At 39.4% G+C, this 144179-nt stretch overlaps 3 protein-coding genes across 13 annotated transcripts in view; all 3 read left to right on the top strand.

Moving 5' to 3' along the window:
• tubgcp3 (tubulin, gamma complex associated protein 3) overlaps nt 1-32188 on the top strand; it is a 41350-nt gene extending 9162 nt beyond the window's left edge. Inside the window, exons 6-22 of the mRNA XM_053676253.1 lie at nt 590-759; nt 3557-3669; nt 9133-9258; nt 11194-11262; nt 11346-11478; nt 11651-11817; nt 13133-13243; nt 15054-15162; nt 18791-18980; nt 19381-19516; nt 19978-20046; nt 20290-20425; nt 20724-20812; nt 23360-23491; nt 23753-23893; nt 28618-28734; nt 29945-32188. Of these exons, the coding sequence (XP_053532228.1) occupies nt 590-759; nt 3557-3669; nt 9133-9258; nt 11194-11262; nt 11346-11478; nt 11651-11817; nt 13133-13243; nt 15054-15162; nt 18791-18980; nt 19381-19516; nt 19978-20046; nt 20290-20425; nt 20724-20812; nt 23360-23491; nt 23753-23893; nt 28618-28734; nt 29945-30106 (2170 nt within the window). The 3' untranslated portion in view covers nt 30107-32188. The remainder of the gene's footprint in view (nt 1-589; nt 760-3556; nt 3670-9132; nt 9259-11193; nt 11263-11345; nt 11479-11650; nt 11818-13132; nt 13244-15053; nt 15163-18790; nt 18981-19380; nt 19517-19977; nt 20047-20289; nt 20426-20723; nt 20813-23359; nt 23492-23752; nt 23894-28617; nt 28735-29944) is intronic.
• A 14084-nt stretch (nt 32189-46272) lies between these two features.
• On the top strand, nt 46273-126630 carry mcf2la (mcf.2 cell line derived transforming sequence-like a). Of its 11 annotated transcripts, XM_053676362.1 has the most exons (32): nt 46275-46721; nt 76713-76796; nt 81889-82003; nt 87211-87301; nt 98506-98625; nt 100830-100946; nt 102203-102352; nt 103247-103371; nt 103849-103963; nt 104131-104250; nt 107297-107488; nt 108684-108875; nt 109174-109333; nt 110948-110994; nt 111110-111177; nt 113190-113256; nt 113502-113617; nt 113742-113811; nt 113994-114086; nt 115126-115218; nt 115642-115767; nt 116066-116287; nt 117144-117236; nt 117361-117439; nt 118147-118332; nt 118681-118773; nt 120185-120257; nt 121057-121133; nt 122527-122633; nt 123451-123560; nt 124513-124616; nt 125410-126630. In XM_053676362.1, the coding sequence occupies exons 1-32, from the start codon at nt 46568-46570 to the stop codon at nt 125487-125489; spliced, it is 3639 nt and encodes a 1212-aa protein (XP_053532337.1). In that variant the 5' UTR covers nt 46275-46567; the 3' UTR covers nt 125490-126630. The 11 variants fall into 11 exon arrangements, with proteins under 11 accessions (XP_017313575.1, XP_053532337.1, XP_017313564.1 ...); XM_017458075.3 differs by lacking the exon at nt 121057-121133 and having other exon boundaries at nt 46276-46721; nt 120185-120259; XM_017458076.3 differs by lacking the exons at nt 46275-46721; nt 121057-121133 and adding an exon at nt 52211-52457 and having other exon boundaries at nt 120185-120259.
• Nucleotides 126631-131900: 5270 nt separating this feature from the next.
• Nucleotides 131901-142802, top strand: cab39l (calcium binding protein 39-like). Its single transcript, NM_001200422.1, is given in 9 exon segments — nt 131901-132023; nt 136480-136656; nt 137906-138070; nt 139775-139893; nt 140139-140307; nt 140396-140455; nt 140928-140993; nt 141083-141226; nt 142554-142802. Coding segments are annotated over 8 exon segments (1005 nt in total). The 5' UTR covers nt 131901-132023; nt 136480-136554; the 3' UTR covers nt 142734-142802.
• The last annotated feature ends 1377 nt before the right edge of the window (nt 142803-144179 follow it).

Raw genomic sequence — 144179 nt, 5'->3', positions numbered from 1 at the left:
CACACAACCTGAGAAATTTATTCGTCCCGTTGTTGTAGAACGATGTAGCACAACTCGCGTTACAAAATGTTCTTCTGCCGTTTGCTCGCAATGGCATTTATCTACCAGAGAGGGCGACATTACCAAAACCTGCTTTCTGTAGATTTAATTGTTTGTGTGTGTGTGTGAAGTGGATTTGGTTCAGAATAATAACGATTGTTTATGCCTCTTTGTGCATGGAATTAATTTAAAACCGTTTCGAAAAGCACAGATTGTTCATTTAAAAGTGTAATAGTGCAGAACCACTGTTTCATAACTTATTAAGATAGCAGTTCAAGGGAATCGGTATTAATTTAATTAAAAAACCTGTGCTATGTTCTGCAGCAGACCCTTCAGTTGGACGCCACCCAAAGTCTGCCTAATTAAACACAGCTTCCATGAGACAGTTACTTGATTAGTCATTCAGACGTCCCTCTGACTAATGGGTACTTTTGCACAATCAGCACTGTGTAATTGCCTGTTTTTTTTTAATCATTAGAGATAGTCTTCTAATTTGGATCATAAATCATTACTCTGTGTTTTTGTGTGTGTGTGTGTTTGTGTGTGTTAGCCCCCAAGCTGTAGCCGATCCTGCACGTGGCACTCGTCTGGCTTGGGCTCTCCCAATCACCGGGGCCGCTCCACTGAACCCCCGACCCACGACAGGCCCCACCCCTGGCCCTACCTCCAGTCCTGCCTCCAGACTCCCTCACAGACAGAGACGGGACGGTGACACCAGTGGTGAGTACGGTCACTATGGCAACCCGATTACGATGTAGCAGAATCATGCAAGTGTGCATGTACAGGTCTTGGTGATGTGAATGGTGTTTATGATTTGGGTGTGATTTTGGGTTATGAGTAGTTTAGCTTGGATTGTAATGTTGAAGTTATTTATTTATTTATTTATTTTAAATATCGATTGACGCATCTTTGTATTTAAAGGCGTTAGGCAAGATTAATCTAAATTTGTCAACATTGGATCTCTAGCGTTTGAGTAGGTGAACTTCTACAACATTAGAACAATCTTTTTACCCTTTGAGCCCGCCCCCAGTCCTGACAGAGCTCCGCCCCATGATCTAGCAGAGTTCAGTTAGAGTTAGCAATAGCAAGGTCTGATTTCAGCATGACATCACTTTCAAGAGATGAGGTTGGCTATTTAAATATTTATTTATTTAGAGCATTGCCTTACTTCATTATTTAGATATACAGTCATGTGAAAAAATAAGTACACCCCATGGAAATTGTTGGCTTTTTTTGACATATTTGGATCCTCTTTGAAACAGTGCCTATTAATAATAAAGGTGATACACTCTACCAAATGACATAAAATTGACATTTTGTAGTAATTTTGAATTACTAATTAGTAATTTGAATTAACAACAAAAAATTTTTTTAAGTAAGTAAACCCCTACATTTATTACAACTTCACATCCATAAAATTAGAAATTGGTGTTGAAGATTGGGTGTCAGTGATTAGAAGCTGCTTAGGGAGTGCAGGTGGAACCTGTCTTATATATACCGCTCTCATATCTAGTGTCTGGTGTTTCCTTTGCTATTGAGGGGTGTGGTGTCATCATGCCAAGACCTAAAGAGTTCTGTAAGGGCTTCAGAAAAAAGGTTGTGGATGCCTATGAGTCTGGAAAGGGATTTAAAAAGATCTCCAAATGATTTGAAATACATCACTCCACTGTAAGGAAAATCATCTACAAATGGCTCAGATTTCAAATGACTGCCAGTTTGTCCAGGACCGGCCGCCCCATCAAATACAGTCCAAGAGCAGACCGTCTGATGCTAAAAGACGTCTCCAAGAACACCAACAGTTCATCACAGGATCTGCTAGTAAATCTTGCAACTGTTGGTGTCAAAGTGCATGCTTCTACAATCAGAAAGCGATTGTAAAATTTGACCTGCATGTGAGGCGTGCCAGGGAAAAGCCTTTGCAAGACTACAGTTTGCCAGTGAGCATATAGGCAAAGACCAGGTCTTTTGGAATTATGTGCTCTGGACAGACGAATCAAAGATAGAATTGTTTGGCCACAGTAACAGCAGACATGTTTGACACAGACCAAAGACAGCTTTTCAGGAGAAGCACCTCATACCAACTGTGAAGCACGGTGGTGGAAATGTTATGGTTTGGGGTTGCTTCGCTGCCTCAGGGACTGGACAGCTTGTATTCATTGATTAAACTATGAATTCTGCATCATATCAAAAAGCGCTTGAAGGTAATGTGAAGCCATCTGTCCAAAAGTTGGAGTTGAACCAAAAGTGGAGTTTTCAACAGGATAATGATCCTAAGCACACTAGCAGATCCACCATGGAATGGCTCATAAAGAAGAAATGGAGGGTTATGGAATGGCCTAGTCAAAGCTCGGATTTGATTCCCATTGAAATGTTGTGGGGGGATGTGAAACGGACTGTACATGCAAGAAAACCCTCAAACATCTTGCAACTGAAAGGAAGCCTGGTGGAAAAAAAAAAAGCTAATTCCCTTGTGGTTTTGTTCAAGTACATCAACTTCATTAATAGGCACTGTATCAAAGATGATCTAATATTTGCTTGTCCTAATTGTGAGGTCGATTGCAGGTAGTTGCCTTACCTGGATCTCTAAGTATTTACTTGGTTTGTTTTGTAAAGCCAGACTTTCAGGAGCTGTCCAGGAGCAATGTCGCAAATTCAGCATCCAGCTTTAACTACTTCGCAAAAAGAAATTTCTCCATCTTTAAAAAGTTGTGCCAGTGTTTATTCTGCATTTATTGTCGTTACCGTTTTTCTGGCTGCGCTGGGTGCTTATCGGTTTCAGCCGTGTTTTTTTCTTTATTTATGACCAGACCGAGGGGGCTGAGTGAAAGGGCGTTGGCAGATTGTCTATAAAATGACTGACAGGAGTCCCATTTAAACACAAACGAGCACCCCAACCCTTCACGCAATTTCCCAAATAGATTTTCTCTGCTACATAATACACATTAAACAATTATGTTTTTTATTATAATTATGTATTTTCAAAAAAAAAAAAAAAAGACTATTACACATTTTTAATTTTACAATTTCGTATTTCAAATGATATTTCTGCACGTATTATCACACTGATATAAGGATTTCTCTCTTTCCTGTGTGTGTATAATGAATAGTGCGTATGGTAATCGTCATTCTGTGTAGATCTGTGAAACACAACCTCTAGTATTCATTAGAGGTGGAATGTAGAATGGTGTCGAATTGATTAAATACTTTGCACTAAACACTAATGGAAGGTCAAGTTGTTTTCTTTGCATGTTAAATCTTAAGCTCACATTAGTGTAGGTCGCAGCCCTGTGTCATGCTAGGTACAGTTTGTTCTTAGCTAGGGTTCTTAAAAAAAAAATGTTATATAAGGTGTTAATTTCTGATTTTCTCAGAAGGAAAGTCCTGCCTTCAGTTCAGTCAGCCCCGGGACACTGTCCCTCTCTACTTTGGATAGATATACGAGTGTGACCTTTATGGCTTGATTTGTGACTCTCTCTCACTCTCTCTCTCACTCCCACTCTAAATCTTTCACTCTCAGCTGAAATCAGTGAGGCCGCCCTGGTGCGAGACATCCTTTACGTGTTCCAGGGAATTGACGGCAAATTCATTAAGATGTGCACTCCAGAGAACTGCTACAAAATCGATTCAAAGGTGAATTCATTACCGTTGATCCGTGAATGTTGTTGTGTTCGGGCGATTATAATTTTTTTTTCTTGCTACTGCTTTATAGCTATAGCTTAGCCAAAACTAAAATTTATACCACTATTTTATATGCCTAATCAGTCCCTCTAGGATTTTGCGATCGCAGTAATTAATGCAAAATCAAGGAGACAGACTGAAATTTCTCAAAATTACCACAGATTTGGACCAAGACACGGCCAATTGGTTCTAACTGGTCCTTATCCATATGTACACTTGTACATAAACAGTTTAAAAATAGAGTATATACTTAAAATACATACTTAATAGTACATACTTAAAATTATATTATGTTTATACATGTAATGTATATATTGTTACGTTACACATATAATATATTATGTTTTTAGCTCTGCAATGTCCTTTTGTCAAACAGGATGAAAAGTTTGAGGCTGGTATATACAGCATACCTTTCATTATTTACAGCAGTATCGTGATGATCTTTAGTTTTGTGGAAAAATACAGACCATCTTGTCTTTTTGCATTTCTCCATCACAGCTCAAAACCACTCTGTTTTGTTTGTTAATTATGGAAGCTCGACCTGTTGAACATCCTGGTTCGAATTGTAGTTTAGTAGTATTGTAGCCAAATGTAGTTTTTGATTGCTTCACGTATGAAACTGTATGTTATTAATGCGTCATCCCGCCTGTGGGTACTTAAATGAAGAACTACAAAGCAGCTGAAACTGTGCTATGGAGTTTTCCCCACAATAATTACCAAGCTGTACTCTGATTGGTTGAGACACTCTTGTCCTATTGTAACCTTGAGCAAGCTTTAAAAAATTTAAATATTGGTTTCTCTCCCAGTCATCCCCATACAACAGAAACTCTATCCCAGATCCACGGTCAAGGTCAACTTATCTGCTCATGTGAAAGGAATGAATTTTTAAAGTGCCATATATTCATCAGGTCTTCCAAACATGACAGCTTTGCCCTACTTAAATAAACCTAGACAGTGTAAAGTTTTTATATGGTATAAACAGCATTCGGTGCTGTCAAGTTTTGTCAGGGTCAGGTGGTGTAAAGTGTAACATTTGATGGTGTAAAGTTTTACTGAACAGTGTTTCATGTGAAGTTTTCTCATATAGTATTTGTTAGTCTAAATTTTCAGTGTTTGGTTGAACAGCATTTGATGGTGTAAGATTTTGTTAAATAGTGTTTGGTAGTGTAAAGTTTTGTTGATTGGGGTTAGGTGGTGTAAAGCTTTGTAGAATACTGGTGGTGTTTCTCTAACACTCTTTTGTAGTGTTACATTTTGTAGAAAAGTGTGTGGTGATAACATGTTTTAAAGAAAGGTGTTTGGTATAATGTCTTGCCTAACAGTATTGGATATCATACAATTTAGTAGAACAGTGTTTAGTGGTGTAAAGTTTTTAGAAGAGTGTTTTGTAGAACAGTGGTTGGTGTTGTAAAGTATTGCATATTAGCATCGGTAGTGTAAACATTTCTTGAAACATTTTTGGTGGTATAAGGTTTTGTCAAACTATTGGTGCTGTAAATTTTTGCACATCAGCATTTGATGGTGTAAAGTTTTATAGAACAGTGTTTGGTGCTAGAAAGTTTTGATGAGTGATTGGTGGTGTACAGATTTGAAGAACACTGGTGGTGTAAATGTTTTGTAGAACGGTGCTTGGTGGTGTAAATGTTTTGTAGAACAGTGCTTGGTGGTGTAATGTTTTGTAGAACAGTGCTTGGTGGTGTAATGTTTTGTAGAACAGTGCTTGGTGTAAATGTTTTGTAGAACAGTGCTTGGTGGTGTAATGTTTTGTAGAACAGTGCTTGGTGGTGTAATGTTTTGTAGAACAGTGCTTGGTGGTGTAAATGTTTTGTAGAACGGTGCTTGGTGGTGTAAATGTTTTGTAGAACGGTGCTTGGTGGTGTAAATGTTTTGTAGAACGGTGCTTGGTGGTGTAAATGTTTTGTAGAACGGTGCTTGGTGGTGTAAATGTTTTGTAGAACAGTGCTTGGTGGTGTAAATGTTTTGTAGAACAGTGCTTGGTGGTGTAATGTTTTGTAGAACGGTGCTTGGTGGTGTAAATGTTTTGTAGAACAGTGCTTGGTGGTGTAATGTTTTGTAGAACAGTGCTTGGTGGTGTAAATGTTTTGTAGAACGGTGCTTGGTGGTGTAAATGTTTTGTAGAACAGTGCTTGGTGGTGTAATGTTTTGTAGAACAGTGCTTGGTGGTGTAATGTTTTGTAGAACAGTGCTTGGTGGTGTAAATGTTTTGTAGAACGGTGCTTGGTGGTGTAATGTTTTGTAGAACGGTGCTTGGTGGTGTAAATGTTTTGTAGAACAGTGCTTGGTGGTGTAATGTTTTGTAGAACAGTGCTTGGTGGTGTAATGTTTTGTAGAACAGTGCTTGGTGGTGTAATGTTTTGTAGAACAGTGCTTGGTGGTGTAATGTTTTGTAGAACGGTGCTTGGTGGTGTAAATGTTTTGTAGAACAGTGCTTGGTGGTGTAATGTTTTGTAGAACAGTGCTTGGTGGTGTAAATGTTTTGTAGAACGGTGCTTGGTGGTGTAATGTTTTGTAGAACAGTGCTTGGTGTAAATGTTTTGTAGAACAGTGCTTGGTGGTGTAATGTTTTGTAGAACAGTGCTTGGTGGTGTAAATGTTTTGTAGAACAGTGCTTGGTGGTGTAATGTTTTGTAGAACAGTGCTTGGTGGTGTAATGTTTTGTAGAACAGTGCTTGGTGGTGTAATGTTTTGTAGAACAGTGCTTGGTGGTGTAAATGTTTTGTAGAACGGTGCTTGGTGGTGTAATGTTTTGTAGAACAGTGCTTGGTGGTGTAATGTTTTGTAGAACAGTGCTTGGTGGTGTAATGTTTTGTAGAACGGTGCTTGGTGGTGTAATGTTTTGTAGAACAGTGCTTGGTGGTGTAAATGTTTTGTAGAACGGTGCTTGGTGGTGTAAATGTTTTGTAGAACGGTGCTTGGTGGTGTAAATGTTTTGTAGAACGGTGCTTGGTGGTGTAAATGTTTTGTAGAACAGTGCTTGGTGGTGTAAATGTTTTGTAGAACAGTGCTTGGTGGTGTAATGTTTTGTAGAACGGTGCTTGGTGGTGTAAATGTTTTGTAGAACGGTGCTTGGTGGTGTAAATGTTTTGTAGAACGGTGCTTGGTGGTGTAAATGTTTTGTAGAACGGTGCTTGGTGGTGTAATGTTTTGTAGAACGGTGCTTGGTGGTGTAATGTTTTGTAGAACAGTGCTTGGTGGTGTAATGTTTTGTAGAACAGTGCTTGGTGGTGTAAATGTTTTGTAGAACAGTGCTTGGTGGTGTAATGTTTTGTAGAACAGTGCTTGGTGGTGTAATGTTTTGTAGAACAGTGCTTGGTGGTGTAAATGTTTTGTAGAACAGTGCTTGGTGGTGTAATGTTTTGTAGAACAGTGCTTGGTGGTGTAAATGTTTTGTAGAACAGTGCTTGGTGGTGTAATGTTTTGTAGAACAGTGCTTGGTGGTGTAAATGTTTTGTAGAACGGTGCTTGGTGGTGTAATGTTTTGTAGAACGGTGCTTGGTGGTGTAATGTTTTGTAGAACGGTGCTTGGTGGTGTAAATGTTTTGTAGAACACCATGTGGTGTACATTTTTGCAGTGATTGGGACTGTAAAGTTTTGCTGGTTCTCCATCAGTTTTTAACAATTTAATCTTGCAAAAGCAGTGTGTAAATATCATCAAATGCTGCTTGTTCAGGCCTTTTTGTGCTGCTGTTAGAAAATGTTGGTTTGCGTCATGTACCTGCAGGGACTTTCTGTGCAAATGCCCTTTTAATACCAAATGGATTTTTTTTAATGGTTAAAAGGTTAAATGGTTTTGAATTTTTTTTTTTTGGCTGCGATTCAAAGGAACTATTTTGATCAATATTGTGATAAAGGGCAAAAGAAAATCGAGTCTTTTGCGTGCTAAATGTGTGATGTTGGACCGGCTACAATCTGTAACCACAGGACAAGGACAAAGACGTGGCGTCACAGTCAGGTTACTGCACTTGCATGCGCATTGCAGGTGGACCCGATGTGAATTACTGTTTGTAGCTTTGGAACTGTAATTATAGCTACACTGCATCATGTGGTTTTCATTCATGTGTTTTTTTATTTATTTATTTATTTTTAGGAATTTTAAAACATCTGTAAGTGCAGAAGAGAAAATTCAGTGAACAACAGTAATTGTCTACTTATAATTCCTTCTGAAGAATTATTATTATTTCCCCTCATGTTCATGAGTGTATACATCTGTATAAAGAGAAGATGGATGTGTGTGGAGTTAGTCATTAAAGTCTGACTTCCCGTGAGCCAGTACCTCTAGATTTATATATAGACCAACACTTGTAATAGCACAGAGACCTGCATATATAGTCTAATCCTTTCGTACAGGATTTTGTGGAGTTATTTTGTAATTGTTGCAGACAAACATGCTTGATTTCACTGCGGCTTTTTAAAAAATTTGCGATGCAATTTGCATAGGTTTTTTTTTTTGTCTGGAAAAACAACTTGAATTGGCAAAATTGCAGTCGCACAAAGTTGTTTTGCACGGTCTTCACAGCGATGTTTGTTGGTAAATGAAACCTTTTAGCTGTACTCATGTTCGACTAGCGTGAATCGAAGAGGGCTTTGACGGTTACGCTGTTATCTTATCGCACCATAACCTTATTTATTTCATTTAGCTTATTTACTATTTGCACAACTGGTTGGATGCTAACTGCATTTCATTGCCTCTGTACTTGTACTCTGACAATGACAATAAAGTTGAACCCTAACCTAACATGACTCGTTTTGCCCCAAATCTGTGGAAAACCTGCAGTAATTTTGAACAGTTGCAAGCTCCCCGAAATATTGTAGAGTTTGTGTGATTTTCTTTCATTTCTGCAACCGCATAAACTTCGTGAGAATGATTTAATCTGTAATTTAATCTTCTAGTTTAATGATGGTAATAAAAAAAATTTGTGTTTGGCAATTACATAAGTTGAAAAGGCATCATCAGGTTACTGGAGTGGTGCGAATAGATTGTAAAGTCTAATTTGTTAATAGAAAAACTTGCTGTCACTGTTGTAAAGTACATAAAAATTGTAGCTAACAAGAAATAGACAAATGTTTACAGGGAAATGACTCATGTAAAAGTTCAAATCTACTTAAGTAGAAGGTTTTATGTTTCTGATATTCTTTGTACTTGTGTATCAAAAGTACTCTAGTATTAAATGTGGAGTAAACAGCATGGACGCACTGTTATTTTCACACTCCTTGACTATCAATCACGTCTATACTTCATGTCAGTCCTCGGTAAAGATGCGGTTTCTTTTATGTAATACAACTCTTAATTCAAATCAAAGTAGCCATTGATTGTACTAAATTGTACATTGGTCTAAAGTAAAAGAAGGTACGTATAGACTATATTACGTTTGTTTTGTTTTTTTTCCCCTCAAGGTTCCAATGTGTAAGTCTTTGCGAGACACCAGTAGCCGGCTAGCGGAGCTCGGCTGGCTTCATAACAAAGTCCGGAAGTACACAGACTCACGAAGTTTGGATCGAGCCTTCGGATTGGTCGGGCAGGTATGTGGGTGATGTCACAGTTCTGAAAAAAAATGGCCGTTTCTCATCACACCACATTTTCCTTTCCATTTCTTTGTTAAATACTTTTAAAATAAATCTTGAATAAAAAAAAAAATTCTAAGATTAAAATATTTCGTACTACATCAGGAACGTTTTATTAGAACTTTGTTAGCAAAAACTCAATATTGTGATACATGTGTGCAATGGGAAAGTCTTCAAGTATTACACTGTTATAAATATAGATGCTACTCAAAAAGTTTGCATCACTAAAAATTTGAGTTTGAACAAAGTGATGGAAGTGTTTGTTTTTTTTTAAATGCGAGTATTATTTTTGTGAGAATCCCGTAATAATAATAAAACTTTAATGGATGTTTTGCTTTAGTGGGCGTTAAAATTGATTTCTGTACCAATTCTTTTCCGTCCTTTTCATAATTAGATGCTTAAGTTTTTTTTGTTGTTGTTGTTGTTTTTTAAATATTGATTTATAATTATCTCATATCTAACTTGTTGCATGATGTCTGAAATGTTTAGGTATCAAAACCTCAAAACTACATATTGTTCATATTCTACATATACTCAAACATATGTAAAAGTATGCATCGAATCTACTTAAAAGGTTTGAGCAAAGCGCTTGAAAATCCTGAAGTGTGTTTTTTTAGGTTTTAGGAATTGGGAATTTAGGGGGTTTTTTTCATTATAAGTAACGGGACGAGTGTGTGCAAAGACAACATCCACGTAACTGATCACATCCAAAATCGGTATTTAATCCAGGCTGGCTGGAAAAAAGAGGCACTGTGCTCTTGGGTAAACCCTGAAAATGTTAAATTGGTGCTTTAAAAGTCCTTGAGAGCCCTTGAATGTCACCTCTCTAAAAGGATGTGTGATCTCTAAAAGGAGGTAAAGTGCATTTCTGAGTATGTCCAGCTGTATAAAAACAGGACATCCTCTAAGGCAGTGGCACAGGATGTGGGGCGAGATCACACCGGAGCTCACTCATGCAGGATGGGAGAAACCCTTGTAACCCACAGTGTCTAACATTCCCTTTAATACCCGATTCGGACAGTCGTTCTGCTGCTTTAACTTCTTAACTTTAAGGGAATATAAGAAATGAATGTGTGTGAGGCATGAAGTAAAACAACATTCACTGATTGTAATTTGTAGCAGTGTATTAATGTAGTGTGTTGGTTACAGACGACTGGTGCATTTATCTGTTTTTCCCCTTTTCCATACACCTCTATCTCCATGTCCATGTTGTTTTGTCTGTTTTTTTGTCCACGTTTGTTTTGTCTGTCTGTTTTTTGTCCATGTTTGGTTCTGTCCATGTGTTTTTGTTTTTTGTCTGTGTTTGGTTTTGTCCGTTTGTTTTGTCTGTTTTTTGGTCTGTTTTTTTTGTCCATGTTTGTTTTGTCTTTTGTCTGGTTTTGTCCGTGTACGGTTTTTAATGTTTTTATTTTTGTCAGCGTTTTTTTTTTTTGTCTGTTTCTGCTTGTGTTTGTGTCTTGGTCTGTTTCAGTTTTTTGTCTGTTTGCTTTTTGTCTGCTTTTTTTTTCTTTCTTTTTTTTCAATTTCTGTCTGTTTTTTCCCTGATTATTCTGTTTGTCTGTCTATTTCTGATTTTTCTTTGTATTTGTTTGTTTGTTCTGTCTTTTTAGTCTCTTTGTGTCTTTCTACCTTCGTTTTTCATTTTATTCCTTTCAATTTCTCCTTCCTTCCATCCTTCCTCACGGATGGAAGCTGTTAGCTAGCTACCTCTAATAAAGCCAATCACTCTCTCATTTGAATCTAAACTGTATTTGTGGCATTTTTTTCCATTATCCATCTTTGCCACTGTATATAAGAGTTAGCAGGCTGGAATTACCCAGCTAGACTTTTACTCACTGATGAAAATAAAACTTTTCTCTCATTTTTTTTTTTTTTTTTTTTTGTCTCTGTCAGAGTTTCTGTGCCTCTCTACACCAGGAGCTGAAGGAGTATTACAGGCTGCTGTCAGTACTGCATTCACAGGTACAATAACTAGCAGGTCCAAACACACTTCAACAAGCACACAGGACATTTCAGAATATTGACACTTTGAGGTGTGTGTGTAGCTGCAGTTAGAGGATGACCAGGGAGTTAATGTTGAATTGGAGAGCACACTCACACTAAGAAGACTCCTCGTGTGGACATACGACCCTAAAATTCGCCTCAAGACCCTCGCCGCGCTTGTCGACTACTGCCAAGGTCAGCTCAGAGCGCTCCCTGCAGAGTGTTGCAGAATTGCTAATTACAAATGCAAGCTGTTCGAGTGCAATCATGCTAACTTTGCCTTGTTTTAGAATATTAGCATAATGAGCTATTCCGCTGATCTGAAAAAGAATGCTTATTATATATTTTATCCTTCTATCTCTATCAGGCCGTAAGGGAGGGGAGCTGGCCTCCGCCGTGCACGCGTACGGTAAGACCGGCGACCCTCACATGAGAGCGCTGGTCCAGCACATCCTCAGCCTGGTATCACACCCCATTCTCAACTTCCTGTACCGCTGGATCTACGACGGAGAGCTCGAGGACACATACCATGAGGTCAGAAAGTTGACATTTCCTCATCCCCGATCTATCCCACTTTCCTCTTATGTAGATCTCAAAGTGCAGGATGTTTATCTATAGAAAGCTGCATAAAGGAAATGAATGTTTTCCTTTTTATGCACACTAGGCCATTCAGGGACAGAGACCTGTTCTATTACCTCAGACCGTCATAGTTATGTCATACACAGAGCAGAGCAGCGACACACACACGCAAACAGCTGAATGAGGACACACACTACAGCACTAATGCATTGTATTTTCTGTTCTTTCTTCATCTCACTTGCTTTCTTCCTTCCCTTGTTTTTATTTTGATTTTGCACCCCCTGTACAGACACACACTCGGCTCCTTCATGCGCATCGTTAATTGTATATCACATCACACTGTACGAGCGACCCTTCTCTCTCTCTCGCTCACTCGCTCGCTCTCTCTCTCGCTCTCTTTTTGTCTCGTATTGTCTCGTTCATCACAATGCTGACATAATTGGTGGTGTTGCAGGCAGGTGATTGGTCGGAGGGTGGAGATATGGCAGGAGCCAATCTGCTGATGGAGCACTCTGCCAGAGCGCTTTACAAGCTTTACGAGCTCTTAGTTTAGCCCGTGATCATTATTCTTATTGCAGAGCGTTTGAATGTCAAGACATTATGAAGATGTACCGTGTGCCTGATGTACGGCTTGCAAGCTTGCGGTCTCCTTCCCTCTCTTTCTCTCGCTCTCTGTCTTTGTAACTGGGTTTGTAAAGGCAGGCAGTCCTTTCAGTAGCACTGACTTGTGCTGTGATGGGACACATTGTTCGGATTTGTTAGTAGTGAGTTGCATGAATGTTGCAGAAATAGCGTGTACATAGAAACTTTATTGATCCTGAGGGAAACTACAGTAGGGGTGAAAGACATTCATTCACAGATAATCATGGATACAATGATATAGCACAGTACAAAATAAAGAGTGAAAACCAAAATCTGTTGGGGGAATGTTTTTTTTGGGAGGGGGGGTGACTTGTACCTATACAAAAAATGTAAACAAGTGTAAACATACTTGTAAACAAGGCAGATACATATTGTGCAAGAACGTGAGGAGGAAGCATGTGCTATGAGCTAGTTCTATTAATACTACTACTACTACTACTACTAATAATAATAATAATAATAATAATAATAATAATAATAATAATAATAATAATCATGATAACAATAGTGTGTATTATTGTTTTTTTTGTGTGTGTATAATTTCAGTCGCAGGTTTAAGCTATTCACTGTGTGTGTGTGTGTGTGTGTGTGTGTGTGTGTGTGTGTGTGTGTGTGTGTGTGTGTGTAGTTCTTTGTGGCATCTGATCCAACAGTAAAGACAGACAGATTGTGGCACGATAAATACTCTCTGAGGAAGTCAATGATTCCCTCCTTCATAACCATGGATCAGGCCAGGAAGGTAACGCTCCTTATTTCCAATACAACACACATCCACTACACACACCCTTACAGCATTTCAACACAACCTCCATCGTCCTGCACATCTCTCTCTCTCTCTCTCTCTCTCTCTCTCTCTCTCTCTCTCTCTCTCTCTCTCTCTCTCTCTCACACACACACACACACACACACTTTTAACATGCTACATTCATGTGGAAAAAATAAAGTACACCCCATGGAAATTGTTGGCTTTTTTGACATATTTGGACAAGCAAACATTTGATCCTCTTTGGAACGGTGCCTATTAATAAAGTTGATACACTCTTATCAAATGACACATAAAATTGACATTTTGTAGTAATTGCAACAGATCAGTCACATGGAAAAAGTAAGTACACCCCGACATTTATCACACCTTCAAATCCATAAAATTAGAAATTGGTGTTGAAGATTGGGTGTCAGTGATTAGAAGCTGCTTAGGGAGTGCAGGTGGAACCTGTCTTATATATACCGCTCTCATATCTAGTGTCTGGTGTTCCCTTTGCTATTGAGGGGTGTGGTGTCATCATGCCAAGACCTAAAGAGTTCTGTAAGGGCTTCAGAAAAAAGGTTGTGGATGCCTATGAGTCTGGAAAGGGATTTAAAAAGATCTCCAAATGATTTGAAATACATCACTCCACTGTAAGGAAAATCATCTACAAATGGCTCAGAATTCAAATGACTGCCAGTTTGTCCAGGACCGGCCGCCCCAGCAAATACAGTCCAAGAGCAGACCATCTGATGCTAAAAGACGTCTCCAAGAACCCCAGTATTTCACCACAGGATCTGCTATTAAACTGTTTGTGTCAAAGTGCATGCTTCTACAATCAGAGAGAGACTGTACAAATTTGACCTGAGAGGAAAAATGTCAGGAAAAAGCCTTTGCAAGACCAGGTCTTTTGGAATTATGTGCTCTGGACAGACGAATCAAAGATAGAATTGTTTGTCCATAGTAACAGCAGACCAAAGACAGCTTTTAGGAGAAGCACCTCATACCAACTGTGAAGCACGGTGGTGGAAATGTTATATTTTGGGGTTGTTTCACTGCCTCAGGGACTGGACAGCTTGTATTCATTGATTCAACTATGAATTCTGCATCGTTTGAAAGCGTGCTTGAAGATAATGTGAAGCCATTTGACTAAAAGTTGAAGTTGAACCGAAAGTGGAGTTTTCAACAGGATAATGATCCTAAGCACACTAGCAGATCCACCATGGAATGGCTCATAAAGAAGAAATGGAGGGTTATGGAATGGCCTAGTCAAAGCTTTTAGGTTTTTCTTCCCAGCTCTCACAATGTTTGTATTCCAATGTTGTTGTTTTCCTTGACACCATTCGGTGCCTGTTGTTCAATATACCAGTGGTTTCTTTCTTTTTCAGGACATTCCAAATTGTTGTATTGTCAATGCCTCTGATAGATTTTCCCTCTTTTCTCTGCTTCAAAATGGTGAACATTTCTCTCATAGACAGCTCTCTGATCCTCATGCTGGTTTATCCTTTTTTAACAACAAATGTTCAGAGCTATTTATTGTTTAAACGATCAGTCTAACAGGACACCCCTGATAATAAGAGACACCCGTTAGTCACATGTTCCAGTATTTTTTACTTGCCTATGAATTGAGTGGTCTGATACAAAATGTGCTATGTTTTATGTCATTTAACTCATCTACATATAAATGACAGGAAATAAAATCTGAAATTCTAAACTCTCTTCTCATATCCGTCTTTTGTTCAGTGACTCTTTTTGTCTCCGGTGGCTTGTTCAGTCCCTAATCTCATCTCCAATATCACACCAGGTCCTGCTCATCGGCAAATCCATTAATTTCCTGCATCAGGTGTGCCATGACAGGACGCCGCCTGGAAAAATCCCACCTGCCTCCAAATCTGCCGACTCACCCAAAGACGGTAAAAGCACACGCTAATGTCTCTGAGAATAGGAGCATTTGTCCTTGATAAAATGCTGCTGCTGGAAGACTGTGGAGATAGCAGAGAGCTAATAAGATGAGAGCGGGGGAGATGGGGTGAGGTGATGGATGGAAATGGGGAGAGAGGGATTGATCTGGAGGGGGAGAGTGGAGTTTCGGACCGGCTGTGTTTAACGTGTGGATCGACGCTAGCTAAATTTAGCACAGATGAGTTAATGCACTTCGTGGCTTCACCCGTGACTGTGTGTGTTTCCAGAGTTTTCTTTCCATATGTGCTCATGCTCTCGCTCGCTCGCTCGCTCGCTCTCTCTTTTACTTTTTCTTTCCTTCCTAATTCCCATCTCTCGCTATAATGGCATTTATTTTCTCACTGTATAAAGTACAATCAGACTAACATACAAAGGATACATATCTTTTTTCTTTATTTGTTTATTAATTTTTCTTTCTTTCTTTCTGTCTCTCTCTCTGTTGTTTTTCTTTTGACTTGCTTTCATTTGTTCCATTTCCTTTTGTCTGTCTACTAGTCGTGCCCTTGTTCTTTCTTTCTTTAGTTGTGCCATATTCATGCTTGCTTTCTTTTGCTTTCATTCTTTCCATTTTCTAGCTTTGAAATCGCCTAGTTGTTTTTACTTTCTTTCCCTTTTCTTTTCAATTTCTTTTTATAATGTTATTTTTGCTGTTTATTCATTTTTTGCAAAATTTTTCACTTTTTTTTCCTCGCAATCATTTTTTAAAATACATTTTTCATTTATTTATTTATTTCAGTTATTCCTTTCTTTTTACTTCCTTTTTTTTTTATTTCTGTCTTTCTTTCTTTTTGTCTTTTTTTTCTTTTTTTTCTTTTTCGCTCTTCATTTCTTTTGCCTTCATTCTTTACATATTCTTTATTTAATTAGCTAGGTGTGTTTCTGCTTTTTCTTTCCATTTTCCTCTATATTTCTGTTACTTTTGCTGTTTCAATTTTTTACTTTGTTTTTTTCCACCAAATTGTTTTTTTTTATTCTTTTCTTTTCACTTCTTTCTTTCTTTGTATTTTTTGTTTTAATTTTGTCTTTTTCATGCTTTTTTTTTTTTGCTTTCATTCTTTCCATTTTCTATTTTGTAATTCACCTAGTTGTAAAAATTTCCACTTAGTTTTTTCCCCCGATTTGTTTTTATTAATTTATTTCATTTATTTACATTTACATTTATTCATTTAGCAGAGGCTTTTGTCCAAAGCGACTTACAAATGAGGAAATACAAGCAAAGCGATATATAAAGCAGAGAACAAATACAAGTAGAGAACAAATACAAGTACAAATACCATACAAGATTTATAATTGAGTTCTAGAGAAGTGCGCAGAGTAGAGGTGTAAGAGTGCAGGATGTAATAAGTGCAGGATTTTATTTATTTATTTGGGACTAGTTGGGGTTAGGTAAGCGTTCACGGAAGAGGTGAGTCTTTAGCCGTTTTTTGAAGAGAGTGACTGAGTCTGGATTGAGGTTGGAAGTTCATACCACCACTGAGGGACAGTCAGTTTGAAGGTTCTGGAAAGGGACCTCATGCCTCACTTAGTAGGCTCTATAAGGCGTTGGTAACTGATCGCAGGTTGCGTGAGGGAACATAAACCTCAAGGAGAGTGTTGAGGTAGGAAGGTAGGGAGATGCTGTTCCAGACAAGGTCTGTATGTGGTCATCAAGGCCCTGAATTTGATGTGGGTGGATGCAGGAAGCCAGTGGAGGGTTCTTTTGGGGTGGTTGAAAACAAGACCTGCTGCTGCCAGTCCAGTTTTGAGATAACAAGAGCTTGGACTAGTAACTGTGTAGCCTGTTCGGTGAGATAGGGTCTGATTTTCTTGATGTTATACAAAATGAACCTTCAGGACCGTGCAGTTGTTGAAATGCGGTCTGTAAAGTTCAAGTGGTCATCGAAAGTCACCAAAGGGTTCTTGGCTGTCCTGGTTTGCTTTAGTGTGGTTGGGCCAAGCTGTACGGTGAGGTTGGGGTTGATTTTAAGGAGCAGGCAGAAATGACGAGAAGCTCCGTTTTTGCAAAGCTGAGCTTATGGTAGTGTTTCCTCATCCTGTCCGAGATGTCAGGCAGGCAGGCAGGCAGAGATGCGTGCTGAGACGGATGGATCTTCAGGCTGGAAGGAAAAATAGACCAGCATAGCAGTGATATGAGAAGCCATGCGACTCAATCACAGGCCCCAGAGATGTTGTGTAAATAGAAAAGAGCAGTGGACCCAGAACTGACCCCTGGGGAATCCCAGTTGTAGGTTGCTGAGTTTCAGATACCCCTCCCTTGAAGGATCTGCCACCCAGTGCAGAGCCGTTCCGGTGATGCCTCGACTGGAGAGAGTTGACAGGCGGCTCTGGTGATACACAGTGAGGTCGAGCAGTATGAGAAGAGATGATCTTGAGGTTGATCTTGCTAGTCGTAAGGCTTCAGTGACTGAAAGCAGAGCAGTCTCTGTGGAGTGTCTGCTTTTGAAGCCAGACTGCTTGGTGTCTAGGAAGTTGTTCTGTGCGAGAAACATGGAGAGTTGATTAAAACAAGTTCTTTCAAAGGTTTTGGACAGACGAGGGAGGAGGGAGACGGGTCTGCAGTTGTCATCAGCAGGATGTAGCGTGGGAGAGATGAACTGAAGAAGGTGAGAAGGGATAGGGTGTAAAGGACAGGGTGAAGGACGGCTACAGAGGAGAAGTTTTGAGTCATCAGTCTCTGAGAGACGGGAGAAGGAGGACAGTTGAGAGGTACATGGAGGAGGAGCCTGTTTCTGGGGGTCTGGGGTGGAGAACTGGTTCCTGATTGGAAAATGGAAGTGGCGAAGTCCTCTGCAGTGAGAGGGGAAAGGGGAGGAGGGGGACAGAGAAGAGAGGAAAAGGTTGTGAAGGAGAGTATGGGTGTTGGGAGAGCTCCTGGTTGGTATTTGACTTTAGCGGTATACTATTTATAATAATAATAAATATTATTATTATGAATTATTGCTATTACACTCTTTCTTTCTTTCTTTCTAACTCATTTATTATTAAGTACATAGAGCAGGCTGATATTCCGATGTTGGCTGGTGGTTGTTGATCCACAGTTACTGTGGCCTACTTGCTGTTTGGTGGTTTTTTTATGACATTTTTATGAATTCAGTACCATTATTAATTCACTAGAACATTCCTATAGGGATTACTGTCACGGTTACTGTAGCTATGACGACAGATTTGGGCCAGTTGTGTACGGGGATGTGATGGGTTACTGATCGGAAGGTCCGGGGTTCAAGCCCCGGCGCTGCCAAGCTAACCACCGTTGGGCCCTTGAGCAAGGCCCTTAACCCTGTCTGCTCCAGGGGCGCTGTATCATGGATGACCCTGCACTCTGACCCCAACTTCCTGGCATGCTGGGGTATGCGAAGAAAAGTAGATCAATAAAGACTCATTATCATTATTATTATCATTATGTCATGCTGCGGTGTGGGGAATACGTGATATATTTCGAGTCTAAACGGCTTTAAGACAGTAAAGTTAGTGGAGAAGGTAAAGAAAACAGCTGAATGTGGTTTTACAGCTGATGATTCAGTAAAAGAGCTTCTCTTTTTCTTATCCTCTTTTTGTTGTTGCTGTTGTTTTTTCTCTCAGCGGCTGAGCTGTTCACGGATCTGGAGGGGGCGTTTCAGAGTAAGATCGACGCCGCCTACTTCGATACCAGTAAGTACCTCCTGGACGTGCTGAATAAGAACTACCAACTGCTCGAGCACCTGCAGGCCATGAGGAGATACCTGCTGCTGGGCCAGGGAGACTTCATCAGACATCTGATGGACCTGCTGAAGTGAGCACACACACTCACGTGCACAATGCGCGCACACGCATGACACACTTTTCTCCCTTATTATGTAGGCTAAGTGTTTTTCCTCTAAATGATCAAACATTTAAATTCGCTCTCAGGATCTGTTTTTGCTTTAAACAATCTACATGTTGCCCAGGCTGCATTTCTTACACTCTCCACTGTGCCTTGTTAAAGCTGCATGCTGTAGGATGTGTAATTTGGCCCTCAGCACTTCACTTTAGATAACGTACATCTGGCACTGAGCTCTAACGCTTCCTCTGCATTAAGCGAGAAGCACGTCCGGTCGAGAGATGAAAAGCTTGGCCAGAAAAAGATAAGAGTGCAGACTTATGAACACAGCCAGTTTTCTCCTAATGTGGCGGTGTGTGTGTGTGTGTCCCAGGCCGGAGCTGGCCCGCGCCGCCACCACGCTGTACCAGCACAACCTGACCGGAATACTGGAGACGGCGGTGCGAGCGACTAATGCGCAGTTCGACAGTCCCGACATCCTGAAGAGGCTGGACGTGCGGCTACTGGAGGTCTCGTTTCTACACCGCTTCTTCTGTTAATGTCTCACTCACACATGCAGCATTCTTCCCTTCCTTCCTTTTTCTTTTCCCTCCCTTCCTCCTTCCCCTCCTCCCCATCTTCCCATTCCCTCCCTTCCTTATCTCCCATTGTTTCCTTCCTGTTCTCCTATTCCTCCCTTCCTTTCCTTCCTTTTCCCCCCTTCCCGTTCTTCCTTTCCTTCCTCCTTCCTTCCTTCCACTCCCTCCCTTCCTTTTCTTCTTTCCTGTCTTTGTCTCCCTTTCATTTTTTTCTTCCTGCCTTTCCTTCCTGTTCTCCTATTCCTCCCTTCCTTCCTTTCCCTCCTTCTCTTGCTTCCTTTCCTTCCTTTTTTACTTCCCTTCCTTTCCTAACTTCACCTCCTCCACCTCTTGTGTATTCGTTCTGTTCCTATGTTCATCACCATCCTCTTCTACTTTATTTCCTGTTTCAGGTGTCTCCAGGTGACACGGGTTGGGACGTTTTCAGCCTGGACTATCACGTTGACGGACCTATCGCCACGGTAACAAGCTACATTTCCTCTGACTGCTTAAAAAGATGTACCGAGCCATACTTCAGGAATGTTATTGTCATTATTGTTCATCAGTATGATCATCAAGATCATCTTCATCGGTGTAGTGGAGAATAAACAGTCTGCCCTTCAGCGTGTTACTCACATGTTTATTTTTCTGTTGCTGACGGAAACTGATGGCTATATCGGGCACTGTGCGTGCCGCCGTGTCTTTATGTGCGTGCCGTGTGCCAGGTGTTCACTCGCGACTGTATGAGCCACTACTTGCGGGTATTCAACTTCCTGTGGAGAGCCAAGCGGATGGAGTATATCCTGACTGACATCTGGAAGAGCCAGATGTGCAACGCCAAGCTGCTGAAGAGCATGCCTGGTGAGCGTTGTAGCGCAGTGATACACACCAAGGCTGTCAGAACAGCTTCCATAATAGCTTTACATTTTCCAAGGAAATATTTATTTTTTAAATTCACATTTGATTTAATGTTTAAGATTCTGGCGTTATTTGAGGAACACAGGCAGTTCCCATTGGCAAAACTGACAATTCAGACTTTTTTTTGTCCTTGTGTGTGTTTGTGTGTGTGTCTACACAATAAGCTCCTACTATAACCTGTGTGTGTGTGTGTGTGTGTGTGTGTGTGTGTGTGTGTGTGTGTGTGTTCGTTCGTTCACAGAGCTGTCCGGAGTGCTGCATCAGTGTCACATCTTGGCCTCAGAGATGGTTCATTTCATCCACCAGATGCAGTACTACATCACATTCGAAGCAAGTCTCGCTCTATGTCTCTCTCTCTCGCTCTATGTCTCTCTCCCTCGCTCTATGTCTCTCTCCCTCGCTCTATGTCTCTCTCCCTCGCTCTATGTCTCTCTCCCTCGCTCTATGTCTCTCTCCCTCGCTCTGTCTCTCTCTCGCTCTATGTCTCTCTCTCGCTCTATGTCTCTCTCTCCCCCTCGCTCTGTCTCTCTCTCTCCCCCTCGCTCTATGTCTCTCTCTCTTCCCCTCGCTCTATGTCTCTCTCTCTCTCTATGTCTCTCTCTCGCTCTATGTCTCTCTCTCGCTCTATGTCTCTCTCTCTCTCTCTCGCTCCATGTCTCTCTCTCTCTCGCTCTGTCTCTCTCTCGCTCCATGTCTCTCTCTCTCTCGCTCCATGTCTCTCTCTCTCTCGCTCTATGTCTCTCTCTCTCTCTCTCTCTCGCTCTGTCTCTCTCTCTCTCGCTCTGTCTCTCTCTCTCTCGCTCTATGTCTCTCTCTCGCTCTGTCTCTCTCTCTCTCGCTCTATGTCTCTCTCTCGCTCTGTCTCTCTCTCTCTCGCTCTATGTCTCTCTCTCGCTCTGTCTCTCTCTCTCTCGCTCTGTCTCTCTCTCGCTCTGTCTCTCTCTCTCTCGCTCTGTCTCTCTCTCGCTCCATGTCTCTCTCTCTCTCGCTCTGTCTCTCTCTCGCTCTATGTCTCTCTCTCTCTCGCTCCATGTCTCTCTCTCTCTCACTCTGTCTCTCTCTCGCTCTATGTCTCTCTCTCTCTCGCTCTATGTCTCTCTCTCTCTCTCTCTCTCGCTCTATGTCTCTCTCTCGCTCTGTCTCTCTCTCGCTCCATGTCTCTCTCTCTCTCGCTCTGTCTCTCTCTCGCTCTATGTCTCTCTCTCTCTCGCTCCATGTCTCTCTCTCTCTCACTCTGTCTCTCTCTCGCTCTATGTCTCTCTCTCTCTCGCTCTATGTCTCTCTCTCTCTCTCTCTCTCGCTCTATGTCTCTCTCTCGCTCTGTCTCTCTCTCGCTCCATGTCTCTCTCTCTCTCGCTCTGTCTCTCTCTCGCTCTATGTCTCTCTCTCTCTCGCTCTATGTCTCTCTCTCTCTCGCTCTATGTCTCTCTCTCTCTCGCTCTATGTCTCTCTCTCTCTCGCTCTATGTCTCTCTCTCGCTCTGTCTCTCTCTCGCTCTATGTCTCTCTCTCTCTCGCTCTATGTCTCTCTCTCTCTCGCTCTATGTCTCTCTCTCTCTCGCTCTATGTCTCTCTCTCTCTCGCTCTATGTCTCTCTCTCTCTCGCTCTATGTCTCTCTCTCTCTCTCGCTCTATGTCTCTCTCGCTCTATGTCTCTCTCTCTCGCTCTGTCTCTCTCTCGCTCTATGTCTCTCTCTCTCGCTCTATGTCTCTCTCTCGCTCTATGTCTCTCTCTCGCTCTATGTCTCTCTCTCGCTCTATGTCTCTCTCTCTCTCGCTCTGTCTCTCTCTCGCTCGCTCTATGTCTCTCTCTCTCTCGCTCTGTCTCTCTCTCGCTCTATGTCTCTCTCTCTCTCGCTCTGTCTCTCTCTCGCTCGCTCTATGTCTCTCTCTCTCTCGCTCTGTCTCTCTCTCGCTCTATGTCTCTCTCTCGCTCTATGTCTCTCTCTCGCTCTGTCTCTCTCTCGCTCTGTCTCTCTCTCGCTCTATGTCTCTCTCTCGCTCTATGTCTCTCTCTCGCTCTGTCTCTCTCTCTCTCGCTCTATGTCTCTCTCTCTCTCGCTCTATGTCTCTCTCTCTCTCGCTCTATGTCTCTCTCTCTCTCGCTCTATGTCTCTCTCTCTCTCGCTCTATGTCTCTCTCTCTCTCGCTCTATGTCTCTCTCTCTCTCTCGCTCTATGTCTCTCTCTCTCTCTCGCTCTATGTCTCTCTCTCTCTCTCGCTCTATGTCTCTCTCTCTCTCGCTCTATGTCTCTCTCTCTCTCGCTCTGTCTCTCTCTCTCTCTCGCTCTATGTCTCTCTATGTCTCTCTCTCTCGCTCTATGTCTCTCTCTCTCCCTCGCTCTAGGTCTCTGTCTCTCTCTCTCTCTCTCCCTCTCTCTCTCTCCCTCTCTCTCTCTCTCTACATCTCTCCCTATCTCTCCCTCTCCCTCTCTCTCTCTGTCTCTCGCCCTTTCTTTGTCCCTCTGTAATTTACTGTACAGCTCTGTTTACTGTAGTGCTCAGACTTGTTTGGTTTCAAGGCTTTACTGTGTGTCTGTTTGCATAACTGTCTGTCACATGTCTGTGCGTCTATGTCTGCACGTCTGTCATGTCTCACACTTGCTTTGTCTCCGTGTCTCGGAGTGTGTGTGTGTGTGTGTGTGTGTGTGTGTGTGTGTGTGTGTCTGTGCTCCTGTCAACGTGTGTGTATGTGTGTCTGTCTGTATGTCTCTGTCTGTGTGTGGGTTTCTGTCTGTCTGTTTCTGTCTGTCTGACACTCACTCTGTCTTTCTCTATCTCTCTCTCTTTTTTTATATATATATATTTATATATATATGTGTGTGTGTGTGTGTGTGTGTGTGTGTGTGTGTGTGTGTGTGTGTGTGTGTGTGTGTAGGTGTTGGAATGTTCGTGGGATGAGCTGTGGAATAAGGTGCAGCAGGCTCAGGATCTGGATCACATAATAGCAGCCCATGAGGTTTTCCTCGACACCATCATCTCCCGCTGCCTCCTGGACTCCAACAGCAGGGTAGCGTGCGCACACACACACACACACACACACACACACACACACACACACACACACACACACAATATGTTATAGTAAACACAAGGCTGGAACCTTTGAAATAAGGATGTGAACTTGACAGTCTAGACACCAGCAGCATGTGACTTACATGAATGCAGAGAGAAGACTGAATAGTGCTTTTTTTGTTTTCCCTTATTCTCTCTCTCTCTCTCTCTCTCTCTCTCTCTCTCTCTCTCTCTCTCTCTCTCTCTCTTACCGCAGTCGTTGTTGAACCAGCTACGGGCCGTGTTTGATCAGATCATCGAGTTCCAGAACGCTCAGAATGCTCTGTACCGCTCAGCCCTGGAGGAACTGCAGCTCCGAGCGCAGTACGAGGACACCAAGAAACGCAGAGAGGAAGAGGTACAGAGAGAGCGATATCAGTCACACAAAGACGAAACTCACGCCTTTTTTGTAAAAATGCAACGACGGGCGTCTCTGGTTTTCACAGTCTCATCACGCTCTGATAAAACCAAAGTCCGGCAATATATTCTTTCCCACACGGAAATAGTTGAATTCGTAAACACGTCACCTTCCGAGATGTTCCCGTGTGTCCTTTTGAAAGCGGACGTCAGGGGGACTGTGTGTTGAAGCGCTTGACTGATTTACACAACATCCGATTATAGCTAAGCAAAATATAGAAAGAGTTGGGGTTTTTTCAGCTATGAAAGAGATCTCGCTGCCGGCTCCACTCTCAACGAGATGCTGTGAGTTTTAAGATCTTATGCCGGACGTGTTTGAGCCTGTATTTTCTGATAACTATACAAGGAAAAGTATTTCCCAGATGTGTCATGCATTACTTTCTGGCTAAAAAGTTGTTCTGTTAATCTAGACATATAATGCTTTTTGAAATGGGGAAGAAATCTGTGCAATCTGCTTTGTATCCTCCGTTATGTTGGAGTTTCTATAGCAGAAAACATCGACGTGGCCAGCTACATTGTCGTGCACAAAGGTCGTATGATCTCGCGCTCAAAACGACATTTTTAATTATTGAAAAAACAGACAACTGTTCACACTGTTGAATAAAATAGCTAACGTTCTAACAAGGGCTTGTCGTTGGTGTACATTAAACATAAATTGCTTCAGCTATTAAATATAATGAAGCATTAAATCAGCTATTTAGTACTATATAACTTAGAACCTAGATAGTATTAGAACCGAGCTTTGGACTTCTAGCTATAAGGACACTAGGCGCGATTCGTTTGTGAGCTAGAAATAAACAGCTGCAGTATGATGTAATAAATTTGAGGTATTATCTCTAGGCAGGCCGCTTCCTGTTTATTAATTATTGTGATGCAAGCAATGAGCTACCAATATGAAATATTGCTTACTGCACCTTTAAACTTCTATATCTTCAGTGATCAGAACTTAAGGTCAGAATGTCAATAGGAAATCAATGTTTTTCTAAAATGGTAACAAGCACACACACACACCCCGAGGCTGGAGCTCTTTGTACCGCTCTCCCCTGAGAAGACGGAGTGCTCCGCTCAGATCGACTGTTTCTTTCGGACCTGCCTGGAAAGCCAGCGGATTTAAAATAAATAAATAAATAAATAAACCAAAATAAGCCCTTTTTACAAGCTCAGGTGTCAGATTTCTGTAGCCATTGATTTTTAGAGCTTCAGTGAAGAGTGCTATAAAAACAAACGAGTGAAGAATCTGCTGGGTTTTTTTTTTTTTTTATTGGGGGGGTGTGGGAGAGAGAGAGAGAGAGATTGGGGGAGCGTAACAGTAAAAGGTTTTCAGGTAAGTGTGTTGGCGAGGTCGTACGGGTAATGAGTAGTTCCGAGCTGAAAGGCCAAAGTGAAGGCTAATTTATGAGGCAGTCGATGGGGGAAGAAAAGCATGACGCGGACGAGGGACATTGCGGACCCACTGGAAAGTGCTGCGTAAGGTTGTCACCATTTTTTAATTTCTCTCCAAGGTCGTTTTCGAGTCCTTTGGATCTCTGCTCCAGAATCTGTAGCATATTGTAGTGTAAGTAGTCAGGTGATTTTGTTTTTCTTTTTATTCTTATTTATTTATTATATCACGTGTAAATTGTCCAGCTTAATCAACAAGAAATGGAAGCTGAAAGATAAATAACTCTACATTTTACTGTCTATTAAAATGTACTGTAGCTTCTGTTGTGGATTTACTGATCGATCGTCTGCGAAAGATTCACGTCGGGCGTCAAATCTACCAAAATATGAATCAGAATTCAGCCATTTATTTACACCCTTTTCATCCCAAATGACTTGTATCCTGCTCACACAACCTGTGTTAGATTTTTAGCATATTATATACACTATTTTAGTCGAGCTCTACCTATATTTTGAATAGTAAAAATGGTGAGAATTAGCAGACTGGCCCAATATAGTACTTGTAAAAAAGATCGACAAGCTGATTTAAAAAAAACAACAACTAATAAACACATTTTTGTAATACTCTCTTATACATGGGCTTATTCAACAAAACAATGGGGTTTTTTCTATTTGTATAATACAATTTCCTAATGTTACTAATGTGAAAAAGTTCGTCTGATCTTAAAGGGCTAATAAGCTTCTTGATACAGTGTGATGGTAAGCAGTTAAATGAGAGCACGTGAAGCTCATTTGAACCCTGACGCAATACGCGTACTGCTTCTGTGCAAACAAATTCTAACCAGATGCAGACAGGAAGAGGCTGAGAGAGCAGGGAAGAAGACAGTTCGGTTCCTGTGGTAGGAGGAAAGTCGAGATGGCCCGTTCTGATCGCTACGTCCGTAAATCTGATGTCACCTCTACCAAATATAATCCCGTCTAGAAAATGGCTTAACTCAAAAATAACCCAGTGTTGTTCCGGACGCTATAGTTTGTTTAAATTGCAGAACAGAAAGATTTGTGTTTTTAGTGTGTATACAGAAGGCCAAAGTTGCTCCAAAGCACAAATGATTTAAAAAAAAAAAAAAAGTATTTTATTTAATTTTTTATTATTATTATTTTTTTAAAAATTTAAACAATATTCAGCAGGCCATAAAGTGGGAAATATTCAACTGTGGAGTTTTAGTAGGTAAAGACATCTTTATACTAGACAACAGTCAAGCAAATTTCATGTCTCTATCATGAATAGTTCAAAAGTAATGACTTATGGAACTTGGTAACTTTTACTATAGCACCGGTTTTTACTGTAAAATTAGGACCACAATCCCTTTTTAAAAGCTTCAACAGTACCGGTCAAAAGTTTGGAGACACTCGACTGAAATGTTTCTCATGATCTTAAAAAGCTTTTGGTCTGAAGGTGTGTAATTAAATGTTTGAAATCGGTGTTGTAGACAAAAATAGAATTGTGCCAACAATTCTATAGCCAACAAGCTATAGGTAATAGTAACGGGGTTCATTATGAAAATAAGTTGATGGGGATTTAAGGACGAGAAAAAATATGTATTATTGTTGATTATGTTGTCATTACTTATACAAAACAAGCATTCCTAAAACTCTTAATCAGAAATAAGTAACTCACTTTACCTGAAGGCCAGTAACATTAACATTAATGTAACTCAAATAACATTAATGTAACTCAAATAACACTGAGTATCTCACTTGGGGTGCACGGTGGCTTAGTGGTTAGCACGTTCGCCTCACACCTCCAGGGTCGGGGGTTCGATCCCCCCCCGTGGCCCTGTGTGTGCGGAGTTTGCATTTTCTCCCCGTCCAGGTCCTCCGGTTTCTTCCCCCAGTCCAAAGACATGACTGACATGTCCAAAATGTCTGTAGTGTATGAATGGGTGTGTGAATATGTATGTGATTGTGTGTCCTGCGATGGACTGCGGGGTACACCATGTCCAGGGTGTACCCCGCCTTGTGCTCCATGCTCCCTGGGATAGGCTCCAGGTTTCCCTGTGACCCTGAAGGAAGGATAAGCTAAGGATGGATGAGATAAGGATGGATAAATACTCGTTTCTCGAAGTTGATGTGTTGGAAGCAGGAAAAATGGGTAAGCGTAAGGATCTGAGGGACTTTAACAAGGGCCACATTGTGATTGCTAGACGACTGGGTCAGAGCGTCTTGTGGGGTGTTCCCCGTATGCAGTGGTTAGTACCTACCATGAGTGTTCCAAGGAAGGCCAACAGGTGACCTGGTGACAGGGTCATGGCCTCCCGAGGCTCATTAATGAGCGTGTGGGGGGGGCAGACTTACAGCATTTAAAGGATCTGCTAACGTCTTAGTGCCAGATACCACAGCACACCTTCTGAGGTCTTGTTCAGAGGTTCAGACGCAGGCACAAGAGGGACCGACACAATATTAACCGGGTGGTTTTAATGTTATGGTTGATGGTCTGTATATAAACTTATTGTTACAGTGTGTTCCTTGTCACTATTAACACCTTCGCTACGCAGCAGTGTTATTATAGCATGTTTAATGTTGTTGTTGTTGTTGTTGTTATTACATCAGGTGTTGTTCAGGAGATACTGAATAATGTATTATGGAGGCGCTTACTTTATTTATTTATTTATTTATTTATTTATTTATTTATTTATTCACATTTTCCAGCTAGCCTCACACACAAAGCTACGCCATCATTATGGGACTTTGGACATACCAAATTTACAAGGTCGTCTGTCATGGTGTTCTTTCCACAGTCTGCCTGGACCTTGTATCAACAAAATGATATTTGACTATATACTTGACTCGGGTGTTAGATCAGATTCATCAAAATTGTCAAGCAGTCATCCATCATGTTACGTTATGAGTCAAAATGGCTTCTACAGTTTAAATACACACAAAGTACAGCGTAAAACAGTAAGCCTTTATTATGGCTTGTCCGAGACCAGCCATAAGAAGAAATATTTGCATATAAGTCATCATGGCCCTAAATGAGGAAAGAGGAAAACGAGAGATTACGCAGTTTTACAGACATCTCAAATGTGGAAATTTGGGAATAACGTAATAGAAGCGTTAAGCATTTAAAAGTTTCGGTAGGTTTATGTAAGATGACATGAAGGTGTTATGAACATAGCCCTATAAACACTTCCCACCCTTTTATTAAAGTGTTGCCTATAGTTTTTGGAGCAAAAATATATATATATATATTTTTTATAACTGATGTGGGGTGTGTGGTTCGTGTAGGGCGAGTGGGGTGTGACGGCGGAGCAGGAAACGGCAGAGAACAGACGAGTGCAGGATTTTAAGGACACCATACCAAAAATGTGCTCTCAGCTCCGACTGCTCACACACTTCTACCAGGTAGCACACACACTCCTAATACCTCACTCGCTGTCATGTACACACACTTTAGTGTATAGTAGATATAGTGCACGCTATTATTAATAGATGGCATTAGTTTTAAGAGTTGTGGATGTGAACCTAACAAAAATGAGTTAAAAGCTCACAAGAATTTCAGGTTAATTAACACGCAAGTGAATAAAAATATCTACTAAACCTTTTAAAAGCAGTGCTGCCAGGTTTATCATTTATTACTGTGTTCTGTTGTTTATATTTCTCCTACCATACCACACCATAAATCTAACATCAGCATGCAGAAAAATCACATACAGCCCCAATTTCAAAAAAAGTTGGGACGCTGTGTGAAATGTAAATAAAAACAGAATGCAATGATTTGCAAATCTCATAAACCCGTATGTTATTCACAATAGAACATAGAAAACACATCAAATGTTTAAACATGAGGAAACGTATCATTTTAAGGAAACGATAAGGTAGTTTTGAATTGGATGGCCGCAACACGTCTCAAAAAAGTTGGGATGGGGGTAACAAAAGGCTGGAAAAGTAAGTGTTACTAAAAAAAAAAAAGAAACGGCTGGAGATTTATTGGCAACAGGGTAAGTAACATGATTGGGTATATACAACTAATTGAATAAATAATCAACAGATTAAAAGAATCATTAGTTCCAGCCCTAGTAATGTCATTGATTTTGTGATATTATTAATAAAGATGTGTAATTGCTCCTTATTATTTTTGTTGTATTAGTATGTGAGCACACTAACCTCCTATTTACTTCTCACTTAACGCGAAAGAGGAAAGAACTTTGCAACGTATGTGCCACTTATAATATGTAACAAGCAAAAAACAATATCCATGCCAGATAATAAATAAATGGTAAAAAGTCAAATAAGAAAATCTGACTAGAAGGTAATGAGAATTAAACCGAGTTGTTATAATTATTGTATCACCTATTATTATTATTATTATTATTATTATTGTTATTATTATTATGCAGTGTATATAGAAATCACATTTTTTCCCATTTTCACTATGATATAAATACCCGAGCTCCAATACCAGAGTATTTCTCTCTAGCGTGATCCTGATTATCTCGTACAGTTTGCTGTTAAATGAAGCTGAATATTATTAAAGAATATTTGTTTCCTAATTCTTCCTTCTTTCATCTGCTTCTCTCCTCCCTCATTCTTCCTCTCCTTCTTCTTCCCACAGGGCATCGTTCAGGAGTTCTTACGGCTCCTCATGACCAGCTCGGACGAGAGTCTGCAGTTCCTCAGCTTCCGGCTAGACTTCAACGAGCACTACAAGGCCCGGGACCCTCGCCTGCGCCCCTCGCTTGGGGCCACCAGGGGGCGCCGCAGCTCCAACATTTAACCCGACCGCTTTCTACGTTTAGGGCTGAAGTGTTGCCATAACGGACGCTGATGTTGGGAGGTGGTCAGTGTATAGTGCTTACTACAGATGTGAATAAAATACACAATAAATGTTCAACTTTTAACTTATGTGTCATCACCGAATGTCCTGAAACTCTTAAAATGATTTTTTTTAGCACAGGGTCACAGGTCTGTTATCAGATCCCATTACTGTTTGACAAGTTATTTTCTACATAGCTGCATATTAAGGGCAGTTAAGGCAGTTTTACTAAACTCTCGCGGTCCTGCTGGAGAAAAATCCACAGCCATTTTAACCCAGTGTTACAGCTAGATCTAATAACGTACAAGCATATCCTTTGTTGTCCGTATGAAATCCGCTTTACTGCAGTCTTAATGTAAAGTGTATGATCTAGGAGCAGCTTGTTGTGGCATTTTTAAGCTCGTTCATCCTGTAGTAATTATTTTTGATCATAAAACGGATAGTTTCGGTTCTAAAATCGGATCGCCTGAACCGCGGTCGAAAGCCGGTGTCGGATCCGATATACGCACCGCATGTCCGGACCGCATCACAAGAATCGAATTCTGTATTAATGCGTCAGGTTTTCAACCAATCAAACTTAAGCTGTTATTGTGTCTGTAGAATATCCTAATATTTGCCTAGCAACCAAAGCTCACTTGTACCAGACCACATTCCAGTCCATACAGGATTTTGCAGTGTTTTTTTTTGTGTTTGTGATTGTTGCAGCCCAAAATGTATTTATTTTTGGCTTTATTTTGCGGAAAACTACTTGAATTGAAATTGTTTCGCACGGTCAGGTCTTTCGCAGTGATGTTTGTTGGTCAATGAGACCTTTTAGCTGTAATTACGTTCGACGCACGTGAATTGATGAAGGCTTCGACCGAATGTGAGTTGTGATGATGTCACACGACGCATTTCGGCCCGACTCTGCTGAAAATCCTTTTAACGTCACCTGTTAAAATTCGCCAGCCCCTCCTAATGTTGCAGAGTTTGCCTGATTTTTGTGTTCATTTCTGCGATCGCAAAAATGTATCGATTTGTCATTGGATTTTGTCATATTATTTTTCATTTGTTAAAAGCAACACGCAGCTCCAGCTTGTACGTTACAGTGATTTTCGTCACGCGCTTCACGTCGTGCTTAAGAGCAGCCTTACCTGCTTACGGCTTTATTGGATTGGTCATATTTCACAAAATATAAATAAATCAGCAATTTAAAAGGAGATGAAGCACGTGATGAATGCGTAAATGTGGTAAATATAAGCTGTCCTGTAGCACACTGAGCAAGGTCTTGCTTTGTCCTGTGCGCTTCATATCTGACCGCATAGTAGAAAGTTCCTAACCCCCATCCCATCGCTCCTTCTCCTGTCCCTCTAGATTCAGGCACAAGCTGTTCCTAGATCAGCCCAAAGCTACTCAAGGAGTTAACTTCACCATTTTGTTTTGGGTTGTTGTTGTTTTTTTTCTCTCTTCCATATATTTTTGTTTATCAACAGACCGTGACTTTTGTATTGCAGAATGAAAACTCAAACCGTCTGTATATTCACTCCTGATTCTGTACAGACTGGACCTTTTTAAACGGCACCACATTTTCACCTGAAATGACTCGATTCAAGCGTACATACCCACGATGCTCTGTGAAAATGAATCTATGGAGAATGATGACGCGTCGCACCATGGAAACGACAGCGAACCTCCTGTTACAAAAGTGTTCATGCGGCAGGCTTGCGTTGTGTACCTCACGTCACTCGTCGTCCCAGGACGGCCGAGCGAAGACGGTCGACTCCCAAATTGCACTCTTTTGCAGATTTCATATGGATCACTATGGGCTACTTCAGTCATCCAAGTAAAAGGCAACTAATAGTTGTCACTGTATTACTCTCTCTAGTATTTTTAGGTTTGTAATTCAGTCTCGAGGAAAGAGGACGTGGTTTACGTCCGGATTTTGTCCGTAAACTTTCCTTCTCCTTGTCGGTGGAGTCTGTTATATACATATGTATAGATCTATTATACAATGGGGGAAACAGACATTGCCATTCTTTTCTTTGAATAAATAACATTTCTAAATGAAGGTGTCTTGTCTTACTCTTACAAACTATATGCTCGGGCTGAATCCCAACCTGCTCCCTATTACACATGTAGTGCACTACAAAGTGAGAATGAAACGATGCAATATTTAGTGTTGTGGACTGGAGAGGTGCATCATTTAGTTGAGTATTATGCAAACTCTGTACTAAGTAGGGTCTCCAAGCCTTATGTGAAGTAGGATTAAATGAGTGCATTGGATTTCTACTCTCTCTGTGGATGACCGGAAGCTAGGCTTAAATTCCTGTTAGTACCCTGAAATTCAGTCAATGGGGGTTTTCTTTCTTTCTTTCTTTCTTTCTTTCTTTCTTTCTTTCTTGTCTACATGTCTATACCAAATGACATGAGTATAGGTTGAGATTTTATGGTCAGATTTTCAGTTTCACTGAAAGCTGTGGGGTGAATGTTATAGTTGGGGAAGTACTGACACGATTAAATTTGGTTTAGAGTCAACCATTAGGAAAATCACAGCAATAAAATGGTATGAAGCTACGTAAATTGAAAGTTGCATGTGTTCCCCTAGAGCTCAGTGTAAGAGATCGAGCTACAACAACATTTACGTTTTCAGTATTACTTGGCTGGCACTTGGCCTTTAGATGTGAACTCACTCGGCTGTAAGGGTGCGACAGCCAGTTGTTTTCAGCTGGTTTTAAAAGCATAATGTATTTCATTATTAAAGATTTCACAGCTTATACACACATAGGTGCATCTCAAAAAAAAAAAAAAAGTATATCGTGAAAAGTTCATTTTTTCCCCGTAATTTAATTCAAAAAGTGAAACTTTCATATATTGTACATTCATTACACATAAAGGAAATATTTCAAGCCTTTTTGTTTGTTTTAATCTCAATGATTACGGCTTACAGCTCATGGAAATCAAAAAATCCAGTCTCTCAAAATATTAGAATAAAGAATTTATAATACAGAAAAGTCAACCTGAAAAGTATGTTCATTTACTGCATCAATGCGGCATGGCATGGGGGAAATCAGCCTGTGGCACTAGTGAGGTGTTATGGAAGCCCAGGTTGCTTGCTATTTTTATATACAGCCCTGTGTGTGTGGAGTTTGCATGTTCTCCCTGTGTTTTGGGGTTTCCTCCGGGTTCTCCGGTTTCCTCCCCCAGTCCAAAGACATGCATGGTAGGCTGATTGTCATGTCCAAAGTGTCCGTAGTGTATGAATGGGTGTGTGAACATGTATGTGATTGTCCAGTGCGTATGCCGCCTTGTCCCCCACGCTCCCTGGGATATAGGCTCCAGGTTCCTCATGGCCCTGCAGCATAAGCGGTATAGAAGATGGATGGATAAATGGATGGATGTCTTTCTTCCCCCACTGAAACGTTCATGTGCAGCGTCTCATTTTATTGCGTCAACACAACAAATGATGTGACTAGCTACACCTCACAAAAAGACATGACATGCACATTTTTAAATCATAACTTGTACATTTATATTGTCTCCAGTGGCGAGCACAGCAAAAAATATCATTCGCAAATGACTATTTTCGGTCCATGCTAATAATGGCGGTGGGTGGGGGCAAATGCATGCCTCTGATTGGTTAATCCTTTCCAATCGAGAGTTCTAATTGAGCATGAAATCTAGCACTAGTTGATAACGTGTTTAAGCACGCTACTTCTTGGTGGCTTCATGAACATCATTACAGCGTACGAATTGCGCAAAGAAATATTATTCGAGACGTTTATCATCATCTGCGGTTATATCTGTGGTTTAAACCCGACATCCAACGCCTCTGATGCATTAACAAGGAAGTAAGAGTGTTTCCAGATAAGTATGAGTCTGCACTAGTCTGTTCAGCTTTTATTTACCACGTAAATATAAACCACGTGACGCTGTTCATATTAATTATTTTCATTTCAGTTCGCTCACGGAGAGTTTCTCCAAATTAGAGAAATGTTGATCGTTGTGTAAATGATTAGTGGTCATTTTCCTGATGAAGATATATGCTGTTATGTTGTTTGACCACATGGTGGCGCCAAAACCTAACAATTGTGTCGGCGTGCTACGTTCACCTGAGTAAGTAGCAATTAAACAGTTAAGTGTTTGTTTGTTTGTTTGTTTTTTAAATGCACTTATTTCTATTATCGTAAACGTAATCACAATTCGTATGACTCTGAAAGCCACTGGAGTTCTGGTTGCCTGGCTTTATTAACGAGAAACGCCTAATGTCGGCCATACTAGACTAGTAAATAGTATTTCAGAATAGTCCTCTGCTCTAGGTTGCTATAGTTACACTCCTATAGTATTTAGTAGGCTAGGGTGGACCGAGTACCCGTTTAAATTGGTTAACTATTTGTTATTGTGCAAAAAAAACTTTCTGAAAACGATTGAATATCCCAGTTTGGTGTTTTGATTTGTGTCTGGAAACCAACACGAGGACAAAAACTTTGACTTGATTCATATTTTACAGAATAACTTTATAAAGTTAAAGGTGTCGTTTGAATTGGTTTAGTATATGAGATGATCTCTGAAGAGACCTTGAACAAATTGTTACAGCACATATCAAGTGGAGTTTGTAAATCCGGTTTAAAATTGATCACTAGTGTAAGATTTCTGAATATCCGAAAATAGAAAATATCTTATGAAGGGAAAGCTTTAACATGCTACAACTGCCTGTGTTAAGTATACTAATATATACAGGTTAAAAAGATAAAACCTTTTTAATGAGTGAGAAGAGAAAGAAGTCTTGGCAGACCGACACTAACACTCCTACTGAATCTTGCTGTGATTTCTGGAAGAAACGGCATTTTACTTTTGCTACACTACACCCCAAACTGAACATCTTTCTGAATATTGTGCCACGATATGAAGCAACAATCCCGCGTCTGGCCTGTGTGTGTGTGTGTGTGTGTGTGTGGAGTTTGTATGTTCTTCTAGTGCTTTGGGGTTTACTCCGGGTTCTCCAGTTTCCTCCCCCAGTTCAGAGACATGCGTGGTAGGCTGATTGCCATATCCAGATTGTCTGTAGTGTGTGAATGTGTGTGTCATTGTGCCATGCGATGGGTTGGCACCCTGTCCAGTGTGTCCCCCGCCTTGTGGCCTGGGTTCCCTGGGACAGGCTCCAGGCTCCCCCATGACCCTGTGTAGGATAAGCAGTATGGAGGATGGATGGGTGAATGAAGCAAGAAATCATGTATTATTTTGACATGCTATTAGTATGCTAGCCTTAGTGTGGGGATTATCTGAAAATTCTGTGATGATTGCGTTTGACCAATCAACTCGCTATTTTTATTATTTTTTTTGCACTAGCTCCGCCCATTTGGCACCAGATTTTTTGATTTGGTAACAGATTGAGCACAGGTACTCCGCTATGTTACGGGTCACCTGGCAATGAGAATAGGAACAAAATGCAAAACTGATTTGTTAGTGTTCCGCCCTACACAGATAAATACCCTGTAAATATTCAAATTGTTGTCCGTCCCTGCATTATGGCAAAGCAGTTTATGCGCAGTTGGCTCTACAGTATAAGCCTGATCAGATGGTGTGTGTGTGTGTGCGCGCACTGAACCAGTATGTGTGCACAGTGACTTTGCAGAGGTGTGTTTCTGCATCCTCATCCCAGTGCCTGCCTCCCTCTCTCCCTCTCTCCCTCTCTCTCTCTCTCCACTGTGTCCTTCACTCAGCTCTTCTCCTCTCCTCCTCTGCACATTCTCCCACCAGCAGATTCTGAATCCTCTCTCGGTGCTCTCTCTCCTCTTCCATCTCGCCGTGATCCTGTGGGTGAAGATGAGTGAAATGGCTCTGCAGCAGCTCTCTAGGAGGCTTGACTCTGTCGCACACAGCATTGGTAGGAGGAGCTGCAGTGTGTGTTTGCATGGTTGTGAATGTGTGGTCAGGAGTGTGCTGGATTACATTTGAACAATCAGTATGATGATTATAAAACAAAGGGTTGTTCTGATTCAGGGTTGCTGTGTGTGTGTGTGTGTGTGTGTGTGTGTGTGTGTGTGTGTGTGTGTGGTTGCAAGTATTCGCATGGTACAGTATCACATTCATGCTTAAAGTTCCTTACAGTTCAGTTACTTGCACAGCTTATGTGACCTCTGTGACCATGTGGAGAAACGTCACATTAAGGCTTTGCCATGTTCGAATATACGAAACGATTAAAATCGGGCGGGAAACACCATATTAAAAAAACCTAGCTAGCTTTCCCCTATCATTCGACAGCTACCAACCAGGGAGGCTAACGTGTGCTTCCTCCAAGACACGTGAAGCCAACCAACTACATCTTTTTGAACTGCTGCTCATGCTGTGTTCTAGGGCAGTGTAACGCACTCGGAGGAAAGCGCTGTCTGCCCTCTTCCACATACCTGAGCTTACAGATGCCCATGATTTTCTAGTGTCCCTCTGATTGACAGGGGAGAGAGAGTTTATCCTACCTAGAGGACATGCCCAGTTTTGCTCTCTAGGATTCCCGGCCACGGATGGCTTTGGTATTTGTCGAGATTTCGTGCACTTTGTGTGTTGGGGTTTTTCAGTGTGTACACACTCATCACACTATTTACACTACAAAATGACGTAGAATCGTGCACAAGTGTGCGATTTGGGACGCACCCAAGTGTCTTGCATTATGTGCTCTGAGAGGCTTTAAGTGTGCTTTCACACTTAATAGTCTATTTACTGAGTCTGAATCTGAGTGATCTTAATACTTTTGTGCTAGGGCTGGGCAAAATGACGATAGAATAGCCATGTCAAGATTACAGAACATCACATTTCTGAGATATCGTGCATATCAACAGTATTTTTATTTATTTATTTATTTATTTATTTATTTATTTATTTATAACAAATACAAATGGTGATTGAAAGCAGCTGATTAGACAGTACAACGTTTTCCTCTCCTTTAATAAACGTTTTTTTTGTTGCTGTGATGCTATGTAAAAGTGTCATTTTTACAATTTTCTATTATAAACGCAACACTATTGTTTTGCTCAGCAGCTGTTTTCTAAAAAAAATTGTTTGTTTATTTATTTTTAATACAAACACATCATCAAATGTCCAAGTATTGTGATCTGAGATTTTTGTTATCACCAACAACTATTTTTGCTACTAAACAAGTGTTTGGTTTCACAGTTCACATATTCAACCCCCCCCCCCCCCCCCCAAAAAAAAAAAAAAACAGAAACACATCGGTGTCCTATGAAGTCAAATCTCTTTTAAAAATGTCAGACGTTTCAAATTACCAGTTTGAAGGTCACTGAAATGGATTTTTTTTTTTTTTCTTTTCCTATTCAGAATATGGAAACGTCCCAGTTCACAATACCAAATCTTTCTAAGGGGGGGAAAAATCTTAGTCAGCTTCCTGGTTAACTTCTGCCCATTTCAATAGATAAAAAACAAAACAAAAAACTGTGTACACTTTCACACAGACGACTTTAGGTGAGATCGACTTCCATTGCTTGTTAATTCCAGTGAAGGGGGTGTGTGTGGGGGGGGGGGGGGGGGTGGGGACGACGACGACACTGTGCATGAAACATGAAAAATTCAAATCTTTTAACGCATGTTCCTGTAGAATATCTGATTAGCTTACTGGCTGATTTTCTCCTCACTTTAACAAACAAAAGCCAGATATGAGATTTACAGTTGTAATTTATGTATGCTCCATTTCTTGTCTTTTCATGTGCACACTTCCAGGTGTGCACACTTCCAGGTGTACACCTACACACACACTCGCACACAGTCAGAGTTATTCTCTCTCTTTTATTTATTGATTGATTGATTGATTGATTGATTGTTTTCCCCTTTGCTGTCCTAGTTCTCCACATACAGCTTAAAGGTGCAATCTAGAAACATGCCACAGGAGAAATGCAGCCTCTCTAACTGCTAAGTCACTGGAATAAGTGGGTCATCATGTCAGCGTGTGTTTAAACCCTCGGTTACATTTAACACACTGAGGCAGCTACTGGGTTTCCCAAAATATCCTGTTTGAAGGTCACACTCTTCTTGTTGGAAAGCTCATTTAGCTTGCTGGAAATGTTCCTGTTGATGTATCTGCAGTTATTGTTGCATCCAATCGTTTGTGCTGTATCTGTGCAATGTGCTTCGTTGCTGCAGAGGAGACGTGTGTGTACCTGGTTGCTTTCGTTATTAAGTTAGAGATACAAAAACACATTTCACTAACTCCAACCTAAAATGGACTCGCAGAAATTTGATTATGTTCCTTTTGCAGTTTCTGATTATAGAGCTGGAATCTGTTTGTAATACGTCTCCTTCATGCTGCAGAGAGACACACGGGGTTCCCGCAACCGATCGTCCCAGCCTACGACTTTTCCATTCTAATTAATATGGAAAGTGCATTGGGAGACCTGCCGTTACAGCTTTTATAGTCCTGTGTATTTACTGTGTCAGTAGGTATGCCTCCATCCAGGTCATTTTTTTTAAATGCAAATTTTGGGATATTGCGTTAATACTGCTTATTGCTCAATTGAAGCAAATAATAATAATTTAAAAAAATATGTATTCCATAAGATATGCACATAAATTACAACGGAAACACATTTACCGAATGAATTCGTCAGTGCGCATCAAGAAAGTCATGTGACTCTGCCTCAACAAATCATGTGATTGGATAAATGGCTCAGAAAAGTACAAATGAGAGAGAGGTATGTTTGGATAGACGATGAGGTCTGAAGATTTTTTTTAAACATAATTTTTAAATAAATAAAAATGTAAATTTTCAATTCTTGATGGAAAACATCAACGAAAAGCGCTACAATGGCTTCCCTGGATGCAACAACCTCCATTTGTTTTGATACCTTGTCCCAGTTTCCCCGGAAGTGACGATTTTGTCCTCTTGAACACGTGCAATAGAAACGGTGCTTTATTCCCAAATGTTTTAATGCGATATTCCAATATTTCACAGAACTTAATTCACAACATGGATGGAAACATGGAGACTGTGACACTATCATGTTGGAACATCAGTCAGCTTTGAGTCGTTCACTGTATGAAGTGATCTGGAAGGGTCTGAACTTATGGAGTCATGTTCATGTCGAAGTCTGTACGTAAAAACAGGGACGTTTTCCGAGTCATTGTGAATTCGCTAATCAGATTCATAGATTTGCAACTATTAATGCTCTGTGCATCTGTTTATGTTACAGACTTTGTATTGCAATGACTATTTATGCTAGCAATTATGAAATTAGTCACCACGTGATGTCTGTAGTTTTATTTAATAGCTCCGCCCCCTCAGCTCCCTGGAGCCTTCCAACTGACCCCAGTAGTCAGTAGTTATAATAATGAGGTGTTTCTGTGAAAACCCTGTAGTTGTAATTGAAAGCTTTAAGCTAGTGAGTAGCTTGTAATTGAACATAAATGTGATTTTATTTATTTATTTATTTTTCCATCTCAATACAGTGACTAGTATGGTCGGTGTTCTAGATTTAACCAAGTACTGTGTCTGCTGTATTCATTGGTTTAAAGCCAATACTGCTATAAGCTCATTTAAAAGTAGAGAAGGGGCACTTGACACAGTTTATAGTGTGTGTGTGTGTGGCCGTGTGGATTTGACGTCACTCGGACTATAAACGGTGAAGGAACTGGAAGTTGAGAAGACCTCAATCAGATTCATAAATGTGACTGAGTGAACATTTCATTATGGAGTGGAAACGCCATATCGCAGTTCTGATTTAGGGATTTTATCTGATAAATGTAATTTATTGAATCAAAATTGACACCCTTACAGCTTCCTCTCTCTAATGCTTAATTTCCATAATCGGAAGTTAATAAATGCTATCAGGGTGAAAATGCGCACACAAACAGCATAGTCTGGCACTCGGCAGGCGAAAGCATGATCTTTTTACAATGTCAAGGCCTTGTTTGAATACTGGAACTTGTCGAAAGGTAATGTGTGTTTGTAAACACGCCTGTCCTCGTTTGTCCAATCTCTGTATGTAAGCGTCTCGCTCAGCAGTCTGACATCCCCGTGAGCCGTGTGAGCTCCTGTGAGAGTCAACCACGGTCATGCTCTCGACACACACTCACAAGACAACACAGCGTGGCACAAATGGAGAAGTAGGGCATGAGGATATTATTTGCATGGCTACTCGTTACACTATGCTGCAAGCTTGTGTTTCACTGTGGAGGGGGGTTCCATTTTGTTTTCCACTTCATCAGTATTGATCCGTTTATAAAAAAGAAAAGGAAAAAAAGTGTAACAGAGTAAAGCTGATATTCCCTTTACGTTCAAATTTCTACAACTTCTCCATTTCACCCACACGGTCAATTAGCCAAGACATCATGTTTAGTGTTTAGCTACGTTAGTTTTGTGCAGAAGCTACAAGTCTACTAGAGCCGGCTGGTAAACGTCGCATTGTGCAAATGCAGATCTTAACACACCTGCTTCCAACTGTGGTCCAAGGTTTTGAAGGCGTACTTGCATATATGGACTCAGCAACCGATTTTTAGAAAAAAAAAAAAAAAAACTTCTTTTTTTTTTTAAGGAACATCTGTACACCTCAATGCTAAGTCATAGAATTTATCCAATTCATCTCGATGAATAAAATCATGTCAAGAGCTTTCACAAACATCAGAATGAGGAAGTCATGTGATTTCAGTGATTTTTATTGTAAATGTTCTGCACTTGTATGGTGTTTTTATCCAAAGCGCTTTACACTGTGTCTCATTCACTTATGCACACACTCGCGGTAGAAGAGCTGCCATGCCAGATGCTAACTTGCCATCGGGAGCAACTTTGGGTTCAGTGTCTTGCCCAAGGACACTTCGGTACGTGGAGTCTCGTGGGCCGGGATTCGAACCTCCAAACCTGCGATTAGTGTACAACCCGCTCTACCATCTGAGCTACAGCCGCGCTCATGCCTTGTGGCATGGTTGTTGGTGCCAAATGGACTGGTTTGAGTATTTCAGAAATGGCCGAGCATCTGGGCTTGCACAAAAGTGTTTAGACTTTATACAGCATGGTGTGGAAAAACAAAAAATCGTCCAGTTTGCTGCAGGTGAAAACACCTTGTTGGCGATGAGAGAGGTTGGACGTGACGGACTGGCAGACTGGTTCGAGCTGACTGGAATGGTGCAGTAACTCAAATACGCACTCTTTACATCCATGGTAAGCAGGAAAGCATCTCTTCATGAAGTGTGTAAATGGCTAAACTGCTCCTTTAATTCAGCATCGCTTTTAGATGATTTGGTAGAACCTTTGTGAGTTGTGTCTCTAATTTGCGTGGAACATATTTGAAGTGGGCTTGTTCTTTAGGGAAATTGTCTCAAAATGCAGAGAAGTCAGGAATGAAGGATTTCACGGTGGGTGCTGGCACGTTATAAATAAACACAGCTGAAACATTGGCAGTGGCTTCCTGAGTTCTAGCTCAGCTTTCTGTCGGAAGGTTGTTGAAGTAAAAGGACGAGGAAGCAGCTCATTTCAGTGTATTTGGATATGAACCGTAAATGAATGCACCATTATTAGTGCAGGAAACTCCTTGAGTTGGCAGTCTCTTGACATTAACACTAATAATGTACATTTGTGTAATAGTGTAGTTTCACTCCATTATGTTATTTACTCTGTTAACACTTCCCACCGTTGCTTGGATGCTTGTTGCTGTGGTAACAGAGTTGCCGTGGTCCTGTAAAGGGGATGGGTTTTTTTTTCCCTTCCCCTCTTGGTTGTATGGGAATGTGAGGAAAAAGTGTCTGTGTGTGTGTGTGTGTGTGAGAGAGTGAGAGAGTGAGAGAGAAGGGTGAGCGACTCGGTTTCTTTGCCAAAGAGTGGTTGATAGGATTTGAATGAAAAGAATGATGTGTCCGGGGGCGCTGTATCCACAGTCTGCCAAGATTCTCCATCTCGGTCTTTTTGTCTTTGTGCGCTGTACTTTTCCCATTATCTTCTTAGACATGAGGGGTGAGAGCTTTAGACTGAGGATGAAATTGCTCAGTGCTAATTAATGAATACTTCACGTTGATGTGTGTGTGTGTGTGTGTGTGTCAGAGAATCTGCAAATTAAGTAATCCATATGTCTCTCTCTCTCTGATGTCTTGGATCTGTGTGTACATACATGATTGTATGTAGTTAAAAGAAACAGTTTATTACAACTGAGGCACTTTTGATGAAGATTATAGACCCAGTTGAATTCAATTTGATTTGTATAGTGCTTTTTAATATATAAAAGACATGGTTACAAATAGGGATGCACCGAAATGAAAATTCTTGGCCGAAGCCAAATCTAATGAAAAACGGCCGAAGGCCAAAATACAGAACACGTTTTTTTCCATTTATTTTGCCATATTTTTCACCAGTGCATAAATTAAATAGTCAAAATGTGCTTTTCACTATTTTGCCTTGCTTTTCAAAGGAAAAAAAATCAATTACAAAAACTACAATTTCAAAATATTTCTTTGACTGAAAGAAAGAATGGAACACTCTGTAGCCTACAACTAAAAAGTGCATTGACGAGTGCAAAAAATGGTTCTATTGGGTTCTATACGGCTGATTATATTGGGGATATATACCGCTCGCGTCCCTGTACACCTCGCGGAGTATTACAGTAGATATAGTATAGTTAGATACGTTGTTAATGTTATGTTCCTTGATGGATTTAGTTAGTTTAAACTATCGATTAGTTCATTTAGTCCCCGCTGGTTGTTCCGCTCCCAGTCCATAGTACCAGTGCATGTTTCTTGTTTTGTGTTTTGACCCTGTTTTCTGTGACCGCGACTTTGATTCCTGCTCTGCCCCGTTTAGAACTGTTTGCCGATCACCCGACCCTTTGCCTGTCTTGACTACGTTTTTTGGATTACGATTTGGATTTGTGTGCCTGCCCTTAAATAAATACGTCTTTACCTGCTTCCGTACTCTACTCCATTAGGTCTCGTGACGTGACAGAATACTCCGGAACAGAAACTAAACAAATGCACGTGTCCAGAGTAAACAATGTCATGGTTGTCAACATCCGAAGAGCATGCGCTCGCTGAGCACCTATGCATGTAGATCATCCATGCGCGCGCCCCCTCATCGCTCCGAGCGCGCTGCCGGAAGTGGAGGTCGTGACATGGTTGCCAGGCTATTTGGTCGCATCATCAAACACGTCATTGTTCGGTCAAGTTTATTCGCCCCTTTCACTTTTTCGGCCGAACACCGAAAGTTTTTTTTTTTTTTGTTGCTATTTTCGTCCGAATAATTTCGGTTGCCGAGCATTCGGTGCATCCCTAGTTACAAAGCCGATTGACATAAATCTGGATGCGGGTTTAGATTTGGAATTGATGGCAAGGAAAAACTCCCTGAGACTTCATGAGGAAGAAATCTTGAGAAGAACCAAACCCTAAAGGCATCTTCTGGGTAATACAAGCACATGAAAGTCAACTAGCACAATAAGGAAACTGGCCATTTTAAATTTGGTGTCAGGCCGCTTTGTGTCACCGCCTGTCCAACCAAGATTATAGACTCTTATTTTGGGAGGTCTCGCACATCCCATTTGGCCACAAGCAACCATGATCTTATTCTATTGACTCTTTCTGAAACTGGTCCAGTTGGGGAAAAAACTTAATGGTTTCCATCCCTCATTTCCATCATTAGATACTGATGGGAGAAATGGTTAATGGAAATCATTAGGGTCATTCCCATTAGAGAGTGTGTTGTACGAGTGATGCTAGTGTTTTTATATTCCAATTCAATGTTGTTTTCATGCAAGAGCGATTTTCTAATTTGAACAAGATTGTTAATGATTTGTAAGTAAGACCCTTTCTGTGCCCCCCCCCCCCCCCCCATTAAATTGTCACCTGTCTGTACAAATTTGAATCCATTTGAACGAAAGGTCTTCAATAAGAAACTTGAAGCTGAAGCCAAACAGAACAGCAGTAGTAAAGTTGTTTGTTTGTTTGTTTGTTTGTTTATTTATTTATTTCATTCTATTGTGAAGGCAAAAATCATTACTATGTACTGCATGGTATAGTGCGTTTGTTTGTTTGTTTGTTTGTTTGTTTGTTTGTTTGTTTATTTATTTATTTATATGAACTTGCCGGAGTATAGCAAATGCTAAACTTATTATCTTACCAAGCAAGTAAATGTTCCAAAGTTTTGTTTAGTTTTTGTTCCCCCACTGTGTGTTTTTTTTTTGTTTGTTTGTTTGTTTGTTTTTTTTATTATTTAGATTACTACTTTTCACAGTATGAGAAATCTTGGCTATAATCTATAATAGACTGCCTTATTCATTATACAGTGAAGATCCTCTAATTCCAGACCTACGATTGAAGATTACCATCATGTCCTGCTTACGTCATCAATCAGTGAGATCCAGGCTTGTTCCTGTTTTTACAATGCCATTTTACGGACAAGTGCTCATTATAATAGTCATGTTCTATCTAGAGAACAGATTTAAAAAAAAAAAGGCAAAGACTCATTCGTGGCAGGGGAAAAGCAGACATTCAAGGAGACATTCTTTTGGCTGCCACGTAAAGCAAAACATTTCGTTTAGGCTTTGTTTCGCCATTATCGATATTGTATTTGGAGCCATCTTGGTGGTTTCGCATCATCCTGTGCCGTTCTCCTATCGGTGGCTTTTTAAATTAGCATTGTAGCAACAGTCACCCTATAAGGTTTTAATTCTGCTAGAACTTCGTCAGCGGTCTCCGATTGCAGTGGAACAGAATCAGGCACGTTATGCATTCTAATGATTCACGATTTCAACTCGCAACCTTTTACAACGTGCGATTTATGTGTGGCAACAGAGTCCGGCTGGAAATTGTACAGGGTAAAGCTGACTTAACCTTGAATCTCAAGTGAGGACCTCATGGAAGCTAGAAAGGAAAATAAGCAAGTTTTATGCTAGCTAAGAACATTAACAAGGCTAATACATGGTAGCTAGCATTTACCCAAGTTAATATAGTGTACTTTAATTGATCTGATTAATACAAATGGCTCTCGATCAGAATGTGTCCCTAGTTGATGTGTCACAGGTATCAGGAGTCGTGTAGCCATATAGCAACATACCTCTTACAAGCTTCACTTTAAGATATAAAGTACGCTATATGGCCAAATGTACTGTATGTGGACACCTAACGACCACACCCACACGTGGTCCTTCCGTAAACTGTTGCCTCAAAGTTGGAAGCACGTAATTGTATAGAATGTCTTTGTATGCTGTAGCGTTACGATTTTCCTTTTACGGGATCTGAGAGACCCAAACCTTTTCCAGCATGACGATGCCCCTGTGGACAAAGCGAGCGCCATGAAGACATGATTTGATGATTTTGTTCGAGTGGAAGAACTCGAGTGTCCTGCACAGAGCCCTGACCTCAACCCCACTGAACATCTTTGGGATAAACTGGAACACCGACTGCACCCCAGACCTCCTCACCCTACATCTGTGCCTAGCCTCACTAATGCTGTTTAGCTTTTCAAAGTCTAGTGTAAAGCTTCCCAGAAGAGTGGCGGTTATTATAACAGCAAATGAGATGTTAAAGAAGCACAAATGAGTGTAATGGTCAGGTGTACACAAACATCTGGCCATATAGTATATATGAACCAGCTAATAAAAAATATTATTCAGGTGGAAATTTTCTGGTTGCCAGGTTAGCAGCATACGGAGTCGAGTAAAATCAGACCATCATTAATATTGTGGTGTTGGGAGTTGGGTGGACTAAAGGGTTTTACAGGTGCACTCTGCTTTAAGCTGGCTTATCTCTCTCTCTCTCTCTCTCTCTCTCTCTCTCTCTCTCTCTCTCTCTCTCTCTCTCTCTTTGGCATAGACCTTGAGGTCACCTGCATGTGCTGATCTGATGTGCTGAGATTTTCGTCTTCCCTTTAATTACTTCCTATGTTTAATATTATCTGACCCACGTCTTTTAGTTAGTGAATGCATTGTGAGAGAACCATGAGAGCTAAAAGTGCCAGTAGGATGTAATTTGCTACTCTAACAGTAGAGGAATCTGACTCTTGTCCTGTACGCACTCCCTTCTCCAGCCCCTTGTTTAGAAAGTTTGTTTGTTTGTCCCCTAAGAGGCGCGCAAGAAACGCGTCAGATTAGCGCTACGTCAGCGTGTGTGTGTGTGTGTTTGTGTGTAATGCTGCCTACTCGGCTGCTCCTGGCTGTATAATTATCCAAGCAGATGGGGATTTATGCTGAAACGTTCTGGCGAATCAGCCGTCCCTTTCTTCCTCTCCTCAGGTCAGGTCCGCTCCTCTCTGTCGAGCACGGAGAGAGCGAGAGCGAAAGAGTGCGAGAGTGACCGTGAGAATTGGGAGTATGTCTCTACAAAGCGGAGTGTGAAGATGCCTCATTCCAGTCTGTTTCTTGGTGCAGAAGCCGAGAGAGATTCTGTTATACTGGAAGTAGCTTGAAGCAGTGTAGGCTGCATCGACGTGGCTTGGCTTTGGGCTGAAGAGCTTCTTCTAGAGGTCGGATGTCTCTGCAGGAGCTGCTGCGCGAGAGTCAGGAGGCTCCTCAGCGGATCGTGACGAGGCTCTCGCAGCTTCTGCATAGTCTGACACTCACACTGCTTCAGGGGACCAGCTACAGCACGTACACACGCAAGAGCTCCTTCATGGAGTGTAACGGTGAGTGTGTGTGTGAGAGAGGTGAGAGAGAAGGGATTAAGGATGGACTGAAGTGGGTGACTGGGCACAAACATGTTAATGATGCACAATATGTCACAATAGGTCTAATGAGGTTTCAGGGAAATGAAACTTCTTCTCTCATTATTATTATTATTATTATTATTATTATTATTTTATTATTTTTAATCATCCAGTTAGAATATATTTTTTACAGTACCACCTGATGCTGTATAGAAAAGTGCATTAATACACTGATTTATTTCACTCCTGTTTAACTGGTGCTAAATACAGCTCTTGGAATATAAAATGAGTTGAGTGATGAATAGTTGAATAGAATCTAGTCTGTTGTTTAACACAAAACGGGCTATAAAAGCCCCAAATGTTCAAATCTGTAGCGCGGCTCGTTTACACACTCCTTCCGTGTTTATACAAATCCCTCCAGAACCACCGTTAGACCACGATGTCTGCAAACTGAAAACCATGTACAGCTCTTCATTGTTTGAGCTAATCTTTAAATGTTTAGTTAGTTTATCGTATATTTAACTAATACTTTTTGCATTTGATAGTGCACTGCAAAAAGGAAAGTAAATATATCTTGAATAAAGGAAGTTACAGTTTGTAATATTTATATTTGACTAATTTCAAGCTTGAATTGATCTTAATCTGTGGGCAGATAATTTTGCATAAGTTCCAGATGTAAATTTCAGTATTCATTTCAAGCTGGAAATGAGTCGAAATATCTTTGATGTAGGCAAATGATATAAGATTATTAAGCCTATTTCTTGATCATTCATTAGTGCTGGAAATTCATGGTGTGTTGGCAAATTTCAAGCGTTTCTTTCTAGGAAGAAACTAAATTAGCTTCCAATTAGAATAAGACAAGCTTGAAATGTGTGTTCTCTTATCTTAAAATGATAAGAGATAGGCTTAATGTTCTTGTATTTTTTTATCTCATAATATAGGGGCCTCCGGGGTTTGATTCCCTGCCTCTGCTGTGTGTGTGGTTTGATGCTTTCCTTCAGGTACTCCAGTGTCCTCCCAATCCAAAGACCTACATTGTAGGCTGATTGTGTAAATGGCACACTTATATAGCGCTTTTATCCAAAGTGCTTTACACTGTGTCTCGTTCACCCATTCACACACACACTCGCACACCAATTGTAGCAGGGGTTCAGTGTCTTGCCCAAGGACACTTCGACATGTGGAGTCACCCAGGCCGGGAATCGAACCGCCGACCCTACGATTAGTGGACAACCCGCTCTACCACCCGCGCCACAGCCGCCTCACTGTGTGCGTGTGTGCGTGTGTGTGTGTGTGTACGCATGCCGTGCGATGGGTTGCTGAGTTCACTGGGATAGACTCCAGGCTCCCCCATGACCCTGTGTAGGATAAGCGGTACAGAAAATGGATGGAAAACCTTTTGATGGAACCTTTTACTTAAGATATCTTCATTTGGTAAGATATCATGTTGTGAAGTAAGATCAAACATCGACCTTAATTTTGCTTAAAGTAAATCCCAGACACCATTTTAGGTGGATTATTTATTGGGTCAAAAACAGGACTACAAATGCAAAACGCTTGGTGCGAACACTATTCTAGGAGGGAAAAAAAGTGTGAACAGCCAAAGCCACTTACTTTTTACTGTTGATGATAAATCTGTGCGTGTTTCCTTCATGCGCATTTTTTTACTATGATTTTTTGTTTTCTATGAGACTGAATGTGTTGACACTGGGTCTGTGATTGACATTTGCTTCAGTTTATGTTCTGCTGAATATTCAAGTGCTTGTGCAGGATGTTCATTAACCTGGATGAAGTGCTGTCAGCAGTTTTGGTGTTGCATAACCATGATACTGCTTTCGGCATCAAGATATCGTCAGACGTGATCTATTTATTGTTTTTCTCCCCGCCTTCCTTTTTTCCACTTTCCCATGAGAAGGCATAAGTAATGACACCCAAATAATAATGTCTTTGCTTGAAGAAGTACTTGACTAATGATGCTTATCGTGAGAATGGAGAATGTGAAAACTTGGGATTACTGGATAGAGACTTAATGAGTGAACAATGCTTGAATAACGGAGCATGAAGATATGCAGAGAGAGACAGCGAGCGAGGGAGCACGTGAGTAAGTACTGTGTGTGTGTGTGTGTGTGTGTGTGTGTGTGTGTGTGTGTGTGTGTGTGTGCAGGGGATAGCCTGATAAAATAACTGTTTCCTCACGGGGAGTGAGTTAGTCATTGAGGGGAAAGAGATGGACATGGACTGAAACTGCTGACCAGCTTTTGTTTGAGGTGTGTGCGAGAGAGAAAGAGAGAGAGATGGTTTCCTGTTAGAATAATTTGTTTGAGGTTGAGCATGGGTTAGGGTCTGTGAGACACCTTCCTGTGAGCTCTTACACACACACACACAGAGCAAAAAGTACTGTAGTCATCACAGTATGCATTTCTTGTGAAAAGAACAGTAATTGGTCTAACTTCTGTAGCACACACAGATGATTGAAGGGACCTGTTTGAGCAACTGAACAGGACTAGGAGCAGTAGGATGTCCTTTCTGCGTCTGAGTGAGTTAAGTGTGTGTGTGAGAGAGAGAGAGAGAGAGAGAGAGAGAGAGAGAGAGAGAGAGAGAATGAATGAATGAATGAATGAATGAATATGAGAATATCCAGTGCTATAATGATTCATTGTTGGCATTAACAACTCACTGATTTATCTTTTTTATTTATTTATTTAATAGGTAGCCCCTATTGTATCGGTTGGTTTTCGTCTTATGATGAAATATGGCACACTCCTAGATATGACCATGAATAGTATCTGGACCAATTATGGGGTCTCTGGGACAACCCTGTAGCATGACCACTAGTTGGAAAAATTCACTTTTTCAAATGGTTATAACTGTTGAACACTTTGTCATAGAGAAAAGAAATGTAGTTCCTCAGATTATCCTCCTCACGTTGATCACAATCCATATCTTACATTAAGACTCTACCTGTTACAGTAGTCACCATTTTGAAATGTACAGTATTCAGGTTTTTTGCTACTCCTCTTTCAAAATTTTGTCCAATTCTTACCAAAATAGGCTGATCTGATCAGTGGACAGAGTCACACAACTCAGTGAATAGAATTTTTTATATTCATATTTGTTCAAAAGTTATGCTGTCATAAATGTGACAACGCTGACCCAAAATTAGATCAGCGGCTGTATCTCGGCCACACTTTGATCAATTGTAATGAAACTTGGTACACTCTATCAGAAGCATGATTTTAGGGTCCATGCTGAATTTGAGAACAGCGCTACCTTCAGGTCATGAGATTGCTTATAACTTTTGAATTATGATCTTGGTGTCTCCGGAACCGCCTGTATGCCAATTTGAAATTTGCCATATATTGTAATCTCTCTCTCTTTTTTTTTTTTTTTTGTTTTTTTTTTTTTTTTTTTTTTTTTAATACATTTGACATATTGGCACAACATTTGGTAGGTATCATTCATAGCATGTTCTCTAGGTGTCTGAGAAATTTTAATGCAGCGCCACCTAGTGTTCTAGAGAGAGAAGGGTGTTTTCACTTTGGAAGCTCTCATCGGCATCAAAACAAACGTGTGTTCTGTGTGGCGCGCTGTTATAAACGACAAGCATCAATTCTAATAGTCCTGGTTTCGATTCCCGTGTGGTGCAAGTTAACAGTTTGTGTAATGTTGTCTTTTTTGGTTCTTTTCTTTTGTGGCTCAGCATTGCACTAATTTTTCAACTCCTTGGCATGCAAATAAATGACTCTGTTCTGTTAATTTCCTGTTCAGTCTTATTCTCAGCTGTGCTTCTGAATGAATGCTTCTGAATGAATCTTTCATTCATTCATGTACATTCTATTTCTCCTCTTCGTGTTCTTGTGCTTGCTGTGCCTTTGGTGCTTGGCCCCGTTAATCAGTGCTTGCAGATATTTATTTTATTTTTTTCTTTCCGTTTTTGTACAGCTTGCAGTAAAATGTATTGGTTGCAGATTTCTCACTGCGGTACTGCGGACTTCCTCCTGTGTCCCCATGTGCTTTGTCTTCAAGACACATTCATTGAATCACTAACAAAATGATTTTTTTTTCTTTTTTTTTTTCTTCTTTTTTTCTTAAAGCTATCATCTCGGTATTTCTGTGGCTTTCTGCTGTGTTGGATCTTTCAAATCATTGCATGTGATGGATTCAGATGTCTTCTGGGTGCTGTATATTTTGCTTTTGTGTCCTTATTGATTCAGAAGAAGAAGGGGGGAAAATCAAATCAAAGCTTGAGAAAACATCGATGTTTAACCAGTAAAGAGGGTTTTTTTGTTTGTTTGTTTTTCCCCCCACTTCTGATTTATTTATTTATGTATTTATTTATTTTTACATGACCACTGTAGAATTGCAGACAAATCTAGAAGTCTAAAGTTTGGGAATGAACTTTGATGTTGGATTGACCGAACCGGCTAAACAATATAGAAAGTGGTTGCTATGCTATCCCAACTGGTTGCGAGGGTGTTGCTAAGTCATTGCAGTGCTAAATCAGGTGGCTGCTAAGGTGTGGCTAGGTGATGCAACTATTTTTATTTCACCAGATTGTTCCATAACTAAATGCTGTCAATGCCTCATGGCATCTGTCACACGCTGAAATGTACAGTATCAGTAGAGAGGTTTATGACATGCCATAATAATGATCCTGTTTGGAGTCACCGTTTTATTTGATGATGCGCATTATATTGCACATACTGTGGACAGTCAAACATTCGGTTGAGCTGTAGTTTATTATTAATGCAAAGCGGCTATTAATGATCAACTAGAGTATTAAAACAAAGGCAAGTGTGGATCATGCCTAAGTGTGGATCATGACTTCTCACGTTTGATATGGATATTAACTTAAGCTTTTGATCTGTCTACACGATTTTATGCATTACGCTGCTGCCACATGATTGGCTGATTGGATAATTGCATGAATGTGCAGTTGTATGGGTGTTCCTAATAAAGTTGGCAGTGCTACACTAACACTTTTTCTTCTTCTATAAAATGAACAGCAGAAGCAAAGGGAAAACGGCTACAATGGCAAGATTAACTAGACTAATGACCAAATTGTTTTGGTTTGGTGTGCAAAATCTAAAGATCAATCAAAATTAACATTCATTCAGTGCATCTCTCTCTCTCTCTCTCGCCGAATCCTGTTTAAAAGTACATCTTCTACATTATCTACATTTGGTTTAGCACAGAGCCATTCAAATAATTCGAAATACAAAAAAAAATGTTTTGTCAGCAACTGATGTCACCACATGTAGAAAAGAATAGAAAATGGCACTAGTTTGGTTAAGCCACAGTCTTACACGTGCTCCATATAGTCAAGGACGAGAGCCTCACCGCTCACACCTTTTGCTGTATGTGTGGGTGTGTTCATGTGTGAATGAGCGAGCGGAAGAAGATTGCGGGGGGGCGTCAGTGATGGAGTGGGAAAGCGGAACATGAAATGAAAAGGCAGACAAAGACAGACAGGTCGTGAATGAGACCGAGGTAAAGAAAGCTGCTGCTGGTGAACAGGTTGAAGGAGAAGGAGAGAGAGAGAGAGAGAGAGAGAGAGAGGGAGAGAGAGAGAGAGGGAGAGAGGGAGAGAGATGGTGAAAGACGGGTGTGAGGTTTGCCTGAAGCCCATGGTGGAAGGAGGAGGATATGTGAAGATCCCTCTGGAGGAGGTGGAGAGCTTCTACAAGTTTACAGTTTCCTGTGACTGGCTGCTCTGTGAGTCTTCTGTGAACCTTCTGTCTTAGTAGATAATCTTTTTCACTATCTTTTTTGAGAGATGTCCTGGTGTTGCACCAGTTGCAGGTTGTTGTACTGTTGGGTTAATCACTTGCCGATGGTTGGTTTATTTTTGTTTTTCCTCGTGCCTGACTGGAAAATATATAATATAATATAATATAATATATAATATAATATATAATATAATATAATATAGTATAATCTGTCATATCTTCTTAGGTGAAACTGCTTCCTTTTAATGAACTTGTTGCATTGCTTGTCGTTGTTGTCCCTGTCGTTGTTTTGATCATTGCATGTCAACTGAGACTCGTACAAGGACCTGAAGGGCAAACAAATTTCATGACCATTATCTACTCGCTTCTCTTTAAGTGTCAAATATATAATCGTGTATAATTCAACCATTAACCAGAAGGTTCTGTCATTTTAGTTACTCATCTTCGCATTTCCTGCATGTGTTATGTGTTTAGCACAGTTCTCCAGGCAGAGGCTTTTACATAACCCCTCCCTTCACTGGCCTAAAATACACAAAGAAGGCAAGGACAAGGCTTAACTATAAGCTGTCCATCGATATGGCTAGAAGAAAGATACACTGGGTCATTATTTGCCTGTGGTGGTGGAGCGTGTCCTCAATGACCATTAGAACCGGGGACACAATAGGATGTCATTTGAAACCCTTAAAATGTTCCTGAGAATCTTTCAAAAATGAGGGCATTTAATTCCAACAGAAAAAAGTCACGATCTAGAATATACACAAATAACAAGATTTCTCCTGCATTCACAAAAAATTAATCCCCTTGTGTTTGTCACAAGATTTCTTGTTTTGCATTGAAATCCTCTCAGCAATTTATTGAACATCACGAAATTCTGCCAAACCCTTGATTTGTCATCAATAACATTTACCCTAATCAGCTAGCTAGTTAGATTAGCATGCAGTATACATGCTGTGGCTGATAGTTTCAAGGAAACGCTAATAATTTGTATTAGCTATTAAGCCTCATACAGAACACTACCTGAATCCATTTTTTTTTAAAGAGATACTGAGGAAGCTTCTATTTTACATTTTTAAATATGTGAATCTAACATTGTTTTAACAAATTCTACACACATATCAAACTGTACAATCAAAATCAGTGCTAAAGTCACTCATCGCTAATAACTGAGAATAATGATTTAGCTAGCTAGCACATAGCCAGGAGGCAAACAATGTAAAGGCAATATGGCTGTGGAGACTAGAGAAAGTTGTCAAATATCAACGTTTCTCTCGGATGTACTAAGAAAAGACTGGCTACAACCAAAATTACACTGTATTTACACTTGGCACTGAGAGCAAAGCAAACATCCATGGGATCAGCCATATTGAGAAACAGCAACACAGAATCATAACGCAAGACTCAAATGGGGATGAATAAATCATCTCAAAATTACAGTAACCGCAACCACGTTTAAAGGATTAGTGTAATTGGCTGTCTTGGCTTGAATATCCTGACTAGGGAGGCAGGTGCAGTCATTTGTGCTGTTGATGATCTCTTGGTGTGAAACTAATGCGTCATGTCACGAGGGAACAGGAAGCATGCACCAGCGCACTGTATGAATCTCCAGTTACCAAAAAACATCCATATTATTATGTAACCTATAAATGTTTTGACAAATTAAAGGAAAAACTGGTGGCTCTGTTTTGCTGGTGTGCTTTGGGTGGATTTGTTCCCTTTGAAGGAAGTCACTGCAAATCAATATAAAGTTGTTCTGACCAGCAATGTATGTTTTTTTTTTTTTTGTTTGTTTGTTTGTTTTTTTTTCTTTCTACAATGGCATATTTATACTGCCATGTGCGTGGTCTATGTCCGGATGACTCCGCCCCCCATTCACAGGGCATGACGAATGACTGAATGGTTTGACGAGGATGATAATGATGTAAATAATATGCTCTGGTCTTCAGTCTTCAGAATTCAACACAGTTGGACCTTTTATACGAGGTATTGGAGCGATATTTTATACCGCGGTCTCCACTACTACCATCCAAACTCCAATTGAGTGAATGTGTTTTGGAAGAATGGTGTTTATCCTTCTAGTACACTTCCTGAGATTTTGTAGAGTCGATGCTGGTGGATGCTCATCAGGCTGGAAAAGCTTATAAAACCATCTTTTAAAGAGCTTGGACTAAATCCAATCCACAGTCAGAGAGCTTGTGTAAAATGGAAGAAATTCAAGAGCACCGTTACCCCTGGTCGACCAAGAAAGATCACTCCAAGAGCAGGATATGTAATAGTGTGAAAGACTAGCTATTTTTGTCTCATTTGTTTAGTTGGGGTCTTGTTGGCTACTTGATGTCTGCTGATGCTTTAGGTCTTATTTATGCAGATGTATAGTAAAATTATCAAACTTTCAAGCACCATTGTACACTCACCAGAGCTGCCAACGATCTCGGCTCCTTCCTTCTATGCTTTTATTTTTCCTTGTCGCAATTTCTGTATACGTTTAATGAGCAGTCGTGTAAGACCAGATAAGATGAAACCAAGTTTTTCTTCCGTTTTTGTGCATCAAACAGTAAATGGTAATTAATTGCAGGTATGAGCTGAAGTTGTACGTGGAGAACCGAAGAAACGTCCACAGACCACATGCGCCATAGTGTTGAGCCAGTTGTTTGAATTTCTCACTTTTTCACACCAGTGAATTTGCATAGAATAGAGAAAATCTCAATTCAAGTGTTGCTTGTAACACTGTTCTGCAGATTCTTGTTCTTGGCTGAGAGGATTGGAAAGTAATGTGGTCTTCTGCTGGCGTAGTCCATCTGCCTCAACGTGTGACGTGTGTTTCGGAGATGCTTTTCTGCTCACCACGGTTGTAAAGAGTAGTTATTTGAGTTTCTTTTCATAATCGATTAGTTGGCCGATTATTTTTTTTTTTTTCGATTAATCGGATGGGGGGCAAACTTTCAGTACCCTTTTTTAAAATTTTATTTATTTATTTATTTATTTATTTATTTATTTAATTTATTATTATTTAAAATAAAATCCATAAACTGAGTGTTAGAAATATAAACTTCAGACTAAAACTTTACACAACTGTTTGTTCAATTATATAAGACTGAAAAGAACCCAACACACACACACACACACACACACACACACACACGCACACCAGAATATATATTATTCATTCAGGACTGTAGTTTCATTCAGTGCTATTTGTGCATCCATAAAAATAATGCATAAATACTTATATATTAGTTGATATTATAAGTTTATATTATTATTTATGTATTGTTTTATAAAAGGTAACGATATAAACAGTAAAGTAAAGAAAGTCATTATCGGTGACTCTGGGTATCTTCTAAACCTAGTGGCGTCACGTTACGTGCGCATGATGTCATGCACCGTCAACTTGGAAGCGGCTTATACTTCCAGTTAGTAAAAAAACCGCAAGAGTTCCTTTTGAGACGATGGTACCTTTCTAAAACTCATACACTAGACAGTAGAGTACACAGTGCATAGTGTAAGTGTGTAGTACTTCATTTGGGACACAACTTTAGTATTTACTCTGCGAAGCATGTTTTCGGAAGAGAAGTAACGTAATGAGTAAACGTGCCAACTAATTGATAGAGATTTACTGCTGCTCACCGGATGTTTTTTGTTTCGTGCACCATTCACTGTAAAGAGTTTTGTGGATGTCAGTGGGCGTATACCTGTTTCAGAGGATATAACGGCTAGATAGTAATAAAAAATGCTCTTGAATTTGTAGGTTTTTGCGCTGGCATTTGATAACTAGTAGCATCTGCTATTATTATTATTATTATTATTATTATTATTATTTTATTTTTTTTGTTCTTCTGTAAGAAGCACTCAGGCAGCTGCTAACATATTTCCCATCCTCTATTTTTGTCACATGTTGCGTTACTCAAGTGTTGTGGTCAGATGTACTGGGTGGAGCTGGATGTCTGAGATCATGCTGTTTTATCCTGACGTGTTTGGTCGTTCCCCTTTCTATATCTGTTTTAGAGCATGTTTTCATAAAGCAGAAGGTTCAGTTCAGGATTTGGGTTCAGTCCCAAAGGATCACGCAGATTCAGCTGCCAGTTTAAAAGATTTGTAATCGTGATTTCAATAGAGAGTTGGTGGGGAGTCGTCTTTTGAGCTTTTGTATAATTCTAGCATTTGGATGGAGATGCAGTCAGGATCAGGTGGGCTTGAGATTTTTATTTTTATTTGTATTTTTATGGAGCTTCTAAAGGACCAGTGTAGTATGAACAGGAAATTCTTATGTTCTCTCTCTCTCTCTCTCTCTCTCTCACAGTCAGTCTCTTTCTCTCTCTCACACACATTCAGTCTCTCTTACTGTCAATCTCTCCCTCCCTTCTCTGATAGCTCTCATGTGTCCATGCCAGCTTTGCGACCCCACCTTTTGTGTACATACAGTAGTGACAGCATTCATCATTGGTTTACTCTGATCTCTCATCCACTGCCACATGAAAGACTCCATCTCAAACACACACTCTGCCTTCTCCACATAGTGTCTGTCTCTCTTTTTGAATTTATGTGTTTGCAGTTTAATTTTTAAAAATGTTATTAAACAAATAATTTAGATCTGCTTTTATTTATGTTTCCATGGTAAACAGTTTTACAAGGGATTCTCAAACCAGAGCCAATTGATAAACGTTACTGCCTTATTGTTTGACTTGTAAATGATACAGCATTTGGTTAGCAGTCTTTTTTTATTGGACGCTTATCATGCAGCTGCTGTTTGCTCTTGCCATGACTTTCCTTGCTCTGACTTTCAGTTCTTTCAGCCACTGGTTACATTTCTCACCGCACAGATATCAAGCGTTTTGCATTCATTAAGAATTTTTAATCCATGCCTTCATAATCACAGTGCTGTTGGGAAATGCTGGACCAATGCCAATAACATGTTTTAATGTGTTTTTTATATATATATATATATATATATATATATATATATATATATATATAAAAATGTACAAAACAGTATCTACAAATGTCAGGAACATTTGGATTGAACTTGTTCACAATACTTACACACTTTCACAATAACTGAAAAAAATCAGTTATTAACCAATTATATTAGCTGTGTTTCTATTGAGAATTCGATGTTAAAGTTTTTGTCTATGCCCTTAAAATCTGACTGTAGGCAACAAATATTGATGTACTGCTCAATTTTCATTGTGTAACTTAATTCGTAATTCATGGTCACATAAATGAGGGAGGGGCGTGTATCAAACTGAGGCCGACTCTGAAACTCGGGCTCTTTACATGGTCTTATTTTGAAGCTCTTGGAAACTTAGTACGACAATATAAAATGATTTAAAAGTGGTTTGAAGTTTAAAAAGTATTACATCTAACTTTCAATAGATATGGTTTGCGTTTAGATCGGATCATATTCATCAAACATCCTGATCTTGTGCAAACATCAACACTGTTTGCATTAGCAGTTCGTTTACTTAGCATTACAGTAATTCGTGTACGGACCGTTTAGTGATTCAGTCATCAGTTCTTTGGAAATGTAGTTTCATTTTGCAGAAATTTAAAAGAGCTTTATTTATACAAGCTTGAAGTAAAACGTAAATGACTTTAAAAGTTATGCTGTGATCAACAGCAATGTAATGAATGATAAAATAAAGGATGATGTGAAAAATAGAAGTACAATGGAGATAAAGTACAGAAGTATAGAATAAATAATTAACTTCATTTACTTGGAGACCGATGAGAGATTCCAGACCAGGGTGATAAAGTGGGTGTAGCCTTCAGAAAAGATATAATGGCTAATGATAGCAATCAGCAGTGCAGTAGGCTCGAGGGGGGCGCAAGAGGAAGAGTTTGTGGCGATTGAGAGATAAACGATCCTGGATGTGTGGAGGGAACAAGAGAGGGAGACGGACTGCATCTGGACACTCTTTGAAGTAAACAAATGAGAAGAAGAGGCTGCATAGCATGTAGCGTTTGACTGTTTCTTTTCTTTCTTAAACTATAATAAACACATGTAATTATATATATATATATATATATATATATTACAGGAGAGTTGTATTTGTAGTGCTTTTTATTGTTCTAGCACTACTTGTTGTGTCTGTGCTAGACAGTGTCCTGTTGTGGTGTGTCTCATGGTTTTCCCGGGACTGCAGTAAAGGTCGACACACAGGTGGCCAGGTATCCGTTTTCCCCCCAGACTCAACTGAAGGTCCACTTCCTGTTTATTTGCCTTTTGTAGTTTGCTTGCTACAGCAAATAAAACGGCGTCTTATTTATTCCAAGGCCCATTTAGCATTTCGTGTAAATCTGAATTCTGTGGGATTCACATGACTGTTTCATGAGTGGTGTTGTTTGTTAGTAAATCCGAGTGCATTTTTAATGCAGTGAACATAAATATGGCTCTTGGTGTCTGTTAAGTCAAATGGAGTCTAAAACTAAACCTGTATAGCTTGGTTGTAGTTCTACTTAACTTTTAACCCCCCCCCACCATTTAGGTCCAGACTGCGTTCCCCGATCACATGAGCGCTACCAGTCGAGTAGGGTGAAGGCTAACACATTCTTCCTCCAAGCTCCATCAAGCCCCCACATCTTTTCAAACTGTTGCTCATGCTGCATCACGGGGCAGCGTAATACACTCGAAAGAAAGCATGATCTGCTCTCTTCCTCATACATGAGCTCACAAGTGCCGGTGAATGGCTAGTATCGCTTTGATTGACAGGGGAGAAAGAGTAAGAGAGTCCCTCCTACTCGTAAAGCAGGGCCAGTTTTTGCGCACTTGGATGCACACTCTAGCAATATTCAAATTTCTATAGACTTGGGCCAAAATGTGTCATGACGGCATCACGACATGCGTTCAGTCAAAGCCCTCTACGATTCACGTGTGTCAAACATGAGTACAGCTAAAAGGTCTCCTTTACCAACAAACATCAATGTGAAAGACCGTGCAAAACAATTTAATGCAACTGCAATTTCACCAATTTGGTTACTTTTCCCCCAAAATATAAAACACTACGCAAACTGCATCGCAGATTTTGAAAAAGCCACAGGAAAATCGAGCATTTTTGGCCACGATGATCACAAGAAAACTGCGAAATCCTGCACGGACTGCGATATTAGTAAAGGTCCATTTGACGGTGCTTCCTGATGTGAGAGATTTGCGACTACAACAACATGGAGGAAAAACCAACATGAAGGCATGTCGGAGCTTAATACTTTCAGAGCTGTGATGGGACGCTGCTCTTAATCCATGCTACTTTAGGAGCTACTTTATCCTGCTTATGTTGGTAGCAAATTAACTAGCTAACATTGTTCTTACAATATCAACCAATGTTGCTGTAATGGGCAACACGGACCCTTTGAAGCCTTCCACATGGGTCATTTTATCGGGTATTTTACATGCTAGAGTGGAAACATCCCAGCATGATGAAAGATGAGAAATGTTTTAGCCAGTGTCTTCAGTATTGCCCCATCAGCAGTCTTTCAGTCATATGCCTCCAGATTTTTTGTTTCACTTTGTTGTGCAGTAGAGGAAAGGTCCTGAACACACAGTTCACGGAAACCCCGGAAAAAAAAGAGGAGACAATCACTCAACAGTGATCATGAAAAACAGTGAATAGTTGGCAAGAACAAGTAATGTCCACATTTGCAATGCAAACCAGCTCAAATTAGCGTTCATTCATTGTAGGAATTTGTTTGTTGTTGGTACTTAACAGTACTTTGGTCATCCTTGATGGCAGGATTGATAAAGATCTGTTAGGATAGCAGTCTGCTTTTAAATAACCAACCAGTCGTACGTTTAGTCATGGAAACCCCTTAATTTTTTCAACATTGTACTTTTTATATTTCTCGGAAATGCCAGTGTGCCTTTGTAACCCAGCGTGAGGTACGTGATCTCGTGGTACCACAGACGCTTGTATGTGTCAGATAAGATGGCTTATTTTGACATTTCCCTACTTCTAGAGAATGGGTTATTTGGGGAACTGAGCTGAGATTTAGCAGGGCAAGGCAAGTTCTTGAGCAGGAAAAGGCAGATTATGGACGACCGTTTCCTCTTTTGCAGAATCACAAAAAAATAACAGTAGTTTGTCCTCTATATGTGATTCTTTGGTGTCTTATGGTGTTAAGTAATGAATAAAACACGATTTTTCGGAGGGGGTTAGGTAAATAATCAGTGAAGGTGTGAAACTTTACAACCCTGAAGTTGATTATTTTCCTGTAACAGCGTGGCCTGAACTGTTTTATTCCTCCTTATCCCACAGAAATTTGACAAAGCGGGCAATCATTTGTTTATTAAAGTAGTAAATTGGCTCAGCTTTGCTGTGGCCAAATGCACAGAGAAGGATTACTCTAATGCAGCTCCTACTCTGGATAGTTTGCGTGTATGGTCATGTGATGTGTACAGTCCTGCGTGTGTTTTTTTGTTTGTTTGTTTGTTTGTTTTTTTGTATTTTGCTGAACTAACGCGCACTAATTTTGTAGCTAGTGTAGTGTATAGAGGCTCCATAACAATGTTGCCCCACGGCAACATTGTTGCACAGTTTTTGTGTTATAATATCCATATAAAAATCTGTTTTGTTTGTTGTATATTAGTGTCAAAAGTATCGAACGTTTCTGGAATCTAAATATGTAAAAAAAAAAATAATAATAATAAATAAATAAATAAATAAATAAAAATTGAAAAAATGACCTGAGGCAATCATAGGACTTAGTCTTTCAAATAAAGAAACACCTTTGTTTACAGTTTTCCTCACTTCGGTTTCCTGCACAGGAATCACCTTCGCTGTCACTATCTCCGTGTTCACTTATGGGATTTTTGTTTTGTTTTGTTTTTTATCTATTTTTGTAGAGGATTCCTATTAGACTATTTATATTTGAAGTAATGGCTTATTTTCACCTGGAGCAGGAAGTGTAACAGCTAATCATCTTTCACACCAGTTTTTGAGTTATGAATGGTAAGTACCAATGACTGCACCCTGTTTTACTGCTGCAGCTCGTACTGCTTTAGTTTGCTTTTATACTGTTGAACTTGTAGGATATTGTTTATGCTTAAATTCATATAAGACTCTTTTTTTTTTTTTTTTTTTTTTTTTTTTTTCTCCAAATAAAAAAAAACAAACAAAAAACCAAGGCTTAAACAAAGCAGCTCCTGGAGACTTGCGATCTATTTTGGTGCTGTTTAATTCCAATCCTAGTGAAATATTTCTTTATTGGGACTTTTTGTGGTGGGTCTGTGTTAAGTGCTAGAGTTTTGATGTGCTGTAAATTTCCACTTGAGCTCTTCCTGTGTAAATACAACTTCCCGATGTTGTAGAGCTTCTGTTTATCAAAGCCTGCTGTCAAACTCGAATCTTCTGCACTTTATTTTTTTTATTTATTTATTTAATAAATACAGGCTTACAGCAATACTGCAGCATTTTTCAACCAAATCTCTTAAGGCAGTTAACTACAAACAATTTTGACACATTTCCTCTGTACTGGAACTGGAAACTTTGCTTATAATAGAAGTCTAAGAGCAGTTGATGGGGCAGTTATTTTGCAAATTGTTATGCAAAACATGGTTTTGTAAGATGCTTTGATGACTATTCAAATTGAATTGTAAAATGAAACTCTAAATCTGTTTAATTCATCCTGTCAGATATAGGGCTAGTAGTAGGACTGGTACATGTACACCACTTGAATGACTTTTTATGGTCTTGTTTCACTGTTGGAAAGGAAATGACATAAGAACAGTTTTAGCCAAAAATTTGTCTGACTCAACTCTTCATTTTTGTTTCTGTTATGTAGTTGACTATTTTAATCATTCACCGATGTCATCGGTTATACTCAACGTTATATTCTTAACACTGCAAAACATTATTTCTTTTGAATTCTTGATAAATTTCTTTAAGTGTGAAGCATGTATAAAAGTTTGTACTTTTTTATATATATATACATACATACATACATACATACATACATACATACATACATACATACATACATACTTATTTATTTATTTATTTATTTATTTATTTATTTATTTTCTAAACAGAAAGATCCTTTAGTTATGTCGTTTGGCATTCGTTCCTTCCTGTTGTGATCAATTTCTCTTTAGTTTCATTTCATTTTGCCTCTGAAGAAAGGTCCTGAACAAGCGGGTTTGCGTGAAGAAAAAGTCCCCTTGACTGTTTTTAAAATTTTATTTACTTATTTATTTAATTTTTTAAGGAAATGCATTATGATCATGCATGAGGAATACCAAGAGCCAGCTAGCCTGATGCATTGCAATTGCATCCTTTTTAGTTTTCATTCATTATTACAGTTGAGGGCATTGTTTTTATTACAGCCCTCTAAACCTTCCAGTGTATTAGTAATATATTTACCTCATGTGACTTGGAGGAATAAGTTGAGCGTTACAGATATTTAAAAACTGAACCATTGTGTGTTAAGGCATACATGCTTCATTTTCACCGTCTTGAAAACGGCTTTGCAATTCAAGCTCAAGGTGAAAATGTTACGGAAGTCCTAAGAGGCCATGCAGAAGCTTCACGTAATCCCACAACATCATGGACGAGCAAGTTAGTTTTTACTTTGATCAGGGACTCGCTCAAGCTGAAACAGCTTCCATGTCCGTCAGTGTTTGACAACTTCCACATTAGTGTCCGACACTTGAGAACGAGGCTGTCGGGTCTACAGCGAGATGAATCACCATCTCTACAGCGGGCAGTTATTAAATTTATGATGGCGATGGCGAAGACGCCAATGTGCATGCAACACCAGTCCCATTCACAAAGTGTGTTGTGAGAAAACAGCTTTTTGTTATGTCGAGATCGTGATGAAACAACGTTTGTTATGTGGAGATCACAAGAAAATTAAGTCGTGATCACGAGAAAACAAGAAAAAAAACCCCCAAATAATAGTGCATGGCCTCTTGGGGCTTCCATAAAATGTGCGTCGGTCAGCGTTCCTGATTTTCAACCATCAGCATTGTACAACATTTGAATTTACTCAGCATGTTAGATGTTATGTTGATTTCAACAAATTGAAATCGGGTTCTGTTGGAATTTGGTTATTTTTGGTTATTCGCAATTGAGCAACACATCAGAGTCCCATGTGTAAGAGTATTCATGGAGTCACCTGATCATCAAACATCGCTTTGTAAATTAAGGAGAAAGTGAAGTGGTTGCCAATCCAAACATGCTTTCCCAGTTAGTCCACCTTTTTTTGTTTCAGCCAACACATACACCTAAACTACACACACCTATATCTATATTTCTATATATCTAGATGCATATGTAATGTAATATAATATAATGTGTGTGAGAGAGATATCAAATATTTACACCGGGAATCTTTCAATAATTGATTAACTGGTTTAGATTTGAATGTAAACTAGTCAGGGTTTGGATGAAGATTCAATCATTAACATATTTCAGTTCCACTGAAACACACACCTTACAGGCATTACTGACCATATCGGATGAACTGGTGGGCTTCCCCTTTAATACTCTCACCATTCTCTGCTTTCCCGAAAGCATCGTTTCCCACCGATAACACGCAGCTCGGATGTCATCTATACAGTGCCCTGGAGGAACTGACCCACACATGGATAAGTTTATTGATACAGGAGAGGAGGCACCATTGTGTGTGACTTCTTTTAGCTCCTCTTTACTCGTGCTTGGTGTCGTGTGACCGAGACAGCGTGTGTGTGTGTGTGTGTGTGTGTGTGTGTGTGTGTGTAGTGCTATGGGGTAGTTTGGGTATGGTGTAAGAGTAGATCTGAGGGTGGAGAACTTGGTGCAGGGGACTTTTCTTTCTGTTTTTAATTCTGACCAGTGGCTCGTGTTACTGGGATTACTGCCGTATGTGACCTTTCAGCTCATGGTCAGGAATATCGATGTGTTGAAGTTACACTCGCATTAATCTTTCTCGAAGACAGCAATAATCTAGCAGGTGCTTCACCTTCTCCAAGCTTCTCCCTTTCATCTGTGGACACTGTAGAAATGCTGCTATAACCTGATAAAAATGCAACATATTTGTTATTTTAATGAACAAAAATTTGGCAAATCAAATGTGGTATAAGAGGAATAAAACACTTCAGGGTGTCCTGTTATTGGAAAATAATCAATAATCGTATTTGCATTTGGACCACATCATACCACTCGGTTATTTATTCTTGTCCTATGACAACATTGTGCATCGTTTTATTCATTACTTATGATTTTATAATATTTTTTATTTATTTATTTATTTAGCACATTTCTCAAACCCAAGGTCACATTACACAATAAAATATTATAAGCATAAAACAAAATAGAGAAAACCCATAAATACAATATAGAAAAGCAGGGAAGGAAAATAGATTCCATGAATGTAGTATTATATAGAATTATACAGCCATGGATATCAGCCGCTCCACAAATATTAATCTTTACAAAGTCATCAGTTACAGTTTGAAATCACGTACAAATACTAATTTCCTCTTCTAAGCGACCAGCTTTTTAAACTTTTATTTATTTATTTATTTTTATAAATTCTGCTAATCGACAGATATAATCTGATGTTCCATCCAGTCTGATTTCCCATCTTTCTAAATGTTGTGTAGTCGTGGAGCAGCGTGCTCACTGCTCCATAAAGCTATTATTGCACTTAGTGGTAAAAAATGTGAAGCACTAAAAATGGCTGTAAGGAATCACTCTATCCCCATTCTGTCATTTATTCATTCATTCATTCATTTATTTATTTATAAAATAAATTGTTGTTAATCAAAGGGTTGCCAGATTGGGCTTGTTTAAAATAAAATAAAAAACTCTGTGGCCACAAAGATCTTTTTTGAGTCCATCTTTATTTATAGAGCATTTATAGAGTTTTATGAAACCGGTCAACCCTGGTTAATGATATTACCTCGAACACAGTTAAATAAAAGGTCTGTCTAAAACTATTTTTAGATTTGTGCTTGAAAGTAAAAGCACTCGTCATAAGAATAGCCACAGCAGAAAAGTCGTGCCTGCAAGATGATGGTGAGTGTTTATGGGAGAGGATTAGTATTTCTAGTATTAGCATTTCGATTCATTATAGCAATGTCTGACTAACCAGCCTCCAGCCACAAACGGGTGGTCCTGTGTGTGTGTGTGTGTGTGTGTGTGTGTGTGTGTGTGTGTGTTTCCCAGGCTTTATGAATACGTTGCTGCATGGCCATTCACGGTGGTTGTGGGGAGCACTTGGGGTTTCCTCTGCAGCTATAAGGATCCCTCTGTTTAAAAAGCCTCTCTTTATGATTGTGTGTGTTTGAGGCAACTGAATGGTCCCCTGCAGTTCTCTGTGTGCCCACATGCCTCCCCCTGTTAACCCCCAATCTGTGCTCATTGGCTGATGATACACTCCCTGTTGGCATCATTCAAATTTTCAGTTGTTTTCCTATAAATAGAAACCTGTAAAATCGTACATATGAACTATTGAAGCACTTGAACATCTGGTTCATTCTAAAAAGATCCAGGTTGTGTAAAAACACCTACGTTTTACTCTTATGTCATTAATATATGATTTGGGTTTTTTTTCCATTGGTTAGGGGTTTTTACATCGAAGTTGCTAAAGTGAAAATTCCCATATAGTCATGGCAGCATTCCGTCATTAATGTCGTGGTGAATTTGCCTTTATAAATAGATGGCTAATGATGACCTAAAAGTAGATATAATAGTCAGGGGTGTGGTCAGTGGAGTAGCTGAACATAAATAGCTAGCTAGCAAATTGTCATTAAATTAGATAATGCATTTGGCCAGCTGCATGGTGTTACAGTAGCTATGTTTCCGAATTACATTTAAATTTTTAAAATTAAACATTTAAAATTTTAGTATGGCATATTTTGACATTTTTACTTTCAATCACATGATTTGTTGAGGCAAAGTCACATGACTTATTTTTTGATGCGCATCAAGGAGTTTATTCTGTAAATGTGTTTTCGTTGTAATTTATGCACATCAATTGAGTGCTTATGGGTTTTTTTTTTGGGGGGGGGGGGGGTGGGAGGGTTATGTGCATTTTGGAGATTTGTTTTGGTTTTTTGTTGATTTGTTGGGGGGGGGGGGGGTTGCATGTGGTGTTTCCATCCAGCAGTTTAAAAAAAAAAAAAAAGTAAAAATTCATGCACTATCCTGAAATTCACATAAAAATATGTGGCTGGAAACTACTTGGGGCTTATCACTGGAATAGCTAATACATACTATGCATTGTTCTAAATCAAGCTTTGAATAAAATTTGTAGTAAAATAAGCTGTCATTACACCTAAATAGCATGTTCGCTTGATATTTTTGTTCAAATTTATTTATCTGTGGTAAAAAATGGGAAAACAACAAACTGAAGGGGAAAAAATATATATTTGTGAGGTTAAAATGAAAGAAATGAGTGATTGAAATCTCCCTGTCAGAATAGCAGTAAAGGATGTAATAGAAATACCTACGTTTAGTCTAGTCTGAGTTATGTTTAGAGCAACCTAAATGTATCGTCAAACGTGACTGTTAAATGTTACACGAGGGAACGACGATATCACTGAGTATTCCAACATTTAGAAATGGCATCATAGTAGACACTTTGTCCATCAGTCCATCCATCTGTGGTGCTCTGTGACAGCAGTGCCTCTATCCTGTAGAGGGCGTCTTTGTCCTGCCCCCTTTCAAACCCCCACTGTGTTTATTGGCTTCTTCTTCTTCTTCTTCTTCTTCTTCTTCTTCTTCTTCTTAACCCAGCTGGAAGGAGGGAAGTGACATGCAGCAGGATTTGCCCTCTTGCCCCGCCTCTTCTCTCTTGCTCTCTTGGTCCCTCCTTCCCTTTTTGAATTCTTTCCATGTGCCAATTACTGTGTGTGTGAGAGGGAGAGAGAAGGTTAATATTCATTAAGAGCTTAGCACAGATACACACTGTGGCTGCTTTCACAGCCTCTTTCAGGCGTTCTTCTTCTACCTGTGTGTGTGTGTGTGTGTGTGTGGGGCGGGTGCTGTAACCTGAAGCCGGCATGGTATTCGGTCCAGGCACGTGTGACTGAGACATGGGGTTTGGTGAAGTGCACAGACGGATCGTCTGTCGTCACTGGTATGGTGTTGTGTATGCCGGCCGACCAGAGTTCCACACAGAGGGCCACCTGAGTAAGGAGTGAGCCACGGAGTGTGCAGTGCAGGCAGGATGGCGCTTAACCGAGTGTCCCTGCTCTGCCAGGACATCACACGCCTGTGGCTCCAGCTCAAATTGACCACAGGTAGGAGACGAGGACTGCCACACAGTTCCTTTTTAATAAGTAAATGCTGTATGCATATTGCTAAAAGGTTGAAATAGCTATCTATAACTGTATACTAATGTATTATTACGATCTGTTAGTTAGACTGTAGGCATAAAGCTAATGGACAGTGGAAAGGTCTCATTTATCATTAATGGTTAAAGGTGTGTGTGTGTTTGTGTGTGTGTGTGTGTGTGTGTGTGTGTGTGTGTGTGTGTGTGTTGAATTATGACCATTATTATGGCCTTGAATTGTGTTTTGTATGTACGGAATTGGGATTGACTGGATGTTACTGGTCAGTACATGCACTCTTTGCTAAGATGTAGGTATTTACTGTTGTCATGGTGAGCTAACAGTCAGATTGAATGGTGTCCGGTTAAAGGTTGAAAGGTTAGTGCATTAGTGTGAATTCAGGAGCTCATAACTTCTTGACATTCCAGTTTTAAAATGTTTTATTATAAATGGAATCAATATTTATTCGAGATGTTCTACGTTGTCTTCAGTATTATAGATTTAGGAGCAGTCTCTTGTTTTATCCAATTTTGTGACGTTTAAATAACTTCTTTTTTTTTTTTTTCCCCTTGTAGTTCAGTTTTTTAAAATGACTTTATGATACAGTTGGGTTGTAGTCTGTCATAATCAAACAAGTGAAAGAACATCTTGTGCCTTTTAAAGGTTAAGGGTTTGTGTCATCATAGGTTTGTGTGTGTGTGCGTGTGTATGTTTGTGTGTGTGAGAGAGGGAGGGGGGGGGTTCATATCATAACCTGTTCATAATATTTATTATATTGGAGTTTGTGTGTTTCTTTGGTCAGTGTGAATTATCCCAGTATACTCAGTTTTCAGTCCAGAATATTAATAATTATTTATGAAATGTGTACTATAAGAATTGTTCATTTACACTTTTGTTGTACAATAAATGATTTCTGTTTACTTTAGAATATTTTTAACTTTTTTGTGAAATTGTTATCGTAGTTTGGAGGTCGCATTAGCCTTGCCGTCGTCCTCGCCTTTTATCACGCTGTACAGCTTTCCAAAGTTTTGTTTACACACTCTAGTTGTTGGAGCAAAGAGTAAATTTGAAGGTAAACATCAGCCCTCTCTCTCGCGCGCTCTCTCTCTCTCTCTCTCCCCAGTTAGGTCAGTTGATGTTATTAGCATGCGTTAGCTCCTCTTTCTCCTCTGACCATGCGTTCAGTCCAGCGCTGGCATCGAATTCGGGTTTAAATTCCGACAGCCACTTTGTGTTGGCATCATCGGGCCGATGAGGCTTGCGCTTCAGAGACAAGCTGTCAGTCTTCTCAGACGTTGCCATGGCTATGGACTTGGCTCTGCCCAAGCTGCATGAGGTCACCATGGTTGCAGAACGACTCGGTTCTGGCAAACAGCGGGCCATCAGATGGAATTTGCATGATTTAGCTCAGCAGTGGATGTGCTTAGTAGTCTGTAGGTCTTCCAGAGTTTAATAGTACTGAACTAAACTTGGATCAGTACAGAGGATTGAGGTCACCCTGTGAATTATGCTATAAAATCCCATTCAGATTAGATTGTGTTGAAATTTCATTAAGAATTTCATAGTGGGATTTATGATGAATTATTTCTCAATGGTCAAACTTGTGGAATTTCAGTTTGTGGTCCATGTTACGCGTAATTAGTCATTTAAGTAATGTGGAGTCTTTTTTGTTTGTTTGTTTGTTTTTTTTCTTAGGAAGTTCCCAGCACATCTGAGGAAAATGTTGACATTTCTTATTGTTTTGTCTCGTTTCCACTCTCATTGTGCTTTTCTATGATCCATGATAAGACTAGCTAGCCAAATCAGTAGCCTCACTCATTAGCTAGCTCATGATCAGCATCCATATTTCCCAGTTGCTTGGCAACACTGTTCTTACAGCTTTTAATCAACAAGCATATCCCTGCTCGTTATGCTGTTGGGATCATTTACATTTATTTACATTTACATTTATTCACTTAGCAGACGCTTTTATCCAAAGCGACTTACAAATGAGAAAAATACAAGCAAATAATGACTTCAAATCAAACAGAACCTGTTATTAGGGTTTATTTATTTGTTTGCTTCTTTATCAGACTACTTGTATCTCTCTTATTCAAGGATTGGATGCATGTGATGGGTGAAAGAAACAACAGCATGCCGTCTTCACGTCATTGTGACCAAACTAATTGGCATTCAGCAAATGCCAGCCACAGTGTAGCCAACAAAGCGAGGCACTGCTGGAGCGTGATGTTGTTTCATATTCAGCCTGCCACACACAGACACATTCCTGCTTTCAAATGTATTCATATATTCAATATAAATTATTTAGATGTTTAGTACATGGACAAGGTGGCAAGCTGATTTGAGCTCCGGGATAGATGTTGGATTAGATAATGTTGGGATTTTCTGATTAATTTGGGGATGTTCTGTTTGTTCGGTAGTTTATGTGAACATAATCAAACTAGTGAAATATAGTGCATTATTTGAGTGTGTATAATAATATTTTGTCCATTTATTAGAGACATTCAGCTTTTTTTCCATTCTTGAACTTTCCCCAAACACATTTTTTTCAAATTTAAATTATTATTAGATTCAAGCTGCCATTGTTTTTGAGTTGACATTTTGGGATTAAACTCATTTAATTCAAATGACCAGTCAAACTCAATAATAAAAATATGATCTTTTTTTTTTTTAAATAAATTGTGATTTACACAATTATAACAAAATTTCGTTAAAAGATGAAATGGCAGACTGGATGAAATGGCGCACTCCAAATACAGAAATGGCATTGTCCTTGAGATTCTCGTTGCCAAATAATATAATACATTTAGAACAACTACCTGCCTTGCTGGATTTTCATCTATGCTCTCGCAGTGTGCCCATGCAAATCACTTTAGCACACAGCCGCCATCTTCTGTCCAAGCGTCATTTGTTTTTGAATGGTACCTTTTGACATGTCGAAACCCTGACTTTACGGCTCCTTAGACATAATACACAACATTATACAACTAGAGTAGAGATCAATGGAGACTGATCTCAGGCCACATCACACTCCTGTAATCACAATGCCTTTCACCAGACATCTAAACAGGGCATGACATTAAATTGGGGAGTACTTGCGCAAAACAGAAATCAAATCTTATTAGAGTAATCATACAAGTAATTGTATGATTATATTGTTAAGGAATCCTAGGCGTATAAGGAGCATGTGGAATTTAAGGCATTTGGCCTAGCCTGTTAATGTCGCAGCCGTTGACCTTCTCACTTTGTCTGTTTGTATGTGCATGCGTACAACTCGAGCCGCGTTCATCATTTATCACCATTTTCTTGCATTCGTGACTTATCATTACATCACCGTTGAATTCTTGCTTATGATTAGTCTGAACATGTTGATTCTTTTCCTGTAACACAGTGGCTCAGGGTGCATGGAGTTTGCGTGTTCTCCCTGTGCTTCAGGGGTTTTCTCCAGGTACTCTGGTTTCCTCCCGCAGTCCAATGATGTACGTTGTAGGCTGATTGGCATTTCCGAATTGTCTGTAGTGTATGAATGGGTGTATAATACTGTTTATCTAGCATTTTTGGAAGGTGTCAGTGATTTGTATCAGTCAGAAGTAAAACTGTCATTTTGACACAGGAAGCTTTCAGGACTGAGGACTTTGTGGTTGCCTAACTTAAAAAGGGGAAAGAGAGAGAGAACAACCATTTATAGCTGCTATAATATATTAAAAAGATGATCATTACAATAAATGTAACTGTAAAGGCTTAGTGGTTAGCACGTTTGCCTTGCACCTCTGGGGGTTTGATTCAACGCCTCCACTTTGCATGAAGGAGCTTGAATGTTCTCCCTGTGCATCGGGGGCTTCCTTCGGGTACTCCGGTTTCCTCTCCCAGTCTAAAAACATGTGTTATAGGCTGACTGGCATCGCTAAAGTGTCCATAGTGTGTGAATAGGTGTGTGAGATTGTGCTCCGAGTCCCCTGGAAGAGGCTCCAGGTTCCCTGCGACCCTGTGTAGGATAAACAGTTGGAGGGTAACTATAAAGGGATAAGAAGTACAAAGTGTCATTCATTGAAAGAATTGGAGTTGTTGGTAAACTGCTGTGGTATAAGTGGAATAAAACACTTTGGGGCCTGCTGATACACCACCCCACCCCCACTGTTGATTTCCCTACACCATAATAGCATGCCTTGACGTGTTTTGGGTCCCGTCCCCCCCCTTACTTCATACTAGATATTCCTAATTAAGGGTGGAAGTCACAACTATTCTTGGATTGTAATTAGAGATATGATGTTGCATGTCTTTTATTGAATTTTTTTTAAAACATTGTTTACTGGGTTTAGTCACTTCTTGTTTTGTTTTTTGTTCATTGCTGATTCTCAAGGTTTAAAATGATTACATCTCCAACGCATTATAAACGAGGTGAATGTAATAAAATGTTTATCTTCTGCTTGCTGGTGATGTGAGAAACAGAAAAGATTATGAATGAATAACACATGACTGAATAACTAATTCACATGCTTTGTATTGCTGTTATGTGAAAGATAGCTTGTTGGACACCTTGGTGATAAAAGATCAACTCTTCTCTGCATTCACTATCTTCAGTTTAACTTCCCGTACATTTTTAGCAAATCCATTTTTTTTTTTTATGGTTGCCAACAGACTGATGCTTTTTGAATGAATAAATGGATTCAGACCCAGTGATGCAGTCCAGCTTCTAGGTTTCCCAACACACTCATGACTTCCAGTGTTTCCACTTTGCTAACCATTGCTTAGACAGATAGCTCTGCGCACATATGCTAGTGCCAGCTGTTGCTACACCGTGTGTGTGCATTCCAGACCTGCCCATGCTTTAACAGACATTCACACCATACGCACTAATATTAATTGTGCTTGCTGCTGAGGAATCATCTTTGGACGTATTTAGGAAAGGTGTGCGTGTGTGTGTGGTTATGTATTTTAAGCACACTCGTAATCACGGCGGCTTTATTAAGTCTGTAAATAGCTCACCTGCCCATTCAGTCCAAACACACGCACCTATAATCATCTGCTTTTATAGTCCAGACAAGCTGTGACACGACCATCCGGAGAGCTCCTTAACGACATGAGAATGTATGTTTTAAACCCGGACAGCTTGTGAAGACATGATCCTAAACAAGACCGCTGGCTGGGTTCCACATGATGAACCATCCTGCAAATTTCTGTTCGTCTCGGTGTATAATTTTGTGATTTCTGACCTGCTGCAGTTCTGAGTATTATATGTTTCTGTAGACGATAGTTGCTTACCTGTAAATAATGTACACAGCGGACACAGTAGTAGATAGAGCAGAAGGGTGAAAAGATGCTAGAGTTTTTCTCCTGTGTCAGGAAACTGAAGCACCAAAGGGGTGAGAGTATTCGTATTTATTGGTATAGAAATGTTTGCTTGGAAAGGCAATAAAATGTGCTGTTGAAAAATGATGGTAGCCAAAGGGGTCATGGCTAAGGTATGTTTGAGAATGGAGGATTATTATGCCTACACGCATCTGAAGTTTGCATTAAAAGTGTAAGGGATTGTAAAAATATCGCTTAAATAACATTTAACAGCATGGGCTTCGTTCCGCGCCCTGCTTTGAACACTGGACTCTACCTCCTATAGCTAGATCTCTCGTCAGTTTACAATTCTGTAGCCCTTAGCTACGGCTAATACCACAAACTATCATATTAAATCAGAGACGTATGCCAAAATAGTACTCCCTTGTCTTGGTTTAGTTTCATTGACGTGATACAAAGCGAGATGCTAACAGACTTTGGCTGACGTCTGCCTACCAGTTGTCTCCAAAGTATTTATTCCAACCACAATGTAGGATATTTCAGAGGCTTTCAGTCTGTTAAGTGGGCTATATTGGGATTATCCATTATGCCAATATTGAAATATGGGTACACAACACACAATTTATTTAGTTAATATAAATTCTGTGTAAAGATCTTCTTTTTTTTTTTTTTTTTTTTTTTTTTTAAATTTAGTACTGCCCTTCAGAAGCTACAATAATGTATTTACATGTTTCCCAGTAGACAAAATAATAATTTACATCGATCGTGTTTTTACACCCCCCAGGCTCTTAATGTATCGCGTTGCTTTCTTGAGCATCAGTGAATGTTTGCACCTTTTGTAATAGTCGTGTACGAGTCCCTCAGTTGTCCCCAGTGGGAAAAGAAAAGATGGATCTCAACTTCATATAGCCGCTGTTGGAAAGGGGATCAAATATGCAGAAGATGCTGGAAAAGCTAAGACTGCGAAGGACCTGGAGGATTTTTCTGAAGAACAGGGGGTGGTTTAACTGCTCAGGACAAACAAGGGACTCGTGAACAACTCTCACAAAACATAAAAACAGTTGTTGATCATCCAGGTAGCGACACACAGTATTAAGAATCAAGCGTATGTAAACTTGAACTGGTTCATTTGTGTAAATTCAGTTACTGTATAGTCTTTTGGACTATATGTAAACCACTCAAATTGTCTTTTGTCTATAATGGTACCATAAATGCTCTCTTGTTTATTCTGTCCTCATCCATTTATCAAAAGAAACATTTGTCATGATATATTTCAAGTATCTTTTTGTGAATTATAAACGTACTAAACCATAGAAAGTTTATGGACTGATTTTATATTAGCTGCTGGCTAATATATCTTCTGTTCGCATCAATTAGTGTTAGCAACAACTGGGGGAGAAAAACAAACAAGAACACCAGTCCTGTTTTAAGGATGTCTTTATGTGATGGAAATAGCAGAAATGTTGCTCTTTTAGCACTGAGCGACACACATGCAGTAAGAGATGTTGTTTTATTTACATCTTTAGGCTGAGGAAGTTACCTCAGTGATTCCAAACATGTTTTGCTAACTCGAACAAAATGTTCTTCCTGAGGTGGACAGTTAAGATTAATAACCAAACACTAGCGTTTTGTTCTGTAACATCACCTGTCAAAGTGATTATATTTGTGCTGTAATAGTTCCTGTTGAAACTTCTATGGCTTTGTTAGCTCAAACAAATCATCTTTCTGAGGTGGATTATTAGCATTAGGAAAGATGCTAGTTTTCCTTTCTGTTACGTCACCTTTTTGTTTTCTGTTTGTTTTTTTTTGAGCTCTAGTAGTTCCTTTAGACTTCTATGACTAAGGTGTGGTATTCAGCCATCACATACTTGCATTTTAAGAGTATAATTGTTTTGTTGTTTGTCTTTAATCAGGGCTTGTAATGGTTCCGTGAGAGATTACTGAGCTAAATGTCACATTGTGGAGTGTCAGCTGGAGTTTTGTCATTCTGCCTGTAAACACAGTTAATAGCAGGTTAGCTAGCAGCAGCTTTTATCTCAAGGGTTTGAGTTGTCTGACTAACGCAGGCTGATAATCAAAGGGCAACTAACCACTAATTTTTTCTGTGCTGTGATTAGCTATGTAGGATCTAGTCATACTAGCCTCGAAGCTATTCTTGCTCATAAATCCAAAGTTAAGACACCGAGTATGTTTTACCTCAGCGTTTCCACAGAAAAGCAACATGCCTGTTAATCACATTTAAAGATGACGTTTAACCCAAATTCTGGGAAGGTTGTCTTCCTTCCACAGCATTTTTGTCCGTGGTTCTTCTAAACAGTCATCACCACAGATACAATGCTGTTGGGTATTAAAGGCAACCACATAAGGGACAGTTTGGGATTTGAAAAATTTTCTCCACAGAATAAGAGCAGCATGAATATTAAAAATGAATAGAGAAAGCAGTGTTATCGATTATTAAGCGTTTTCACACAGATCTAACATTGCTTATAATAGAAAATTATAATTCGCTGAAGTAATTTCCAGACACACACACAAAAATATATGTATATATAAAATACACACACACACACACACACACACACACACACACACACACTGATCAGCCATAACATTAAAAGCATTGTCGGCTGAAGTGAACAGCATTTGAGTATCTCATTATATTTGTACCTGTTGAGGGGTGGGTTACTGTATATTAGGCAGCAAGTCAACAGTCAGTTCTCAAAGTTGATGTGTTGGAAGCAGGAGAAATGGGCAAGCATAGGGCCAAATTGTGATGGCTAAACGACCAGGTCAGAGCATCTCCAAAACTTCAGGTCTTGTGGGGTGTTCCCGGTATGCAGTGGTTAGTACCTACCAAAAGTGCTCCAAGGAAGGATGAGCGCCCAGGCCTCATTGACACTGTGGTGAATGATGACTAGTCCACTTTTAAAAATGTATTTATATAAACAAACAGATGAGTACTGGAGTGACTGAATACATTTCTGACAGAAAACTCGTTCACTTGATACTTGATATGAGCCATGCTTATGCATAAAAAGGTTGGTTTAAAAGTGTCCAGTGAAAAGAGTATAACTCCTAAGCAATATGTGTGTGAAATAAAAACGACTTGCCTTTTGATAGGCTGTGTAGCAGGTGTGTGTTTAAAGTGTCTTACGTGTGCTTTTATTCTGCAGCTGCTGTGAGTGTTTGCTGTCTTTTTATTGCAGGCAAACTGATGTGCGCGCACACACACACCTGCGCAGACACACGGGCACACTGCAGTCTACAGCAGTCTGTAAATCTGCTTACAGTAATCCATTTCTCACCCCATACATCTAAAGCTTACTGTTTACCTCCTGTCTCATGCAGTCGCTTTTTCCTCAAGGTTTAAGACCTTTTCTCTTAAATCTCTTCACTTTTCCTCTATGTTCTCTGCATTTTCACACTTGCTATGTATCTTGTGCCTTCTTCAGCACCACATTTCACTCTCTCCTGCTTGTCCTGTTCATCATTGGCTAAATGCAGCATACAAAATGTCCCACTTGTGAGGATCGAGTGATCTGAGGGTTAAGTTGAAGTTATTCTCTTATTTGTGTGTCACTTTGCTCTCTGTTTTTTAAATTTTTTTGTACCGGACATGAATAAGCCTCAGGCATGACTGTTTAATGGAATCACGCTGTCGTTGTCTGTGCTAAAAATGTTCTCTCTCTTTTCGTCTCTTCCCTCCAGATGAGATCATGCAGCAGGAGACGAGTCCGCTGTGCGCAGCAGACATCAGCCCTGACCTCAGGAAACGCTTCGCCTTCCTGTCAGGTGAGACGGATCCCACAGCTACCCCCAGCTGCTCAAGATCGCTTTGCAAACACTTTTACAAGAATAACTGCTTTTCTCATAATGCTGAAGATTAGCCTTTTGAGTAAGTGGAAGTGATCCTGTGGAAAAAAGTGGAAATGCAAAGCAGGCTGAGCTGCTAACACTGCCCATCGTATCTTCCTCACACTTCATGCATGATTATTATTATTATTATTATTATTATTATTATTATTATTATTATTATTATTAATATACTACAGCTCACATTTGGTTGAAGATACTATATATAAATGTGAGCCCCTAGAAAGGAAATCTGAGCTCTTAACAGCTCTTACTCATCACTAAGCAGCCATACAGAAGTATATTTATAGAACATTGAGTAGTGAAAATTCAGTTTGGTGTGTGTCATGTCATGGGGGTTAGGAGTCCATAGTCAGCATTGTTTATTTATAAATGTGCACACGGTTTGTGCCACACATCATGCAGTGTTTTAGCTATTAGAAGATATTCTAAGACATTTTTATAACCCTTAGGAAGTTTACAAACGTGTTTCCATGCATCGACAAAACGAAAGTGTGCGTTCCACTGTGATTTACGGTGGCGCTAAAGTGGAAAACACTTTACAATTGTTGCGCGTTTTTGATTTTGCTGTTGCGTTTGGGGTTTGTTCAGATGTTTTGCACTTTAGGGCCACCGTAGTAATTCAATCGGCTACTCCAGAATGAATAATTATTAATATTAATACTGACTCCATACTCCTAACATCTGAACTTGTAACGAATTCACCAGCGTGTCAGGGAGGAAAGTGGGGTGAAACATTTTCTCTCCCAAGAAAAAGAAAACTCCAAACGTGAGCACGAACAAGCCGATCTACAACGCATCCCTCTTGCAGTTCAAAACAGATGATCACATCCAAGATGGACGAAAATTTCTTCCTGGCTGAAATTCTAAACATGCAGTACTCCTATTAAAAAGTCTAGAATTGTTTTTTGTTTGTTTGTTTACTACATTTTCTTTGTTTGTTTTTCAGATGCATTATATCCTATCGACCAATTAGAACAGGCTTATAATAAAAGGTGGAGTCTTAAATCTTCCAGATCGTTTTATTTTTAAAGTAGCATGCTAGCTAGCTTTTTTTTTCGTTTTTTTTCCAGCCGCAATTGAAATTTCTGTCCTGATTTCTAACATTAAAACAATAGCAAACTGTCTTCTTCCAAACGACCTGTAACAGCAAAATACATTAAAAAAAAAAAAAAATTCCTGTAAATGAGACAGTTGAGACAAGGGATTGGCCGAAATATGGGCGGGACCTAAAATAAAATGTGCGATTGGTGAAAATAACTACTAGTCTAATAATTTACTAATATAATACTAATAATTTATAGTGACTGTCCTCCGTTCACTGAAGATACCAAATTACAACACTGCTGTCTGCTTTTACTGACGTTCAGTTACATGGTGATGAACTGCTCCAAGTGGACAATTATTATGGGCTAAAGAAAAAATCTTTGGGGCTACAGTCCCCAATTCCCAGGCCAGGTTACGCCCCTGGTGAAAAGTAAATTTGCACTGTCTGTCATGTGGCCACTTCCTGTGAAATAAGGCGATTCCTGGCCAAGTTTAGCGATGAAAACCACCAGACTCTTTAGTGAAAGCTAGAAGTCTGGCTTGTGAGTATGTAGTTGACACAAGAAAACAAATAAATTGCATTTTTTTTAAAAAAGTTGTTTTACGAATCCAAGACAAAAAAGTGAGCACAGATTAAACAAGGCAGTGTTATTTTGGATATTAATATATGTAAAGCTACGTCTTCAGAACTTTGCAGATACAGGAAGCCTTTTCCACTGCTAAGGAGGCAGAATATTGAAGAAGCGAAATCCCATATTCCATACTTTTTTTGTTTGTTTGTTTGGTTTTATTTATTTATTTAGAAGACCCGGCTGCTATTTTGTCCTGAGGTGTACAGTCCAGGAAGCCATTAAATGACCTTAGCAGGGGAGTCACAGTTCACTACCACATACACAAAGCTACCGAACTCTAAGTTCGATACCTACATGTGTCCCAGTTAGGACCTGGTTCAGGTTCAGTCATCCTGAATTATTCAGGGTTTCCATGACACTGTACACTGCAGTGCTGCTGGGAAGGAGACTGAAAGTGTGGAGAGGCAGAAACAACCTAACAGGCCATAAATTGTGTGCATGTTTGTATCTTTGAAGTCAAGGTTTCTATATTTTCACCAGCAGTCTGTCCATTCATTATTGCTTTTAAGATAAATCATCTGTGTTCAGAGCTCTGTTAATGATGTGTCTCTGTTTAGCTGCTCTGAACTGTAGCCACTGCACTGGTGTGGTTTTTGTGTGTGTGTGTGTGTGTGTGTGTGTGTGTGTGTGTGTGTGTGTGTGTGTGTGTGTGTGTGTGTGTGTGTGTGTGTGTGTGTGTGTGTGTGTGTGTGTGTGTGTGTGTGTGTGTGTGTGTGTGTGTGTGACTGACCACTGATCTTGCCTTGCTCTTCCACCCACAGTAAATGACAGACTTACCCTACCAGTCTCACTGTGTGTTTATATAACATGCTTCTCTTTTAGCCATTTCCCTCACGCTCTTTTTCTGTCAACTTTGATCTGTGTTTCATCTCATATCTGAAGTTTACTTCATCCTCATTTTGATAACAGGGAAGCAGTTTGTTCAGTGGTGAAGTGTCTGTGCCAGTCCATCTGTGTATTCTGTATGTGTGGAGGCAGAACAGAGGGCCAAATTGACCTTGTGTTTGTCCCTCACGCGTATTCATAAAGCCTGGGAAAGACACGCACACACGCTTCCAGCAGATGGGCCACGTGTCTCTGGTTCTGCACTGTTGGTGATAAATAGGACCACAGCATCATTTTCACTAAGGACATTGTGATTTTGGAGGAGGTTGGTGTAATAACACGAGGACGGGATGTTTTTCACAGAGAGACGAGAAAAGGTCCTCGGGGTGTGTGCGTGTGTGTGCGTGCGTGCGTGCGTGCGTGATAGTTAAAGTAAACGTGCTTCCCATCTGAGACCTGCTTTATTCCAGAGTCCACGTAACAACAACACAGAAGTCCCGTGATTAAAAATGGAGTTCAGCATATCAGGCTGTGTGTAAACGTGTAGCTTGTGACAGCAAGTGAAATGGATTTTAAATAAAAAAAATAAATAAAATAAACACTTAAATGTCTGCACATTGTTGGTTAGTTTGTATACTACGAATTCCGTGCCAATGCTTTTTTTGGCTTCTGTGTGGATATGGAAACGCTCTCAAATAGTTTCTAGATCACCCTTTAAAAAGAAGTTTGGTTTATTTTAAAAGTAGATCTAGGATGTGAAAATTAAAAAAAACAAAACCCTGATAATATAAGTATCGGAACTATCCTCTTATATTTGGTGATGATACAGCATACCAGATATAAAGCTTAACGCTAATATGGTTTAGTATTTTGTATTCTTACGGTGTAACGCGAGTTCTGCCATCTTGACATGACATCACAGAATTCAAAGTTGAAGAAGTCGCAGCTCTTGAGAAATGTGAGAAACCGGTTCAAATGGATTTTTCCTACTCCGAGGTCGGAAACGTCCCAGTTTCCCACCTGTCAACGGTCATGGAAGCAATTCAGCATTGTGTAACGAGCGACGATCTGGATAGCTGCACCGGTGTAAAAAACGATTGACATGAAACCGTAGCAACAATCGTAAATGGATTATTACAAAACAGGGTGTAACTGGGGTGTCAAACATAATGAATATTTTTAAACCGATGGGCTAGCAATGGGTTAGCAAGGTGATTTTCCCATAACGCTGATACTTTTTAAAATCTTTCTCTGCATCGTCAATGTTTACGACGTAACGATAGGCCTACCCTGAGTTGTGAACAAAAGTTGGTCGCATATCGATAGGAGGCTACTAAAGTGAATCGAATCGCATTGAAACAGATTCTGTGGTATTGTCAAATATCTAACTGCCTTATGAATTGTAATCATGTCACATTGTGTGGATTTATACTCCTATTTGTGACAGGGTTGCCAGATTTGTGTGAACTCCTCCCAAAACCTTCCAAATTACAGCTGTGGCCAAATTACTACTTTTTCTAATTCCATTTATGACCACAGGGTTGTTTGTTGTATTTTACAATCTAATAGCGCTATGAATTTCCAAAATTTTGAGATGCGGTTTGGAGGACTTTGTGACTTGTGTGGGCGTTTAGCGGCGAACCTCAAGTGGAATGGTTTTGAAATGAAATGAATGTTTTAAATGTCTGTACACTTTATTTGATTTGATGCGTTTTAGAATGCAGCATATTTACATATACTTACTTGTGGAATACCAGCGTGGCTAGCTAGCATGCTAGCTAGTATTTATGCTACTGATTAGATGTATAGCTAGCCTAGCTAGCAAGTTCGGCAAAGTTGAATATGGTGTCATTGGTCTAAATACTTTAAAATAATGCTTGGTGATTTAATATATTATATAAACACACTACAACTGAAAGGGGAAAAAAAAACAGTTCTAACCTCCTCTCTGGGACCTTGGATTAGGAAGCTTCAAGGTTGAAGACCAGTCTCGTTCCATTGCAGCCCCCTAAACACTCCTCAAATATGTTTAGGCCACTCAACACCCACATAAATATGATGGTGATAATCCCACGTGATGGTCTTAAGCGAGGCCTTAACACTATGATGAACACGCAGCATGAGAGAACCCAAAGTCATCACTCACTCACACATTATTGTGTGTGTGTGTGTGTGTGTTCTCCTCCACACAATGGCTTTGAGTAATCAGGTTTTGCTTTGTGTTGTGGATATTGTGAGACTATTCACTACAATACCCTCCATATTCGTTTTTGTACATTTCTCCTTCACTCCGCTGTACAGAGGCTGAACAGGAGATGGGCCAGTGCCCCCTGGTGGCTGTTTTAGCTTTAGGTTGCTGCAGGATGCCAGTATACAGAGCAACACTACACACAAAAAAAAAAAAAAAAAGTTTGTCTTACATTATCCATTAACATTGGTAATAACGGTGTAAAGAAAACCTATAAGGAATTAACAATGCTTCCTGTTTTCCTGATGGTTTTCCCCAGGTGGTCGAGGGGAGAACGGCAGCCCCATCATCATCTTCCCAGAGTTCCCTACATTTGCAGAGCTGCAGGAGGAGGAGTTCCAGAACGTGCTGACGTACCTGACCAGCGTTCCCAGGTGTGTATTGACTTCCTGAATGAGTTGCATTTAACTGTGTTTGTGTGTAATATTAGATATCATATAAATGTTCCAAGGGTTCCTGAGCATTCCATACAGTCCATAGATGCTAACACACCAGCTACTCGATGCTCTTTGTTTAGGAACCAAGTGTGCGAGAACAAAATAGCGTGCATCATAGGTGAGCGATGACCAGTTTGGTAAACGTTAATCCAGGGTTACGCTGGTCATCAGAAGAGGAGCCAAGAGAGCTGTTTTTGAGGTGGGTGATGGGATCTTCTACGCTCTGCTTCACGACAAAGCAATGACTGGCCAATCGCCTGCTTCTGTTCGTTTACAGAATTGAGCCTCCAAGCATGTTCAGCTGTCCTATGACGACACGGACGAAGCACATGTTAGCCTTCACATCCCAGATCAATGGCTTTCATGAGGCAGAAGATGTAGCTAGTGGTTGATGTTGAAAAACTGGGTAATAACCTTGCCAGGTCTTGTTGTAGCCCATCTGCCTGAGGGATCGATGTGTTGTACATACCAAGATGCTTTTCTGCTCACCACAGTTGTAAAGACAGGTTATTTGGGTTACTGTATCCTTCCTGTCAGTTTGAACCAGTCTGGCCATTCTCCATAGACCTCATCATCAACAAGGCATTTACACCTGTAGAATTGCTGTTCATTAGATGTTTTCTGTTTTCCACACCTTTCAGTGTAAACTCTAGAGACCGTTGAGTGTGAAAGTCCCAGGAAATGAGCTCTCTCTGGAGTACTCAAACCAGCCTGTCTGGCACCAACAACCAAGTCACGGAGATCACACTGTTTCCACATTCTGATGTTGGATTACCGTGTGAACATTAACTGAAGCCCTCGACTTGTTTCTATAATGTTATGCATTGTGCTGTTGCCACGTGATTGGCTGATTTCATAAATGTGAAGGGTGAATGTACTTATCCATTAAATACCATCTAATAACTTCGTACCACTCGGGTTGTCTCGATACCATAAACTTCTAGAACTCAATGAATGGATCTTGTATGGTAGCACTACTTGTATTGTTCTCCGCTTTGCTTGTATTTATATCGCTTTGCTTGTATTCTCTCGCTTGTAAGTCGCTTTGGATAAAAGTGTCTGCTAAATAAATAAATAAATGTAAATAAACGTATCTCTTACGATACTATACCAGCTGAAGTATTACGATACCGAATAGTATCACGATACCACGCATATGTGTTCATTCATAATTCAAATCTGCAAAATGAACCAAATTGACAGAAATACCTCGATATACATGAAAACAGACGAACCGAATTTTCCTCTCAATACTTTATTAATGACAGTGAATAACTGGATATTGGAAAAACCCAAGAACAATCAGTACGTGTACATGAACAACAATTATCTGATATTAAGACGATACTCTGATTTAAGAAACTTGCATATAAACAGCAATTTTTAATTACCTTAATCCGATTAAAGTCATACTCGAAGTAAACACAAATGGAATTAAGACGTGGAGTGTTCCTGTTTTAGTCGCATTGTCGACGTGCATACAGACGTGTACACACCTTAATCACACTATTAACCTCGTGTGGGAGTTTTCACCGCATCGTGCGACAGCACATGTACACACACGGCAGCGCTCAACAGTTTTACGGCAAACGAGAGAGCACGGCTGCGTCCCAAAACGCATATTTACCTACTATATAGCAGGCGAGATACATGTGTATATACTATTGTACTATATTATGTAAGTACTGTTTGGGACGCAGCCCAAGGCTTCAAGCAGTCGTCTATTTGCACGTATAACATGACAAATAATTAACTGCACTTGAAGCTTTTGTAAAATTAAAAAATAAACACGCACAAACCTGTATACGTTACCATAACAAAGACGAACTATATGTCGATACGTGAAATTCTGGAGGGACGGCGTGGCACGGGGACGTGATGACGTGTGCTGTTAATCAATCCATGTTCTGTAACATCAATCCATGTTCTATAACATCAATCCATGTTCTATAACATGTAAAACGGGAACATGACAGGAGTATTCTAAAAGCGGCTCATGTAAACACCTTAATCACAATATTGTCTTATTCAGAGTAAGGTCAATAATTAGATTACTGCTGTCCATGTAAACGTAGAGAATGATGCATATGGCAAGCAACTAATTCAATGTGCCACATATTTCAATGTAATTTTGAATATAGTATGCATAATGTTTGAATGTTTGAAGTCTTGCCAGCAGAGGTCACTGATAGTTTGCTTTTCGGTGTAAAAATGATTTTACATGTTGGGATTGAATCGTTAACCCGCAACTACATACTGAAGGTGATCATGAGATTGAGGTTTGGACAGTGAGAGAATGTGCAGATGAACGTGTGTAGCATCTGCATTTGTAATCATCTGATACTTCACTGAACTGCTGGTGTAACGACGGTGACGTATCATGCATGGTGATTTTCTCTGCATTTGCTTGAAGATTGAACGTTTTTAATATTCATTACAAAAATCCTCATTCGTGTACAAGCCTGTAACTCTGCTTAAGGAATACTTTGGGGGGATTTTCCCCCCTCTTCTCCCCCCTCCCTCTGTCTGGTTCTCTCACACTGCTGTCTCATGGGAATAGGACCAGTGAAAGCAGGACGAGAGGGAGAAGGGGGTGTGAAGGTGAAACACACACACAGATGGAAATGGGGAGGTTCTAATTGCCTGAGGTTTTCCAGATTTAATATAGGAAGCTGATGTGGATTTAATTTGGTGGGGCTGAGGATCTGTTTGAAACGAGCAGCAATGCTTCACCTGCAGTTTACTCCGATATACACTGTATTCATAGGAATGATTTATTTATCCGGAGGAACCTTTTGTTGCGTTTGCAGTGCTCCTCAGTTTTCGAGCCTTTTTGCTCCTGATCCAGATGTACTGTATGGAGGGCTTGATGATAATCTCATTAACTGGGTGCAGTCTAAGGTTGACAAATTCTCTTTTTAAAAAAATGTAAAATCGTTTTACTTAATTGAATTGAATGGAATTTGAATCAGTGTTCAAATGTGATTTACATTTATTAGTGAAGGGTGTCAACATATCCTCATTTAATGTTTGATTCAGTTTTATTTACTCACACGGTGACATTTTCTCGTCACTGATATTCAGCTCTTTATTTTATTTTTTTTATTTCTTGGGTGCTCAGGATTTACATAAAAATCTGCCAACTTCAGCGCGGAAGAAAATTCCAACACAGCAGGGCCACATCCCAAATGGCTTTCTATTCACTATGCAGAGTGTGGGGTGGTGCCCTTATCTCTTATTGTTTAACATACATCTTATATGTAGAATCATGGATATACAGTAATATACATTTAAAAAGTCACTTCATGCCGTTATTCGATCAGCCAATCATGTGGCAGTAGCACAATGCATAAAATCCCGCAGATAGAGGTCAAGAGCTTCGGTTAATGTCCACATCAAACAATACAATGGGAAGAAATGTGATGGGAGTCGATGATCTGCTGTCGTAGCCTGTAGTCCTCAAGGTTTAATGTGTTTTGAGATGTTTTTTCTGCTCACCATGGTTGTAAAGAGTGTTTGAGTTACTGTATTGGTCGTATCCGCTACAACCAGTCTGGTCATTCCCCTCTGATGTCTCTCATCAACATGGCATTCATGCCCACAGAACTGCCACAAAAAATTTTTTTTTTTTTTTTTTTCCTTTTCTTTCCACCATTCACACCATGTGCACTCTAGAGACTGTTGTGTGCTGAAATCTCAGGAGATCAGTAGTTTCTGGATTCCTTAAAACCATCCCATCTGGCACCAGCCACCATGCCACTGTGTTCAGTAACTAAAAGTAGAACGTGGGATAACAAAAACATCTGACTGCAGATTTTATTGTTTTGTTTTTTTAATGTAGCTTTTGAATATGCAATTGTTGTGGGGTGTTTTTTTTTTTTTGTTTGTTTTTTTTTTTTAAAAGAGGAAAAAATGGAGTATTGTTTGAACAGTAAAACCGGATGTTGTGCCACCAGCACTGGAGCTGGGGCCCTCTGCTGTTGTACATACCTTTCAGTCTTTGATTTAGAGGTTAATGAATACTAATCAGTGAAATCTTGTTGCTCTGGAGGCACACTATCAGTCATGATGGCTGTGCCATGCTGTGCCTTCAGAGAGCATGGCTACTCGTACTGATGAGAGAATGCATCTCCCCCTTCTACTCCTCCTCTGTTTTGTTCCTTTTTCTTTCTTTTTTTTTCTGTCCCCCCCCAGCAGGGCAGTGGAGTGTGAGGAACACCAGGGCAAAAAGACTAGGGGGGAGATGCAGAACGCGACGTGGCCGGCTTAATCGGAATCACGTCTAGGGACGAAGCGAAGAAGAAAAGCTCAGCTTTTAGAAGAGTAATATAGGTGTCACACGTACAAGCTGTATACTATCATGGCGGCAGGAATATAAGGGCATCAGCAGTTCCTTCCTTGCTTGCCACCTTTTTATCATTGAGACACCTCCCTTCCTCCCTCCCTCCCTAAATCCCTCCCTCCATGCCTCTCCAAGCCTTGTGAGCCTGCAGGCTGGGCTCTCTCACATCCATGCTGCACCCTGATTGGTTCTGAGGGAGCACCTGATCTTTTAACATTGGCTGGTGGATTGAGCGGGGAGCATTCTGCACTGCCTTCATCGTTGGTGCTTCAATACAGTGCTACTGCAGCTGTAAACACAAGGTTTGGAGAGATACAGACACACACACCCGCACGCATACGGGGAAGAAAAAACGCTTGCGGATTTTACCATCAACCCTCTGGATAAGTACAGGAATACAAACCTTCATCAGGTTGACATTCATCATTTTACACTAAAATAGTGTTTTCTTCAAGACGGACGTTTTGGTAACCATGGTGCAGCAGCCCGATGCTGGCAAAGGAGTGAACATCCACTCTCCATGGTGATGGACGTAGCAGCCAGCTAAGCATCTCTACGCCGTGTCTCTACGGTTACGATCTGTACGTGTCATTGAGGATGTTGGTGAACATGTAAAGCAGCTAATCGAAGGCCTGGAGATTGGTTTAATATTGGAAGCTGGTGTGTATGTATTAAGTAGTATGCAGGTCTAGCAGATACACAGATGCATCTCTGCGCTTGTGTTTAAGAATGTGATCGTGTGTGTTGCAAGATGAGAGAGATGTATTTGCTGCCATGGTGACCATGCCTCTCTGCTCCGTAGCCTCAGCGCGTCAGGAGTTGGCTTCATCCTGATCATCGACCGCAGGCAAGACAGATGGGCATCGGTGAAGGGAACACTACTGCGCATCGCGGTGAGTGTGTGTGTCATTCATATATTATGGGTATCTGTATAGCTGTGTGTCCATGACAGTATTTATGATATATGCTAGATACGTACAGTGGACTGGAGAGCTGCAACAAAAGACAGGAACAGCATTACATTCGTTAAAACTAATGAGCCGAAAAACACATTACCGAAAATGAACGCTGCATTTGTGGACACCATAACAAATCTATAGTAATGAGACGTTCATTGACCTCTACTGCTAAATTAACATTGAACCAGTTAACAACCTGGCAGATAAAAGCAAAAAGCTTGTGTTTACAATCTTACAGATTAGTTGACCTTTATATCCTTGATGGAAATTTCGCCCTTTTATTTGTAATTATGGTCCCACTTTTTATATAGGGCTGTCATACACGTGATTACACGTAAACCGTATGCAACTGTAATATACAGACTTCTGTTGATGGATTACGTTGGTACTTTTAATGTAAGTAGACATGCTAGTTAAGATACCAATGTAGTGCTAATGTATTATAGAGTAGTATACCACAGCACTGTTGAACTCTTAAGTCTGAAGGTGTTCTAACAGCAGCTCTGGCAGAATTTTGGCTGGAGGGTAAAGCAGAGGTTTATATTAATGTCTCGTTCTAACGCGTTACGGTTTCTATAGTAACGGCTAACTCGGAGGGACTCGTACGGCGGATGCTAATAATAAACGGATTACCGAAAAAAGCATCATTGTTAACAAGGTGAAGTTTTGTGCACTGAGACGTTTATTTAACGACGTTGGAAGGAGTCTCCAGTGTCAATGCTTTGTAACAGTCAGAGGTAACACCAAAACAGGAAAGGCTTCATTCCAAGCAGCAGTTTTTGTCTTATTACCTTCAAAAAGGGGGAAAAAAACAGAGATTAGTGAAGGAACAAGTGTTTATCGCTGTTATAATACAAATGATAACAGGAACTAACTCATTCCGTGGTTGTTCCTCATCATCAAGTGTACCTACAAATGATTAAAAAGTGCCAATCTTCAATAAATATAATATTCATGTACAATATATTGGCAAATAAAAATGTGGAATAAAACACTTCAGGACTTGCTGTTTATAGGGAATTAAGTATCAGTTGGAAACGGTAACTCCACCCTGCATCACGCATCATCTTAACGTATTGTGTTATACGTATTGTTTTTGCTTCCTGGATTGTTTTCTCGTAGCATGCGTCGTAAAATGCCGTAGTAGTGTTGTTGACTTCCTGAGCCACCGTAGATTTTGGTGAGAAATATGGGTCACTTTCGTACCATTTTGAGACGATGTTGATGTTTTATTGCATCATGCCTGTGTACATGCCTATAAACATCCAGGTGGATAAAACAATAGCTGTTGCTTTAGGCAGTGTGTGTGTGTGTGTGTGTGTGTGTGTGTGTGTGTGGCTATCAGTACTTCTACATTATTACTGCTCACCTCTTTATAGGCGCTTATATTTACAGTAGTGCTCCACTCGGACCAATGCACTGGGGCCAATATCCCAGTCACAGCTCAAGTCTAGCTTTGGATTAAAGTATACAGCCAACAGGGAGTCTATTGAGTTCAACTGCTTACTACTTCCCAGCTCAACTTGACCTCTATGATGAAAACATTGCAGTTAGCCTTTACTTTATTTGTTTGTTTGTTTGTTTGTTTGTTTGTTTGTTTATTTTTAAGAAACCATCTAACATTTGCTGTATGGTTAATATGTGTGAGGGATTTATTGAGTAGAACTGTGTGCATGATGTGTTTGCTGTATTTACTTTGGGGGGTGATCTGAGGGGCTTTGGAATTTATCCACCGTACTAAATCCCTATCCAAAACATTCCAATTCATAATACAGTCCCTCCAGGATTTTGCAATTTTGTGATTGTGGAAATTGTGGAGCTTGAAATTTTTCAAAATTACAGCAGATTATCAGCAGATTTGAGCCAGGATGTGTCACGTGACATCATCACAACGTGCATTCAGTCAAAGGTCTCATTTGCAACAAACATCACTGCAAAACGATTTTGTGCAATTGCAGTTTCACCAATTTGAATAGTTTTCCCCAGAAATGGAAGTCACTTTCTTTTTTTTTTTTTTTTAAAAAAAAAAAAAGGCCACAGCAAAGTTGAGCATTTTTGGTCGCAACAATCACAAAAAAAACTCCATGAAATCCTGTACGATCTGATATCATCGCATGACTATAAACTGGGGTGGTCGTTGTTGGTGGTGTTTGTTTGTTTGTTTGTTTGTTTGTTTGTTGTTGTTGTTTTTTAACCTTATTGGTTGGCAGGTGACCAAACTGGGGATAAAATACTGCAGGACAAATACTGAACTACTGATCAGCAGGCTGTGAGATTGAATCCCAGTACCACTAATCTGTCATTTGATCATTTGATGAACCCTCATCTGCTCAGCTCAGTTGTACGCTGGTTTGAATAAAAGGATCTACCAAATGAATAAATATAAACGCAAATGTAAATGGTAGACAAAATGTTGGAATATTCGACCAAAAACAATCATGGGGATGGTGTGCGGGTGTTTGGTAAAGTGGTCAGTTAACTGATATGAGAGGATAAGATAGATGGCCCTCATTATGGGTTTAGTGGGATTACTCTCGGTGGACCTGTTCAGCTGTCAACAAGATTAGAAACCACAGGGGGTGTAAAATGGGGGCTGTGTGTGTGAGAGAGAGTGAGGGGGGTGTTTCTCGGACAATAGGGAAGAAGTTACTGGGTTAATCAGATTAACAGTACTGACAAACTTCAGTAGTGATTCTCATTTCAGCTAATGGAGTAAATAAGGGTAATTAGATGGGCAGTTATATGTTGTGGATTAGCTTGTTAAATTAGCTGGCTAGCTATGTTTTGTAAAATAGTTTGTAATCTGAGCTTGCTAGTTTGATATTTTTTTATTTTTTTTTTATTTTTTTATTTTTTAAATAACTTGCTGAATTATCTATCTAGTTATTTATTGTATATTAGTTTGTTTAATTAGCTGGTTAGCTCAGTTTTTTGGGGTTTTTTTTTGTTGCTAATGTGCCTTAGAATTAATTCCAGTTTCTAGGTTTTGATGTGTTGGCAGAACATTTCCCCTGGGACCATACTGCTAAGCAAACTAACTAGTCTTTCAAGAATCGGTCATGTTGAATGTGATCAGTTAATTTCATCATTAACAAATATTTACTTTTTACTCTTACTTGAGTATGTTTTAATTGTAGATATTTTTTTTTAATTTCAAGTAGTAGAGTTCTGGTTCAGTGCTTCTACTTTTATTGAAGATTTCGACAGTTTTCTTTTACTTAAGCACAGTTTCTCGGTGGGTTTTCCACACCTGGCTATACTTTGTAGTCATGATGATGGCTCAGCACTGATCTATGATCTACCTTGAATGTTGGCTCTCTATGCGTTACTAATATATTGTATGGATGAGGCTTAATGTACTTACAATAATGAACAAAGTGGTTACATTCAAACTATTTATTTATCTGGAGGTGTGTGTGTGTGTGTGTGTGTGTGTGTGTGTGTGTGTGTGTGTGTGTGTGTGTGTGTGTGTGTGTGTGTGTGTGTGTGTGTGTGTGTGTGTGTGTGTGTGTGAAATTGAAGCTGAAAAAGCCCTGATGTAGTCTGCAGGGTCGATTCGAATGGGGGCTAAATGCAATTATGCTTCACTATAACTGAATTATTTTGTTACCTCAGATTGAAAACATCAGACAGTCTGTGTTGAATCTGCATTTTTCTTGGCTGAGTGTAGGATTTATTTCGGCGTGTGTAGAATATATGGCTGAGGTCACAAATTTACATACACCTTACAAAATGAGGGATCATAAAAATAGCATTTTGTATTTTATTAGTTCTGCTCTGATTAAGTTATTTCACATGTGTTTACATATAGTCCACAAGTCACAGTAATAACTGAATTTACACAAACTAACGAGAATAAACGTTTACACACGTTTGATTATTAATACCGTGTGCCGTTACCTGGATGATCAGCGACTGTGTTTGTTTTGTGAGAGTTGTTCATGAGTCCCTTGTTTGTCTTGAGCAGTTAAACTGCCCCACTGTTCTTCAGAAAAATCCTCCGGGTCCGGCACATTCTATTTGACATATTTGACCCCAGCAGTGACTGTATGATGTTAAGATCCATCTTTTCACACTGAGGACAACGGAGTGACTCGTACACAATTATTACAAAAGGTGAAAACATTCACTGATGCTCAAGAAAGCAACGCGATACATTAAGAGCTGGGGGGTGTAAACTTGTGAATAGGTGATTGATACAAATTATCTTTTTCTTTCTTTTTTTTTTTTTATTCATCCTTTTTTTTCTTCTGCGTTCAGCAGAAAGCAAAATAAGTATACACCTGCATTAACTCTGCATTAACACCACATTTACACTCCTGAAGTGTGTACTGTTTGTCACAGTTGAGTCAGAAGAGAGGTGTTTGTCGTACCCTACTAGCCTACTTCTGCAAAAATGCCACTTCCCCCCCCTCACAACCCTAAGAATAGATTAATTGTGTAGTGTTGTTGTTTTTTTTTCTTTTCTTTTTTCCCTGAGCCTACAGCGATTTCTAGATATTATGGAACTTGGAACTTTTTTTGTTTTTGTTTTTTTTATCTCTATTTTATGTGCATGTGGTTTTTTTTTTTTTTTTTTTCTCACCTCTAGTTTCACACCTGTTCTATGTTAATTACACATGTGCATGGAAAAAAAACAACAGTATCCCAGTATAGTTTTTTGTTTGTTTGTTTCTCTCTTAGACAAACACACACACACCATTACATGATGATTTTACCCCAGACACTTGTCCTGCTCTTTTCTCTCTTTGTCTGCTGGGGTTAATTGTCAGCAGTGCAGCTGCTGCTGGAAAAACAAGGAACGTTTTCCATACAGCTGACGGGAAGGTCAGCACCGGCAGTGTTGTCAGATTTTGTCTTTCTACTCGAATGTATGCACATATTCATCATATGTTGCAGGATGTAGAATAGAAATGAATATATATAGTGTTGCATTTGTAATTCGCAAAACCTGCTCATTCATGCAATTATCTAATCAGCCAATCATGTGGCGGCAGCACAATCCATAAAACCCATGTAGATATAGGTCAAAAGCTTTGCTTGATGTTCATATCAAAGATCAGAATGGAGAGAAACTGTGATCTCGATGGCTTGGACAGTGGCATGGTAGCTGTGCTGGTTTGAGTATTTCAGAAACTGCTGATCTTCTGAGACTTTCAAACATAGTCTCTAGAGTCCAGGTCAGCCCAGGTTCTTCACCATCAAAAAACCTTTAATAGTCTGTTTCCATTTATTTTACTTGCATATGAGGGCTAATTGCTTTAAAAATTTTTTTTAAATTTGACAAAAAGTTGGATTTATCATGGAACTTTCCTTATCATGAAACAGGACTACCAGACTAGGCTAGTTTGGCATTGCTAGCCAAGAGGAGGCACAACTAAGCTATCACTGTATGGGTTTAGCTACTACAGTGCCATGCAAAGTACAGTAGCTGTCCTTATGTTAGTGTTTCAGTTTCATCCACTATACTGTAAAATTTTTTTGGTAAAAATCGGCGTAAATCTATTTTCCCCCTTGCACTAACTGGCTGTGTGAGCTAGCGTTTGGCAGAATTGAGAGACTGTCAGCCAATAAGACATGAGTATTTCCATGTGTTTTCCTGTAAACCCTGTCTGATTGGTCTCGCCTCTGTTTACTGAAGATATAAAACTACAACACCGCCGTTTTCTTTTACTGACGTTCAGTTTCCTAGTGACAAACCGCTCCAAGTGGAGAATTATTCGGGGCTCAATGCCCAGGCCATGTTCCCCCCCCCTGAATCTGAGGCTACAAAAAGTAAAGGCTCACACAAATTGGGCATTTGAAGATGTTTGAGTGACGTTTAACAATAATCTATCAGCTTTGACCTTGTGCTCTGATCCTGAGTTTTTGTACATTCTATAATTCATACCGTCACCAAACAAACCCCTTTTAGATCTTTTCTTTTATTTATTTATTTATTTTTAGAGAATTTTAATCCATGCAAATTTATGCTAACATGTGATAACTGGCCCCAGATTAGCATCTATGAAAATTTTTACAGTTCTGCATGACTGGAACTAAGAAACTCTGCTCTACCACAGTTCAAACAGTCTTTAAATTCAGGTTAATCAATATTAATGAGTGATGATTAGTATTTATTTTAAAATGCATGCTATAGCTTTTGGTGATTTTCAGTAAATAAGTTGTAAAGCACTAGATAAATGAAGCCTGTTAATAAAAACAGGTATATACAGTACTAGTATTGGTAGCAGGCAGTTGATGCATAATACATAATGTGATTAAATATTAAAGCAACCTTTGAAGATTATAAATGCAGATCAGAATGTTATATTGATGGCTTTTACTGTTTAATGCAGGCCATTATACATTTTTCTTCCAAGATCTTGGTGTAGCATGAACATTTTAGCTTTCAGTATTTGTACTTGTAGCCCATTGGTTTGACATTAAGAACTTTTTTTACATTTATGTCTCGCCAATGAAATCAAACCACTGATAGATATTTAAAGGGAATTCATGATTCATGGCTTTAATTCAAGCAGGTATGCCAGTTTTACAAAGTCTTGTCATGTTTAAAACTGGTGGACAACTTCCGTCAACTCGCCCCACCTCGTTAAAATAGATCCCTGGTAGTATTATATTGATCTGAGGAATTGTATCTAAAACATGTTTGTTCCTAATTTGAATATCTAATGACCAAGAAGTTTTAAGAAACCTACACTAAGGGTTCTCAAACCTTTTGCAGCCAAAGAGCTTTAGCTGTAAAATAAATTCCACAGACCCTCATGAGTAAAGACTTATTTCCTTGTTAAAAATGATTAACATACAACATTATACAACATTATTTAAAAATGTCAAATAAAATTTCTGGGAGTCGTAAAGCTTTCCCAGTTGACTTTGGTGCTTGGGCCCCTAAATATAGTAATTTTTTAAAGGGTGGGTTGTGATTTCCACAACTGTATGAAAATCATTAAAAAATATCATGGACCCCCTGTGTGTGCTTCATGGACCCCTCGTGGACCCGGAACCCACTAACACTGATTACTGAAGCAAGTTTGGAAGATGAGGAGGGAAAGAAAGAACGGGAAAAACTCAGGAAAGAAAAGATTTTATAAAAGAGAAGAAGGAAAAGTAAACATTTTAACAAGAAATTAAAAAGGGAGGGGGGAAAAGAACGTTGGAAAAAGAAAAAATTCAAATGAAATTTAAAAATGAACAGGAAGGAAGAGGATAAATGGCAATAAGAGGAAGAAGGGGGGGGGAACACAGGAAGTAATGTGGACAAAAAAAGACTGAAGGAGGCAAAGAAGCGAAAATATGGGGGAAAATCATTTAAAGAGACAGAAAAACAAAATGTTAGCTGGAAAAATTAATTTAAATATTTATATATTTGTGTGTGATTTCAGATTAGTAAATCAGGTTCTTTAGTGTCTTTTAAATTAAGAAAGATTTTATTAAATAAATGCAGCATTCTTAAATGATCAAAAAACAATAAAAATGATGCGTATATTTCTCGAGCAACATGATGTTGCGTCCTCTGTTTATCCAGCTCCAGGTCAATCCGTTCCGCTTCCTCAGCGTTGTGCTGTTAGCAGTTTCCTTCCCCAGACACCGCCAATCACAACTGTGCTTCTGTTATCTTTCTCTCCCCAACATGTATATACGCTGAAGGCTTCAGCCACACTCACTCCATCACTGTCGCGTTTCTCCTGATTAGTAAGCGTGCTCATAATGCCTGGCCTCGGGTCATTGGCTTCAGTACACACCGACACGAGAGCGGAGCGGAAACGGCGTTGGAGCAGAGTGAAGACTGCCGTTGCTGCTAGCTGGGCAGTGTTTATGAGTGAGGATTGGGGGCGGGTCATGGGGCAGCATCCCAGGCTCAAGGGTGAAAGGGGAAAGGTCAAAGGAATGGGCTGCAGGTTACTGGATTTATTTGCCATGACAAGGTTTTGAGCAGTTTACTCAGAAGAGACGAAAATAGACAAATGTAGTGGGTCTACATGTACGAGGACTGCCTAATTTAAGCCTAGTTGTGTGTGTGTGTTTGTGTGCGCGTGCGCGATCAAGCTGGTACGTTAATTGAATTCTGCATTCTTGTGTGTCGGCTTCTTTGTGCTGATTAGAGTGCTGGTGTATCAGTTTGATGGCAGTTGCTCCCTGGAGACACATCATAACGTGCACACACACACACACACACACACACACACACACACACACTGCATTTGCCTCTCACCATTTCCATCTTGCTTCAGTCACTTTCCTAGTCACCAATCATCCATCTCACCCTTTCACCAGAGGTGTGTGTGAGAAAGCGGGAGGTCGTGGGCTAGAGACATTAGCTATTTGATTGAAAATGAGCCTCCAAGAACCACCAGACTCCTAACTCATCTTCTCTGTACATTAAGGTTGCTAAAGAAAAGGGGTGTTCAGTGAATAACAGACCTCCATAGGCCACGTCCATCCATAAAAAGACACACACACACTTCGGAGTCGCATCAGCAGCATGTGTTTCAATAACAGTTCACATTACAAGCAATAATAGAGTCCGACTCACTTACAGGACTCCTGTTGTGTACAGGGGTGACACGTGCGGCTCGGCTGTTGTTGATGCCTTGTTCAGGGCAAGCGTGGCCAATCGGTGTCAAATGGAGCACACCATTGTCATGGAGGTCAGGGGTCAGGGGTCAGGACACTGCCTTCGTTACAGGACGGTTGAATTATGTTTAGCGTGGAGAATAGATGGCTTTTAACGCATACATGATGCCAGCAAGTGTACATTAATGACCATCGCAGGAACTGTTTGTGTTCATTCGAAAGTGGATTTAGAAGCTCTTTACATAATTAATGTCATAGAAGAAGGAAGGAAGTCGGAAACAAAGAGACGAAGGTATAGAAAAAAAGTGTAAAGAAGGCAAAACGGGCAAAGAAAGACGTAAGGCAAATGAAGCGGGATGGGAAAAGGAATGAAAAGTAATACAGTAAGAAAAGGTGAGAAACAAGAAACTGAAGAAAGAATGATGAAAAATTGAGTAAAGAATGAACAAGTGGAAAAAAAGAAGCAAAAAAAAATAGAAGAAGGGAACAAAAAAGGAAAAAGAAGAGAGACCAGTATGAATGAAAAAGAAGAGAAATGAATATATGGACGAGAGAAAAGTAGAAGTAATACAGTGGCTGAAGGAAGAACAGGAAAGCGAGGAAAGAATGAAAGGAAGTAAGAATGAACAAGTCCAAATGATTAAAAGAAAAGATACTAAGAAGAGAAAGGAAAGAGGAAAAAGATATTGGAAAAGAAAAGAAGAGAAATAACATCTTTTTGGGGGGGGGGGGTTGGAAAATTGAGGACAATGGTGGTGGAAACAAAAAGCAAGAAAAAATGCCAAAAGGGAGGAAGAAAATAAAACTTGATAGAGCGGTAAAAAATAACTGCTAAAAAGGAAGGGAGGATAAAGGGAAGAAAGTATAGAATGAACAAGAAGAAAGAGAGTAAGAAGAAAAAGAAGGAAAGGAAATAAGAGTGACGAGCAAAGAAAGAAAAAGGGAGGCACAGAAAAGGAGGAAAATAATCAATTGGAAAAAGGAGTAAACCGAGGCAGAAATTGCAGAAGAAAGAAGCACGGGTGTAAAAGTAAAGGACGAGCAGAAGAAAGAACGACCTAGAAGAAGAAATAATTACAAAAATAGAGCATAAAAAAATGGGATGAGAGGAGGACAAAGAAAGAGAACAGCAAAGTAATAATGAAGACAGCAGGAAGAAGAAACGTGAGTGAGACGTGCCCCTCCCCCTGTGATGAGTACAGCCTACAGATTTGGGCATAATTACTGTCCTTTTCTACACACTGCTCCTCTCTGACTCCAATCTGAGTCTGATTAGCACACCGATTCCACTCGTTAACCCTCACACCAGCCTCGTGCTAATGACTTCATGAGAATCACAACAAACAATTACACTAGATACACACACACACACACATATACACACATAGGGGGCACATTTGCCCAAACAGCGAGCTGGAGCCTTTTCAGCCTGGCAGACTGCACTGAACGTGTGTGTGTGTGTGTGTGTGTGTGTGTGTGTGTACACACGCAGGGTGTTCTTGGACCAACCATGTGTTCTTCAGCCCATTTTCCATCTTCCATTACAGCCTTTTTGTCACTCATCCCTAGTGTTTGTCATCAAATAACAGATGTAGTGTAGCTGGACCTCTTGCTGGATGTGTGTGTGTGTGTGTGTGTGTGTGTGTGTGTGTGTGTGTGGGTGGGGGGGGGGGGGGGGCAGCGCGTCAACACAGAGACTTGATTTTCGCAGACGTCATGCCCCTCTCTCTCTCTCTCTCTCTCTCTCTCTCTCTCTCTCTCTCTCGCTCACTCGCTCTGTCGAGGGCTGCCACTGCTGCGTATTGATGAGCTGATAAATATTTAAGGAGACATGGTGCCCCGTGAGAGGGGATTTAATGAACACTTGGTGAGCATGGGGAGTCTTTGAGAGGTGCCATGTGCTCACGCATTCGTTCAGACACACTGAGGAGGAGGGAGCGGGGCCGCAAGACCATTGTTGCATGGGCTACCGGTTCTTCGGGGTCTGTTGTCATGGCAACTGTGTTTTATTTATTTATTTATTTTTTAATAAATATGTTTGAGAAGGAACGGGATTACCAGACCGAGAAGAAATGGCTAATAGTGTAGTAATGTAATAAGGAAGTACGGCTTGGTTGGTTGGTTGGCTTTTGATCATTTTGACGAGGACCTACAGAGAAAACCAAAGGGTTTATGGGAAAAATCTAAAAAAATGATCATTTGTAGGGCTTTTTGTTTCATAGATCATGCTTCTTGTATTCAATCATTACAGTGATTATAGAAATAGTCTGATTTTATTCTAGGTCTAAAAAAAAAAAATTTCCAGCCAGAATTTTATTCTAGACTTGATAAGTACATACAGCAAAGTAACCTCAGGTCCTAAAACACACTTCAGCTCTGAAATCAGATTGGCTGAGCCTTGTACAGTATTTTATCATATTGTTTTTGCACTGCTTCTTAATCACAATCCAGTGTGACCTTTTTGTTTTTTAATACCCTCTCTTGAATTTCCATTGGCTTTATTATTATTTTGTTAAGACATGCCGTGTGTCGTAATAGTGTGTGTGTTTGGGTTTTTCCAGGGCTCGTTCCCAGGAAACCTGCAGCTGGTATTGGTGTTGCGGCCCGCCGCCCTGTTCCAGCGTGCACTCTCAGACGTCCTCTTTAGACTCAACAAGGATGAGTTTAAAATGAAGGTGCCGGTGAGTGTTTACGTTCTCTTGTAAGCAAGACTGAAAAAGAAATGCAAACTCTAGGCCTTGTTTCTATGCCCTTGACGTTTATTTAATACAGTGACGTATAGCATGGTTAACAACTGGAAAACAGTTTTTCACTCCCTACACACTTGGGTTTCATGGGGTTAATATTATTCCAGTTTCCCTAATAATTACTGGAGGTATTTGAAGGGAAAAAATCTTTCAAAACACGTTTCCTAAATGTTTTGTCTAAATCTACCATTGTGTAGAAAAGGGACGGAACGTATTATTCCATTAGCTACTTTCAGATATTTTTAAATTATGCATCAATTCTGATTGGTCAGGGTTTTTTTTTTTTTTTTTTTCCTTTTTTCAACGGGCAGTTTTCAACAAAATCTTACTGCAGTCACTTTTTTTGTGCAGGAATCTCAAATAGTCTTCTATTGGACATATTCTGCACTTTAAAGGTCTTAAAACACCAATGTGTTCCATCCAATGTAGTGAGCACATATGGTGAATTTGGGATTCAGTGTTTTATAATAAAACCCAATGGGACACACTGTTTTTTTAAAAAAAAAAGACAGGATGGTGTGACCATTTCATGCTGTGGAACGTCCACAAAATAAGTTCCAGTAAACTCAATATTTCAAGGTATGTTTCAGAACCTTTGTCCTGCTGGAAGACCCTGTTGCAACCATGTTTTAAGTTTGTGTTGCTTTAGTATTTGGTTCAGAATCTGTCTTCATGATGCCAGCTTTCTGAAGTGTATCAGTACCTTTTCCAGCAAAACACACCTACAACATGATGCTGCCACCCCCATGCTTTACAGTTCTTCAGCTTAATAGCCTCATCCTTTATACATAGTGCTGATCATTATGGCCCAACAGCACTCCTCCAAAACACTAGGTCTTTGTCCTGGTGATCACCTGCAAACTTCAGTCTGGCTTTTTAATACCAGTCTTGGACTAGGGCCTTCTTTTTTTTTTTCCATGACTGCCTTTCAGACCATGGTGATATATAGGACTGTCTTAATGGTGGATGTACATATTTTAGTACCTGATGCCTCCAACTCCTTCACAATTTCCTTTGTTGTTGCCATGCCTTTAGGATTAAACTTTGTTCATCCCCGGGACATTTTTGAGCCTACTTATTGAATGATTCAGTGTCTGTGTAGTCCCAAGATTTATACATTTGCTTGCAGTTGTTCGTCCAGATGCTCATGGTACCTTCAGTTGTTTGGAAATTGCTCCTAAAGAGGAACGGGACTTCCTTTGGTGGTCCACATTTTGTTCCTGAGGTCTTGGCTGACCTTGCTTGGATTTTCTCATGGTATCAAGTGTAAAAGGCACCATCTCTAAAATACACTACCAAATGCACTTCCACTTAACTCCTAATTACGCCAGTTGGCATCTCGGAAGCGTCTAAAAGTCCACTGCATTTCAATTTCAACTTGCTTGCTTTTGAAAACTTACAGGAATAGCTTGTATCAAATTGCTCATGTTGAGTTTCCTTCTGTAAATGCTACATAAATATACTTCTCATAGAAACCTTCATTATAGCAACAAATACGTATTTTCTTGTTAAATAATACATGTCTATTGCTGCATTTAAAATGATTGGCTTGTTAATATTTGAATCCTATTTCACGTAAATAAAATGTGAATGTGCTGCTTTTGAAAGAAATGTTTACTATAATACACGCACATTTACAGTCCAAAGGTCTGAGCTGAGGCTGTTTCCAAGTCAATGGGAACAATAGCACAAACTCGATTACGTGCACGCATAAGACGTAACGGTTAAGAGACAGCAACAGCTACGTTAACAGTTGAAAAGTATCAATAAAATGTATAGTTTTACCCTGCCACTGTCTAGTGTTAAACACTATACAAAGAAATTTTATTGAATTGAGTATTGCATCACAGCAAAAGGAAGTGCATTTTTGGATGCTGATGATTTACAGAATATTAGTATTACTTTGTATTGTACTGGTTTTTGATCAAATGGTAGTTGTTGGTAGTGGACCGTGATTTATGAACGCATCAGCATGAACGCACGCACGCACACACACACATGCGCACACACACACACACACGCACACTTATTTTCTGGTTCAGTGTGCTTCATTATTACACTAATTACATCTGAATTGCTGATGGTCTCCCCTAGAGCATGTTGTATGATAATACATGAAAATTGTGTGTGTGTTGCAGGTGATCATGCTTAGTTCAGTGACTGAGCTGCACAGCTACATAGACCGCTCCCAGCTGACCCAGGAGTTGGGAGGCACTCAGGAGTATTGCCACGAGAAGTGGATCTCACACCGCACTGTAAGTACAGCACCGGCAGTTACAGAATAGCGAGAAATACACTTCATAGGTTTTATCTATTTATAATCCCGTTTAATGTTGTGGAACGTCCATGAAATAAGTTAGTTCCTGTTAGCATTTACGTCAAAAACGGCTATAACCGTATCTCCCATGTCGGAACATGTACTGACACTGGAGACTCCTTCCATAAACGTCCATCACACAAGCCAATTGTTACAAAAGAAATGGTAACGTATTGCAGCGAGAGCATTATGATCGTTATAAACCTGTGATTTACCTCGCAGCTGGAAATACAGTCAAAGCTGCAGTTATAGTAAATGAATCGACACTTTCTGACCAATCAGAATCGAGAGTTCAACAATGTGGTGTAACATGCCACAAGTGATTATTATTTATTACTATTATTAATAAAGTAGTTAACATTTCTATTAATTGATGTAAGTTTGATCAACATGAACAAGTGGTTCATTAGACAAGTGGTTAAGTGGATCATTAACTTGTGGGTTGCAGATCTCACAAGTTTTCTGCATCGCAGCTTTAATACGCAGCCTCATGCGTTTTATCAGATTGCTTATAATTGAAATTATGCTAATTTACGTGTACTTATTCAGTCATGGATGAAATAAACATTAGTTAAGGCAGGTCTTCATTATTTAGCCAACACTCTAACAGATGTTAATTAATAACGTGGCGTATTAACGATCATAACATGCGCATGCTGTAAATAATTTGCTCATAATTACGTACTGTGTAATCCTGATGCTTTACAGTAACTGAGGTAATTTCATGGTAAATAAAAGAATTTCACTTCTTTATATTATTGAACTGACGTTTTATTCTGAAATATCAAACATCAGAATGAGTAACTAGAGCACGAGACTCCTTCTGTTTTTAATAAAAATCATTCCTGGCATTCTCCTCAACTCCCAGAAGTGTGTCTATGTTTATGGTTCTAGCGTAAAAGATCGTTTTAATTAACCGTACACGACGCACCGTCGGATATTTATCAATCATGTGGTCGTGTTAGGTTAAGCGCTAGTGTTTATTTCCTGGTTTAGTGTACACTGGGGGTGCTTCAGTATGTGTATTTTTATAAGACTCCATCTTTATTAGTGTGCTTTGAAGAAGGCGGTGTTTAGTCATTTGCATTTAGCCGGTTTTTACACCATGCTAGCTCTCATTCGCGGTTTTATAAACGGTCCATGCTGTAACATGAGTGCACTGAGCGTTGTGTGGTTTGGGCCGTGCTCCTGTAGGCCATCGAAGGCTTTGCGCTGATGGTGAAGAAGACGGCGCAGACGCTGCAGGCGTTTGGGACGGAGCTGGCCGAGACAGAGCTGCCCAACGACGTCGAGGCCACGTCCACCCTGCTGAGCGCTCACACCGACAAGAAGGAGAAGATGAAGGTGAGGAAGAGGAGGTTCAACATAACGTTATAGTACGTGACCGAAGCAAACTGTCTGGATTAGTTCAGAACTGGATTAAGCACAGAGTCCGCAGAGACGTTTACCGTCAGCATGTTTACGTTCTGCCACAGGATTAATAATGGAGGCTTACTATTAATTAGACTTAATCACAAAAGGGTTCTTCTTTTTCGTCCTTCCCTTCTTCCTTCCTTCCTTCCTTCCATCTGATAATTTATTTACCTCCATTATTCGTCTCTTACATTCTTCTCTTCCTCACTTCCTTCGCTTGGCTTCTTCATTATCTGTATCTTCCTTCCTTCCTTCAATTCCTTTTCTTTCTTTCTTTCTGTTGTTCTTTTGTTCTGTTCTTCCTTTCATTTTTCTTCCCTTCTGTCTTTCCTTCCTTCTGTTGTTTCTTCCTTCCTTCCTTTTATTAAATAATTCGCTTACCTTTATTTTTCTCCATTTCCTGTCTTTTTTTTTCTTCCTCTCTTCCTTCTCTTGTCTTCTTTACTATATCTTTTTTTCTTCCTTCCTTTCTTTTGTTCTTTCTTTCGTTCGTTCTTTCTGTCCTCCATTTTCCCCTTCTACCTTTTGTACCCTTTCTTTTGTTCCTTTTTAATTTTTTTCCTTCAATTCTTTCTCTTTCATTCTTTTGTTCTTTCCTTTCATATCCATTTCTTTCTCATCTCATTTCCTATTTTCCATTTTTAAAATTTTTCTTTCCTTCCCTTTCGCTCTTACCGGTCTCTCTTCCCCCATGTCCTTCCCTGTCCACCTGTTCTCTTTTATTCCCTTATATTTATTTTTTGCTTTCTCTCTTCTGCTGCTTTTTCCTTCTTTCTGTACTTCCCTCCTTCTTTTCCTTCCATCCGTGTGTATTCATGTGTGCAGGAGGACCTGAAGATAGCTCTGGGTCAGGGTGGGCGCTTGCTGGACAGCATCAATGAGCCACTGGCGTCAGATCCAGAATACAATATGAACCACGATGAGCTGGAGAACCTGGCTACTGTGCAGAGGTGTGTGTGTGTGTGTGTGTGTGTGTGTGTGTGTGTGTGTGTGTGAACACTTGTATTATTTAAACTGTGTGTATTCCTGATAAATCCATTGCGGTTAAACATTTCATTCTATGTAGCTGTTGAATCTGTGCTCAGGGGCAGGTCTGGAGTGTGTTTTATAACTCCGGCATGGCCTATATTATATAATCTCACACAGATAGCGGAGGCTGAGGTTGCTTTATTTTAGGGCACTCGGAACACTCCAGTGGCAGCTTGCGCTTGTGTTAGCTTGCCTTCCTACGGGGGCGGATCTTCAGCTTATGTGCATACTTCATCTCAATGAAATCTGTGTGCTTACGTGTGTAAGCTATGCAAGAAAAATGCAGCAGTTATACTTTTAGAACATCATAAATATTTTGGTACCACTAGTTTATCATCATCTCTATTCTTTTTAATTGTTTATTTTTAAAATTTTGTTGCCCTCTTATGTCTCTCCAGGCTACTCGGGCAGCTGGATGAGACCGAAACAGCGTTCGATGACTTCTGGGAAAGGCATCAGACCAAACTGGAACAGTGTCTTCAGCTGCGCTATTTTGAACAGAACTTCAGGGAGGTACGGGATCGTGTGTGTGTGTGTGTGTGTGTGTGTGTGTGTGTGTGTGTGTGTGTGTGTGTGTGTGTGTGTGTGAGTGAGATGATACACACTCTCAGGATGGCCACGTCAACATATTGCCTACCAGGTTTTCTGATGAGTCGTGTTTTTATGATCTGGGATTTTAGGTCCGAGCCCATTTGGATCTGGTAGCTGATAAACTGTCCGGATTTTCCGAGGTGGGCATAAGCCCCGCCCATGGCGAGCACATCCTAAAGGAGCTGAGCAATCACGAAGAGAGAACTTGTGTAAGTATGCAAATTCACGAGATTCTAATGGATTTAGCTGGGCTGTAACCAACGTCGGTCTCTAGAGCGAGTAATAAAATCATTTTACAGGTGTACACTGGCTCATTCATGCAGTTATTCAGTCAGCCAATCACGTGGCAGCAGCTCGGTGCATAAAATCATACAGTCACAGGTCAAAAGCTTTAGGTAATTTTCACATCAAACGTCAGAATGAGGACAAATGGGACTTTGAGCATGGCATCACTGTTGGTGCCAGATGGGCTGGTTTGAGTATCTCAGAAACTGCTGAGCTGGAGTTGTCCTGCACAACAATCTCTACAGCAGTGCTCACCAACCCTGTTCCCTGGAGATCTACCTTCCTGCAGGTTTTATCTCCAACCAAAATCTAACACCGCTGTTTTAGCTGATCAAGAACGTCTTAAGGCAATGATTAATTGGTCAGGTGGGTACGGTTATGGTTGGAGCTAAAGTCTTCAGGAAGATAGAGGTTAGACAAGAATGGTCAGGAAGGCTACGGTAACTCAAATAACCACTCTTACAACTGTGATGAGCAGAAAAGCATCTCGGAACACCACACGTCACACAGGCTTTGAAGACTGGAAAAATCTCAACGACACGGATGCAGAACTGATGATTGACTGACTGCATAATCTCATGAATGAGCAGCGTTCCTATTAAAGTGGTCAGTGGGTATACATCATGTGATCCTGCATATTTAAAATGGTGCAAAAAAGGCACAAAATTACACTTCCCTATGAATACACACACACGCACACACACACACATATCTGTCTTACTATACTTCTGAGGACTTTACAATGACATAATTATTAAGGCAGTAAATTAATGCTACGCCTACACCAAATTTATCCCTAACCTTAATCTCAGTAAGAAATCTTTTGGTTCTTTTATTAAATTATTTATTTATTTATTTATTTATCTGTCTTAATGAAAGCTGCAGTTTTTGTAAAGTGTTATCCCCCCCCGCCCCCCACCAATTCCTATCCTTGTGGAGACATTTGGTTCCTACCTAGATATGAAAGCATGCCCCACAACCCACACACACACACACACACACACACACACTCTCTCTCACACACACACACACACACACACACACACACACACACAACCTTATGAAGCTCGTCCATCATACTGACCGCGTGCCGTGTGTGCATGAGCGAGATACTCCTCCTTAGTCCCTAGTTAGATCTGTATCTAGTCCGTCATTATTAATCAGGCAGATGTTATTAATCACGAAGACAGCATGCATTTGCTGATACATGAGCATCTACTCGTGTGTTTGTGTGCTCGGTTCTTTTCATTTGGTCTACCGTCATTGTTTTGAACAAAGTCATGTCCTTTAACTAAACAAAGACAAAGGCTTTACGTATGCAGTTTTGCCTCCCAGATATTTTCCTGCTGTATTAGAAATACTAATATTGCTAAGAATGAATGAAATCATCCGTGGTTCGGTTGCATTAGCATGCTGCTAAATTGCAGCGCTGGCCTCAACTCTGTTTTTGAGCAGAGCTGCAGGGGTGCCATTAGTTTTAAACACTAGCGTGAGGCTGTGTGTGTGTGTAGTGATACTGCAGCTTTGATGAAGAGGGGGAGGAGGGAAATCGGTGCAGTGCTACACTGCTGGTTCATTTCCTACCCCCCCTACACACACACACACACATATACATTTTATATATATATATATATATATATATATATATATATATATATATATATATATATATATATATATATATATATATATATATAAATAAATATAAATAACACATGCACACACACTACAGCAGGACTGAAACACAATTTCAGCCACATTGGCATTTTTGTTGCTTTCATTCTATAGAGTAAGGACTGTTACATCATTAGTCGACATTCATGAAGAATGTAGGGCATTTCTAGGAAAATAGAACTAATATTTATCTTATATGTATCGTTCCCATATATATAAAAATATCCATTGTTATACCAAAAGTAGAAATAAAAAAAATGATGGATTGCTAGAACTATAGATTGGTCTTTTGGAAAACAGTAAAACCTGCTCATGCTGCTGTATCTGTTCATTCTTAAGTCTACAGTTTTAAGATTGTTCCTTTCATAACTTGGGATATAATATTTATCTTTGCATTAAAACACTGGTGTTTTAATAGTTCTTTAACAAATACAATTTACAAGTTTTGTTGTTTGTTTTTTCTTCTTTTCTTTCTATTAAGTATAAACACACATTTAGCTTTTCATCATGTACGTCTTTGTTGATGTCTGTAGACCGGATACAGTTAGACATTTAGTTGCTTAAAGCTTTTAAGGAGGAAAAATAATTCAAATTCCACAATGCTGCAGCAATTTAAAATCAAAGAAAGAATCAAGAACAAATGTTGTTTGCTTACTGTTTAGTATCAGCATTAATATGGAAGCAAATGAGTGTTCAGCGATCTAGTGATTAATTCTGATCACTGCAACTAATCCAGATAAGAGGATTATGTTCTAATTGCGACAGGTCTAGTAGCCACACTTACTGACTGAAACGGATTGAACTGGTGATGCATTTCAGGATTTGGAGTCAATCATTATATAAAGCTAATATAACAGTATAGCATGTTCGCCTCACACGTCCGGGGTTGGGGGTTCGATTCCTGCCTCTGCTCTGTGTGTGCGGGGTTTGCATGTTCTCTTCGGGGGTTTCCTCTGGGTTCTCCGGTTTCCTCCCATAGTCCAAAGACATGAGTTGTAGGCTGATTCGCCTCTCTAAATACTCCTGAGTGTGTGAATGGGTGTATGAGTGTTTATGCAAATGTATCCTGTGATGGATTGTCTCCTCCTCCAGGGTGTCTCTCAAATCGTGCCCCGAGTCCCCAGGGACAGGCTCCAGGCTTCCCTTGACCCTGTGTAGGATAAGCAGTACAGAAAACGGATGGATAGATAGTATTTGCGGAATTTACATAACAGGAACCTAATTTATAAAGTATAGCCCAATACAGATGTTCAGTTTACTTACAGTCTCTCTCTCTCTCTTTCTCTGGCTGTGCAGGAGGTGCTAGACCAGGCTCTGTCTCTGGCCGCTGAAGGAGACACCCTGATCGAGAACTCCCACTATGCCGTGGACTCCATCTTGCCCAAATGCTCCGAGCTCAGAGTCGTGTGTGAGGAAGTGGGAGCTGTCCTGAAGGCCAAAAAGGCCCACCTGCTCAAAGCCATGGAGCTTCACTCCAGTCTTGAGAAGGCAAGACTCTATCTTAAAGGAGTACTCTGGCATTTTCAACCTAAGCTCTATTCGCTCTTTGTTTAATATACAGTATGTGTGATTTACCTTGGAGAAGAATTTCGACACATTTCTCTGTGTCAAAAAGAAACTTGCTTATAATGAAAGTCTAAGGGCAGCTGAATAAATAACTTTAAATTGTGTAGTAAATGTTCAGATCGTCTGCCTATGTAACATCAATTCAACAGTACAGCTCTGTAAACTGTAGCAGTGAAGGTTTTATCCACTTTCCGACGCATGTAGATGACACTGAATGGAAATGCATTATTCAGCACGAAATGTTAATGTGTTCTAAATGAATACAAACACAGATATGAGTAAGAGGCACGCTGTTCTTTTTGTCCAGGATGCAACAAAAAAGCTAGAAGTCTTTACTTCCACATGGGTGTGAGCAAGAGGTCAGATATGTAGATTGCCAGACAAAGAAAAATCACGTTCATCAACATGAGCAATACCCTACAGCTCTACATAATGCATTTACATCATCCTTAGTAACTGCCTGGTCAGGGTCGCAGTGGCTTAAATAATGCTGCTAGTTTGTTTATGTTTTGGGAAATAGAACCACCTAAATTTGTTAGCAAATATCGCAGGCATGTGTAAACAAAACTGATCAAAAACAGTCCCACATCTTGTAAAAATATTTTTAGTTTAATAATTTACCGATTTATGAAGTCGAGTGATGTAGCTGAGGCTGAGGAACGGTCCGAGTCGGAAGTCCCGGATCATAACGACAGTGCTGCCATTTCTACCTCTTTTCAGTGTTTCCACGGGGGAATAGTGATAGGCCACACCCACATCAGGTACAGATACAGATAGTGTCATCGCATGACCAATTATGCAAATTAAAAAGGTTAATATTCCTTTGAAATGTCAGACTGAAGAATTCATGGAAACATTCTACAAAAAGTATTTCACATAAACGTTTATTGACGTAATTCAACAAATGCCCTTAGACTTCAATAAGAAGTAAACATGTGCTTTATTGTTTTAAACTGGAGTATTCATTTAAACAGAACGTCATCATTGGTTTTTTTTTATGGGGTTTTTTTTAACGTGTCAATATGCAAACTAATAACTCTTGTAATGTTTTCCATAACAAACGTTCCATCATTAGTTTTTAATACGTTTCTGTCTTTCTCTCTCTTCACTCCACCAGGCTACCAGATGGTGTGAGGATGGAATTTACCTTCTAGCGTCTCAGCCTGTTGACAAGTGTCAATCACAGGATGGGGCAGAGGCAGCGCTGCAGGAGATCGAGCGTTACCTGGAGACAGCCAATCAGCACAAGCTGACAGACTTAACTGGCATCTGGAGGGAGTACGAATCCGTGCTGACGACAGATTTCCGAGTAAGCAGCTCAAACCAATTGTTCCTTAACTGATGCTTATGACCTCCAGGTCAGTCTATTGCTATATTAGCACACATGTATCTGTTCATTTAGACCATGTGAAATTGAATCAGAAGATTTTTTTAAAAACTCCCTTTTTATGTCTATTTTGTTTATTCATATACATACTTAATTTGGATATAATATTTGGTAATAATGAATTGTACACGGGTAAATATAATAAATGACAAAGAACGAAGACTAAACACAATAATAATAAGTGTTAGCAACCTGTTTGCTGTGATGGTTCATGTTACAGGATCAGGTGGAGCGGGTCTTCCAGAAGCAGCTATCTATGGAGGACATGTTTGAGAAAAGAAGAGTTAGCCTGAAGAAGTTAGCAGCTAAGCAGACACGGCCTGTCCAACCGGTCGCCCCTCGACCTGAAGCCATCATCAAATCACCCATGTCCTCTCCTGGTGCGTCGCTATCATCAGCTCATGTTTGCAACACTGCTGAAAAAAAGCCCAGTAGAAACCATCACAAATTTTTTTTTTAATGGTTTCCACTAGAAATACCATTACAGACCATCAGCTGTTAACCATTAAAACCTTTACCATAAGGTTTCCATTATGTAGTAGGACGTATTAAGGATGTAGGTCCTTAATGGTATCCACTAGACATAATGTACCACCAATAGAAAGCAACAAATTATATGGAATTAAATCTATGACAAAATTATTGAACGTAACTTTTCAAGAAACAAAATGTACAATGAGAGAAAAGGAAAACCGTCTGAAACTGAAAACTGTGGCAAAAATGTAACATGACCTTCATATTAACAGCTTTCTAAATCTTTAAATCACACAGTAAGGTGACGTTTTACCATCAGAACGCACAGCTAGCTATTAGCGTTCAACTAGTTTATACCATCAGAATTCTCATGCTAGCGAACCTTTTGTGAGATTGTTGTTAGTTAGCTTTAGATAATGTTTTCCTTGGTTCCTTGACGAAAACGGCACTAATTTATCATTAGGAAGTACGGTGTGTGTGATTTGAGGCAGATGTCTTTCTTTTGTGAACCTTTCCTGTACTTTAATGTTTAAACGTTAAGATTGTACACTCTTAAATTTACTTAAGCATTTCTACTTTAACTTGAGCAGAGAATTTAGAGCTGTACTTCAACGGTTTTGTCTAGATGAGAAGTTGTGCTATTTTATCTGAGTAAAGAATGTGGGTACTGTAAAAAGTTATTAACAGCTAGAAAGAACTGCAATGCAGTATTCTATACGTCCTGTCAGTATTGTTGTTATTGTGTAAGAGCAGCACATACACACATACGCACACACACACATACGCACACGCACGCACACGCGCACACACACACACACACACACACACACACACACACACACACACACACACACACACACACACACACATATATACATATACATGCTGGGATGACCATTTGTAGTGAGACGGTCCGTTTCCTCTGCTGCCATCTAGTGGCGTTCTGTGCAATTGCAAAATTGATTCTAGAGCTTGCAGTTGGGGTTCCTGTGACATTTCCTTCCCATTTAAATGCACGTCCTAGAACAATGATAGTAAAGAAAAAAACAAAACAATTACAAACCATCAGCTGACCATTAAAACCATTACCATTATTGGTCTTTAATGGTATCCATTAGGCAACAAATTATCACTAGAGACCAACGGGGCCCATTACAGCTTCCATTCAAACCAGTACAATTCCCATTATATCCATTATTCTATGAGGGTTTGTATTGTTTTTCTTTTTTTAGCTGGGTGTGTTCTAGTATTTCCAAACTATGATATAGCTATCATACACAATTTCAGAGTCCACATTTTTAAAGATTTTTGTGTGGAAGTATTGTGTTTATTAATCACAATTCCCCAGTCCTCAAGGATGATGACTTTGTTTTGTTTGTTTTTTTTTTGTTTTTTTTTAGTGTTTTATTAATACCTTTTGTATGATGGTTTAATTCACCTGAAGAGTGTCTGGGAGACTGAATAGGGAGTACTCACGTTTTCTTTTTTTTGTGTGCTTTTTTTTGCTTTTCTTCATGCAGCACATAAAGAGAGGACGTTATCATCTGACATTATCAACAACAAAAAGGTAAGAATGTTACTTGAACCTCAAACATAGCAAGGTCATGGATCACAGGAATTCAGGTGTGTGATGTATTTATATGACTAACATATTTTGTGTATGCGTGTGTTTGTGTTGTCAGGACGATACACTCCTGCAGAATGGCAGGGGTCTCTCAGAAGAGGAGGAGAACCTGGCTGTACTTAGGCGGTCAGTAAAGGACAATAGTCATTAAGTCAAAGATTAAAACTAATCACCGATGGCATAGGGACCTTCTGATACCACACACTCAGTTCTTTTGGTTCTTTTTGCCTTTTTTAAGAAAGCAAAATCATGAAAAAAGTTATGAAATTTTAACTGTGATTAACTACAGTCTGGTCCAGAATTATTGGCACCCGGGGGGGGGGGTGTGTGTGAAAAATTGTTTTAGTTTCGTTGACACTGTGAAAATATGTGAAGTCTAATATTTATTTGACGTCAGTTTAAAAGTCTATATTTCTAATACATAAGTCTAATATTTACTTGATCAACTTGATCTAGTAGAATTAATAAAATAACCTTTTGCGAAAACATTTGCAGCTCTCTGCATAAATATGAGTAAGTGCCCCGTCTCTCACATCGCGACAGCTAAGGCTTCACCCACAACCTCTTTCGCTTCACTCTTCGTCTTTTCAGGCGGAGAACAACACGTAAAGACGCGAGTAATAGTAAAATTCTGATTGTGGTAAAAGGATCAGCCATTTCTAAGCCAGTCTGACTGTCTGTAAAGTGTTTGTTAGTGTCTGTTGGGACAGTGTGAACATGACAGTCGTGTTTCCCGATGTTCTAAATCCAACGGCCAGCTTTTAAAAGTTGGTGATTGTCGGTGTCTGTTGGTGCAGTGTGAACCAGGCTTAACAAAACCATGTGTCACAGTTATTGGCACCCTGCATGTAACCCTGCATGCAACCGGGCCTGATTACTACAAATCCTGTTCAATCAAATCAACACTTAAATAGAACTTTTTCAACAGCTTGAAGTTGGTTAAAATGTCTTACCCAGTAACACACTACACCAATGTTGAAAGAAGTTCCAGAAATGATGAGGAAGAAGGTGATTGAAATACATCAGTCTGGGAAGGGTTACAAAGCTATTTCAGAGGCTCTGGGACTCCAAAGAACCACAGTGAGAGACATTATCTCCAAATGGAAAAACTCCACATAGTAGTGAATCTTCCCAGAAGTGGCCGACCTTCCAAAATTCCTCCAAGCGCACAGCGCTCATCCTAGAAGTCTCAAAAGACCCAAGGACAACATCAAAGGACCTACAGGCCTCTCTTACATCAATAAAGGTCACTGTTCATGACTCCACTATCAGAAAGACACTGGGCAAAAATGGCATCCATGAAAGTGTGTCGAGGTGAAAACCACTGCTAACTCAGAAGAGCATAAAAGCTCGTCTGAATTTTGCCAAAACTCACCTTGATGATCCTCAAGCCTTCAAAATTGGAACTGTTTGGAAGACAGAGGTCCCATGACATCTGGCATAAACCAAACACAGAATTCCACAAAAAAGACCATCGTACCTATGGTCAAGCATGGTGGTGGAAGTGTGATGATGTGGGGATGCTTTGCTGCTTCAGAGCCTGGCCAACTTTAATTCTGCTCTGTACCAGAAAATCCTAAAGAAGAATGTCTGGTCTTTGGTCCATAAGGGGAAACTCAAGGGGAAACTCAAGCGCAACTGGATTATGCAGCAAGATGATCGATCCAAAGCATAGGAGTAAATCCTAGTCCTAGAAGTAAGTGAAAGACTGATCTCCAGTTATGGGAAGAGTTTGGGTGCAGTTATTGCTGCTAAAGGTCACACAACCAGATTTAAAGTTTAAGGGGCAATTAGTTTTTCACGAGTGATAGGTGTTGGATAACTTTTTTTTTTTTTTTTTTTTTGCTTCAATAAAAAAATATTAATAAAAACTGTATTGTGTGTTTTACTCAGGTTGCTTTTTTTTATGTTTTTCATTTGAAAGTCAGAAACTATTTAGTATGAGATGTATACAAAAACAGGAGAAATACTTTTTCACTTTACATTTCTATATAAATCTATAAATGTGGAATTAATCAATTGGTTAACCATGATCCTCTCCGATAACTGTGTCCAAGTGAAGATGTATTAAATGTGACAAACCTGGTTATGGACACATGACGAATGTCTGACATTGTCTGTGTTGTGTGTCTCTATAGGCATGTAATGAATGAGTTGTTGGAGACGGAGAGGGCTTATGTCGAGGAGTTGCTGTGTGTACTGCAGGTAAGCGCAGCTCTTACCCAGTCCTTTTGTAGAATAATTCATTTTATTAAGTAAGACAATAAGGATAGGACTCCAAAAAAAAAAAAAAAAAAACACCAACATGACCTACTCCCATGTTAACCCCAAATCCAAGCTCCAGTGGTAGAGAGTTGGAGGAAAATGACAGAACATTGTTGTAACGGTTGTAGTTTTGAATTGCCATGCATGTTTGTGTGCGTGTGTGTGTGTGTGTGCACGTGCGCCAGGGTTACGCTGATGAGATGGACAACCCCAGCATGGCGCACCTCATCCCCGTCACGCTCCACAACAAGAAGGACATTCTGTTCGGCAACATGGCCGAGATCTACCACTTCCACAACAAGTGAGGATTTGTCTTTACATCACTATGTAATGTTGGCATTCGTCCTTAATTACGAGTCTGGTTTTTATGTATAGACAGCATTTTGATTTTTTCATTCTCATGCTGGTGTTTTTGTTTGTTCCAGAACTTTCCTCCGAGAGCTGGAGGCTTACACAGACTGCCCCGAGCTGGTGGGCCGGTGCTTTTTAGAAAGGGTATGTTTATTAGAAATGGACAGTAATGAAATTTACTCAGTGTATCATGTACAATATACACACACTTATAATTTAACTGTATCCATAAAACCATATTTTAATGTGTGGATTAGATCAGTAATAATCTCTTACTTACTTACTTATTTTTTTTTTTATTATTATTATTTCTGTTCCTGCTTTAGATGACGGACCTACAGATTTATGAGAAGTACTGTCAAAATAAGCCACGCTCCGAGTCGCTATGGCGACAGTGTTCCGATTGCGCCTTCTTCCAGGTAATCCTCGTGATTTTATTATCTGTTGGAGATTAAGCACACAAAAACCTACACATTGCACATTCACACACGATTTGCCATTTAACGACTGGGAATCCACAGATCTTCATTTTATCTGGAATTTATCCGAAAGCATTTTCAATACTAGAAAATAGATTCCATATTTATTGATTTAGTAAATAAATAATATTGATTTGCTTGATTTTGGGCGGGACTTTCATGTGACCTGTTCGGGGGCCTTGAAAGGTCTGGGATTTTATTCCCGAAGCATTTGTATGAACCCTATTGTGAATCACTTTTGAACTGGTTTTTATATTTGGTAGATCAACACCAAAATGAGGTCTTCACTTAGATTTGTAGTAGCTTTAAACGTCTGGAAAAAAATATCGCATTTAATTTGAGGATACCTGTAAAAACCGTGCTTGAAAACCAGATCTAGTTCAATTCAGTTCAGTTTTATCTGCACTTTTAATGACTGACACGGTCACAAAGCAACTTTACAGAAATATAAAAATTGAGGATCTACAATTTTAAATGTATAAATTGATCCTTAATGAGCAAGCCAGGGGCAAAAGGGAGCCCATCCTCATGTGGGTGACACCCATAGTGCGATTTATAAATAATTCCCTTCTCTACCTGTGTACTAAGTGGTCAAAAAGTGCAACCAGGAAATTCCTTACAGTTTTCGCAGGAAGTCTGTTTTGTTGAACTTATCAAAAGTACACAAAGTTGTAGGTGTCTTGTCATGTTCACTTGTAATCAGCTCAGCTCATCGTTAGTCATGAGACCTTTTTACATTTTAAATGGGTGTGTTAGAGAAGAGAAAACACTCATCTAAGGTTGGGAAATAAAGTGATCAAATGTGCAGGGCCTTTACAGTAAGCATTGGGCGTGTCTGCAGGGAAAATGTGCAGAATTTATGATTGTATTACACTGGAACATGACTGTGTGCACACAGGGCGTGTGGGAATATTTCTAGGAATAGGGCCATAATCCAGGTGTGTGTGTGTGTGTGTGTGCGTGCATGCGTGTATGGTAGGAGTGCCAGAAGAAACTGGAGCACAAGCTGGGCTTGGACTCGTACCTGTTGAAACCTGTACAGCGCATCACAAAATACCAGCTCCTCCTCAAGGTACAATAACAGCAGATTCCTGACAGCGTGCACGTCACGCCTCAGGCTTCCTGTCATAGTGCAGAGCCATAAATATTTGCATGTTCTGCTTGGTGGTGATGTTGGTTTAGTTCTTGTCTTACATGCTTGTAGTCTTGTTATCGTTTATTTATTACAATATCGAAGAAATGTGCCCCCAGTTTTAGGAATCATTTTGATGAATTTTACAATCACCTTATTTAAGATGTTTTATTGAGTGTTTTGTACTGTATATTTACGTCAGGTTTAGGTTTTTATTTCATTTCTAGGGACAGATACAAAGGCATGGAACTGTTTTAAGGTCTGATCATTGGAAAGCAGTGCATGAAGATGCACTAATCGTGTTGCCATGTCCATAAATTTGACACTTGACTAACCTGTGTGTGTGTGTGTGTGTGTGTGTAGGAGTTATTAAAGTACAGTAAAAGTTGCGAGGGTTCAGAGGACCTGCAGGAGGCGCTCTCATCCATCCTCGGCATCCTCAAAGCCGTCAATGACTCCATGCACCTCATCGCCATTACAGGATACGAGGTACAGGGGCCCAAGAAGGTCGTTACTATTCACACAAATAAAGATTGTCTATCAGTACTATAGTTTGTGTTGAAACTTATTTCCAGCTATGGAGATAACACAGAAATTCTGTCTGATGCTTAATAACATGACTTTTTGGATTATGATTTTGATCGAGTATGATTTATTGGTGCTAAATAGGGTTAATGACTTTTAACCGATCATAAACTGATATGCAGCCTACCTAGATAGCTAACTTTTAGACAGACATGACTGCTGTTAAAGAATCTAACAAGACTTGCTGACTTGTTGTTACCAGGGGAACCTGAATGAGCTGGGCAGGCTGCTGATGCAGGGCTCCTTCAGTGTGTGGACTGAGCACAAGAAAGGTCATGCCAAGGTCAAGGATCTGGCACGCTTCAAGCCAATGCAGCGGCACCTGTTCCTGCATGAGAAAGCGCTGCTGTTCTGTAAGAGACGCGAGGAGAACGGAGAGGGCTACGAGAAAGCGCCTTCTTACAGCTTCAAGCACTTCCTCAACGTGAGACTCCTGCTGGAGAAAATGCATCATTTCATGATAAATTATATTTTAATAGATCAGCCTTCCTCAAATTATATACGTTTTCCAAAAAAACTATGAAACGACAGAAAATGATTTGATATTTTATTTTATTATTAGCAAAAGTAGTAGTACAATGCCCTCCGCTAATATTGGCACCTTTTGGTAAATATGAGCAAAAAAGGCTGGAAAAACGGTCTTTATTGTTTAACTTTTTGGAGGGTTTTTTTTTTTTTTTTTTTTTTTTTTTTTTTTTTTTTTTTTTAAATTCACAAAAATACTCTGCCCTCATGGATATGAAACAATTGCTTACAAAACACAGGTTGTGTTTGCAATTGTTTAATATCCATGAGAGCCGAGTATTTTTGTGAATTTAAATTATTTTATTCATTAATTTTTTTTACAAAAGACCAAAAGGTTAAACAATAAAGACATTTTTTCACAGCCTTCTTTGCTCATATTTACCAAGGGTGCCAATATTAGTGAAGGGCATTGTATATTTGATTAGGAATAAGTCTCTCCCTACAGTTCTGCAGGCAGCCAATTCATCCTGCATTACAAATGAACATATTAGCTATATATTCATTTCTAATTCCTTATAAATTGATTACGCACTTGTGTAATTAAGCAACAATTTAATCAGTCGCTTAAAAAATACAAACAAATAAATAAAGCAAGATCTTTTCATGTAATTATTGCTTTCTCTAATGGAAATGATTTCTCATTATGAAGAGATAAAAGGGGAACTGACTCATTCAGTTTCTGTCGGTCAATGTTTAGTTTTGTGAATTAGTAAATCACTGTCGTTCTATTAAATTTCTGTTCCTTTATCCATCAGATGAGTGTTGTGGGCATCACAGAGAATGTTAAAGGAGACAACAAGAAATTTGAGATCTGGTGCAACTCGCGAGAAGAGGTCTACATCGTCCAGGTCGATGCTCATTATAATAATTTTAAAAATCTCTTTGTAAGCACACTGAGACTTTTCATGTTAAAATAGAATATTTATTTATTTTGTTTGTTTGTTGGTTTGTTTGTTTTGGGGGGGGTTTCAGGCGCCAACGGTGGAGACAAAAATGGCGTGGGTGAATGAGATCCGGAAAGTTCTGACCGGTCAGCTGAAAGCCTGCAGGGGTGAGAGGGAGAATCTGGTTGTTTTTAGTGTCTGGTTTAAAGATGATAGTTTTGAAAACACGTGTTATCTCTCAGCCCAGACAGATGTGTACTGATGTTCTCACACACTGTTTCGATTATCACGATATTTCTCTTCTAAAGATAACTGTGTAGAATGTTAAGACAGGCTTGTATAGAGGCCATATAACAACACTGTTAATTATGTTGATTAAAATGATGTTAAACGGTTCCTCAACGACTTTTAATCATTTTTCATGATAAAAGCAAAAATTTGATGTAAATGGAAAAAAATCATAGATGAAATGTAATGACATGTAATGAAATGTAAAAAAAAATTCCATTAATGGTTTACATGACATTTTCTTGACTGTCATTTTGGCCTCATGTGCCAAGCGCCACTCTGGATGTCTTGTTCTCCGAACTTTAGAATTATGCTAACATGCTAACGTGAAAGCTTTGTAGTTGCACCATCATGTTGTCATGCTCCTATCTTGCTTGGTAACAGACTGGAAAAGTGTTTCACCCCCTTTTTACTGGAATTCGACTTAAACTGTACATAAATTAGATGTCAGAATGAACACCGTTTACCAAACTGCAAAATGACGGCACCTTTTCGGGAAAGAGTACAAATTTGACTGGTTTATAATGTAAATGTATAGCAGTGAGTGTATTAACGAACCCCGTTACTGTGCTGTTCCGAACCGCAGAGGCGATTCAGCAGAAGACGTCGGAGCAGCTTTCTCCACTTCCCACTTCCAACAGCGCAGTGATCAGCCTGAGCCCCTTTAAAACCAGTCAGAAGAGTCAGAAGAAAGGAGAGGAGAAGAAAACCGAGCCTACGCTCCCTGAGCTCAGCTTAGTGCCTGCAATGAGAAACTCTGACAAGGTCAAAGGTGAGCTAGTCGAGCCGTTTTCTTCAATCCAGGAGCAGCTTTAACTCGAACAGTCTTAATCCTAGTCTTTTCCTTTAATCGTTGACGAAGCTACTGATCCATCATAAGACAGTATGGTAGTAGAAGACGAGATGCATTGGAATATCATTTTAAAAATCCATGCTTTGCAGGATTGGGGTGATCATCTAAAATCTTGAGTCCTTCTTTCCTATTTTCCCCTGAATTTTCTTGATTTATTAATCCTTTATTTCTACTCTGGTCTTCTCTTGTCTCTATCCTTTCTATCTTTTTATTGCATTTACCTGATGCCCTTCGTTCTTCTTTGCTGCGTCTCTTCATGCTCGGTAGATGACACGGTAACCAGCCCCACCACTGACAGGGCCGCGGTGGCTAAAAAGCGTTTTACACTGCAGGGCTTCAGCAACCTGAAGAGTCAGAAAGGTATAACAGGATTCCCAGTTCTTCTTGATGATCAACAAAGCGATGTCTTGGCCATGGATTTGCAATGACTCTCTTCATTTTGTACTGATTAGCGTAATGCAGAGTAACTGATAGCTGTAATGATATTTTTTGATTCTCGGTGCAGAGTTGCTAACAGCTGGTGCTAAAAGTCTTACATTACCCATGGTTACACTCTGCCCACCAGGTACAACAAGGTTATGAACACGAGACGTTTGTCACTATGGATTAATCCATATACAGTGACGGGAAATAAGTATTTTGTTATTGTTATGTAATATGATGTATTTCCAGTGCATATAGCCACTTTGAATTTACATGCATAATGTCTTTTGACTTTGTACTTATAAACAAGAATGTATCTGTTCAAGATCATGTTTAAAAAAAAAAAAAAAAAATTCACAGGGAAAATTATTCATACTCTACATTAATGGGTTATTTTTTTTTTTTTTTTTTTTTTTTTTTAAATCATATTGAAGTTCTCAAAAATAAACAAACTATGAAGCCATAGCAAAGACCTTGAACATGCCTTTCAGGAACGTTGGTCTGATAATATCATATGCAGGGGGAAAATTCATGGAACCGCAACGAACCTGCAGTCATAAATGTATAAAAGGATATTATGACTATATATTTACCACTGCAATATAAAAAGAGCTGCAGGACGACCTGAAAGCACTAGGAACAACAGCGGCATAAAGAACAGTAAGCAATGAACTGCGTTGTAATTACTACTTACCGTAGATGTCTTGAGTACAGTACACAAGAAGACAACAGTAGCTTTGCAGCAAAATACTAATATTGTTCACTAATTTTTCCTCATCAATTTCGTTTTTAGATAAACATTATTTGGTTAATGCGTTTAATCTTATAAATACACAGGGTTTGGGGGGGTTTTTTGGTCAGATTTATTAGTACAAATATTCAAAAGACATTATGTGCATCAATTTGATGTTGAAGTTGATGTATGCACTGAAAGTATATCCAGTAACAAAAAAAAAAACTGTAAGAATACTTATTTCCCTGTATAATACTTATTATTCTGTAATATAGATTAGGGTCCGTATTCATCAAACCTACTGAGCTCTCCTGAATGTTTTTGCGGCGTTATGAGCACTGTAGGATCAAAATCTAGCAGTCGTTTCCTACTTGATGAATACAGGCCTAGAACTGCTCCTGTAGAATGCTCGTAGTCTCTCTTATTACGTACGTATGATTTGTAGAATCTTCCTACTTACTAGTGGCAAGTTCTTAATAATTTAAAGCGTAACCTGCTTTGCTTTTTAGTTCTCATTTATGACTCTCTTCTGCTTTTTTCCTGTCCTCCCTGGACTGTTTTCTCTTTTGTCTCTTTTTCTTTTGCTCTCTTACTCTTTCACTGCCTGGCTGTCAGGATATCCCCCTAGTCCTGACCACAAAACTAAGCGGCATGAGATTAAGAGTGATCCCACGCCATTTGGCTTCAAAGGTACACTGGGACTTCACTAGTCCATTACGTCCCTCAAAGTCCACCCATTGGTCATTCACCTTCATCAGAAAGTTATTTCCATATTTTCCACAGTCCCTTTTTTTTATTATTATTTATTTATTTATTTTTATTGTTTTACTTCCATCATTCCAACATGGTGTAATTTGTGCATTTTCCTCTTAGTTGATCCTTCTAAGAAATATTCCCTTTGAACTGTAATTAATATAACCGCATACAGAACGAGCATTAGCAGTAGCGCTACACTATATGTTTAGAAGGTGAAAATATTTTCTCGTTATATCTAATATATTTGCTAATATATTTGTTTCCTTTACCTGCATTCACACTGAATTTCAAATGGTTTCCTGTTCACTACATGTGCTCACTACATAGGACATAATATAATGACTTAGTAAAGTTTAAAACGTTATAGTGCCCTGTATGTCCTACTCCATTTAAGATTCAGTCAAACAAAAACTCCTTTTTTTTTTTTTTTTTTTTCTTTTTTTTTTTTTTTGGTAAAAGTTACATATCACTTTTAGGACCCGCTCTGTTCATGAAACCTTTTTCTGTAAACTCACTTAAGGCAGCTACATTTGACTGTTTGAGTAATAGTCTTTATGAATTTGAAGGTAAAAAAAAAATCAGTAAAATTTCACCAAGACTTCTCCACATTTTTACTCTGTTCAGGAAATAAAATAATTTCATAGTAAGTCAGTACATTTACCCAACACTTTGGTTGCTATCGGTCAGATTTGGCTTTAAACAAGAAGGCTCTGATTGGTTGCCTCTCCCTCGGACGCAGGTCCTCCAGTCTCCCTCAGCCGGGCCAGATGGCTGAGCACTTCTAGCCTCGTACAGGCTAAGCGCAGAGGTAAAGCTAGCTGCCTGGTGTGGGGTGAACTTTGACCTTTCCCTACTGCCTTACTTCCTTTAATCCTGACCACAATCACTAAGACACAAAGGTGTGGTATACTAGGTTATGGGCATATTTCACCACTTCACACTTGTACATTTGTTAGCATAGTTATGATTTTTGCATGAAATATTCCTTTAAATGACTAAATGTTACGATCTGTGGTTAATCCATATATTATTTATGATTCAGGTCCGGAAAATCGTCCCAGTTGTGTCTTTACTGTGCAAATACCATTCTGAAATCATGCACGCCTGATTTTGATTTGAGGAAAGAATTCGCACCACCAAATATGAGACCTTAATCCCAGGTGTTAGGAATCGATGACACAGTTTGAGGAGCGAAACACCGAGTGTGTTTGCATGCGCATTAATATCAGACTGTGATCATGATCTGATTTCAGCACTTTATCCAAATCCTCATGTAAACCGAATACTCTTTCTTTTAAATGAACACCTAGCTTTCAGCCCAATAATCAGACTATCCAGTGCATGTATTCTGTAAATCTGATCTCAAAACAAGCTCGTCCCCAGCTTTGTATCAAAATGTAGTACGTCATTTAAAATTTCCAAATATTTGTAGCGTAAACCAAAAAAGAGGCTCCATGGTGCTTTACAGTAGGTCATATCCTTCTACGTGTGTGGATTTACAGGAGTGTTCATTTCGAGAGAAATCTGATTACTGGCTGACGTGTGAACCCTGAGTTTTCTCCATTATCAGATTACTTAAGTGCGTGTGCGTAAACACGTTAAATTGTTTTCCAAAGGCTTGACTTTTTTACAGTCATCAGATTATTTTGTACCCCTGCATATTTACTTTGAGTGGTTGTTTAAAACCAATAACCAAAGGGGCGATTGTTTATTGGTCAAGGTTCAGTCTTGGAGAGCGTTCAAATGGACTAAGAGTGAATTATACCCAACATATTATAAGAGAGGCTTATTGTGTATGGAATCTGGAGCTGCTTTCCTGAAACATTTTAATAACTGGAAGATTTTGGTTCTGTTTTTGTGCAATCCAGACCTCTTTGAGTGAAATATTACTTGTTTCATCACATACAGTCTTTGTATGATGTGTAGTTTTAATGGACTGCTCTCATGTTGTTAATACCACTTTGCTGATATTCATACGGGACCATAAAGAATCACTGAGTGTGTTTAGTTGGTTCCTGTCCCTCTCGGTGGATGATTTCTAATGATGGAAAGAGAAATCTTGTTGATCCCCCCCCCCCCCCCCCCCCTTCGTTTCCTTCACCATCATCTTTCCATCTCGTTACATAGTTAGTTCAGAGTAACTGAAATGCCAGTTCAATCATCTGATATTCATTTATTCTCCCTCACTCCTCTTCATACAGGGTTCAGTAAGGCCTCTCTCTCCATGGATGCCTCGGAGGAGAACGACGGGTACTCCAGCGCCGAGGACCCCTTAAATTCTGACCCTGAGGATGAGGGGAAGAAACTGGTAGGTCGAGTGGCAAGTTGTGGCAATCTCACACTTGGGTCATTGAGTAGTGTAATGATATGGAAGGAGCATTGTGTGTTTCAGAGCCACTCAACTGAAATTTGAGTTCAAATTTAGCTCCTAAGTGATTCACCAATTTGCCTTTGAAATCATATTTCGCATAAAGGACTTAATTGACTTTAACGGTGCAGTCTGTATTTTTTTCCTAAATGTTTCTCGGCCTGTAATAATCTCATAATTTGAAAGAAACCTTTTTTTTGTTGTTGTTGTTTTTTGTTTTTTTTTTCAAATGTGATTCAAAATATTGTTGTGAAGTAGGGTTTTTTTTTTATTTATTTATTTTTTTTTTACTTTCTTCATTTCAGCCTTTTCTTGACATTTTTCTGGCCCACAAATTAGCCAGAAGCTCTGCAGATTTGACCCTTTTTCTTAAATTCAACTCAAAGCCTTTCATCTACAGGTGGTCACTACAACTGCAATTCTCCTTCTCCTTCTCTTTCCTCAAAAAATAAACGACCAAGTATAATATTTTTGTCTCTTTTGTTTAATGGGGTTCTCTGCATCTACTTTTAGGACTTGTGTAAAAATCTGATGCTGCTTTAAGTCATATTTATGCAGATATATAGTCAATTTTCAAGGGTTCATAAACTTCCAAGCACCACTGTAAATTATATATCTTAATGCAAATCATGTACCTTAAAAATGTTTTCAAGTATCGCGATTGGATTTTTTCGTCATACTGCTCAGTCCTAATGCATATAAAACACACAATCATTGTGTGTGTGTGTGTGTGTGTGTGTGTGTGTGTGTGTTTTAGTCTCCAGGCAAGTACATTGTGGTAGCAGACTACGATAAAGGAACTCAGGACCTCACAGTAAAGAGTGGAGAGACCGTGCAGCTGGTTCGAGAGGGTCCTGACGGCCAGTGGTAAGCTGGTTAACGCTTACTATTGTCTGAATGTGGGTTTTAAAAAAAGCTTGTAAGATCCAGCTGAGAGCCGGTTTTCTGAATGGAGGGAAAAAAAAACTAAAATAAGTACAGAATTCCAAAATGTTAAATAGGAAATGTGGGTGTGTCCTAAATCAACTGAGAGAATCCAAAAGCTGCTCAGAGCATATGAAAGACACTGGAGGTTGTTACAGGTTGGTTGTTTTGCAACCGGAGGTTGTTTTTGCTTGTATCTTTCTCATTTGTAAGTCGCTTTGGATAAAAGCGTCTGCTAAGTGAATAAATGTAAATGTATGTTACAAAGCCGAAGACGTGGGCTTGCAAGGATTTGAGAATATTTGCACGTACACTTTATCTGCTATGTTGAATGATATTATTTTGAAAGCGAATCTAAAAATGTGAAATTAATAGAGGGACTAAAGCTTTTTCAGGTATTGATTATACACATGCCTCATTGCATACATTTTAATCAAAGTGTGACATCGTTTTCGCTCTTTTCATAAGCCTCGAAATGTCTGATACAAAGTGAAAATGACAGCATTCAATTTTGTATTCAAACTTATATATTTTTTCCCCACTGTTATTATCTTAGCATACACTATTTGGCCATTTGTCTTACTTCAGAACACAAAGCAACATCTGCGAAACATTGTTACTATAAATGAAATGCATTTGTCATGTTTATTTTTGTCCTATAGTTGTACACAATTTTGCACTGAACTGATCCATTGCTGCTGGCTTTCATTCTGTATTTATAGCGCCAACATGAATTGCTTAGCATTTAATTTAACAAAATATGCATTTGGTCATTAATAACAACTTGAATGATTAGAACTGATGAGAACAAAATGAATATATCTGTATGGATCAGAATATGAGCATTATATTGACTGGTAAAGGATCTGATATTTTGTGTGTGTGTGTGTTAAAGGTTTGTGCGTAACCTGAATAACAGTAAAGAGGGCTGGCTGCCTGCTGCTAACCTGCTCACTCTGATCAGGGAGTCGAAGTCCTCACAGTCTCTCACCAGCTCAGGTGAAAAAACAGCGTCCATTTCCAGTTCAAGTTCGTATTTTATTGGTCGCACACACAGCCATACACAGTACGATGTGCAGTGAAAAAAATGTTCTTTTTACGACTGTCTGACATTAAAACAGAATTGACTTGCATCAAAGTAGAAAAAGAAAAATATCATATAAAGGATCTAAAAGGTGGCAGAGAATGTACGGACTATATGTGGAATAAAGTGCAGATATGTGCACTACAGTGCTGTACAACATGGAGCTGAGGTAGTTGCAGTGAAAAAGCGATCATATTTAAGAAATATTTATAAATATGGGATAAACGTCTATAATAATACTATGTATTATACCAACAATATGACTTTCTACCAAAAGAAATGTATTTCATTTCAAGGCCATTATCAGTAGGAGCGACTTTTTAGTTAGAAAAGATGACTTGGTTTTTAGAACAAATCATTTCCTTGTTATTGATATAAACCTGCGATTTCAATCAGAGCTGCCGTTATAGAAAGTTAATCAACACCTTCTGACCAATCAGATTTCAGAATTCAACAGCGCAGTGTTACTTTTTTAATTGCTTTGTTAGTGTGTGTAATTGCGTATCGATTCTGAAATGTATTGTTTGTACATAACTAACACATTAAATAACATCAGTTTAGTAAAAGTGTCATTTTGAACACAGCCAGAGAGACTGCATCTAAAAAATTGAGTTATTTATAAAGCGTATTTATTTATTGTTGTTGTATTAAACAGTGATGTATTGAAAGTCAGTTTGACTGAATATTTGTGTATTTTTGTTTAAATAGAGGGCAGTGGCTCGGGCAATCTGAGCACATCATCCAGCTGCAGTGAGACCTACACCAGCTTCTCTGACATCAAACCCTGAGGCCTGTGTCTCCATCCTGCCTCTATAGCACCGCCTCATGGCAGCTCCTACACACTGCACTTTCTGCTGAGACACCTCCACCACCTCCTTTTCCTCCACCATGCACTGTATTCATCACCAGTCATAGCGACTTGAGCGCACAGCTGGACTCACTTGTTTGTTTCCTGCTTGTTGTTGTTGTTGTTGTTGTTTGCAGCAAGGAGAGACCTAAGAAGCTGCACTCCTTCCCAAAAATAAGCTATTTGTATATCTACGAGTGCAATAGCCTTCGATTACAAAAGCAACACACTTGATCCACTAAACTAAAGCGCTGTGACCTTTAGTCTTGTACTGAGAGTGTCGAAACCGGTTCGGAATATTTTCAGGAACATATATGTATATAATATTTTCTACTTTGCCAACATCATAGGACACTTGAATGGAGCATCACGTGACATGGATACAGATTGGAGTCGTGTCCAGTTTCCTAACTGTGAAATGTCCTGTCTTATTTACTGTATGTATTAATCAGAAACAGCTGTATATTTTCGATTATTTTCTGTATAATATTTGTACATATAACTTGACCTTCGGGGGTTTTTTCTTCTTCCATAAAATGGCAGTGTATATTGTATATAAATGTTCATGTATGGTGTCGTCGTATCTGAAGCTTGACGTATGCACTATTTTACAGGCATTACATTACTTCATTATTTATTTTTTAACAAACTTTCCCCCAAACAAATTTTATATTCTAGTAATAACGCCTTTTCAAAAACCAGTATCTGAAACTTTTCCTCACATTATTTTATCACAAATCTATTATACAGGTTGTAAGCAAGAAGTAAATGATGGGCTGATAAACAATACAGCATTTCCCATAAATTTATCATTGTGCTCCGAATATATATTTTTTGTTTTTTATCTTCTTACTCCCATATGTCTGTATGTAAACACTGCACATATCTTGTTTTACACCTTAAATGAATAAAATCTGCTGTATTTCAGTCTCATGTGGCACATTGCCCTTGTATTTCTCTATTTTCATATTTGTAATAAAGGTTTGTGTCCTCTATGTATGTATATGTGTAAAGTGTAAATATGTATTTAAGAGTATGTATGAATTAAGAGATTAAAGCTTGAATAAAGTTCACCGATTACATTTCGGCTTGATTCCGGTCTGTTCTGAAGAAGCAGCATGACAGTATTTTTAAGAGAAATATTAAAGGAAAACTCATCCGAGTGTAGACTTTACTTTAATCTCTATGTACTACATCTGTAGTGTGTGTGTGTGTGTGTGTGTGTGTGTGTGTGTGTGTGTGTGAGTGAGTGAGTGAGTACCACAGATAAGAAATTCAGCATGTTTTCCTATACTGAGAAAATCCAACAACTGCCCTTAGACTCCCATATACGTGAGTTTGGATTAAATGGTTTTCTTCAGTGACCCCTTTCACTCACCAATCTCTAAAATATTTTCTACCACAGCGCTGCTGAATTCTCCATTCTGATTGGTCAGAAGGTGTTGATTAATCTATAACAGCAGCTCTGACAGTAGTGCCAGCTACAAGGCAAATCACAGGTGTATATTAAACCACTCGTGCATATATCTACAGTAACAACTCACAGGGACGGGTATGGCAGTTTGTTTTTTTTAGACAAAGAAAAATGTCTAATCGTTGATGCGGTGAATTGTTCTGTAAGGAGAAGTTTATTTCAAAATGATGGAAGGAGTCTCCAGTGTTCAGAAGTTTTTGCACTTCGTGATTTCTCGTTAACATGACAACCTGTGCTCTGCTGGGGATTGTTTTGTTTTGTTTTGTTTTGTTTTGTTTGTTTGTCTTATGAATTTCAAGTGATACAAAAAAAAAAAATGGAGACTGTTGAAGAAACAGCTGTTTCTAGCTGCTAGAATGTAAAGGATAAGGGAACTATCTTGGATGTTCCACAACACTAAACGTAACTATAAATAAGTTACATAATGAATGACATATCATTGGTAATGTAATCATTGGCAAGGGGAGGCACGGTGGCTTAGTGCAGTGGCTTTCAAAGTCGGGGCTGTCAGGGGGCGCCCGGGGGGCCTCAACAATTTGGTGTGAAAAATAAATAAATACATGATTTTTGAATATATATGTATATAATTTTATTTATATAATTCCTGATGTAATGTAAAGATGCAAGATGTAATTAATAATAAAAAAGGGGGATATATTCAGAAGTCTGTATTTTTAATGTGTTTTAAAGACATCTTGCAAAAGGGGGGCCTCGTCAAATGTTAATGCCATTTGGGGGGCCTTGCCCTGGAAAAGTTTGGGAACCCATGGCTTAGTGGTTAGCAGATTTGCCTCGCACCTCCATGGTTGGGGGTTCGAATCCTGCCTCCTTATAGTGTGCGGAGCTTGCTCCGTGATTTGGGGGGTTGCCTTCAAAGGCTCACTGGCATTTCATCCAAGGTGTCCCCCAGGATATGTGTAGGATAAGCGGTATGGAAGAGATAAGAATATAAGAGTTATAAAACACTTTGGGATGGTGCTGTTCTTGGAAAATAATCAATCTCAGGGTGGTGGCAGCTCATCTGGCTCACACTACCCCATTATTGACCATCATCCTATAACAGCATGTCCTGAAATGTTTTATTCCTTACTTATTGTGTTATAACAATTGTGTGATTTATATTTGCTTTTATGAGTTAATGAGTTTTCAGTTTAACCAATTTAATTAATGTGCCAATCAATGAATGAAGACAATTTCATTAATGAAGCACAATTACAATAACAGAAGTTGACCAACATGCTGTACACAGAATAAGATGTATATATATTCTAAATAGTATCTGAGATTAGAATGAGTGTGTCCCAAACCGTAGTGTGTTGAAATGAGTATCCCAAAGGTACCTGGATGGTCTACAATATCCGGTAGATTTTCTCAGTGTGGATCTGCGAACAACAACTCCTTGCGTGAGAGAGGAGAAGTTTTTGTGATTGTGCCTCGCCGAATTCAACCTGCAAACATGGCGGACGAGCGTAACACATTCAGAGAGGTGTAAATGAAATGTGGAAGCTGAAATGAAGAAAAGCTGAAACGCAGTGAGGAGTTTGTTTATGTGGACAGTATGTGTAACTAGGCAACAAGGTTCTCTTCCTTTACACGACGTGTTAGTATGTTCCAGTACTTGCGTTCTCTTTTGCTACACACGCACAAGTATGTACTTTTTCTTCCCAAAAAAGAGTGCATAGTATAAGTAGGTGAATTGAGACACAGCAGAAGAATAGAATATTCACTCTATGTAAAAACAAACAAACAAATCATTCTGATAAGAATAGAACTATTATAACAATGATATAACAACTTTTATAATAGCTGATCATGATCATCTTCATAACATCATATAGACCATGTTGCAGATCCTCTGGCTATTTTGAAAATCCTGGATCTATTGGAATGAACACTATGAAAGTAAAAAGGGACAAAACAATAAGAGGGTAGAGCTCACAGGGTTAACTCCGTCTTCCTTTTGTCACTGCAGTACATAGACAACAATAGAGCTGCAAGCCTGTATATGATCAGGTGAGTCATCCAGCCTGAATACCGACTTCTACATTCATTCATGCGCACAAACAGTGGATATAAATGTCACACTCAGCTGTCCGCCATGATGAGGAACATCATCTGACTAGATATTTCAAGGATCTTGAGTCACACTGATGACTCATTGGCGACGTCCCAGACTGCATACTACTGCTGCACTGAAGTACACTGCCACCATGCTACGCCATCTAGTGCCAACTTATGCTCATTATACTGGACTGTAGTAGCAGTGTTGCCAGATCCACGATTTTAAAGTACACCATATTTTACAAAATAATCTTATACTTAATATACAGTGTCCAAAAAGTCTCCATACATAGGGGAAATTAACACTTTTTTTTTTTTTTTTTGCAAAATGTCTTACTTAGTTATAATCATATTGAAATGATTCTCACAGCTGCATCGGGAAGCTGCTGCAAGGTTGCGATGGACTTTAACAGGAAGCGTGGAAAGCACATCACACACGACACTGCTGTCAAACCTATTCATGAATTCAAAAAGACTGGAAGTGTTGAAGACCGACCGAGAAGTGGACGTCCACGAACGTCCACTGACGAAGGCACAAACGATGTGGTGCTGGAAAACATAGGCCCCTATGTATGTAGATGTTTGGGACACTCTGTGTTTGGAAACTGAGAAGATTAACTGAGAAACAATTAGCTTGTATTTTATGTTTTACCAAAACTTTTTGAGAATTCTGCAATTTTTATTATTTTTTTTAAACAAATGTAGCTACAGGAACAACATGCAAAAAATCAGGTTATTTAAGCCATTTAACTGTGTATAAGAAGTGCTGTGATAGCTAGTTAGATTAGATAATTTGGAATTTAAAGAAAAAATATTTTTTTAACATTTTGGAAGATGTCTGTCTTTCAGATGATACACATACTTCTTTAATCTTTATATATTTAAGCTTTGAAACTGAGAAATAAACTTTTTTTCAATCAGCTGTTTATTTTTTAAATGAATTTTTGCGTACAGTGCAATGTCAAATGATGGGAGACACAAAAATGTAAACAAAAAAAATCTGTTTTAATCCCAACAGTTGGGGGTAACCCGATTGCCTATATACCTCAGGGGAAATAATATTTATTTTTTATTTTTTATTTATTTTTGATTGGGGATATTTTTACGCATAATTGGCAACCCTGGGTTATGCCAGTTTTGCGCTATAGACGCTCTTGCACTATAAACGCTATTAACAAGTCTGAACACATCTACATCCGGGTACTGTGCAGACCACATCTACAGGAAGTGGTATCACTTTTCACTAGGGATGGACGATACCACCGATTTTCTTTTCAATTACTGAGTATTACTGAGACTAGTATCCCAATACTGATACTTTAAAAAGTCTTGTGTATTAAAAATGGGGAGAATTTGCAAACGTGGATATGAAAGAATTTTATATGTAAAATAAAATTAAATAATTTGAGACTGTTTGAATTTGGTTACAGAAATAAGATAGATAGAATTGGCAATTCAGTGAACAGATTCATAACTGCTTTGTTAAAATGTATATTACTTTTTGTTCAAATGCATTAATTACTGTAAATCAAATGCATTTTTAATGATAAAGTTAAAGTTTTGGTTTTTGGATGGTTTGGGCTGGGGGATACTTTTATTGACACAAGCTGTTGTTGTTGTTGCAAAGACCCAGAAACCCTGTACACTGGTGCAGCCAACCTCATATACAAATGCAAGTGAAAAGATTTTAATGACTGCTGTGTATTTAATACAGAAAATTAGATTTAACACAACTGTACTATCATGTAATCTGTTCACATATTTAATTGTAGGACACCATTCTCCATTTTTTCAAACCCTCATAAATATTGTAACGGCTTTAATGGTTATAATGGGAGTTGTATTGGTTTTAATGGAAGCTGTAATCGTCCCTGTGGGTCTCTACTGGTAATTTGTTACCTTCTATTGGTGACATGTTATGTCTAGCAGATACCATTAAGAACTTACGTCCTTAACACCTCCTACTACGTAATGGAAACCATTTGGTAATGGTCTTAATGCTTATTTGTTACAGACCATTAATGCTTAATGGTCTGTAATGGTATTTGTAGTGGAAACCATTTGAAGTTCTGTGATGGTTTCAATTGTTTGTTTGTTTTTTCCATCAGTGTTCGAAGTTACGTCTCATGTCACTTAAATAATCCCAGGTGTTAAAACTTTTATCATTTTAACCTGATTTTTTTTTTTTGATCACCACACTGTCTGTCTCTGTCTGTCTGTCTGTCAGTGTGTGTGTGTGTGTGTGTGTGTGTGTCTGTGTGTGCAGAAGAAGCAGTAGTTCATATCCAGCACATCAATATGAAGTCCAATGGCATTTTTATATCAATTTCACATAAAATTGACACACATTATCGATATTCTTTTATTTGTAAATAAATAACTAAATAATCAAACAAATTAAATTATTATTAATAATAATTAGAAGAAGAAGAAGAAGAAGAAGAAGAAGAAAAAAAAGAAAGAAAGAAACATATCAAAAGTATCGGTACCTCAGTATCAAAAGTATCGACCCGCCCATCTCTCTACTCCTAACACCTGACCGAGAGCCGAGCTGATCTGAGATCAGTGTTTAACGCGTATAATAGTGAACATAACGCCGAATAATTTGTGAGAACCGACTCCAGATCAGCAGAGTTTTATGTTGGGAGTCGACTCATCTAGAGCTTGTGATGTAAACCAGTATGAATCGCGTATGATATCAAGTCGAGTCGTTTCGAGTGAAATTGTGCGCTGCCTTCTTAAAAAAGACAAATTCCGCACGGTTTTAATTCGCTCTTACGCACTTTCCGCTGACGTTTCTCTCAGCAACACACACACACACACACACACACTGCTGGCGTGACCAGAAAAAAGGGCTGCTCGGTAACAGTGAAGCAAGGGACAGATAGCAACCGAAGACGAAAACCGACCGAAAACAGTCTAAACAAGGCCGTGGCCGCGGTAAGTGTTCACCTCTCTAGCCGGGTTAGAGGCGTCGAAACGTGGGAAGAAGCGTCGCTGAGAGTCGGTGTCTGAAATGAACGTCGCCCTTGACATTGTTACAAACTTAAAGCGAGTGGATGCGAGTGTGTGAGTGCTAGCTGTAGCGCCTTGTTTTGTTTTTACCTGCCATTTAAAACTCGTAACCATAACTCAGTGTCATGTTATTTAGCTTTATTTGTGTCTGGCTAGGTGATAGATAGATAGATAGATAGATAGATAGATATTTCGAGCCTGCATTTAACGCTGAGTGTGTATGTAATGTGTGTGCCGTGCCTGTCCCGTCAATGGCTGCGTCCAAAACCGCATACTACCGTACTCCGTAGTGTGCTAAAAATAGTACGCAGCCGTAGGTTGCAACATACTACTTAGTACGCAAGTATGCGGGCCTGAACCTAGCCTGGATGTAGCTACATTCTTGTTCTGTTTGAACGCTAACGGCCAGTTTGTTTTGCTAAGTGATGCTAAGTGAAGAACATAACTAGCTAGATTGAAGATAATAATAATAATAATAAAAATGATACATTTGGAGTGTTCGCGGAAAAAAATATGAATGTTTTTATCCTCAGTGTTGTTAGCTAATGTTGTAGCTAACTAGCTACGGTACTAGCTTCGGATATTCGTGGGGTTTTTTTTTGGCAGGTTTTGTCTACGTTAGCTAGTCACCTGAAACTGTAGCTAGTCAGCGAACTGAAGTGTGGCAAAATTAGGCCTTGGATAGGCAGTTAGTCATGTGGGGAAACGAGGTTATCGGGGAAAAGGTGGTTTGCTGACTAATAGCTAACCTTACCTCTTTTCTTGAGTCACACTATAATCTCCTATGATCAGGTTCACGTACCTGCAGATCTCTATCTCTGTCTGTCTCTCTTTCTCTGTTGTGCTGAACAAGTAATTTACTCATTTATCTCCTCCTTTTACCTACATGTTTATTTTTTTTGCATTTGGTTTGCTGGAGTTGTTTCTAAGCCTTTCACAGCATTTGTTTGTCAAAGGTGGAACAGCTAGAGCCCTGTGTGTGTGCTTGTGTGAGTGAGAGAGAGACATATCCAGTGTTGACTGTAGGATCTGATTTTCTTTTATAAGCTAGTGAGCTCACTTGTACACTGATAAAACCTGTTATCTCTGATCCCCATGTGTAATGAGCATCGGACCGCCTTCTTTGATTGGACTTGTGGAGGAATTAAAGGAATACTTGTCCGTTTTATTATCCGAATCTCTGATCAGTGAATCTGCAACAAGAAGAATTTCCACTGTTTCCTTGTGCAGAGAAAATAAGTTGAAAACTGTTTAGGTAAACTTTTATTTATAAAGGAAGTCTAAGGGCAGCTGTTGGGGCAGTCAGTAAATCTGAAGTAATGACGTGCAGCTATATTACACAAACCCACGAGTACAACTGTCGCACTGTAACAGTAAATGCCGTGGGATGAGACGGATATTAGAGACAGCTGTGCTTTTTAAACTTTCAAACCTTGGAGCAATACTGTAAAGTCATTTTGCTTACATACTATTTTTCTTCTTCTTGATTTCAGTTACCTGTGAAATCAGAATGGATGTTTTGTGGGTTTTAGTGTGAATATGGTTAATATGGCCTTAAGGTTATGTATAAGCTAGTGTTCTCCAAAACAATGACAAAAGTCGCATTTAAAAGATATACGCATTCAGGATTTACAGTGTCTCTCTACCACCGTTACGGATCAACAATTTTAGTGACATCATTCTGCACTTCAGATTTTCTGTCCAATCAAACGCTCTGTAGAATCTGAAGTGTCCCGCCCCCGACATTATAAGAACTTAGGTGAACAAAGAAGTTTGATGACCATATTCATGAAAACATTTTACAAAAATATATTTTATAAGTGACATCCCTAACAGCTGCCCTTAGACTTACAGAAGACAAACGCAATAGATGGAGATTATAAGACGTACAAACGCAATAGATGGAGATTATAAGACGTCGACCGATTTTGCAGATGAATCGGCACTGATAACTGCTCGCTGGAACTATCGGTTGTCAGCAAAAATCCACATCTAGAGGCGAAATAAAAAGTATCACTGACTAATTTTGTTGTGTTATTTGAAGTGTTTTTCGTTCATATTGGATGACTCGATTTTTATTTTATATTTGGAGTATTACTTTTCGGCTCAGTTTACTTGAATATCTTTTATTTTCTTTATATTTAAAAAAATATTTTAATATATTTATTTAGTTTTTTAAAAAAGTACAGTACATGGTACAGTCAGAGTAAAATGTTGCTGAACTTTAAGAATATTATTACTATACCTCCAATCAGCATACATTGAGTGGTGCCTAGATATTTTAGCTCTGGTAATATTATGAATGGTTTCTTTAAAACCAATTGAATGCTGTCCTGCAAGAAGTGTCAACACATGCATCATTTTAACTCCATATAAGCATTGCATTTGCATATTTATTACTGTCTTTATGGATTTATTACTGTTTTTGGGGCAGGTGACTCATGCATGATGGTTCATTTCTCTCAAGTACAAGAGTGTAGAGTAAACCAAGACTCCAACCTGCCAATTTCAGCCTTGCGTTAAGTTATAAATAATAGAAAAAACGTATGCAGAACGTTAACATTAATTTCAATTTGACAGAACAAGAGATGTTCAAAACAACCACATATCAAGTTCAAATAGAGGAGGGGAATAGTTTTGAGTGCACTGTTTTTCTGTAAAGATCTAGACCTCTTGAATGTGATCATTCATCTGCCGTTGACATGACTTTTGACAGACATACCTGAGATAGGTTTGCTACAGGACTGCATGCCAAGATCATGTATGTAGTGTTTCCTGTTTGCGAAAATATGTCACTTTATGTGACATAAGTGGATGGTTGGCGAGTTGTTGGTTTTTGATTTAGTTGGTCCGTAAATCTGCCTGGTCATGTTCGCTTGATTACCCCAATAAAACAGGTGATGCATTGTCTCATCATCGTATAGCTGGATAACCTGGAAACATTTGTTTAAAGCATTTGTATAGCTTATGTCAAGTGTTATGTTTTGCATTCTGTTGTAATATACACTTGAGTAAATGAATCTCATTTTTATTTGACATGGACTTATGGATGAACAATGTCAAGATTGTATTTTGTCAGAAAGCGTGCACACACACTTAATCGTTTGTAATAACACCAGTAATATGTGGGATTGTCTTAATGAGTCGATTTGAGTCAGTTGTGGTTCACAAGCCTCTTTTGAAAAGTGTGTGAACTTTGTTTTGATAACCAAAGCGAGGAAGTGAATATGTCCTCCTTTCAAGAGGGTGTTGAGAATGATCTGGTCTGGCAGAGGGTCACATGATGTGACAAGAGATCAGCTCTTGGCAAGCACTGGATAATCTCAGAAAGACAGGAATGGCTGAACAGGGCAGTGATCTCACACACATTTACTCTCCTGGGGTTCTCACCTCACCGGATTACTACTCGCAAGCTAGGCCATGTCCGCTTTCAGGAACTGACATACTGAAGTTTTTCCACTCGGACTGTTCCATTTGGTGCGGCTGTTTTTAAACTTGTGTCGTATGACAAGAGCATGCGAGTGGCTAACACATGCTTCCTCCAAGACCCGTGAAAGCAGCTCGTGAGATACTCAAATGCTTTAAACAAATTTTCACAGGTTATCCTGGTACAAGAAGATGAGACGCTGCGTCACTTTTTGAAACTGCTGCTTGTTGCGCAACGTCACATGGCAGCATAACCGACACAAAGGGAAGCGCTGTCCACATACATGAGCTCACAGACGCCCATGATTGGATAGTGTTGCTGTGATTGATGGGAAGGGAGCGTATGCTAGAACTCCTACGAAGAAAGCAGGGCCAGTTTTGCTTTTACTGGCCATGGATAGCTGTGGCATCATCGGTATCTCAAACTCGTGATCTCCTGACAGTAGAGCGAGCGCTTTTCTGCCATGAGTGTGTATTTTGAGCTTAAAAATACGATATACATTTGTTTTAGGGCTATAGTGTCCAAATATAAACTTTTTTTTTTCTTTCTTCCTGCAAAACACTGGAGAGAACAGCACTGAGACACTTTCTGTAAAGTGTAACTAACAAGGTTCTGGACACTTGTCAAGAGGATCGTTGACTTTAACGCTCCTGTATATTGTCATGCGCACATAGACTGCCCTTTACTAAGATAACCATTGCGAAATCTACATTTTGTGTCCTGGCAACAATTTCTGTGTTGATTTTAGTTGAAATCGTGTTGAAAGCTACGGTCAAGTATTAACATCTTGGGAGAGGACAGGATCCTTTTTGGTTTGTTTGTTTGTTTTTGTTTTTAGCTGAGGAGACGTAGCTCAACAACTCTGATCAATAGCCTGATGAGCTCTGAGTTTAAATGAAGAGTATGAGCAAATAGTGACACTTCCTCTCTTATCTTCTTCCTTCTTCTCTACAGGTTCTGAGGAAAGAGAGAGAGAGAGAGAGAGAACAAAAGAGCAAGACCAAGCAAGAGAGACGCTGGGCTCCAACCATGCCACTCTTTGGTAAATCTCACAAGAGTCCCACGGAGATTGTGAAGGCTCTGAAGGACAACCTGTCTATCCTGGTGAAGCAGGACAAGAAGACAGAGAAGGTGAGATCATACTTAAAGGAAAAATCAAAGCATAAGAAGCTAATATATCTTTTTGCATGCCGTTATTATTAGTAATGCCAGAAGTAAAGCACCTTTTTTATTTAATTATTTGTTTATTTATTTTCTGTACATCATGAAATATACAATATAATACAATATTATAGTTGTACACTGCTTTCTGACTTCTGTTCTATTCCACATGCTTCCACACTTTCTATCAATATCTGCATATCGAGTTTATATTTAAGCTTCAATCCAGTCTGGAGCCACTTTGTTTCACCATCATAGAGCGTAACTGTACAAGCAACATTGTAAGGTCAAGCTACTCCATCAGAGTGCCACATGCTCACTGCCAGGCTTTGTTCCAGCGCTCGTCAGAACCTACCTCCTGCCTTGGCTGCAGTTCTTCTGCTCGCACTTCTAACAGACTTGACGTCGTCTAGACAGTCTAGGTGAAAAAGCTTGCATCTTGCTATGAAGCAGCACTTCAGCTCCATCTGATAACGCTATTCGAGTTTTGAAAAGCACAACGTGTGGCGTGTTGGCTCTGTAGAAATATGAAAACACTCCTTAGCCCCTGGGATAAATAGTTCTGTCGACGAATCCTTCTTACTAAGGTTGACTGACACGTTCTTCTTTAATAACGTGTTTCAATATGTAATAGCGCTCTCTCGAAAGGCTTTTACCATTCTGGCTCTAGATATAACCTTTTGTAGACAAAGTAATATCTAAATTAAGATCCATCGGTGTGTGGATTCATTTACTCATAATATGAAAATTTGGCAAAACAATAATTATAGAAAGAAGAGTTGATTAAAAATCTGGAGATAGATGGGACTAAACAAGTAAACATAACAGGAGGAGAGTGAAAGGAAATAAGCAACAGTTCAAGCACACGAGTGTTAAGAATGTGGTGAGATGACAGCGATGTGATGATGCCACTGTGCTGCTTTACCTCATGTTCATTCACAGCCTCTCGCTAAGCCAGGTTCCTTCAGCTCCATGCTAAAGTACAGGTGTGTGAAACTCTGAGCCAGCTGTCTGATGTCATCCTTAGGTATCCTGTGGTAGACACGTGTGCCCTGCGCTCCTGTCTCATCAAAACTTGTGTTGAAAGTAGATGATTGATGAACAGATGACTGCCTGGTCCTGTGTTCTTCCTGTGAGAGAAGAATGCCGTCTGTCAGGCGTCTGTTCAGTGCACCTGTCAGTTATACGTGTGTGTGTGTGTGTGTGTGTGTGTGTGTAGGCCTCAGATGAGGTGTCTAAATGTCTAGTGGCGATGAAAGAGATCCTGTACGGCACCAACGACAAGGAGCCACACACGGAGACAGTGGCCCAGTTGGCACAAGAGCTGTACAACAGCGGCCTTCTCATCTCCCTGGTGGAGAACCTGCAGGTCATCGACTTTGAGGTTTGTCACCGCATGTTCTGACACGTACACGCAGCCATCAATTTATTTACATAATTAGCTCATTTCTATTAACTATAGCGTCTGTTGTGAAACCTTTCCTTCTGGTTAATTCGAGTTGGACGGGGTTTTATCCGGTAGAGCCGATGACAGGTTTACAGATGCACCAATCAGAATTAACCATCTGCTCAGAAATTTTCAGGACCGAGGAGTTTACTCTTTCTGGTTTCTTGGGAAATTGTTAACATGTACACTTCCTGTCAGATGTTTAGACACATTCATTCTTTATTTTTATTTTTATAATAATAATAAAGTCATCAAAACTCTGGAGGAACACAAATGGAACTATGGGAAATATGTTGTGATAAAAATCCAAAATAAATCAAAATAATGTAATATTTTAGCATCTTCAAAGTAGACCCCCTTTTTGCCTAGAATTTCCAGAAATGTATTCTTGGCATTTTCTCAACTGACTTCTTGAGGAATCTCCCCGAGATGCTTTTTAAACAGTGTTAAGAGTTCACACCTGCGCTGGACGCTTATCAGCTGCTTTTTGGAATATTTCGCTCCGAGTCGTCCGTTTAAAATAAATATTATTTTGTAAATAAAATGTTATTCATTTCTTTCCTTAGAAAACTATGTTGGCACAATTATATTTTTGTCTACAAGACAGATTTCAAATATTTAATCCTACACCTTCCGATCAAAAGGTTTTTAATATCATGAGGAACATTTCAGTCGAGTGTCCACAAACTTTTGACCGGTAGTGTGAACGGTTTAAAAAGTGCAGCGTGTTGTTTAGAAGTGGAGAACGTCGCATTGTGACGCATCACCCCGCATGGATTATTTTATCTTATATTAAAATCTCACAAAGTTATTAACCAAAATATGCAAGGTAGTTCGTCTAATCTTGCTGAGCTTTCTCTGCAAAACTCACAGTCCTGAAGGGTTAATAATCTGCTTGTCACAGTGTAATAGGAGGCATTTAAATGACAGGAGAGGAGAGGTAAAACTCATTTTTAAGCATTTTATTAAAACACACTATGCATGCTGCTTCAGCTCATGATTAATATCATTATAAAACATGAATTATGAATTCGCTCTGAGGAAACCGCACGCCTTATTTCCATCTTGGCAGGGATCTGAACATGGCGGGAGGGGGAGGGGGAGGGGGGGGGCGATCGACAGCAAAACTAACTGAGAAAATGTTGCACATGTGCTATTAAAAAAGGAGTTTTTAATGTTTCTAAAAACTTTAACGTACTGAACCGATACCTTAAACAAAATGGTTGCCAAATGTTTCTCATGTGCCTCGTTCACTTTTATTGAACACACAATACATCCATTCACTCACTGTTTCTACACACGGTTTCTTGACAGCCACGGGTATTTATGTGAGTGTGTAAGAGAAAGTAATTTTTGTCATTAAAATGAGAACATTTGTCACTGAGAGACCTGACTTTATATAAAAAGAGGAAAATAGCTAGCTGTTCACAAGCCTGTTAGTTGAGGCAACCATTGACCGAGGGAAGAAGGAAACGTTACACACACAAAACCTGATGTGTATTTGATCCCTTTTTTTTTTTGTTTTTTTTTTTTTTTTTTTTTTTTTTTTTTTTTTACACACAGTTATGCATTTATCTGACTCTCATGTGATGTGTGTGTTTTAAGTATAATCTTTTATACTTGTACAATGTGTGTGTGCAGGGGAAGAAGGACGTGTGTCAGATCTTCAACAACATCCTACGCAGGCAGATTGGCACCCGCAGCCCCACAGTGGAATATTTCTGCTCCCATCAGGAAGTGCTCTTCATCCTGCTGAAAGGGTGAGATGACACGTCGCTCACTTCATCTCCACCTCTTGATTTTGTTATTTATGGTGACATGAATTTAAAAAACAAAACAAAAAAAAAACACATAACATTTCAAGACCTGTTCTATGAATTAAGTCAATAATTAAACTCTGAACGTTTGAGTAGCGTAAAACACTTGTATTAACTCCGCGCTGAATGTGTTTGACATTTTAATGAGTGTTTTTGTTGTTCTTTTTATCGATTATTTACCCCTGCAGGTACGAGACTCCTCAGGTGGCGCTGAACTGCGGCATCATGCTGCGCGAGTGCATCCGGCACGAACCGCTCGCCAAAATCATCCTGCACTCGGAGCATTTCAACGACTTCTTCAGCTACGTGGAAATGTCAACGTTCGACATCGCTTCTGATGCATTCGCCACCTTCAAGGCAAGAACACGGTCCTGACACAACCGTCTAATCTTCTCCTCGGCTTGAGGTCCTGAACTAATCAGATTTTCTTGCTGTTGTTCTACAGGACCTTCTCACAAGACACAAGGTTCTCGTGGCAGAATTTTTAGAACAGAACTACGATGCGGTAAGTGACATTTACGAGTATATATGTGTTTGTTTGTTTGTAAAACTGGAACTGTATTCTGTGTAGTTGTCTGTGCAGGGAGCGTGATCTTTTAATAGAGTTGAAAATCTGCTGTAGTTCTGTGTAGTAATATGTGGTTAGTGTTATTACTAATCCAGCTCCAATATGCACATTTCTGCAGGATTTCTTGAGGATAGAAAATGCACAAGATTTCTCTTGTATAATAACATTTTTGCGAAACCATCGCATGTAGTAAATTATTAGAAATGCAACAAAAAAAGTCTTAAACAAATATTTGGTCTTTTTTTTTTTTTTTTTTTTTTTTTTTTTGTTATAAACCAGAAAGTTTTAATTAGGGTGGTTGAAAGCTCACTGAAGTGGTTTAGCATTTCTTCTTCTTTTTTTATTTTTACTAGTTATTTAAATCTTCTCCCTTGATGTGGTGTTTGAACTCTTTATTTTATTTTTGCAGGTCTTCGAGAACTATGAGAAGCTACTGCACTCTGAAAACTATGTGACAAAGAGGCAGTCACTGAAGGTGTGTGTTGTGTAGAGCCTTATAAGAAACTACTGCCTTTTCTTCTTGACTGTCCTCGAAACTGAAATGCGTGTGTTTCTGTGTGACAGCTGTTGGGTGAGCTCCTGCTGGACAGACACAACTTCACTGTGATGACGAGGTACATCAGTAAGCCGGAGAACCTCAAGCTCATGATGAACCTGTTGAGAGACAAAAGTCCCAATATCCAGTTTGAGGCGTTCCACGTCTTCAAGGTAACCTCATGATTAGGTTGGAAAACATGGGAGTATTTTTTTTTTATCCCAAAAGGATAATCACTGTTTACAGTATCGTGTTTGTGTAATTACCATGGAGTATAATATCAACACACCTTCCTGTCCAGAGAACAGAACAAAACATATTTACTTGAGAAGAGAGTTTGTGTCTCAGGGCAGCTTTTGAACGTAGTTTAATTTTTGCAATTATAGAACTGTTACATTTTAACAAGGTGTTCGGATGAAACGATCAACTGTTCTTAAGGAGTTTTTTGCTGTTTTCCCAAACACTGACGCGATAGAGTAAAAATTCAGATTTAAACAAACACCTGAGCTCATTTAAAAAAAAAAGGTCCACAATAATATGATTTGGGTAACGAGCACCTTCAGAATGTGCAAGTTGGAAGCACACAGTTGTGTAGCATGTCCTTGTGTGCGTTACATTTTTATTTCCCTTCCCTGGAATTAAGAGGACCCGACATGTTCCAGCATGACAATGTTGCTGTGCACAAAGTGAGCTCTATGAAGACATGCTTGTTCAAGATTGGTCTCGGCACCAGGTCATTTATGGACCAGTGGTGGCTTAGCGGTTAAGGCTCTGGGTTACTGATCGGAAGGTCGGGGGTTCAAGCCCCAGCACTGCTGAGCTGCCACTGTTGGGTCCTTAAGCAAGGCCCTTAACCCTCTCTGCTCCAGGTATGGCATCATGGTATCTGACCCCAGCTTCCTGACAGGCTGGGGTATGCGAAGAAAAGAATTTCACTGTGCTCTAATGTGTATATGTGACCAATAAAGACTCATCATTATGGACGTGGATTCGTTGGGAACTCGGTGATGGGGACTGATATTTGTAATATTCCAATTTCAGAGGAAAAACAATTTGACTGAATAAAGATGAAGTGTCCTACAATAAACTGCAACTAGAACACTTTCGAAGTAATCCTAAGGATAATTAGGCGGTGAATAAAAGGAGTGTTTGGTGCAACTAGAACACTTTCGAAGTAATCCTAAGGATAATTAGGCGGTGAATAAAAGGAGTGTTTGGTCTCCTGCACAGTCAGAGCAGGAATGTTCAAAGTTTGAGCAGCGGATCAGCACTGAAACACTTCATAGACTTTGACTGTGAGTGAGTTTTGAGTAAACAGGATTTCTGTTCTGTTCTCGGTTCAGGAAAATGTGTTCGTTCATGTCTGAGGCGTTCACACACGTGCTGAATAGAGAGTGGGTTGATAAATGTTGGCGTGTTCCTTGAGAAGACTTTATGCAGTTATCCTGGACATGAATCAGTGTATATGCATTTATTTATTTATTTTTTTCCTTCTGGCAGGTGTTTGTGGCTAACCCTAACAAAACGCAGCCCATCATAGACATCCTTCTGAAGAACCAGACGAAGCTCATCGACTTCCTTAGCAACTTCCAGAAGGACCGCACAGACGACGAGCAGTTTAACGACGAAAAGACGTACCTCATTAAACAGATACGAGACTTAAAGAAACCCGCCTCCTAAACCTTAGCTAGCGATCGCGTTATCAAGCACCTCATCTTTTTACTGAGGAAAAACAAACAGGAAAAAAAATCACAAAAATCTATTAACAATAATAATTCTATTTAAGATCTTAAACATTTGTCTTTTCTTAGTCATGAGGCTCGCAAGTGATAGTTTTCAATCACTGATGTTCAGTTATTTTCTTTCTTTTTTTTCTTCTTTTTTTTTTTTTTTTTTTTGCTTTCTTTCATAAGACATTTGTTTCGTTTTATCATCGAGGTGTGTGTGCCACAATAGGATTGTTTAAAAATAAATAAATAAAACCTAAAGGCAACCGATTTAGTTTCAGGAAGAACCAGAGCTGGTAGCAGCCTCGAGAGAGACGTGGGTGAGTCACGAGGACCTAAGAGAACGATTGACACTTTTTTTTTTCTTTTTTTTTTTCCCTTCTTTTTTTTTTTTCCTTTCTTCTCCACACACACACACACACACACACACACACACACACCGACCCGAGTGCAGTTCACATACCGGCAGTTTGGCCTCGCTCTTGTACAGTTTGTAGCTGTAGTAGTGGAGTTGTAGGAAGGGAGGATGCATTCCCCAGTTATTTATAAAGCGTTAGTAACTTCATTCTTGCATTCCGTTATGTTTTTTTTTTTCTTTCTTTCTTTCTTTTCTTTCTTACTCTAGCGCCTCCTGTCACTGATGGTATACGCTGAATTTCTCTGTTTTCACGCACCTGTATGGCTTACTGTCGACTCCGGATGGGTTTAAATTTACCAAAAAACCCCAAAAACCAGTCATGTTATCCCTGTTTGCTCGGGGAGGGGGGGGGGGGTTTCAGTATTTTACTTGTTGGGTTTCAGGAGCGCAGTTTATCTTCCTGTATGCTTTAGAAACTTTCTCTTCTTTTTTTTTTTTTTTTTGTTATTGTTATTAGACTTGTGCTTGCAGAACAGGGCTGTGTAACTTTTCGATTCCTACTTGACGACATGTTTACCTATCATGTGTTTAAAGCTGGTTTTAGTCTCTATGAGTGCCCTTTTATAAAATATAGTAAACATCTGTTGGCACTTAGTGTATGATGTTTTTCAGTGAGGCTGGAGTCCAGAATAATGGTTCTCGGTTTGTACTATAGTACTAAAGCTAGAGAGTAATGTGCTAGTACTGTAGTGTATCCAGTGCTCTTAAATATTCCTATAGGACCTACTATAGGAGTCATGTAGTTTAATCCCACTAATACTCTTTGTTGTACACGTTTATTGCGTTGCAGTTCGGCGGTTCTGTGCTGTATCCCTGCAGTACTTCAGTGTATTTCTGTTCATTAGCTGGTATGTTAGCTCTTCATAGTGATTTTTGGCATTTAGCTCAAACAGAACAGTCGAGGACACGAACGTTCAAAACAGGTGCCTTTTGTTGTGTTTTAAATGTATTCCTGTTTTGTTTTTTTTCCTCTCATGCTTT

This window comes from Ictalurus punctatus, chromosome 26, assembly GCF_001660625.3.
Source record: "Ictalurus punctatus breed USDA103 chromosome 26, Coco_2.0, whole genome shotgun sequence".
NCBI classification, from domain to species: domain Eukaryota; kingdom Metazoa; phylum Chordata; class Actinopteri; order Siluriformes; family Ictaluridae; genus Ictalurus; species Ictalurus punctatus.
The sequence above is the reverse complement of the archived record's forward strand: the minus strand, read 5'-3'. Positions and strand labels throughout refer to the sequence as shown.

Bases quoted from the DNA above. Each gene is read 5' to 3' on its own strand.
- mcf2la (XM_053676362.1), top strand. From the start codon at position 46,568: ATGTCTCTGCAGGAGCTGCTGCGCGAGAGTCAGGAGGCTCCTCAGCGG. The intron at 87,302-98,505 runs GTGAGTGTGTGT...GGGTTTTTCCAG, and splicing joins GAACACTACTGCGCATCGCG to GGCTCGTTCCCAGGAAACCT. The intron at 117,440-118,146 runs GTGAGAGGGAGA...TCCGAACCGCAG, and splicing joins TCAGCTGAAAGCCTGCAGGG to AGGCGATTCAGCAGAAGACG.